At 38.2% G+C, this 144,179-nt stretch overlaps 2 protein-coding genes and 1 long non-coding RNA gene across 5 annotated transcripts; 2 read left to right on the top strand and 1 right to left on the bottom strand.

Moving 5' to 3' along the window:
- Positions 1-18,127: 18,127 nt before the first annotated feature.
- Positions 18,128-31,589, bottom strand: LOC132664251 (uncharacterized). Of its 3 annotated transcripts, none has more exons than XR_009603546.3 (4): positions 30,968-31,589; positions 21,972-22,064; positions 20,944-21,089; positions 18,128-18,657 (listed from the first exon to the last, which is right to left on the bottom strand). It is a non-coding gene; the product is annotated as an uncharacterized LOC132664251 (long non-coding RNA). The 3 variants fall into 3 exon arrangements; XR_009603545.3 differs by lacking the exon at positions 30,968-31,589 and adding an exon at positions 29,819-29,981; XR_013553567.1 differs by lacking the exon at positions 30,968-31,589 and adding an exon at positions 29,819-29,981 and having other exon boundaries at positions 18,129-18,657; positions 20,948-21,089.
- Positions 30,672-41,062, top strand: CA3 (carbonic anhydrase 3). Its single transcript, XM_060610827.3, has 7 exons — positions 30,672-30,803; positions 31,597-31,794; positions 34,186-34,304; positions 36,052-36,144; positions 37,181-37,243; positions 38,549-38,704; positions 40,088-41,062. Exons 1-7 carry the CDS (start codon positions 30,770-30,772, stop codon positions 40,205-40,207), a joined length of 783 nt encoding a protein of 260 aa, XP_060466810.1. The 5' UTR covers positions 30,672-30,769; the 3' UTR covers positions 40,208-41,062.
- A 12,867-nt stretch (positions 41,063-53,929) lies between these two features.
- Positions 53,930-71,638, top strand: CA2 (carbonic anhydrase 2). Its single transcript, XM_060610828.2, has 7 exons — positions 53,930-54,073; positions 55,202-55,399; positions 64,708-64,826; positions 65,390-65,482; positions 66,552-66,614; positions 68,860-69,015; positions 70,833-71,638. Exons 1-7 carry the CDS (start codon positions 54,040-54,042, stop codon positions 70,947-70,949), a joined length of 780 nt encoding a protein of 259 aa, XP_060466811.1. The 5' UTR covers positions 53,930-54,039; the 3' UTR covers positions 70,950-71,638.
- The last annotated feature ends 72,541 nt before the right edge of the window (positions 71,639-144,179 follow it).

Here is a 144,179-nt window from a genome sequence, read left to right on the forward strand (position 1 = left end):
TTTAAAAAGGGGGAAAATAGGATTTCCAAGTGAGAGAAAGTTTCTTTTTCTCACTACTCTGTCCATAGATTTATAATACAATCATTAATACCATCTATAAATTTCTATTTCCCATAACCTTGTTTGATTTTTGTCACTACCTGGAAGACTCGTACTCTTTTTGTCAATTCAAATCCTGTCTCCTAAGTTCTACCTCTATGCTCTGCACCATGAAACCCTGCCCAGGCCAATTTAACCCCTAAATGGTTCTTTTTCTTCTCTGGAATTTTTTTAATCCTCATGGTCAAAACTGACAGAATTCTGTCTTGGCATTAGTATTTACATTAACTCCCCAGTTGTGCAATGTATATGATTCTTCTCCACTCAGACTTGGAGGTAAGAATTCTCCTGTCTATCTTTCTTGTTTCTTCAGAAATTTTTATTTATATTTTTACAAACCATTTATTGAGTGGCTCCTAGAAGTCAGGCAATAAGCTGGGTGCTGAATACACAAAGACAGATCAGGTCCCAAACTGGCCCTCAATGAGGGTGCAGAGAAATGAAAGGGACGAGAATGCAAACAAATTCTTATAATTTAATTATGACATTTTAATTTTATTATGGAGATATATATGGCCCAGATATAGCAAAGAGAACAAATGAGAATCTAGTCAATTCTATTATTTTCTATAACTCTATTGTTCAAGATATGTTGGGTCATAATAAATAAGCTAGATGCAAGTGATTTACATTGTGACTATGAGTATGTGTGGCTCTATATCAACTCAACAAAGTATAGCACTGGAAGAATTTCTTTCTTTCTTTTTTCTTTTTCTTTTTCTTTTCTTTTCTTTTCTTTTCTTTTCTTTTCTTTTCATCTCTTTCTTTCTTTCTTTCTTTCTTTCTTTCTTTCTTTCTTTCGAGAGTGTGTGATTGAGCAGGAGAGGGGTAGAGGGAGAAGGAGAAAGAGAATCTTAAGCAGGCTCTACACTGGGTGTGGATCTTATGACAGTGACCTGAGCCGAAATCAAGAATCAGACACTCGACTTACTGAACCACTCAGGTGCCCCTGAAAGACTATCTGAATAATGCTCATAAAATTATAAAATTTGTCCTGCTGAAACTAATAAATTTTTTTCATTTCTCTAGTTTCAGTCCTCTTGAGTCTCTCTGAAGCTGAAAAGGTCCCAATCAGTCTTTCAAAGGTCCATTAGTTTAAATATAGATTTAAATATATTACTTTAATATTAGTCTAAATATATTAGTCTATATTAGTTTAAATATAGATTTCCATAGTTGGAAAAGGCTGAGAATGAGCCCCAGCTCACTTTTATTCAGATCATATAGATCTATTTACTTTTCCTAAAGAAACCATAAACAAAAGATTTTTTCCCCTCCATTTACACTAGGGTAGTGAGAAGAGAGTGAGGAATCCATTCAGGCACACTTGGGCTCAAACTTGAAAGCAGGGGCAAAGTTCTGGTCACACAGTAAATGTTTAATAAACTTTTGGTCAGTGAATGCTCTTAACGCATGTGCCCCTAAGAACTCCCTCCTAGATTATAATTTTTAAAAAGGCTATCAGTTCTCAACTCTCTGGTTTAGGAGTGTCAATGCTTGCAGGTTTAACCTCTATTCTAAAGTAGCTTGCAGAACATGCTCAAATGTATTGGCACAAGGATCAGCTTTGTATTCTAGGAAGCTGCCTGCACATAGAGGTTGGACAAATCAGATTTGTAAAAGGGAACAGGAAGCTGCCAGCTCTGGAGAGATTTCAGAACCACCCACAGTTGGCTTCCAATGGCTATATAGGGCATTGGAGGGTAAGGAGGGACAGAGAAAGATCATCTAACTACACAAACCGTGTCCATAAATGGCCCATGGAACAGACTCTTTCCTCTACTCTGGGATTATAGAGGCTCATGGAAAAAGAATAATCAGATCCCTCTGTTATTAGTTGCTAAAGGAACCATCAGCATGGGTGTAGTGTATAAATATCATAATTATGGATAGATAATAATGCACAGGACATTGCGAAAGGAAGTCATTTCTGCACTTCCTAAAGTTTTCTGAACTCAATATTTTGATTAATAAACGTAGCCACCATGGAAATATGTGAATATATTAACCTAATACTGGAAGAGGATATAAACAAAATTAAGATCTGAGAGAAACACTTGCAAACTTTCTAAATGTTATATATTGGAATTTTGGGGTAGGGTCTCCAGGGTGGCTCAGTCGTTTGAGCATCCGGCTTCAGATCAGGTCGTGATCTCAGGGTTTGTGAGTTCCAGGCCCATGTCGGGCTCTGTGCTGACAGCTCAGAGCCTGGAGCCTGCTTCTGACTCTGTGTCTCCTCTCTCTCTGCCCCTCCCATGCTCACGCTGTCTCTCTCTCTCTCAAAAATAAATAAACAAGAAGTCTAAAGAACTAAGCTCAGAATGGAGGAAAAACCAAGGGAGACTGGGTGGCTACAGCTGGCACTGGTGGATCCTGGACGTCCCACCAGCAGTCCTGCCACTACTGGGCTTGTCATGGGTCACCATTACTGCTTCCTCTCAGATCACTTACTGCCTCTTGACGCTGGACTCTGCTGCTGCCAGAGCCACAACTGAAATGAATTCTGTACTGTTCCCTCTTCTTTGCCTCTCATTCCAGGGCTAAACTCATAAGGAGCATTCATTTGGATGAGCATAGATGCTATAGTTGCAGGGAGCTCAGAGAGAGATGAGCACTCCTCCCCCTTCATCCTTCAGATAGAGAAGCAGGGCCCCACTGCTCATCAGTCTTGGCATTTCCTGAAATAGGAATGTTGTCTGGATGCTGATTAGTTAGCTATTGTCCTTCCAATCTTTGTTTAGTGGCGCTGGAGCTGGGACTCTGCAAGCCACATTACTCCATGGCCAGCTACTCCTGACAGATTCTGCTTATTAGCGGGGGCCACTCCAGGAGACTAGAAGGCTAAGAGAGGGAGAAAGGGCTGTTCTTTCCTCTTTTGCTCCATACTCCTATCAGGGTCACCCCAGAAATGGTTATTCAACCTGATGGGGACAGTCGATCCCAGTCTTGAGTTTTCTCCTACACTCTAGGAATCAGCCTCCTAACTGCTCGCCTCCTGCCCTAAGATGCCAGCTTCAATCAGCCAGTGTTCCCTCCTTAGTAATCTGGGACTTAGCTTAGTGGGGACCCACTTCTGAGCTACTAAAGCACCAGGAGGGCTACGCCTCCTGCTAAAATATCTGGATTTCAATTCTCAGGACCATTTCACTAATCTTCCAGGTAGCACTAACCCAAACTCTTCTCTTTGTTTCCCTAACTACAGGGCTGGCAGATGCCCCCTGTAGCTACTATGTCTGTGCTGACTCAGTTGTCTCCTTTGCCTTTTCAGTTGTCTGCTACCCATTCATCTGATGCCCCAAATCCTCACATTAAATTCTTTCCATTAACAAAAATACCATAGTTCTTGGCTTTTATTTCCTTGTTGTTTTCAAATTGGTTTTGGGATCCTGAATACTCTAGCATCCAAAATGACTAATGTCCTTTAGAGCCCATATGTATAAGTAATTTGGTATTTCTGGAGCATAAAGGATGAGAGTGAACACAGTGAAGCTGTGTGAAGCACAGTGAAGCTGGAGACTCAGAATGGTCAGGTGATGGAGAACTTGTGCGACCTCTAAGAAGTTTGTCCTTCATTCTATCAGTAGCAGACATTTCCAATAGACAAGTGGCAGTTAGATTTGTTTTTTAGCATAACAACTTGGGTAGTGCATGGTGAAATGCATTGGGGAGGGTTGAGTTTAAAGAGAATAGTATGAGAGTATTGCAGAAGTACTAAAACTATTGAAACAAAAATAAACTGGCTTGAATGACCAGAAATTTATTCATCAAGAAAGGAAATATTGGAGGAGGAACAGACTTGAGGGTTAAAATGGGAGGGGGGTTAAATTGGACATGTCGAGTTTCAGGTGCTTGTGGGAGACCTGGTGGATGCATCTGAGAATTGGAGATATAAATTTGTGGGTGTTTAGCTTATAAGTGGGAGTTGAAGTAATTTAGTGAGATGATAGAGAGTGGAAATACCCTGCTACTCATCAATGGGGCCAAGGTGTGCTAGACTGGAGTGTCTGAAGTGTACTGGAGTACGAAGGTCAATGCTATAGGACGTGAACTATGTCTAAGCAGCCTTCCCAGGGCCTTGAGGAGAAGAAAGAGCAAGAGAAGAGTCTGTAACAAAGACTTTTATGAGCCAGCAGAGCCAAGTCACTGGATAAGAGCAAAGGGTAGGGGTGGGGGATAAAAATTGGGAGAGAAGTCAAAACTGAGCACTAGAAGCAACTGGAATAGAACCAGACCAAGGCTGAAAAGTACTCACTGGATTTTGCAATTAATGGGTAACTGCTGACCTTAGAGAACACAGTTTTGGAGTAGTAATCATGCAAAACTCAGTGGGTAGAAGATAGAATGGTAAGAGAGCAAGTTGGGTTAACGGGGTAGGCCAACTGCTTGTAGGGAGAAACTGTGAGGGCAAGAGAGTTAGAGCAGGGTAATTGGAGGCTTTTAGTTTTGCACGTTGTCAGAGGTGAGTGAATTAAGCTTATTTACCTGCTGACAAAAAATAGGTGAAGAGGAAACTGTTGAAGACATAAAAGGAAAACTGAGAAAAATATGTAGGTGGAATTGAGGTTCAGAGCTCAGATAAATGTATTATGTGTGTGTGTGTGTGTGTGTGTGTGTGTGTGTGTGTGTGCATGTGTGTGACAAGGGAAAGAAGATAAGGATGGAAAAAAGGGCAGGTAATTTTGTAGCTAAGGAGTGGCAAGTAGTTGAAGACACTCAAGCCTGATAGCCTTATCTCTGAAATTGCAATCTTGGATGGAGATTGGTAGTAGGCAAGGTATGGCAATTACAAGATTGTAAAGAGGAAAAGAAAAGCAATAGAAAAGGATTTTTATATAGTGATTAGAGCACAGTTGAGTCATTAAAAAAAAAAAGTCTATCTAGAAAAAAAATGCCAACTGATCAGGATCTTAAAATTTTGTTTTTGTTCTTCTCTTTGAAACAAAGGTTAAGTTAATGAATATTACAGCCCCAGAGGAAATGTAAATTTCATTCTTCAATCTTATGCTGACACAGCATTCCTTTCCAAAAGAGGGAGGTGGCCAATGTGAGGGCTGCCCCATCGTTTGGGAGGAGACCTGCTGTGGAAAACTCTAGATAAATGTGAATTTGAGTTCAGAAAAATGATGCATATCTGTACTCTTGACAGAGGACAACAGAAGTTGACTGGCTACTCTGAGAGAGGCCATGAGGGAGGCAGGTCAGAGTCATGAGAAGTTTAATTTTGATGTAAGCAGAGACCTCAGTGCAGAGAAGAGTAAATAGTAGTAGACAGCACGAGGGTGGGTAGCCTGGGGCTGAGTTAATGGTAGGACACACGGACCCCTCTTGCTGATGGGACAGATCATATGGTTATCACCCTTCCAGTTCCCTTCTCTGTAGCTGTCCTGTGTTCCTGTCCTCAGAGTTTTTCAAATAAGGTTTTACTCTTAGTATCCTTATAATTACCCTCCATCACCTGAGCTATAAGGATGGTCTTTATTGTAAAAGTCCAAAAGAACCTGCTTAACATGGATGTCTTAAAAAAGGGAGAACACATTTTGATATAAAAACAAAAGTAATCTACTGCATAAATTTATCAAGTCCTCTCTCCTAGCCAGAAGATATGTTCTTTGAGCAGGATTATATGTAGTAAATTCATTTGCCAAGACAGAATTGCTACACATAAAAATACTTTTTTGCCTCACATCCTCCTTCTTAAATGCATTTGCTCCAATAAGAATATACCTTCTGGATTTTGAATAAAATAAGAAGTTGATAAATCAGATAATTTGGGGGTTACCTCTCCCACAAATCTTTATGATGACCTTAACCTATCTCTTTTATAAGCTCAGTTATGACCGACTTTTGTCTCCTTAATCCTAGCATAGTGTTAACACATGATTGAAAATTAACTTAAATATTGTTCTCACTTGTATTGTGTAACATTTCCATATCTGTATTTTGATAAGAAACAAATGCTTAGTAGAAAATAAACACAGGCAACTAAAATGTGTGGACCTATCTTAGGCCCTGGCTACTCTAGATTGAATGGCATGCTCTCCCTTCTCAAGGAGCTTACAGTCTAGTGGAGGAAACAAAAATGCAAAATAAATTCAATATAATGTGACAACTGCTAGGATGTAGACTGGTGCAAAGCACTAAGAATCATGGAGGAAAGAGTGACTTTGAGGTAAGAGAGAAAAAGAGAAATAAAGGAGATTTTAATTGACCACACTATTGCTGAGTTTGGCAGGGGTGCTTTGAGTTGCAAGATATTAAAATGTAAGTAGGATTGTCCCTGGCTGACAAAGATGGGGAATGAATGTGGGGGAATATAATGAGTATGGGCTAAATTTAAACTTACTCCAAGCAGAGGGAATAGCATTTTTAAAACAGTGAAAAGGTGAAAAATCATTTGCATTCAGGAACTAGAAGTAGTTTGGTATATGTATCAGTTATCTTTAGTCACAGTAAAGCTGTGTAACAAATCATTCCCAATCCAGTGGCTTAAACAACAACCATTTATTATTTATCATGAATCTAATCCAGTGGCTTAAACAGCAGACATTTATTATTTATCAGGAATCTATGGATAGGCTGGGTGGGTCTGGCTGCATTCTGCTAAACTAATTTTTTTTTAATGTTTATTTTTTGCTTTTGAGAGAGAGAGAGAGAGACAGAGAGAGTGCATGTATGTGAGTGGGGTGGAGCAGAAAGAGAGGGAGACACAGAATCTGAAGCAGGCAGGCTCCAGGCTCTGAGCTGTCGGCACAGAGTCTGACGCGGGGCTCAAACTTCCGAACTGAACCGTGAGCTCATGAGCTGAGCTGAAGTCGGACGCTTAACCGACTGAGCCTCCCAGGCACCTCTGAATTCTGCCCATCTAAGCAGGGCTCACCCTTATATCTGTGATAACTGTCTTGTAGCTAGGAGTTAACTGGTCTAAGATGGCCTCGGCCAGGATGACATATCTGCATTATGTGAAATCTCACCCTCTGCCAGACTGGCCTGGGCTTGTTTTTGTGACAGAGGCAGTATTAGAACAAAAGCCACATAAGGCCCTCTGAGGACTACCCAAGGAACCAGCACATCATCCACGTTCTATAAGGCAATGTATTCACCAGGCCAGTGCAGATTCAAGGAGTGGGAATGTCAGTAGGTGCTACACAGTCACAGAGAAGAGTGTGGAAAGGTAGGAAGCTGGGTCATTTTTGCTATCAATCTATGTCATTGCGTAGGAACGGAAAGGTGGTGGGAGATGAGTCTGGAAAGCTCACATACCCTAGGCTTTGTAAATGGAGATAAGAAATGTGAACGGAGGGTCAAACGAGACTTGGAAAGATTGGAGGGAGAGCAGTAATAGGATACTTTCTCACTTTAGGAAAATAACTCTGGCAACAATAAAGAGGATGGATTGGAGAGATCAGACCTTTTCCTTGTAAACAAATATCTGAGATGGAACTCTGCATAGTTCTCTATTTATTTATATCCCACCTCATTCCAAAAAAGATATGATGCTGCAACCCTTCCATAGTTGCTATCAAAAATATATGTATTTATGCCCTGTCCACTTCTAAAAAGAATTTGAAGCAGCTCTAGTTGAATTCTGCCCAAAGGCCATCTTAGAAGTATGTCGCTGTCTGTATTAACTGAGCTACCAGTAAATGAAGCTCCCAGAGCTTCTAGCCAAAGAATATTCCTGGAGGTGAAATAAACAGAGGTGAATTTGGCTGCTTGAAAACACATGTAAGCTCTTTATTTAGAACTCTGATTCCATGGTGGCTGAAAAGAAAGGTATGGCAGGCAGGGTGAGTTCAAAAAGAATAGTTACCATTCCAGTCATCTTAGGAAACACTGCAGTAACTTCTGGTTAGCAAACACAAAAATAGGATGGTAAAACTGATAGCCTGCTTGTAGAACAAAGCCAAAATAACCGAAAAGACTGCGGAGATTTAACAAGTAACTGACAAAGTTAAAGTTGCTTTTCAGCCTGTCGCTAGCGTTGGAACTTGAAACAGTCTATTTTGCTTTCACCCTTACATTTGCATATGAAAGCAAAATCAAGTAGAAATGAGGGTGAGGGGCATAGGATTTTCATAGGAGTTTATTCCTGAAACTCAATGGGTTTTATTTTTTAATAACCAAGAGGGAAAATTCATTTCTTAGGTTCAGCGTCTGTCAATGTAGTAAGTCCTTTAGTTTCAGGATTAAGAACCTTGATCCTACTGTTTTCATTCACGTTATATACTTTAACTGAAGACATGCCGTGCAGCTGTGTGCTAAATGCTGGGGCTGCAGAGATGAGTTAGATATGATCCTTGTTCTTCAGCTACTCGTGGGTAGACAACACGGGAACAAGATGAAGGGCCACAGATCTTGTAAAGTGCTAGTACCTAAAAATGCTGTGAGGCCATATTAAAGAGGGCCAAAACCCTTGGTTTCTCTGTATTATTGCCCTTTTTCTCATGGTTCATATTTCTGGGACAAGAGACAAAAGAGAACTGTGTTCTTGCTTGCTGTATACTAACCTGTCCCGAGGTTCATTTAATCATGCATGGAGTTCTGTTACCTGGACGATAGGCTTTGCCTCTAGCAGCTACTAACAGGTAGACTTCTTTCATCCAAAATGTTCCCAGAGAGCTTGCAACACTGCATGGTGCAGATATACGATTTAGATGTTTGTCTTCTTATTTACAGAGATGAGGCTAACAGCTACCATACCAGAAGCCCCCCACTGCCTGGTGCAACCCAGTTCACGCCTGCTATCACAGAGGGTTTATAATAACACCTCCCTCAAAAGAGTACTAGTTTGGATGATAAATTATATGGTCACCATATTAATTCTAATGACAGATCCTCAGTTAAACCTGAGTAACCGAGCTGGGTTTTTCCAGCAGTGATTCTTTTTTTGTGGGTTCCAAGTTATCCATACTCTCTTGCACAATGCCTTTTTTTGGTCAGGGGTGTGAACTTTCATGATGTCTGGCCTAGTTTAAGAGTGTCATTTGTGGTTGTGCAACCAGGTTTTTCTCGGGGCAGAGGTGGCTACTCTGCGTGGAGATCATGGTCATGGGGGGACCCATCAGTCCCCTGCAAGAGGAAAGCTGGCTCCAGTAACTGCTTGATAATTGCAACGTTGACAAAGGGGACGAGAGACATTCCCTCAATACACTTTGCACCTGAATGAAAAGTCACACACGGTTCTTAAAATTTCACCACTATGTTATTTTAATACTTGCATATTTGCTAACTACTTGTCATGCATCCCCAAAATGCTGAAAATAAAGGTTTCAAAGAGAATTTTAAAAGGTACTAGCACAAAACCTTTTTTGTTGTGTGTGTGTGTGTGTGTGTGTGTGTGTGTGTGTGTGTTGTGAGGGTGTGTGGGCAGAGATTGTGGCCTCTGTTTTCTTTTTCTGTCACAAATAATGCATCAATTTTTCATGTAAATTAATGGCTCTACAATGAACTATCCTTGGGTACTTTACAAATTGGATGTGGCTCAACCATTTTTTGTTCAGTAAGCGTTTATAGCTTGGATTTCTATGATAATTACAATTTGGTATGGGCCTAGTTTGAGTTCTATTATCACATGAACTACTGGAAAGAAAGACTCTGGCCTTTAGACCAGTTTCAGTCCAAGTTTAGCCAGTCTATAATTGTGTCACCTGGAGTAGGTTGCTTATCTTTTCAGAGCTCGGTTGTATCATTTGTCAAATGGAAATATTAAGGTCTAGCTGCTTTGTTGTTGAGAGGACCGTAATAGGGTTTTATGTCTAGTAGATGCTCGGCGAATGCTAATTTCTTTCTCTTTGCACCCCACAAAAGAAAATATCTCTCCTAACCTTGCACTCTACAATTTTATGGGTTTTATTTTACTCCCATGAAACTACCTATAATAAAAAATTTTTTTGACTATAAATATCCTTAGCTAATATAATTATCCTTGGAGGAATGACACCAATGCTTCTCAGACTTCGGATTTTGGGGGCTCTTTTCTAAAGCAAATGAAGATATCTATCTTAAGGAAATAAAAAACTGGTAGGCTACTTTCTTTTTGTATACATAAACTATATTAAGTTTAACATTTTTTAACTTTTTAAAGAATGTTTGTATTTATTTTTTAAAGAGAGTGAGAGAGAGAGAGAGAGACAGAAGGAAAGAGTGAACTGGGGAGGGGCAGAGAGAGAGGGAGACAGATGAGCTGAAGCAGGCTCTGTACTGACAGCAGAGAGCCTGACATGGGGCTCGAACCCACGAACCATAAGATCATGATCTGAGCTGCAGTTGACAGTTAACTGACTGAGCCACCCAGGTGCCCCTGAATTTAACATTTTGAAATTAACTTAAACATAACTTTCTAAAATTAGCTGAAATTATTTTTTATAAAAATTTCTAAAGCACATAAAAAGGTAAGTTGCTCTAGTAATAAAGGATCGTGGTCCACATTAAAATAATAGTGGGGTGCCTGGGTGGCTCAGTCGGTTAAGCAGCCGACTTCGGCTCAGGTCATGATCTCGCGGTCCCTGGTTTCAAGCCCAGCGTCAGGCTCTGTGCTGACAGCTCAGAGCCTGGAGCCTGTTGCAGATTCTGTGTCTCCCTCTCTCTGACCCTCCCCCGTTCATGCTCTGTCTCTCTCTGTCTCAAAAATAAATAAACGTTAAAAAAAAAAATTAAAAAAAATAATAATAATAGTGGGGCACCTGGGTGGCTCAGTCGGTTAAGCGGCCAACTTCGGCTCAGGTCATGATCTCGTGGTCCGTGAGTTCCAGCCCCGCGTCGGGCTCTGTGCTGACAGCTCAGAGCCTGGAGCCTGTTTCAGATTCTGTGTCTCCCTCTCTCTGACCCTCCCCCGTTCATGCTCTGTCTCTCTCTGTCTCAAAAATAAATAAACGTTAAAAAAAAAAATTTAAAATAATAGAACCTGGCACCCTGTTCTGGAAGAAATACATGGCAGCAAGATTCAGAAGAATGAACTTGGGGAGCATGTCGGAAAGGGGAAATTCTTTAGAGGACATATATCTATTATAAGACGCTTATGATAAAAGTCAAATGCTTTTTTAAAATGCCATTAGAGGAACAAATATGTCCCCTGCTGGGAGGACACACCCTCCATAGTAAGCACATTGGAAAGATATTTGATGACGGCTGGAAAAGGGACAAGTATGCATGGAGGTGTTGGAGGTGGAAAAGCAGCACAGAAAAAAAAAAAACAGTGGCAGTGTTTTACATGGGACAGAAAGGTAGGGCTGCACGTCAAAAGGAGGTTTTGAAGGGGGAAACATGTGATGATACCAATTTGAACAGGGAGACTATATCATGAAAATATCTTCTAGTTGTTTGTGCAAATGTCACCCTTGCAGGGAAGAAAATGAGTATCCATTGTGAAATCATGCTCTAAAACTTCTGTACTGTTGGCCTATCACCTTTTTCTTTTTTCTCCAAAGTACTAATCACTTTTTAAAATGCTATACAATTCAACTAATTTTGTGTATTATCTATCTTCCCTTGCTAAAATGAAGGAGGACAGGTATATCTGTCTGTGTAAAGAATAACATATTAGTTATTATGCCTGACCCATCAAATGCAATTGTAATAAGCCAGTTTATGATTTTTACCTTGCAAAGACTTCAACAATTTTTTAGAGTATGTGCTAAAATTTTAAGGGGATAAAAGGGAAGTGAGCAGCTCCTATTTTTGAGCAAGGGGGTGATCTTCACAATGTAAAGGTTAGAAGAAATAAAAGGATTGTGAAAGAATCCAATGAACAATAGTATGCCAACCAATTAAATAATCTAGATGAAATGGACAAATTCTTAGAAAGATATAAACAACTAAAACTAACTGAAAAGAAAATAGAAAATCTGAATAATAACAAGTGAAGAGAGCACATCAGTAATTGGTAAACTTCCAACATAGAAAAGTTTGGGACCAGTCAGTTTCACTGGTGAATTGTACCATTTGAAGAATAATTAACACTAATCTTTTTCAAAGTTTTCAAAAAGTGAAATCCTTTTCAGACTCTTCCCCAAACTTCCAAACTCATTCTATGAGACTGGTATTACCATGATACCAAAGCCAGAAAAACAGATCACAAGAAAACTTCAGGCCAATATCCCTCATGAATAAAGATGCAAATCAAAACCAAAATGAGATACTGTTTCACACTCACTAGGATGGCTATAATAATTTTAAGAGAGGCAGTGTGGTTGTTCCTCAAAAAGTTAAACAAAGGATTACTATATGACCCAGCAATCCTACTCCTAGTTGTATACCCAAGAGAACTGAAAAGAGACTCAAACAGATAGTTGTATACCACTGTTATTTATTTACTTATTTATTTAAATTTTTATATCAATTTTTTAAAGCATTATTCATAATAGTAAAAAATGGAAACAACCCAAATGTCCACCAATTTATGGACACTAATGACTAAACAAAATGTCATATATTCATACAATGAAATATTCTGTTATAAAAAGGAATGGGATACTGACACATACTACAACATGAGTGAACCTGAAAACATCATGCTAAGTGAAAGAAGTTGGACACAAAAGCCCACATACAATTGTAGAATTGTACAATTCCATTTATATGAAATGTTCAGAATAAGCAAATCCAGAGAAAACAGATTAGTGATAACCAGTGTTGGTAGGGAGTGGGGACAGGAAGTGACTTCTAAATAGGTATGAGGTTTCTTTTTGGGATGATGAGAATGTTCTGGAATGAAATAGCAATGGTTTCACATGTTGTCAGTGTACCAAAAGCCACTAGATTGTACACTTTAAAATGGTTACAATGTTAAATTTTATGTTAAGTGAACTTTACCTCAATAAAAAACCCCACAAGGCTGATAGGGAAATAGAGTTGAGATACAACACTCATAAACTTCTCAGTGACACATAAAAACAGGTAGGAACGTAATTTAAAACACAGACAATAATCTAATAAAATTGGTATCACAGCTTTACACATGTTAAACGATTAAGGAATGAATAAATACTATGGTACACATGGTAATTTACCTTGAAAAATACCTGAGGTTTGCATGTAGGAGTGGGTGCTTACATTCCCACTAGGCTTGCCTGCTTTGGCTCTACACCCACTACCATACATGTGCCAGAGGAAGAAAACAAAAGAATAAGAGACAAGAAAGAAAAAATACAAAACAAGCTGAGAGGAAATGGGAATATTAGAGAGAGTTTAAGGCAGGAGCCATAAGTCCATCAGAAGGCTCAGAGCTGGAGAGTTTTGGGGTAGCGGTGACAGAAGAATCATTTGAAATCAAAAGGAAGCTTTTAACACCAGATGTGGATGGGAGGATGTGGTAGGCCAATATACTTACCATGTGTGCTTGGATGCATTTTATATATTCCTACACAGCTCTATTCATTTGGGTGCAGTTTTCTGCGTTCATCTAATGGTTCCAGTTGGAACAAATTTAGATTTTCAAAACATGCATTAAAGTAGAATTGACTACATTATAACAGCCTTTTCATATAGTTATGAGTTTTTTATATTACCCTAAAACTCAACAAATTCTTAAAGATTAGCTTTGGTGTAGAATCTTAAGCCATATTAATAAGGTTTTCACATTCTGTTACATTAAAATTCATGGCCTATCTTGTACTTTGAATAGATTGTTTACCCATGCATGATATTATAATATCATCTTTTGGCCACTTGGAAAGTATTGGTTCACTGAGTTACTAGCAAAATGAATCCAACTATATTTTTTAAAAAAAGGATTGTATTTCATAAGTAGAATTTTCCTAGGTGGAAGTTTCCTTCAACAAATAAAAATAAATCAACATAATACACCATATTAATAGAATAAAGGACAAAAAATGCACGATCATTTTAGTAGACAAAGAAAAGCATTTGTCAAAATCCAACACCCTCTTATACTAAAATAACATTCAACAAATAAGAAATAGAAAGAAATTTTCCCAACTTGATAGAGGACATCTACAAAAACCCACAGGTAACATTATCCTTAATGGTAAAAACTGAAAACTTCCCCCCCAAATCAGGAACAGAGTAAGTATGTCTCTTTTACCATTTCAGCATTCAACATGCAATTCAACATTGTACTAGAGATTTAGCCATCATAATTAAGTAAGAAAGGGAAATAAAGGGTATCCAAATTGGAAAGAAGAAGTAAAACTATCTGTATTTGTAGAAGACATGATCTTACATATGGAAAATCCTAGGAAAATATGAAAGAAAAAAATTATTAGAGCTAATAAACAAGTTCAACAAGGTTTCAGCATACAATACAATTATGCAATTATGCAATTAGTTATATTTCTATATACTAGCAATAAACAATCTGAAATAAAATTTTTAAAAATTCCATTTAGGATAGCATCAAAAAGAATAAAATTGTTACAAATAAACAAAAAGAGTTCAAGATTAGTACTCTGATAACTACAAAATGTCATTGAAAGAAATTAAAGACTTAATAAATGGAAAGGCATCCTATGTTCAAGGACTGAAAGACTTGATATTGTTAACATGGCAACATTCCCCAAATTTGGGGCAAAACTACATAGTCAATGCAGTTCCAGCTTTCTTTTCTTTTCTTTCTTTCTTTCTTTCCTTCCTTCCAGAAATGGACAAGCTGATCCAAGAATTCAGGGAAAAATGGAAGAGACCCAGATAGCCTAAACAACCTTAAAAAAGAACAAAGACGGACTCATCTTACCAATTTCAAAACTTACTACAAAGCTATAATGTTCAAAACAGTATAGTAGGGCACTAGAAGAGAATTGAAAGTGCAGGAATAAATTTCACATTTATAGTCCATTGATTTTATTTTTTTTAAGTTCATTTATTTATTTTGAGAAAGAGAAAAAGGGCACAAGCAGGGGAGGAGCAGAGAGAGAAGGAGAGAGACATAATCCCAAGCAGGCTCCGCACAGTAAGCGCAGAACCTGATGCAGGGCTTGAACTTAAAAACTGAGAGATCATGACCTGAATTGAAATCAAGAGTCCGACGTTTAACCCCCCTATAATCAACTGATTTTCAACAATTTTCCAAGAATATTCAATGCAGAAAGAATAGCCTTTTTAACAAATGGTGCTGGTACCATTAGCTATCCATGGGCGAAAGAAAAAAGTTGGACCCCTACCTCACACAATACACAAAAATTAACTCCAAATGGATAAAAGATCTAAATTTAAGGGCAAAATATAAAACTCTTAGGAGAAAATATAGACATAAGCCTTTGTAACCTTGTGTTAGGCAATGGTTTCTTACATATGACACACCAAAAGCACAAGAACAACATAAGGAAATAAATAAATAGAAATTCATCAGGTGTAAACATTTTTGTGCTTCAAAAATCTATCATAAAAGTTAAAAGGCAATCCATAGAATGGGAGAAAATATTTGCAAATCATACATGTGATAAAGAACTAGCATCCAGAATATAAAAGACCTCTTGCAACTCAACAATAAAAACGTAAATATTGCAATTGAAAAATGGGCAAATACTTTGAATAGTCATTCTTCAAAGATGGTATACAAATGGTCAAATAAGCACATTAAGAGATGCTCAACAGCAATAGTCATTATGGAAATACAAATCAAAACCACAATGAGATACTACTACGCACCATCACACTATAATAATAAGTGGCTATAATCAAAAAGTTGGAAAATAACAAGTATTGGCTAAAATGCGGAGAAACTGGAGCCTTCTTCCATGCTGGTGAGAATGAAAAATGGTACAACTGCCTTCGAAAACAACTCCTCAAAAGATTAAACAGAGTAACCCTGTGATCGATCAATTCCACTCATATATGTGTACATCCAAGAGAAATAAAAACATATGTCCATACAAAAACTTGTATGCAAATGCTCATAGCAGCATTATTTATAGTAGCCCCAAAGTGGAAACAACTCAAATGTCTGTCAACTGATGAATGGATAATGTATGGTACATCTATATAATATTATTTGGCAGTAAAAACAAATGAAGTAATGATACATGCTACAACCTGGATAAGCATTGAAAAGATTATGCTAAGTAAAAAAATATATTCATAGAAAGCAAATTATTAAGTGAATCTATTTATACAAAGTGCGCATTATAGGCAAATCTGTAGAAATAGAAAATAGATTAATGGTTGTCTAGGGTTGAAGGTTGAAGAGGAAATGGGGAGGGACTGTTAGTGGGTACAGAATTTTTTATCTGGGTGATTAAAATGTTCTGAAATTAGGGGCACCTGGGTGGCTCAGTCGGTTGGGCGTCCGACTTCGGCTCAGGTCATGATCTCACGGTCTGTGAGTTCAAGCCCCGCGTCGGGCTCTGTGCTGACAGCTCAAAACCTGGAGCCCGTTTCGGATTCTGTGTCTCTCTCTCTCTGCCCCTCCCCTGTTCATGCTCTGTCTCTCTCTGTCTCAAAAATAAATAAACGTTAAAAAATAATTTAAAAAGTGTTCTGAAATTAGATTCTGGGGTTTACACAATTCTGTAAATATACTAAAAGCCATTAGATTGCACACTATAAAAGAGTTAATTTTATAATATGTAAATCATATCTCAATAAACAATAAAGACTATAGTGATCTTAGGAGTTAGCAATGGATCATTTATAAATACATAATACTTTACACATCTTATTATCAACTTTTCATAAGTGGACTACACAAAACGATCAGAGAAATAACATAGACATAGACAATGCATCTTGATTTAAATAAGTAATTTGACTTAATCATTGCTCTTTTATTTATTCAGTAATTCATTTTATGCTGCAATTTCCATGTGCCTGAAGTATGTTGGCTTTTTGAGACCCATTGATCAATATGACACAATTCATCATGAACTAGCCTATTAATTAAAAACTATTTTGTAAATTAGGAAAAGGAAGCTCAGAGGGGTTAAATAACTGGCCCAACATCACACAGATAGTAAGTAACAAAGCAAGGATTTGAACTGAGTTATAGTGTTCCATGACATCACACTACTAACAACAGCATGTTTATAGGTAAGAATAGTTAACCCTGTAATTAGGGAGAGTCACAAAGGGTTGGGTAACTGTATGCAAACAATATTAATTCATGGGCTGATTTCAACCTGGGATAATACCCCCAGAGTGGTCAAAGGGTTCTTTCCATGGCAAAATTCTATTTGATAGCCTTATCAACAACATAAATGAAGATACAAAAGGCAAGCTGACCACATTTGCTGTTGACACAAAGCTGGAAGTGATAGTTGATATGCTCAAAGAAAGAATTGGGATTCAAAAAGATTTCATCAGACTGGAACTACAGGCTGATATTAATACGGGATGCAGGGAGAACTGGCTTAACAGAAATTCACATGAAAAAGACTTGGATATTTAATTGAGAGCAAGCTCAATATGATCCAAAGGTGTGAGCCAAAAAAGCTAAGGCATTCTTATCCTGCATTAAAAGAAATGTAGTGTCCAGGAAAAGGAATACAATTGTACTTCTGGTCATTGCTCTTGCCAGACATATTCTGACAAATATACTCACATTTTTTCCAGCTATTATTAAGAAGAGTATTGACAAAGTGGGTTGTGTTCAGAGGAGAGTGAAACTGTGTCACGTGAAGAACTGGAGATGTTCAGCTTAACATGAAGACTTGGACAGTGCAGTGGAGGTGAGAGAAGAAAAGTGAAATAGCTATTTTCAAAGATTTGAAGGTATATCTTAGGGCTGATGGTTAAATCTAATTCTGTTTACTCCAACAGACAGAACTAGGACCAAATGAGACAATAAAATTGCATAAATTATTTGCAAACAATTGAAATTGAGGAACATAGAATAATCTACATTCATTCAAGAAGAGTCTGGATGACCACTCATAAATTGGAGATTGTTGGAACTTCACTGAAGTTTGGACTCAAGAACCTGTAAGATCCATTTGAACTAAAAAAGCCAGTAATAATAATAAGAATAATCATTAATAATAATAATTAATAAAAATAATCATTATTATTATTATTACATCACCTAATATGTATTAAGAAAGCTACTATAGTAAATATTCTATATGCACTATTATATTTAGCCCTAAGAAGATCTTAATGAAATATTTTATTATCCTCATTTTATCACCAAGGAAACTGGGGCCTTAGACAGGCAGAGTAACTTTCCCAAGGATAAACGCCTTGTAAGTGCCAGAGCTTGCATTCAAACTCAGGGTGCAATGATTTCAGAGCCTCACATCTTAAATGCTCTCCTAAAAACATTTAATCTCTATGTTATTTAGCGAGCTATAATTGATTGTGATCGTGAGATAATTTGGTCCAAATTCTATTTGTTCAGAATGAACACATATTGGAGGGTACTGTATTGTTAGACATCTGAATAATTCAAGGTCAACAGGAACTCTTACCTTTGTGGAGAGTAAATGCTTGTCCAGTGGAATTTCAGGATTGACACGCTCAATGTTTAAAAAAGCAAACAGCTTAGCTCATATTTTCATTCTTGGATTATTTTAAATGATGCAGTGCCAGAGTACACAAAAGCAGATAGCTTGGTTTCAGATTTTCATTCCTGAATTGGGATTTCAATATGCATGCCATGCTGGCAGATGCCTATGAAAGAGTGGAAGGAGTAAGGGATGGAAATTACCGTATTTACTCTTGTGTTAGGCAGGTGACTTTCCTGCAACTTGCATGGTGATTTTAATTTCCTATAAATAGTGAAACAGTGACTAAAAGATGCTCTCTAACATGTTGTTTGGAAAAACGTGTGCTTAACTTCAACTTGTAGGTACCATCACAAAGTTTACGTCTTTGAAAGAGAGAAAGGTCAACAGTGTTTGGCTTCAACAAATTATTGTCTAGTTCAGATAAGTGAGGTACGGTTAAATCAGAAATAAATTCATTCATTCATCATTCACTTTAGGAAACAGATAAATGAAATTACTATAGGTTTTGATAAGTAGAAGAAATAATATACACCTGGTACTCTCATAAAAATTAAGAATCTACTTAGATGGGGTGGCCAAGAAAGGTCACTCTGAACGGGTGACTTTTCAGCTGAAGCCTGAATGATGGGAAAAAGCCTGAGGGAAGAGCACTTTAGTTAGAAGACAGAAGCTGAAAGCCTCTGCGGCTAGAAGGAGGTTAGTATATTCTGGGTACACACTGTACATGTGCTGCTGAAGCGAGCACATATTCTGGGAACACACAGGAGAGAGCAATAGTTCAGATGAGAGATGTCTAGGGCTTAGACTGGGATGATAGCAGTGGAAATCGAGACAAGTGAGTAATCTAGAGGCATATTTTGGAAATTGAAATCAAACCCTAGAATGCACTCTATACATAAATGCAATATCTTCAGTGCATCACACACACACACACACACACACACACACACACACACACACACAGAGTTTTAGATTTCCATTTCTAGTTCTGTATAATCTCAAGAAATCTTTAACACGTTTCAGTCTTTTATCAGATATTTTTGACTATAAACAATTTCTTTTGCTTAATGGGAGTGAAAGAAATTCTCCTTCAAACAATTCACTTCCTATTAGTTAGAAATTCCCTCTCTCTCTTTCCTCTCTCCCTTCTACCCTCCCTGAATTCCTTCCTTCTTGCTTGCCTGCCTGCCTTTCTTCAACTGTATTTGTTTTATGGCTACTGAGCTAGGTATTGGGCCTATGGTTATAAGCCCAATATATATGTAAAACAGTCCTGGTTTCTGCCTTCATGAAGTTTCATTTAATTGGGAACTAATTCACTCAGGACAAAATTTTTATCTATTTTACATTTCTATGCTTTTTAAGCTAGTTAGTGAATGCTTATTAATACCAGGTAGTATTCCTAAGTACTCTGCATGTGTAATCTTAATGAATCTATAAGACAAACACATTTCCATTCTCCTAGTTCTACTACCGAGGGAGCCCATGCACTGGGACGTTACTGGCCCCAAGTACGTGGCAGAGCTGGAGGCGGCACCCAGGTCTCTGGAAGTCTGAGTTCCAATTGTTAATTTCAACGCTTTGTGGTCTAATTCTATTTTACAACCAATGTACCAAATACATAAATAAAAGCACATGAGTGAACAAACAAAAACTTGCTCTGGCTTAACTACAGAGACCCCCCTCTTGTTACAGGTATGCTGGCTCCTGGTCTTCCTCTAGTTGGGAGGAGCCTGGAGAAGTTTATAGCTCCCTCTCTCAGGCTCCTCTGGGCTACTCACATTTCAGATATTGTTTTAAGAGAAGTCATAAAATGGAGGTCACGGGGGGTTGGGACAGTAGTCAATACCAATGACCTACTAGGTAACCCAAATCTCTGATAACCACTCCTTATTCCCGAGCATGGAGGAAAATAGTTGCTTTCCTGCATTTTCATTGTCTTAGTTTAATGGTGATCATGTTGAAATGCAGAATTGAGTTTTGTTTCCTGTTTCTTTCTCATGTGCAGCCATGCAAATTTCACTAATGGTATTATGAACTCCATCTGAGATTTGTAGATTCATCTCATGAAGAAAATGTTTTACTAGAATCATAATAATGCAAATTTATATTTCTCCTTGCTTACCACGTCCAGCTCTACTTCACATCATGGTCAGTGATCTGCAAAGGCAAATCAGGTCATATCCCTCATCAGCACGACACTCTCCAATAACTTGCCATTGCACCGACGTCAAAGATCTACTCTTCACTGTGACCTACGTGACCTGGCCTGTACCATCCTTTCTCACTCCACTTTGCAACACCCTCTCCTCAGGTTACTACCCTCCAGCTACAGGGTTCTTGCAGTTTCCTCCACTTGAAGTGCTTTTTCTTGAATTCTTCCAATGGCTTTCCGTGCTTTAGTTCTTTTATTTCCCCTCCTCAGGAAACTCTTCTACAATTATCACACCTACAGAAGATGCCTCTTTTCCAGTCTCTCCAGTGGATCATTCCTGATAAGCCACATGGTTATTGTCTACTTGCTTTTCATCAGTACCACCCACTCAGTGGGAGCAGTCAGTCTCTCTCTCTTCATCCTTAGTATATCTCCAGTGCCTAGAACAGAGCATGACATGTAGAAAGCATTAAAGATCTGTGTTGAACGCATTCTTTAGATATATTTAAAAACCTATTGGATTTTGATAAATATTATTCCATTTGGAATTTATTTGATTTGGTAGGTCAAATATACTAATAAGAACTTCAGAAGTAGTAGTTACTATGATTAGTCACCGATGTCATAGGCTAAAGAACAGTGTTGGACCAGTCACTGAACAAAATAAATACACTTATGCGATGTAATGACTTAAAATTATGGAGTGGAATGTAGTGACTTCAGAAGTTTCTGTCTGGTGGTTGGCATAGAAACCATTTCTGAGAGATAGGATTCATGCCAAGATTTGTGGCATGTCATTTATCTACATGTGTAGTAAAGCCTAAATTAAAGATATATGTTCAAATCAAGGTATATTAAATTTGTGAAATATATTATTATAATTTATATTTTCCACGCACTTCCATATTTATATTTATGCAATTCTTATTACTCTATCCTTGTTAAAAGAATAATAAAATTCTTTACAGGACAAGTAATAATGAACAACTCTTTCTAGGTTACCACTACCAAAGAGAGATCCTTTTTTATTTCACTAAATAATGTACCTTAACAAAATCAGCGTAGATTTTAGTAACACAACAGTTCAACAATGTGAAAGTGTGAAGAAATTGTTGTTCCTGAATCAGAATTGACGAACTCTGTTTTTTTTTAAGTTCACTTTGGAGCTCATGCCATTTTTTAATTATGGCAAGGGGAGAGTTTGTACAATATCAGACATGCTAAGCTGCCATGTGTTTCTCTCATCACCCTGTCCCCGACTAGGCAGTGCTGCTGGTTGCAATCTGAGTACCGAGCCCCAGGCAACAATGCCCATTACTCACCCTCTCAATCAAATATCAATGTGGGAAGTTTGTGACTTAGGCCAAAGATGAAAAAATCTGACCAGCTGTTCCTCTCAGGCTCAGTTCTGATCCCTGTGTGAAAAAAGAATACCTTAGAAAAGTAATTGTGAGTCTGAATACAATGGTTGCCAAACAAAGAATCTAGTTCTGTTTGTTTTGGAAGAGCCATGTGCATCAATCTGGCTGTGAGCAAGGTATTCATATGTGTGCTTCTGTCCAAGAGGGACAGCGAGGTTCATCCATCTCATTTGAATGGAGCTTTCTCGGTGTGAATTATGTGTCTTCTCTACCCCTTCCTTGGTATTTTCTGAAAAGAAGAATGTCTTTATGGTCAATAATAAGTGATTACTAACTGTGAAACTGAAAACCAAAAATCTGGTCAGAATGGCCACCCTTGAGGATTCAAGCTCTGATGGTACAGAGGGATAAACTGTCCTAAGAGTTAATGTCAGTAGAACATCGGAGTTTAATGAGGGATTAACTGCAGAGGTGGCAAGATAGATCTTCTCCAAGCAGGAGCAGGACACTCCTGGTCCCCGGTCATGTTATTCCCCAACCAACCCATTGTTTTCCCACTGGTTTTTGTCTGCACTTATGTATCAAGCCTCGATTGAAACTTTCTTGGCCCTAAGTGTGGATATATGTTCCAATTTTTCCATGTTGTTGGCATTCATAAATATTAACCAGCAATAATTAGCTTCTCTTTTCTAAAGAGTGAGACATGAAAAGCCTTCATTGTCCTGAGAAAGCAGCTTTGGCTCTTCTATACATTGCAATTCATTTTTACATGACATACAAGTACTTTTCATTCAGTTATATTCCATTTTCAATAGGATATTGTGAACAATTAAAATTATAAAAACTAGTTCTGGTTTCTATTAGTAATATTTTGTTTCAAGGTTAAAATATATTGGATCTTACAAGAGAGTTTATTTTAGCGATGTAAATAAAGAATATACATTCCTTAAAGCCTTTTGAATTCACATGATTCTTCTGATGCATGAAGAAAAGTGCATTTTACTACAGCTAATTCTGATAGGAAACTATAATTCCAGAAGCTCAATTCTAGTTACACACTGAATTGGTCTAGAGTAAATAAAAATATTTGTTCTAGCATGGAAAAAACCGCATTTGTTTTAGACATCAATATTTATATGGATCCTTTTCATCACTTTTTGGTTTATAGAATTTCACATGATTAGCTATTCATCTTGCATTCTGGTTTTCAAGGTCACAGAGAGACCACTTGGTGAGATGTTGAGCTAGAATTTCAGAGAGGATATGTTAAAGATTTTGTCATAAACATACCTCTACTAAAACAAGGTAGATAGCTTATGTACCAGAGCACGCAAAAACAATAGCTCAGTGCAGCAGTTTGCTCTCCATTTGGAATTTCCTCCTTCCTAATTTCTGTTTTACACAAATGAGTATGTATTATGATCACCTTGAGGAGTGTGTGGCTGACCATATTATGTTCCACAGGTGTGTTCTTCTCTACAGCAATAATAGTTAACTAAGAATGTTTCTGTTTTGAGAAAATTTATGTCAAAATTTCATACTAGTTTTAAGTTATTTAAATACCAAAGGCCAAACTATATGCAGGGATTTCAGGTGATTGCAATTTATGAAATACATTAATATTATATCATAGTAAACAATCATTTCCCCCCCAAACATCACAAATCAAGGGGATGCATTAGAATGTAAAACAAAGTAAAAAACAACATTATAAAGCTGTATCTAAACAGAAATTACATCTCTTTTACAATGACAAGATAGTCCTTATCATTTAGAGGCAAAATCAGAAGCATCCAAAGAACTTTTTCTAGACAACAGATAATAATTAATCGCATCTTAGTCTTAGGGTATGAGGCATGTTGAAACACTATTGACAGGACTTTTTGAAAAGCTGTGTGTGATGGCTTACTTGACAGCACTTTTTTTCTTAGTGGAACATAAAATAACAGTTCATCCTAGGGTCAATAGTATCTACATTGGAGGAAATGAAGATATTAAGTAGCCCTTTCCTATAGAAGGAAGTTTACTTTTAAAATACAAAAAAATATATATATATATAAGTGGAAATATAGAGAGATCGGTAGAAGGATACAAACTTTAAGCTGTAAGATGACTAAAGTCCGAGGATCTGATGTGTAACATGGTACAACAGGAGATAAAACTATATTGTATAATTGAAATTCGCTAGGAAAGTAGACTTAAATGTTCTCTCACACACACAAAAGATAAATAGGTGAGGTGATAGATGTGTTAATCAACTAGATGGGAGGAATCCTGTGTCACAATGTATATGTACATCAAGTTATTATGATGGACACCTTAAACAGCGTACAATTTTATTTGTCAGTTATCCAGCAATTAGAGCTGAAAAATACTGAAAATTGTGCATTATGTCAACACAAAATATTTTAAGAGTAGGTTATTTAATTTCATTATTTATTTGGAAGAAATATAATAAAATAGCTGTGTGGTATATGCTATTAATGCAAAAATTCCTATTAGTCTTGATTACTTATTTTTGGAAAAATAAATACTTAATGATATTAAATATTCAAACAATTGATGCAGACATTTTTTGGCTCTGTTGCTCAGAAATTTCATGAAAAGCAGTCTCTAATGTCTTTAAGATGCCATGATTTTAGTTTTATCAAGTTTGTGCCTTACATTTTTTAAGATAATACTTTGCATTTCTTCCTGCATGAAAACCCCACAGCTCTTAAGCATTCATTCCATTAAATTTGTAAAGTGAGAATAATGATAAATGCAAAATGTTAGTTTCAAGTGCTTGTATGTCTATTACTTTGTTTGTTGCTAATAACCAAGTAAAGTGTCCAAGGCAGTTATTATTTTGAAAAGTTATCTGACCAGCCTAGGGGAGCAATGCTTTAAAGCCAGAGAAGTGGCTAACTAAACAGTATTAAACAGTACCCCGAAATCCACCCCCCTAAAATAAATAAAAATAATACCAAAAAAATCAATACAAATCTAACAGCAGCGTGGCCTTGAATTGCAGGGTGGATGAATTTGGAAGGAAAGGCTAGGCTAGAGCTAAAAAGTAGAGAGGGTAGACTTTTGAAGTCCCCTGAATATCATTTAAAGGAGTTTGAATTTTATTTTTAAAAACTTGTTTATCAAATAGTATACCAGAGAATTGTTAAGCCTTGTAGGAATTATATTTAGTTCTTATTACAGTATTTAGAATTTCAGTTAAATTTGTTATACTAGATTAATACTTTTTGCAAATAATTGGTCACAGATGGTTAAAAAGGTTTACTTCAACTCCCACCCTGGGAAGGGTGGCCATTAGACTGAGAGGCTCAGAGTAGTTCAAGGAGAAGGTGAATGCTGTGGGTATCAACTTTATCTTCCACCAGTTCATCCTAGTGATGTCTGCGGGTTAGCACCTGTGCTCTGCAATATGCACTGAAAGCACTGTTCATGACCAACAGGGAACAAGGGTTATTTAGAGCAGGTGTCTGCTCAAAGAGAAATTGGATAAAAAGAACAAGGCCAGAGAAGGGTACTAATTTTTCTGAGTCCTAAATACATTGGCCTACACTGTAATAAGTACTTTACTGTATTATCTCATTTAAGCCTCATCAGACTCCTGTAAGGCAGGCATTATTCTCTGTTTCACAGATAAAGTATCTGAGACCAAAAAAGTTTGGGCAAACAGCCACCTAAGTGCTATGAAATGGCAAAGCAAAACACAATTCCACTTAAGTTTGCAAGCAAATGCTAGATTAAGTTATTGGAAACTAAATTTGACCATCTAAACTTGATCCTAAGAAAGATATCATAAAGTGTAATGAATTTTCTTCTATTTAAGGTACTATTACTGCATTTTATTATTTTTTTTTATTTAAAAAATTTTTTTTATTGTTTATTTATTTTTGAGAGACAGAGAGACAGAACATGAGCAGGGCAGAGAGAGACACACACACACAGAATCCGAAGCAGGCTCCAGGTTCTGAACTATCAGCATAGCCCCATGCCGGGCTTGAACTCACTAGCTGCGAGATCATGACCTGAGCCAAAGTCGGATGCTTAACCAACTGAGCCGCCCAGGAGCCCCGCTATTACTGCATTTTAAAAGAAAAAATTGTATTTAAAAGAAAATAAGTTTATAAACCCTGATCAAACCTCATTACATAGGTTTTGGGGGTCCTCACCTTTGGATTCATGCTCCTCCCTTGCAAATAAAGTAACTATCTCAGATAGATACATTGTTAGTAAGGGACATCAGATGCGACAAGGCTTCCTACAAAGTTGCCATTAACAGCAACCAAAATTTAAGATCCAATCCAAGAGAGTTATTACTGGTGACAAACTCAGGAACTAAGTCTATCATGGTCCTATATAATGTGATGAGCCAAGTTTTCCAATTCTGTTTTTGGGGGAAAAAACAAAACAAAAACAAAAACAAAACATTGTCAGGGAGGAAGGTAAAAGTTATGTTATATATGAAAATTAAATACATTAATTTAAAATTTTGATTTTTATTAGTAATTTTGGCTTAGTTGAAACTTCCACAATTCAGACACTCCACCCACCAAAAGCTTTTGTTTACCCAAATGATCTTTCTTGGCGGCTCTATTATCTATCTGCCTGTCACTCTGTTTCTCTTTCACTTTCTGTCTCTGACCTTGCTCTTCCTTTCTTCGTATAAGCACATTTTGTGGGGGGGGGGGGGGGGGGAATCCTACAAGTTGCCCAATACATCGATAATAATGCTGGGAGAAATGCTGTCACTATGCTAGGAAAGAATTTGTAGTTAATCATTGCTGGCTCTTTTTCTGGCATTATTTATCTCTGTGTATTCCTAACAGTTTTCTTTTTAAAGCCATGTCCAGAAATCTCAAAGTCTTTGACACAATTTAAAATGGTTGCACTTGGGGTATCTGGGTGGCTCAGTTGGTTAGGTGTCCAACTTCGGCTCAGGTCATGATCTTGCGGTTGGTGAGTTCGGTTGGTGAGCTTCAGTCCCGTGTCCTGCCTCAGGCTCCGTGCTGACAGCTTGGAGCCTGGAGCCTGCTTGGGATTGTGTCTCCCTCCCTCTCTGCCCTCCCCCCACTTGTGCTTGTCTCTTTTCTCCAAAAAATAAACATTAAAAAAAGTTTTTAATTAACAGAATTTTAAAAAAATTTTTTAACAGAAATTTTGTAATTTTTTTAAAATTTAATTAACAGAAATTTTTAAAAAAATCATCTCTTTGCACTGTTGACAGGGAATTTTGAAATTTACAGGCAAACGTGCTGGAGCAAATCATTTAAGATGAGAATGATTAGTTTGTGGTTTCTGAAAAATACATTATTTTGACATGATTTGATGTTAATTGCTTTAAAATTCCAATTTTTATTAACTTTCTTATAGGAAAATACAATGAAAACACCAACCATCATTTTTTGAGACGATGACACCTAAACTATTAAATACTTCATTTTGCAAATTCTGCCTACTGTTTATTTGAATTTATATGGCATTGTGTACAGTCTTTAATTTGTTATTTATTCATTGTGGAGAGTCTTTTATTTTTTTTGATTAATGACAACCCATTTTTTATTTTTAAAAATCTTAATTTTATTTATTTTTCTTTCTTTTTTTATTTTAATTTTTTAATTTACATCCTAATTAGTTAGCATTAATGCAACAATGATTTCAGGAGTAGATTCCTTAGTGCCCCTTACCCATTTAGCCCATACCCCCTCCCACAACCCCTCCAGTAACCCTTAGTTTGTTCTCCATATTTATGAGTCTCTTCTGTTTTGTCCCCCTCCCTGTTTTTATATTATTTTTGCTTCCCTTCCCTTACGTTCATCTGTTCTGTGTCTTAAAGTCCTCATACGAGTGAAGTCATATGATATTTGATGGACAACCCATTTTTAAAATTCTGTCTATACATAAACAATAACAATATGATGAATTCCTGGATTGTTGGCCTTGCTTGGTATAAAGATTTTATTAAACATTTTATCTGGACCTGAGTAGATATTTATCCAACGAAGATGTTCAAATGGCCAACACATGCATGAAAAGATGCTCAACATCACTACTCCTCAGGGAAATGTAAATCAAAAATAAGCTATTGCTTCACACCAGTCAGAATGGCTAGTATCAAAAAGACAAGAAATAACAAGTGTTGGCAAGGATGTGGAGGAAAGGGAGCTCTTGTGCACTGTTGGTGGAAATGTGAATAGGTGCAGACAATATGGAAAACAGTATGAAGCTTCCTCCAAAAATTTATGATCCAGCAATTCCACTCCTAGGTATTTACCAGAAGAAAACACTAGTTTGAAAAGATATATACCTCTATGTTTACTGAAGCATTATTTACAATAGCCAAGACATGGAAACAATCTAAGAGTCCATTGACAGATGAATGGATAAAGAAAATGTGGGGTATATACACAATGGAATATTACACAGCCATGAAAGAGAATGAAATCTTGCCATTTGTGACAGCATGATAGACCTAGAGGGTATTATACTAAGTGAAATAAGTCAGACAAAGAAAGACAAATACATACGATTTTACTTATGGTGGAATTTAAAAAACAAAACAAATGAACAGACAAAACCAAACAGAAACAGACTCATAAATAGAGAGAACACACCAGTAATTGCTGGTGTGGAGGAAGAGGGGAATGGATGGCTGAAAGAGGCTAAGGGGATTAAGAGGTATGCGCTTCCAGTTATAAAATAAATAAATCACAGAATGTAAAGTATAGCATAGGGAATATAGTCACTAATATTGTAATAACTTTATATGGGGACAGTTGGTAACTAGACTCACCAGGGTGATCATTTCATAGTGTATATAAATATCCAATCACTATGTCGTACACCTGAAACTAATATTATATCGTATGTCAACTATATTTCCATAAAAAAATCCACTTTATCTGTATTACCACTGTATCAAATAACGTGAAATGTAGTTACCAACCTTTAACTACACATACCAGAAAAAGAGAGATTATGATTTAATGAATTGAAGCAAGATCATAGTTTACTGATACAAATAGTTATGTACTCAATAAGAAATATAAAACACCTCCATTAACTACAAACTATAGCACCACACTATCACAGTAAAGCAGAAAGTTGACCCCAGACAACCCAAATCTGCAGGTTTTCTAATCTAACACTGACATATTTGAGTTCAGAGTCTAAGGGCATTTGCTTTGCTGTTCGCTTAGATTTTCCGAACTATCTCAGTTCTTGATTCCACACTGCTATTGTGTGGATCAAATGATCCCTGGTCACAAAAATACGCCGGGGAGTGACTCCCCTGGCGTCCAGGTTATGAGTGTGGTCAGTCATTCCACATGCCTTGGGGATGAGCTATCTTTACCATGATGAGAGATTTCCTTTTCAAGGTTAGTAATCCCCAAATACAAAATGCTAGCATCAATAAAAGTCAAAGCAATTAAGGAAATGTATATTGCAACCTTGTTCAAGATAGCACTGAAATTAGTCTTACATCTCTTTGCTGTCTTTTTTGTAAGTAGTATTATTACTGACCTAGAACAAAGAAGAAATTTGACAATATACTCTCAGACTTACAAATATGTAGTACATTGACTTCTTCAATGTAAACCATAACCAGACATTTAAAAATATATCTCTGTGCACATTGGACCTACCAATTCCATTCTCCTTTCGCATGGGTCATCATATTCTAAAACAACTTGGGAGGGACAGAGAAAAACACAAAGCAATTCTGGAAGCCTCTCCTCTTCCTTTTCTTCTAATCTTTCATTCTTTCTTGGAGAAGGAGGCTCTACATTTTAAACAATATGACTCACTTTATGTTTGTGGCCTTCCAACACTCCAGAATATTCTCGACTTTTCGTGAGCAGAGGTACGGCTCACGGAGTAGGGGTAAATCAGTCCCAGGCTCCTGCTCTGCGTGAACCTAGGATGCAGACCTCTCCCGGATTCCCGGAGCTCTCCGAGATCCAGCCCTCACAGTCCTGCAGATCAAAGGGACTCGCTAGGTTGGGAAATGCTGCCTGGGGCGGTTCCAAAGACAGGGCATTGTAAATATCTTTAAGGGTAGCGGAGTTATAGAACCTTCCCTCCGGCCTCTTTCTTCCCATCCTCTGCTCCTAACATTTTACAAGTTGTCTGCAAGGGAGTCAAACACGGGTCAGGCAAACAAACGTGTTCTTTCCAGCCACCGTAACCGGATCGCTGGAACGAAACAAACTCCCAGAAGCGTCCACAGACCGTAGCCAGACAACCAGCCTGGGCTAAAAGCAACTTCGAAGTGAGGCTGCAAGCGCTGCTGGGGTGCACATTTTATTTGGTGGCTAAGCACAGTTAGGATACCCCACCTCCCGAAACAACAACAACAAAAAGCCTGCAGGAGGGAGGCAGGGAGGAGGAAACAAAAGTTGCCCGCATTTTTGCACCGCGGCAACACTAGTTAGAAAGCCCTGCAGCTTTGGGAGACGGAGGGAGAGTTAGCAGAGCCAGGAGCCGCGGTTTCAGGGAGAGGGTAGGGAGGGGGTGGGGGCCTTCGCCCATCTCCCCTCGGAGCCCAACAGCTGTCTAGCTCTTGGAATTCATTGGCTTCCCCCCACCGCGCCTCCCAAATACCACCCCAATCCAGTTTAGCCCCCCGCCCCACCCTCACTGACCTAATAAGGCCATGCAGTGTGTGGGGGACCTATATAAAAGGCGCGGGCTCGCGGGGACTCTGCACGACGCCGGGGAGAGAAGTCAGCTGCGGTCCAGTGCCCACAACGACGACCATGGCGAAGGAGTGGGGCTACGCCAGCCACAACGGTGAGTCCGAGCAGCCACCCACCCCCTCCCCCCTGTCCCGGGATAGTGCCACAGGAGCCCCTGGCATTGCATAGAAAGGAGCCCCTGGCATTGCAAATCTAGGGAGTGCGTGGGAAACTATGGGAGGAGGGGTTGATGGAAACTAACATTTACTGAGCATTTACCAAGTGCCAAAGGCTGCTGACCCTTTTACCTTTATCTCATTTAGTTCTCCCTGGTATGGAGCCGTTATTACTTCCGTTGGAGGAAACTGAAGTGCAGAGAGAGGCTCCGTAACTTGCTCAAGATCACACTGCCTCTGACTGAGAAGTCAGCCCACGAGAGGTCCAGTTCTGATTGTCCCTTACTCCATGATACTGGGCAAGCACTTTAACCTCTCTTAGCCTGGTGTTGGTTTAAGATCCTTGCTCTGCCTGCTGGCTTCTGCCTAACCCATGGTAAAAGAAATATGGGTGTGCTTTGAAAACCACATGTGGTCAGTGTTATTTTATTCCAGCTACATGATAGAAGATGGCATTGGTAAGACATGTGATGAAGTGCATCTCAAAAATAAGCCTTTGAGGCTGTATTCTTGAGCAAGCAGAGGGACTCCTCTGAGTTAAATAGTTTCTAGGTTCACTATTAACAAAACTATGAAAAGGTCTTAAATGCTAAGCCTTGTCTTGCCCAAACTGAAATCCAAGGCCTTTTCATAATCATTGACTAGTGTCCGTGTATTTTGCTGGTTTAGTCTATTAGAAAGGGCTCAGAATGTGCCACCAAATAAATCCGTGCCCTCAACTTGACTTCCTAGGTCCTGACCACTGGCATGAACTTTATCCAATTGCCAAGGGAGACAACCAGTCGCCCATCGAACTGCATACTAAAGACATCAGGCACGACCCTTCTCTGCTGCCATGGTCAGCATCGTATGATCCTGGCTCTTGCAAGACCATCTTGAACAACGGCAAGACCTGCAGGGTTGTGTTTGATGATACTTACGATAGGTCAAGTAAGTATGGCACTTAGGTAGAGGCACATGGGCATTTTCAATGTCCATATTGGCACAATGAGATTTATGACACAGTAACAGAGTTAGTGGGAAAAGGAGCCACTTCATCTCTGAAAATGGAGATGATACTCTGTTTTTCTCTAGTCATGAAGAATTATATTTATGCATTGACTAGGAATGTCACACTCTCTAACCTTGGTCAACTTTGCTGCTGCAAAATGGCCCTATGCCCAAGCTAAAAGTTGGCAATGCATTCTTGAAATGCAGCTTGATAGGGAGGTGATGGCAATGAGTCCAAATGAGTGTCCTTCAGGCTCTGATGGCCTACACCTAAGGGTTCTTGTGGTTTTTGACCACAGCCTAGAGAGCAAGGCACTCATTCCCAAGTGTGGCCGAGATACCATCCTACAAAGCAAGGAACATAGCACTTTCTTCCTCTGGGGTGTGTGTGTGTAGGGGGGGCAATCCAGGGGAGAGAATAAGGTCATTAGATGAGTCTGGAACATTGCCTTCAATGCTTCAGTGGGGTTCGTATAATTAATCCTTTTGGTGAGTGTTTTTGAAGTATCTGACAATTTCGTGAGTAGTGATTTGTGCTGTGTGAAAATGAAAAATCACATGTTTAAAAAACTCTTTATTTCACTACACTATTAAGCAAGTTGGAGAAATAAAAGAAGGCTAATTAGAAATGCTTTATTTCACTGTAAATGAGGTAAGAAGGAATCTAATATTTTGATGATTGATGCACAAAATACATTTTCCTACAACCACATTTGTAAAAAAAGTTAAAATTATCCTCACTGATTTACATAAATGAGTATTCTCAAAGATGTTATAAAAAGAGCATAGTGTCATAATTCCTACCTACCAGAAGGCTCCAAATAAGAAATATCATGGAAATTTGTATTTTCTTAAACAATAATTTCATGTTGCTGTTATTTCTTTCTCCCTTCTCCATTTAAATCAAGTTCCATTCTGAAGGAGAAACGACAAAATTAAACAGTATCCATTATGTTGAACCACATGAAAATACCGGTTTTGTAAGCAAAAATGGTGAAATACAGTTCCATATGAGTTATCCTAATAATTGGATTCATGTGCCCAAAAAATAACTGTTGTAGTGCTTGGACAGGAAAAATGCTATGAATCAAACCACTTATTTCTACATGACCAAGCTCACACAAGTCTAGCTCTATTGTTTCAGACTTATATTATGTGGCTTTCAGTGTGCCATTTCAGCACCAATAGTTGGTCAATCCTTTCTAGAATAGCTACTCTCTGAATTCTATTTTGACGTAGCTTATGTTGCTAAATATTGATTTTAGGATTTTTGCATAGTTTCCAATGACCTGCAGAAAATATTTGAACCTGTAAATCACCCCCCAGGTGAATGAAGTGAGATCAAAGTTAAGTGAAGGGTTGAGGTATTTGGACAACAAACTCAAAAACTAATGTTACCCAGAACTGTCTAGTTTAGCCGTCCACCATTGACTAATTCCCAAGAAATTTCTGAATTTTCCATTTTACCTCATTTGAGTAGACACAGTGTAAGTATGGATGAAAGCTCTTGCTTGTAGTCTTAAAGAAGAGTGGAGTTGGAGGCAAGACATGGAGAAGGAATTCACATTTGCTCAGTTATTGGTATACTTATGGGCACTGTGATGAGCACTTTAAAGTCCTTAATCTCGTTTAATCCTCACGGCAGCTCTGAAAGGTTGATATTATTATCACCTTCATAGAGATGCGAAAACAGGTTCAGAGAAGTTTAGCCACTTGCCTGACATCACACAATTAGCTAGGATTTGAACCTACATCTGCCCGCCTCTCAACTGTCATGTTCTTCCCACTGCAGTGCAGGACCAACTCATTTGTCGATAGTCTGCATCCTTATCGCCCATTGTTTATTTTAATTTTACTGTCATAAATGTTAAATTGATGTTTTAAACATAATAAAACAAGCAAAAAAAAATAAGACAGAAAAGAGAAATCATTTATTTTGATATATCCCAAGACTTTATTTTGCGAGAACAGACCAGGATGCTTGAGAACAATAGCAGACTGACTTTTGCCCAGCAAACTTTGTCTATAAGAACACTTGTTTAAAGTAAAACTCTGTAGGGGCGCCTGGGTGGCTCAGTCGGTTGGGCGTCTTACTTCGGCTCAGGTCATGATCTCATGGTTTGTGAGTTCAAGCCCCGCGTCAGGATCTGTGCTGACAGCTCAGAGCCTGGAGCCTGTTTCGGATTCTGTCTCCCCCTCTCTGTGCCCCTCCCCTGCTCCTGCTCTGTCTCTGTCTCTCTCAAAAAATAAATAAACATTAAAAAAAATTTAAAGTACAACTCTGTAAAAGAAGCATGAGTTCGCTGTTGACATAGCTTCTCTGAATCACAGTGCTGAGGGGTGGTCCTCTCACTGGACCCTACCGGCTTCGTCAATTTCATCTTCACTGGGGCGCCTCGGATGACCACGGCTCCGAGCACTCTGTGGATGGAGTCAAGTATGCTGCGGAGGTAGGAGGAACTGCTATGGTCCACTCTGGTCACAAAGTGAAACCTGCCAAGTGAAAATTACCAACAAAATAGTATCCGCTACTCTTCCTTCAAGCCCGTAGTTGTGAAAAAGAGCTGTAGTAGTTTTAGCATAAGCTGAAGTTGCTACATATTCTAGGCTAGATGGTTAAGAGAAGATGGGTTATGTCATGCATGAAAATTTTCAAGGTTATATTAAGAAATTGGATACCAGTTTAACAAAAAAAAGCCAAGGTACTGAATGGAACAGAAAAGATAAGGATAGCTAGCATTTATTAAGTGCTTACAAGTATTTACTTATATGATCCCCTCAGCAACTCTATGGGATAGGTTACAGATGAGGAAACTGAGGCACAGAAAAGCTACATAACAAAGTTACATGGCTGGTGAGTGTTAAACCTGGCACTCTACTTTATGTAGATTGGCAACAGAGTTTATCATCTTGTCCAGGGCCCTAAGCTGCCTCTTCTGTAAGAATGTAGTGCTCTAAAAATAGCATTTAGTAATTCTGGCTAATGCTAATGTTCTAGTCTCTTAATGAAGGGTGTGCATATATGTGTGTACATATATATATATATACATATATATGTATATATTTATATGTACACACATAGATGAATAGATACAAACACATACACATACAATTTAATATGAGCAAATACTACCTCTTGGTTAATCCATTAAGGAAAAGCCTGATTTGTAGTTCAGATCAAGGCATCAAATTACAAGGAATAAGACAAACCTCCTGCATTTTGTTTTTATAAAGCTAAGCCTGGAAGGGGTAGTGACACATGCACTGGAGGTGAGGAGCATTCGGTTTTTACTGCCGCACTCTTTTTTAGTGGTAGGTTCTGGTCAACACAGGAGCTGGGGCAGGAACCTTGGAGGCACTTGTGGACACGGTCTTAGGCGGCATCATTAGTGCTTAATTGCTGGCTAAACTAAACTCTAGGAGACCCAAAGTACACTTCACTATGATCGTTACACTGCTCTACAGTCCGTCCAGAAAGCCATGACAAGATAAATAATTAAGGCTGCCTTCTAGACACCTTCCCCCTGAAAATGGGAAAGTTTAGTAAATTTCTTACAACCTTGGGCAAGGCTTGCAGTTTGGCCTTTATACATGGGTTTATCTCAACGCTTTTGATCTTGAATATAGTATCTTTAACTGCTGTGAACTGCTGTATTCTCTTTCCATTCTGTGTAACTCAATATGGGAAATTTGACTAATTTAATTGGTGCCTATGTTCTAAATTAAGATAAGGTTACCACCAGGTTGTTGAGCACTGGATGCTAAAAGGAGGTAGATATAAAAATGCCCAAGAATTTTCCTACTGTTTGTCCCCTGCTACTTCCCTATTAATTCTAACTCTAGAATGTTAGCAGCTTCTTGCTTATAGTTGTACATTTCGCTGTTTCATTTGGTTAGAAAAAGGAGCAATTTAATGTTGTACAAAACTAAAATAAATATTTTGAATTAGTTTAACAAAAGTTCAACTTTCACTGATAGCTTATTACAAAGTTCTCGATCTACTTATAATAATTTTATACAGTTCTTCTTTGAACCATTAAAAATTTCACCAAAATGTTGCATATCAATATTTAGAATTCTATCAACTTCTATAAGAGTGTTCAACAACGTTAGACTACAATTGGGTTTATTGTGAATAATTTTACATATTTCTTTCCTCTAGAAAATTTCCTCCTAACCTATATTGTATCATTGCAGCTTCATTTGGTTCACTGGAATCCAAAGTATAACACTTTTGGAGAAGCTCTCAAGCAGCCTGATGGGATAGCTGTGGTTGGCATTTTTCTGAAGGTAAGGTAAAAATTGGCCACCTTTTTCTTCCAAAATTTAGTTCCTTACCAGTGGTTAAGGTAGCATGAGATCCACCCCTTCCTTTTATTTAGAGAGAGAGGAATGAATGTCATTATTCATTCAACTAATCAAGATATTTTGCTAAGATCAGCTCAAATTATTTAGCTCTCCTTTAAACATGTTTCTTTTGCCATTCTTTAGTAACCCTAACACTTCTAAATTCTTTCAAGAATGAATGTGTGTGTGTGTGTGTGTGTGTGTGTGTGTGTGTGTAAGGGTAATGGAGACAGAGCCTTGGAAGGAGCTTATTATGGTGATGGGGAGAGAAAAACAGTATTGTTCATTATCCTTTCCTGTTACTCTATTTCAATCACACTGGAAACCAGAAAAGCCAATGTTGGGAACCACTGTGATGCCAAGTCCCTGGCTGGACATCCCCTCGGCCTAGGGAAGCCACCACTCACATGATCCCAGGCTAAGATAGCACACGGAATGTGTGTGTTGTTGGGCCAACTTTGGTTTAAAGTGGACTTAGTGTCATTAACACTATGAATTTAGTAGTAACATAATCTAGATTTTAAGCCAGAGGTGAAAATCTAGCTTCTTTCTTTTTGAATGACCTAATTTGTTTTATGTCCTGAACTCATTGGGTCATTTTCAGTGATTGAATGCAACACAACAGGAAGTGGAGTAGGTCTGAATCGAAAGACAATAAGTTTAGTTTTACATAGGTCAAGTCCCTTCCAGCTCTAATTCTATATATAAAAAAAAGAGAAGAATGACTTCAGAGAAGGTCAAGGACATCATATGATTTTGTGGTTTTGTACTTCAGAGGCCTGGTGTCTAAGTTTAGTTCAAAAAATATATACCCTAACATCTTGGGAGAGAAATAAACTTATGTTTTTGCTTAGTACAAGATAATCTGGCAGATTTATAAACACTAGTTGCAGATGGATGGATCACAGTCAGTGTTCAAGACAATCATAGATTATGGAGAAGGGAAAAATATAATTATTGGTTTCCTATTTTCTTACAGATAGGACGTGAGAAAGGCGAATTCCAGCTGTTCCTTGACGCACTGGACAAAGTTAAGACAAAGGTGAAAATAAATCATATTCCCTCCTAGAACATAAAGCAAGGAATGTCAATTTTTATTTTTACATTTTCTTTATTTTTAAAAAAATTAAAAAAAATTTTTTTTAACGTTTATTTATTTTTGAGACAGAGAGAGACAGAGCATGAATGGGAGTGGGTCAGAAAGAGGGAGACACAGAATCTGAAACAGGCTCCAGGCTCTGAGCTGTCAGCACAGACCCCGATGTGGGGCTCGAACTCACGGACCGCGAGATCATGACCTGAGCCGAAGTCGGCCGCTTAACCGACTGAGCCACCCAGGCGCCCCTAAAAAATTTTTTTAATGTTTATTTTTGAGAGAGAGATACACAGAGTGTGAGCAGGGGAGGGTCAGAGAGAGAGGGAGACACAGAATCTAAAGCAGGCTCCAGGCTCTGAGTTGTCAGCACAGAGCCCGATGTAGGGCTCGAACTCACAAACAGTGAGATCAGACCTGAGCTGAAGTCAGACGCTTAACTGCTTAACTGACTGAGCCACCCAGGCGCCCCTATTTTTACATTTTCAAGTGTATTTGTTTCACTTAAAATCTGTTACTAAGTTTGATGAATATGCTAAGTATATGTATACAAACAAATGCTATTGTATTCGTATGGTTTATAATTTTTAGAGCAATTTCACATATATCAGACTAATTTTCATAGTCTATCAGATGACATTTTTTAATGAAGTAAATGTAAGAGAAGTTGAATGGTCAACCCCTGCCCTCAACACACACACACACACACGCATGCATAAATGCACACACTTAGAGAAGTACTAAATATTTGGGTTTTGGTTTTGCCCTTTCTCTCTTGGGCGACACCTATACATTTTAAATCTTAACAGTGGACTCTTCTGATTAACAGATTCATTTTAATTGCCTTTGGAATTGTTCTAATAAGATGCTTTTAAGTTTTATCACCGCAGAAAGTATTCTGAGTATAATATTCAAAGGAGCCTGGTTTTTATTTAGCATTGTGAACCTAAACATTAACTTATATGAAATATTTTTACTGTGGTTACATGTGAGTTTTCTTCCTTTTCTTGAGAAATGATAGAATTATAGTTCTACTGACAGTTAATAGGGAATAAAATGTTACAATGACTATGTCAAAGTCATAACATAAACCAGCTTCCCCCTCTGACCTTTATTTCTAAAAGTCATGAACTTTGCTTAACAGCACCATTTTTCCCATTGCATTTGAAATCCATTCTCACAAAATGGTGAAACCCTTGGGGTGGGCGGTGTGGGTGCACCTGCTCACTGAGCCTGCGCCCTCCTCTCTCCCAGGGCAAGGAGGCTCCCTTCACAAATTTCGACCCGTCCTGCCTGTTCCCTGCCTGCCGGGACTACTGGACCTACCACGGCTCCTTCACCACGCCGCCCTGTGAGGAGTGCATTGTGTGGCTCCTGCTGAAGGAGCCTATGACCGTGAGCTCTGACCAGGTAAGCTGCCGCCACGAGTGGAGTCTTGAGGACACACGGACTTACAGAACCACTTACGTTGGCTGTATAAGATATAGATGCTAAATGGAAAATGTACAGCTGCTAAATGGATGCTTACAAAACAGCTATACGACTAGAGACTTCATAGTTTGCCCTGGTTAATTACAGTCAGCTTCTTCAGCTTTCTAAAACTTGGCTTCCAAAAGTACCAGGATAAATGCCGATGATGTAAAGGTGGCTGTGACAATGAACGATGACTGGATTCATGCTCTAGAAACTCTTTAGGGTTTAGAATATCAATATGAGTTAGCCTTTGTTAATTTGGAGGCCCCTCAAATACTAAGCACTGGTTAGGAGATTGTAAATACAGGCTTGGGGAAAAGGATGCTAATGGAAGGGATTTAACATCCATGTGACGTGTATATGGTTTTTCCAGTTCTACAGACAAGTAAGTTGTGGCTCAGAAAGGTTAAATTGTTAGCCCAGGATCACACAGCCAAGTGCAAGAGCTGAGAGTCAGCTCTGGTCTGTCTGCTTCCAATACCCCTTGACCCCTTTCCACGGCCTTTCTTCTTAGTGTCCATCTAATCAATGTCCTTGCCACATTTATCAGAGAGACTTTCAAGGAAAGATTGTTTAGGGAGAAATATGTAACCAGGGTTATGCAGAACAGATTAAAGCAAATGGGCAACACAGAAACTCACACCCTAGATCATGAATGTCTAATAGTGAAGTATTTACCAGTATGTCTCCCTTACTTAAGACAGTTTTCATAATTCTGCCAGTTACAGACTCAAGTATATATGATAATTTTTTAATGAAAAGATTAGATTTAATGGTCAGGTTCACTCATGTACATATTTTGAAAGAGGAATGCAATTTTCTTAAGGAGAAAGCTAAAAACATTTTTGGGTAGAAATGTAGCATACAGAAGATAATTTCCTAATTTTTTCTTCCTCTTATAAGAAAAAAATTAATTTTAATTATAGTGTGACTAATTTTTTTTCTGTTTTTAAAAAATGTACTCCATAAACTTCTACAATGAAGGCCCATTAACTTCTTATTTGCACTGATATTGTCATCCCCTCCTACATAAAGCATATGCTTCATACTGACCCCTTATATTTAAATAATTGTTTCTGAATTCGAAGGAAAACACTTTGACCAGAGGGCATGGTGATCTATACAAAATGAAGAAAAGTATTATTACAAATAGAGAAAGACCTTATATTACTCGGGAACTGGTAACCAAATAACTCTGGACCAACAGGTTTCGTGGTTTCCTTGTCTTGTTTGAAAAGCCAGACTTTGCCGACTGTCACATGTGGAATGTGTGCACTTGGCCAGAATGTCGTGCTGACAGTCTCCCCTTGCCCCTTGCAGATGGCAAAGCTGAGGAGCCTCTTCTCCAGCGCTGAGAATGAGCCCCCAGTGCCCCTGGTGGGGAATTGGCGCCCTCCACAGCCTATCAAGGGCAGGGTGGTGAGAGCCTCCTTCAAATGAGGCTGCTGGAGCTTGCCCTCTTCAGGAAAGGAAACCTGCCATTGGAGAGCTTGGTTCCTTGTCTCCTTTTGGTGCTCCTTACTCCAAGTATATTTCAGTTTTCCACACTCATAGAGCAATGAATACAAGAGTGTAATACCAAGAAACCAGCTCCTTTGACAAGATGTAACATGAACGCATTTGGCCTTTGTAATAGTCATCTTTCCTATGAAAGTAGCATTTCTAGTAAGGTTTCAAAGAAGAAACAGGTGGAGGAGTAAAGATCTGGAAAAATGGGTATTTGACACTATTTTTCTGTCATCTTAAATTTCACAGAACTTCAGTTTTACTATTGTCATATTGTGAGTTGTCCATCTTAAAGAAGTAAGGAGTAATTCTATATGTAGGAGTAGATGTGTATGAGGATCATATAGCAATAAACATAAGCCAGAAATTAAAACTACTATGGACGCAAACAATTGAAATGATGCCTTTTAAACCTTAAATAAAACCAACAAGAGGTCCATCATTTATTACAGTTTTAGCTGCTGTAAAGATTATCTGGTTTTGAATATCAATGAAAGGAAAACACATTCAACTGGGCGTTTTAAAAAGTTTGATCTAGTATTTGAATTTCTTCTTCACAAAGGTGGCTGACTTTATCCTAATATTTTTCTTTACCTGAAGGAGGGCCATTTATTTTTAATTTTACTACTTTCTCTTTGCATGCTTATTAAAATAAAAATTGCCTCTGGTATCTTTCTAATTTGAGGGTGGAACAAGAATTCCTAGAACACAAAGGAGTGAATGACTGCACTTGAGGTAAAAGCAGTTGTACTGATCATCAAAACTAATAAAGATGTGAATGAAAAAAAATTGTGCTGTGTTTTTTAATGAAGAAAGGGGTCATAAATGACAGACACGGACTAAAACTAAGAATGGCAAACTTTGTAATTCTGTTTTTTATAATGGAAGGGTGATGACAGCAGAGTTAGGTTCTGATTTGAGTTGGATGTTACATCCCTCACAGAGTGGCTAAGAATCAGTGAGGGCCTTTGGAGAAAACTGCAGACCAGAAGAGGAATGTGTGACCATATATTTGAGAATGTGGAATAGTTACCAGAAGCCTCAAAGTTGGTTTAGGATTCTGGGGTCCAGGCCAGTACCATGATTGCTGCTAAGAGGAATGGAATCAAACCAGACAGTAGCTTTTATGTCCTTTTTTTTTTTTTTAATGCTTATTTATTTTTGAGAGAGAGTGAGATAGAGTGCAAGGAGGGGAGGGGTAGAGAGGGAGGAGACACAGAATCTGAAGCAGGCTCCAGGCTCCAAGCTGTCAGCGCAGAGCCCAACGCGGGGCTTGAACCCACGAACTGTGAGATCATGACTTGAGCCAAAGTTGGATGCTTAACCGACTGAGCCACTCAAGTGCCCCTATGTCCTTATTTTTTTTAATGGACACTGGGATGACACTAATCTAATGCTACAAAAGTCCATACATTGAGATCTTCAAAGCATTTAATATATTTAGGCATAAAGTCTAGTCTTGCAGTTAGTGGCTTTGATGTATCTTTCATCACATCACTGGCTAATATGTTGACTTACATTAGAAAATTATAGCAATAATTTAATAACCGTAAGGAATGAAAATAGTATTGGATCAGGAGAGTCCTGTTATGTTGGAAGTCAAAGTCCCAGGAGACTAAAGTTATTTAATAGATTACCACTTGGGTGAAGCAAAACCAGGTTGGTCAGTGCAAACTGGATGTGTTAATTAAATCCCTTGAAATTAGGAGGTGTGGAGTTTTTATCAATTAGTGGTAATATGCAAGCTGATTCTCTCAGGATACTTAGTAATGTTTAAAGCACTGTAAAAATGTACCCAGAATACACTCTATGTAGGGGAGGAATATATAACTTCATACCAGCTACAGGGGTCCTTATTCAAGAACACAGGCTAAATAAGGCTGGAACTGTTCTAAGGGAAATTGTCCAATCAAGAGAGGCTATCTCCCTAGATGGTGAGTTCCATGGGGGTGCAGATGTGAGTCTTACAAACTGATGTCCCCCTTATTGCCTGGCAGTGTGCCTGGCACTTCACAAGCATTCAATAAATATTTGGTGAATAAATGATGTCATGAACCTCGATGACCCCAGGACAAACACTCATCTTCTTGAACAACCCATTACTGTACATGATTAAGACTAATGCAGGCTTTTGCTCATCTTTGTTGAGAGCTCCTTGGAAAATGATCTCTTTAGCTTCAGGTGACAACTTCCCAGTTGGAACATATTCCGCTCCCCTGTCCCCAATCTGAGTCGTTGCCAATGCTCACAATTATCATCCAACTTAAAACTTCAGCTTTCTCTCTGCACTCAAAATGCTAAGTTATTATACATGTTCATTAGAATATTGAAACCACACTTACGTCCTTATACAGCGTATGGATCATTTTCATGGTCACGCATAGGCTTCCAAACAATTGCATTTTAGGCACACACAACCTACAGAGGGGATGTGGTAGGAGCTGTGGTGAATATATTTCAGCATCTGCCAACTTTTATTCTTCAGTGTGTAATCGTAGATATTTTTAAACTTCAACAGAAACTAATTTGAATTAAGTGTGTCATAATATTCAGATAGCTATATCCTTAGAAGTCTGTGAATGGTGCATAATCAACAAGAAGTTAGTAAGTATAGGGACTGTTGAGAGTGAAAATATATTATATAATATATAATATAACATATATTATATAAATTATAATCCTACCCCTTTAATTGGGAGACAATATACTTATGAAGAGGTAAATAACTACTTATGACCATTGATCCAAATGGTCATAGAACATGTAAAACTTCAGGTTTCAGTGTCTAACTATCCTCGTTTATGCAATTAAATAAATATGAGTGAAATTGATCAACTATAAACCGACTTGGTCACATGTGAAAAATTAGTGCCATTCATAAGAATTGGCATAAATAAAATTATTCCTTTAATGTTTACTTATTTATTTTTGAGAGAGAGAAGAGAGGAGACGGTAGAAAGAGAGAGAATACCAACGAGGCACCACACTGTCAGCGCAGAGCCCCATATGGGGCTCAAACCCAGGAACCATGAGATTGTGACCTGAGCTGAAATCAAGAGTCAGACGTTTAACCAACTGAGCTACCCAGGAAGCCCACAAATAAAATTATTCTAGAAGAATACATATAGTCCCAAATCAAATCATAGACAGCACATAAACAAAATTAGATTTTAGTTTCTCTTCTCACTTCCTCTTATTTGATATTAAAGAGGAACCCTGGACATGAGCCAAAATATTATTTCAGTAGAGGAAGAAGAAGTGAGAAGAGGTAAGGAAGAAAATGAAAACTGTAATATTTTTGCCATTTAATATATAATAATTTAATGATTTTTATTTTTTTTTAAGTTTATTTTTGAGAGAGAGAGAGAGAGAGAAGGTGCTGACAGAGAGGGGGAGAGAATCCAAAGCAGGAGGCTTGGTGATGTCAGGGCAGAGATGAACGCGGGGTTCGATTTCACAAACTGTGAGATCATGACCTGAGCCAAAATCAAGAGTCGGAGGCTTAACCAACTGAGCCACCCAGGCGTCCTTGAAAATTTAATGATTTTTAAAAAAACTACCCCTAAGGTAGCACTTACAGATTTAAAATGCAAATGAGAAGGCAAAATCATGTTTGTATTTAATTCTCATTTGGGTCACTAGATGGCAGCAAAACAATGAACAAACACGACTATGAAATGAGAACCCTTGCTGTTGGTTGCCGAGCAATGAGGGGTTTTGTTTGTTTGCTTGTTTTTGCTTTGTTTTGTTTTGTTTTAAATCCTGAACACTCCTTTTCCTTTTCTCAAATGTTTAATATGAACCATTCGTATCTATCTACAAAAGATGGTGAGGGATTCTTATTTTTGAGAATTTTAATAGTCACAAGTGAGGCCTAAGAGATTAAAGGCTGTAGTTGTTGAATCAAAACTTAAACACAAACATTTTACAGCCCTGTTCAGTGTTCTGGAGGCCTCGGTGCATGTCATATAACACTTGCTGGATATGTGTTCTCAGGCAAGTTCATTTCTCTGGCCTCAGTCTCCTCATCTGTGAGTAGGAATGATAATGGTACTTATTCAGAGAGTTTTTTTAAGGAATTAAGTGAGTTAGTAACCTATAACTTGTTAGAATAATAATTGTAGCATGTAATAAAACCCTCAGTAGGGGCTAATTATTCTCTTCTATAAATTAATTTTGCTTCAACCAGGAAAAAGAAATATGGCTTATTCAATACCTAAAATAATGTTTTTCTTTATGTATCTATTAATAACATCATGAATCCACATCTTAATTCAGATAATGCTAAAGGAGTTATTATAAAGGGATCCCCTAATGGATTCCCCTCTGTGCTTGGCATTGACAATGATAATGACTCTTGCACGATACCAAGTAGCAGAAGAACAAGATGTGGCCACGTTAAAAACCAGTACGATGCTATAAGGGGTGATTTGGAGGAGGACCGGAGAATTTTCCCTGAGGAAGGTTCTGTTCCAGAAACTCTGTATCTTACCTGAGGAAGGGTATGATTGGCAAGACATCAGGAAAATAAGCCAAAGAGGAGAGGTGGGAAAACTATAGCATTTGTTTTGTTTTACTGACTTTCAAAAGGATAGAGTCCCTTGGAGTGCTGCATGAAGTGGAAAATCTATCCTAATTACAAATACAGAAAGTCTCCTGCCATGAAATTAATTTGGGTCTTGTTGGGGCATGTCATAAACTCAAAGTCCTGAACAAGATGCATTAAGTCAACCTGGGAGAAGAGTTTATCCATTTGGGGGTGACTCAACTCCAATTACACAAAAGGAAATACAACCGCGTAGGCATAAAATCTAAGATCAAGAGAATGAATGACTAGAGAGCTAATGAACTACTTTAGATTTGAAGGTGTTTAATAGCAGCCACCTGATAACTTGACCAGGTAGATAATATCACAGGTAATCCGCAGGAGTAAGCGCGAGTCTAACTGTACAGTCACAGGGGACCAACTGCACTGCAGAGGCGTAAAACCCAGTGATTTAAAAGCTAATTTTAGCCAGGTGAGAATCAACTCTGTGCAGTAAACAGAAAATCAAATTCTCCCTTGTATTTAAATCTTTTCCAGGTAGAGAAGCCTGGAAACTCAGGGAAAACATTTTGGCCATTAAATGCACATATTCTTTGTTTCAACATGTCCATACATTTCTATCATACTCATTCAACTCATTTGGAATTTGAATGGTTCCAACTACATTTGTTCAAGGCAAGTCATCCCCCAAGGGCACTTGACTCCCATGAAAGTATATTACAAATGGAAGTATTTGAAAATACTATGCAACTTTGGCTTTTAGAATTCACACTTTTGCTCCTGTGTATGATTGGTTTAATGGAGGACCTAAGGCAGTCACTGGAGACCCCAGAGAGGGCCTGGCAAGGGTAGGAAGATTATACAAGCCAAGCAGAGCAGGCGCAAGGCAGGGTACAGTCTTGGGAGGAATTGAGAACTAAGTGGGAAAAGGGGCAGGCAGAAAGTTAGCAATAAGGAAGCTGCTACTCAGTGATGATTTAGGGGTCAGGTTCTTACATCAGGAACCAATCGTAGGAATAACAAGAATACTTTTATATTCTGTTTGTAATGTATGTTGATGTATAGCATCACATGTGCATGTGGGGGATAGGGAGAGATAGAGAGAAAGTAAGAGAGAGAGAGAGAGAGAGATGAACAGAGATAAGCAATTGGGGTAGGGAGATTTTAAGAGGATAAGGACTTTATCTGTCTTGTTATACTACTAAAGCCACAGTATTAACATTGTACCTGGAACCCAGTCAGTACTCAAAAAGTATTTGTGGACGAAGGGAGAAACAGATGGATGGAAAGAAGGATGGAAGGATGGATGGATGGGACAATAAGAATCTTAAAATACTGAATGTCAGTTTAAGACCTTGAGTTGATGGGACCTACATTCTCATCCTGGGAATGTCAGAGACTGGTATCTTAAAGAGTTCTTGGGGGAATGCAGGAGTTTCTTTAGTGTAACCCAGACTTCTCGATAAAGAGAATATTCATGGGAAAGGAGAAGCAGTTGCATATCACATATATTCAAAACTTACCATTTGAAAATTTAAATTTTAAAAATGAGCTTAACTTCTTGTAGAAGAGATGTGTTTTAAGAGATATAAAAGGAGAACCTCCACCCGGATATTTATCTTGTTTAGCACTCGTGCTTCTAATGTGCAAATTGAAGAGTTGAAGGTTGGCAATGAGCCTGTGGCATTGGTCTCTGGTGATACTGATTGGCATGATTCACACTTTTATGAGTTCATGCTTGAACTTTTATGCGTTTGCCTTAATTTTCTCATCAGTGACTTTAGCCTTCCATTTCATTCAGCTTTGTGTGAAGATGCTCATAGTAATGGTACATACATAAAGATAACTCTTCCTAACTCAAATCCTTGTGGCATGGCCAGAGATAAGCAACGTGTGATACTTTTGAAAATTCAATAAACATTTTTAATCAACACATTCTGCCCCACCCCAACCAATAATAGATGGTCAATGCAAGTAAATTTCCTGCCCTATTCAAACAACACAGACATCCACACCACATACGTACTCATGTACTTGTAATTACTTCCTAGAACTTACGTTATAACATAGATGAGAGTTCTTTGAGGAAATCTTTTATGCAGATGGCGAATTTACCAGAAATCAGACTCAGGGTCTATTTTGTTTGTTGTTGGTGGTTGGGGGGGACGGGGAGGGGTACTTTGTGGCTCAATTCATAACTTGATATGTAAATCCCTGAGACTGCCTATTATAATTTTTTTTTATTTAAAGGATTTTTAAAATAATATTTCACCAGAGAAGGTCTCATTTCTTCCTTTTAATTTGGTTTTTCTTCAAAAGGGCCCGTTGTCAAGATTGTGAGGTGTACTAAGCCTCTTGTTCTTAGCAGCTTCATTGGTATGAAAGATTGATTAGGCCCTCAGAGGAGCAGGGAATTTCAGAGGAATTATGAAATTACCACAAGGAGTGAAGAACAAAGTCTGCAACTTGTTAAGAGGATGGTGCTTTTAGCTGGCCAAAAACACTCAGTATCTGATATATAATTTTAAAAGTATATACAAGTGTCTAAAGAAACCCTCCTTTTGAAAGGATTTCATGCTTTTCAAAGTGTGTCCAGTAAGGAAGAAAGAAAAGTAAGTCAAAGAACTACCTAGAAGCATCAAGGAGAAGAAAAAAAATAGAATAGAAAAGGGCAATGTCTAGGAGTGCCTGGGTGGCTCAGTCAGTTAAGCACCAGACTTTAGCTCAGTCACGATCTCACAGTTCATAAGTTCGAGCCCCGCGTCAGGCTCTGTGCTGACAGCTCAGAGCCTGGAGCCTGCTTCAGATTCTGCGACCCTCTCTCTCTGACCCTCCCCAACTCTCTCTCTCTCTCTCTCTCAAAAAAAAAATAAATAAAATAAAATAAAATAAAATAAAATAAAAAAAAACATTAAAAAATTTAAAAAAAAAAGAAAAAAGGCAATGTCTAAACATTATTGAAAATAAATTGTACTAAACACGGCTGTGACCACGGAAGGGAAGGGCTTATCAGGCATGACCACGGTACCCAGTACCCTGGGCACGAAATACATGTTCAATAATGATATCCGTGCCATTCGAAAGAAGGAACAGATAACAGAGCCAAGAGCACAGTCCACCCACAAAACAAGGCTATGGGTCACCTGTGCCTTTAGGCCAACAATGGACTTCACACTCCTTTTGAGTGATTCAGGTCACTAGGGTACACTTTTAGAGCATGAACCACCAACATAGGATTTTTTAAAGTGAATTATATACACATATTGTGCTATTATACATATTACAAAATATAACAAAGTAGACATTTTTAGAAGGTGAAAAAATAACTACAGATATTAGTGCCCACATTGTCTTCCTGCCATGGAGTAGCCTATCATGTGCACCCCAGGGTGTATGCATTGCACTATATAGATAGCTGGTTTGAAACCTTCTGCTAACAAGATCGGGCTATACTGTCTCTGCATAGCTGGTCAACTTTGTTCTGTTCTATGGTTCCACACTGACCTGGGTCCGTGTTTCATCCACTGTTTCACCAAGTGGGGATTAGCTGAGGGTGGAGGTAGGATAATTTGGGGAGGGGAAGTATGCTTTGCCTTCAATTATGACACTGGGGAATCCTGACTCTTGCCCTTGATCAGGAGGAAAAACTTGCTTGTGATGCCTACAATTCCCCTTGCATGGAAAATGTTCAGTTGTTCTTGTTTCTAAAAGGAAGTAAAAATTTCCCCATACAAGATGGTGATTTATAAGCAAAAGAGAAGTTCAACCATGTGACAAAGCTACTATGAACAAAATCAAGCTATCATGATTTTGGTAGGAAAGCCATCATTGGAAATATGCTGAAGCTAAGAGAATAAACAATACCCTTAAGGTGCAATTGTCTAATCAACACAGAATCAGTGAGGGCACATTATGGGCAAAGCACTGCTAGGGCTCACGTGTTGCTAAACACACGTATAACCCTTTTTGAGACCTTCCACAAAAGCATAACCTTATAGATACTCTTAAGGCAGAGTTTCATGATCTTGGTACTATTAACATTTTACATTGAATAATTCTTTGTTATAAGGGGCTGTATTGTGCACTGTGAGATGTTTAGCAGGATTCCTGGATGTCAGGAGCACATACCCCCTTGTTATGACAATCAAATGTTTCCAGACATTGTCCGTATCCTCTGTGGGGCAAAATTGCCCTCAGCTGAGAACTAATGCTTTGCGATGAGATAGACTTTTATTCTTATTAAATTGAATATTTCTTGGTGCTGCATGTGGTAGTGATCACAGAACATAAAATATTTAAAATGTTTAATTTGTGTTTTTTAGTGTAATTGTCCCACTTAATATTTCCCTTCTATTTCTGGTTGAAATGGAAGCTTGGTAGCAATGTTTGAAATCCCCAACTACTCTTAAAAATTTTAATTACTTAGAGAAAAGTTCAAAGGCTACTATTTATCAAAGACACATTAAGGAGCTAACGTTTTAAATCTGAGAAGCAATTTACTTAGGGAAGTGAACGTATCTGTTTATTAGATGTAGAGTTAGTGCCATTTCCTGTGACTTTATTGGTGAGAGGGGGTTTGGTAGAAAACCCTAGAAATGACCAGTATGTTGATGTAACTTTGCTTTACAGAGTAGTATTGCAGACATTATCTTAATGCGTTTTTACTACAACACCTCGAGGAAGGAGCCTTTTATACACTCGGAAAAGGAGCTTAGCAGGTCCTCAGTGAGGCCTCGTAGCAGATGGCTAAGAGCTCAGACTCTACAGTAAGCCTTCTTGGTTTCACACCTGGATCCATCACTTCCTGGTGGATACCTGGGGCAAAATGACTTACATCTATGCCTCAGTGTCCCTTGCTGTAAAGTAGGACTATGTGAGACATTTAGAACCATGCTTGAAGTGTGATCAGTTTTCGGTGTTATTTTTATGAGTAGGGACTCCAAAAATGTTCACTAAATGAATGTGATTTTTTTCTTCATGTAAGCTAGAGAAACAGAAAAGCCAATCTATTACTTTACAAAGGCAAGTACTATCATGATAATTATATTACTTATTCAATTTTTTAAAAGTGCCAGAGCCATAAGTGGTACCTTCCAGACATCAGTTCTCGTCATAAAGCTCCAGAGCTAGGATTCCCCCACAAATTTACAAAAAAGTAAGTGAAACTCAGAGGAATTACTTAGCTTGCTAACAGTGATATAAGAAGTGAGTGTTGCAGCCCGAATCTGAACTCAGGTCTGTCTACTTACAAAGCCGATTCCCATAGCACAATTCTGTCTCTGCTGCAAGAACAAGAATCCTAATGCAGCAGCTAATCGCTAACCAGGCATCATGCTAATTTGCATGACTAATTTGCATGCTAATTTGCATGACTAAATCGCAATGGAGTTAGTCCATTTACCATTTCAACAGCCCAGGGTACTCTTTTTACATTTCAGATGTGGAAACTGAGGCTTGGGGAGGTGACATAAATCATCCAAGATTACGAAGAGGGTAAGTCCTGGAAGCCAAATCCCAACTCACAAAACTGGGCCCCGGGCTACTGTGTGACACTTCCTCCCATCCCACCGCAGAAGAATGTCAAGAAACTCAGAGGCCAAGAGGAAAGCCAGAGCCTGGATTAAAGTGAAGTGGCTTACTTTAGTAAGTGTGGATCTTTTTGTGAAAGGTCATTGTCAGAGGGTCGAAGGCAAGGAAGGTGGGGGGACAGCAAGCAGCATTCTGGGAACTAATGCCGATTTCCTCATCTATAAAGAATTGGACCACATAAGCTCTGAACTCCTTTTCCTTCTGAAATATGATATTGCTGCAGTTTTTTTTTTTTTTTTTTAATTTTTTTAACGTTTATTTATTTTTGAGACAGAGAGAGACAGAGCATGAACAGGGGAGGGACAGAGAGAGAGGGAGACACAGAATCCGAAACAGGCTCCAGGCTCTGAGCTGTCAGCACAGAGCCCGACGCGGGGCCCGAACCCACGCACCGTGAGATCATGACCTGAGCCGAAGTCAGACGCCCAACCGACCGAGCCACCCAGGCGCCCCTATTGCTGCAGTTTTTATCATTCCCTTTCTTACAACTTCCTAGTGACTTCCCCATGCAATGAGTATAAAGTCCTTCCCTGGAACATGGTCTGCAAGGTTTTGCAGGCTGCAGCCCCTGCGAGCCTCTAACTTCACCTACTTGTCTGTTCCTCATTCACAGTGCTCTAAGCACAAGTTTTCTGTTCTAGAAATGTCCTCAGCAGGGTCTTTACACTTACTGTTGGCTCTTCCTGAAATACATTTCCCTAGGTCTTTCCTTAATGGTTCCTGAAATGGCACTTCCTTCAACAGGTTTTCCATGAGCACTGACTGCATCTACAGTAACAACCCTTCCCTTATAATTTTCTACCTCATTCCTGTTTTATTTTCCTCATAGTCATTACCACTGTTGGAAATTCACTTTTTTTAAAATTTGTTTATTGTATACTATCCCTATCCATCCCCATGTAAGCTCCAGGGGGTCAGGGATCCTGTTGATCTGGGGCTGTACCCCTCTACTGATTCTTGGCACATAATAGTACTGGATAGATTTGATGAATGGATGAATGGATAGATGACCAAAGCTTTTACAGCCTAAATAGTACCTAAAAACATTAAGCATGTAATAGGAGCTCAAAAACATGTGATAGTAATAATGATAACTAACATTTATTAAGCTCTAATTTTTGGCGCTATGCTAAATCCTTTATATGAATGATCTCCCCACAACTCTGTGAGGTAGGCATTATTAATATCCTAGCTTTACAGATGAAAAAATGGAACTTTTGCAAGAGGACGCAATTTGTCCAAGGGCAGAGGGCTGGTGAACTAGCCCACACTCAAAAGCAAGTCTAACTTCAGCACAACGTTATGTGTTAGGTGATTGATTTCTGTAAAGAGAAACTGAGGTTACCTCCATTTGAATTAGTGACCACATAATTTCAAAGAGAATTCTTGGGTAGTTGGTAGTGTCCTAGGGCTCAGGTTACAAAAACGTGGTAGCTACGTAGGATACAGAGGTGAATAATGTGATATAGTTCTCAACCTCAGGGGACTCATTCTCTTTTGCCCAAGAATTCTCCGTGACAGCAACCAAAAGACCCCTCCCTCCCCAAAACCAGAGGTACACACTTTTCTAGATTCTTAGGACAAGAACAAATAAACATAAACATGAATCATATTGGTTTGTGTGGAATTAACTGAAATATATAGTAAATAAGACTTTTTAAAAGTTCATTTATTTATCTTGAGAGAAAGAGACTCAGAGAGAGAGGGAGACGGAGAATCCCAAGCAGGCTCCTTGCTATCAGTGCACAGCCCAAGGCAGGGCTCAATCTTAGCAACTGTGAGATCATGACATGAGCTGAAATCAAGATTCTGATGCTTAACGGACTGAGCCACCCAGGCACCCCTATAGTAAACAAAGATTTTGAGATCAACACTACAAAAATTTATACCTATGTTATAATTTATTCCTTTATCTGTAAAAGTAATATGATGCCAGGGCTGATAAAATTGTGTAAAACTCTTCCTGCTTCTTCAGTTTTTAACATTTATTTATTTTTGAGAGACAGAGAGAGACAGAGTATGAGCAGGGTAGGGGCAGAGAGACAGAGGGAGACACAGAATTCGAAGCAGGCTCGGGGCTCCGAGCTGTCAGCACAGAGCCGGACGCGGGGCCCGAACCCACACACTGTGAGATCATGACCTGAGCCGAAGTCGGACACTTAACCGACTGAGCCACCCAGGCGCCCCATCTTCAGTTTTAACTTTAATATGATCTCTCAAAGATCACAGAGACCCACAAGACAGAAAATCCTCCTCCCATCTCTGTGGCCAAGTCTCCTGAAGGAAATTAATTTTGTCCCCGCCTAAAAACAGTTCCTTATCTTTAAGTACAGTAAGGACAAGTGCTTCAAGCGCACAACACTTTTAGATGTCCACAAAAATGTTTTCTTTTCAAGTAGAAGAAATAAAAAGGAACACTTAGGTGGAAGAAAATGTTGAAATACATAATGTTAAGATATTACTCTTCATATCAATACAGCCATAACTATGTATGTGTGTATGTATGTTTATAAAGAAGGGGGCCCACCAAGTCATAATGCTGCCTTGCCTCAAAAAGTCCTCTCAGTTTTTTTTTTTTTTAATTATTTCTTAGGTATCCCAGATGCCAAGTTTCCTTTTTCAACCAAGGAAATTGCCTCTTTGCAAGGAATACTTTGTTTTACCTAATTTCTCTTAGAAAAGTGATTTGTTTTAGAAGTTTTTGGGGAAAATGTTTTAAACTAATGTGTACTCAGCTAGGAAGTCTCTCCTCCAAAGTTAATTTTTTAAAGAGGAGGAGGAAGGTAGGAGATGAGCACTTCATATGATACCCTGACCGGTTGCAAGGAAATGCAATCTCCTGGGCTCTCCTCAGTGTGGACTAAGGGCACAAGAGACTCTCGCTCATCTTTCTTACTTTATTCCACGGTCGTCCAGTAGGGGGCGCGTGGCTCTCAGCACCCGAAGCTGCTGGCTCCCAGCGCCTCAAGGATCGTATCCCTATTTGCCCCAAGGTCATAGCTCCTAACCTGGCCTGCTAGTCTAGAGCCGGGAACACCGGGGAGTAAGCCCTCGGGGCTGAAGTCCCCGGCGCGGGGCAGCAGATGGGGCGGGGCGGGAGAGCTCTGAGGCCAGGGCTACGATCACAATGGGGACTGGGGATGAAAGGCACCAGGGGCCCGCGTCCAGAGCAGTCGGCGGGGTCGCCAGACTTCGCGCCCAGGAGGGGGGTGGGGTGCGCGTAGTCCCACCCGGGAGCCCGGGAGACGCCGCCGCCACGCGCGCGGAGAGCTCGGAGCCTTGTTGCCAGCCCAGGGACCCGGGGCCCGGGCCGCGGGCCGAGGGGAGCCGGGAGGCAAGAAAGGAGGTCCTGAGCCAGCAGAGCCCGCCGAGAGGGCGTTCTCCCCGCCCCTGGTGCCTCGCCCGCCTGGTCCGCCCCGAGCACGGGGAGATCACCTCCACCCGTCACCTCCTCCTCCCCTCGTCCAGGTCCACCCGGGGCTCCCTCCCCCGGGCCGCCCCCGAACACGAAGTTGGCGGGAGCCTATAAAAGCCGGTGACGGCGCGACCCGCGGACACACCGTGCAGGCGCCCGAGCAGCCACTGCTAGACCCGCGCCAACTCCTGCCCTGCCCAGACCAGCGGCGCGACCATGGCCCATCACTGGGGATACGGCAAGCACAACGGTGAGTGCCGGCGGAGGGCGGCGCGGCGGCGGCGCCTGGGGCCCCGATCTTGGCCCGGATCTTGGCCCCGGCCCCGCAGCGCCCGCACCTGCTGTTTACCGCGGCCAGTGGGAACACCCGAGGCACGGTGTGCCCCCAGTGCCCGCCCCGCCCTCTGCTTCCCGGCGCTGGATGCCCGGTTGCCCCAGCCCCGAGGCCACTGTCGAGGAATCCCCGCGTACGGCGGTGGCGCGCAGGGCCCGAGGGAGGGGGAGCACAGCCTCAGCGTCGGGACTCGAGTTCAGTTGCCCCCGGGTCCCGAACCGGAGGCTATCCTAACCGGCCCTAGGAGGTAGCGAGGAAGGTTTTTTAAGGGGGAAGGAAATGTTAATTGTTGATTGCAGAAAAATTAGGGGACCCCCTTCCCTGCACACACTTCACTCTTAGCACCTGTGGCTAAGGCGCTCAACACGAACTGTCCCGGGGCATTTTCGTGGGCTGGTTTGAATCCATTGCGGTGATTTCTGGGTTCTCTCATCATGTCTCCTCTCCTAAGGTTAGAGGGTCACCAGGAACTCGGTTTTATCATGGCCACTGACCTGGGCTCTCCAGAGCCAGCAGATGCAAGAGAAAGATGTGTCTGGCGCACCTTTCGCATCTAGAGGTGGGATAGGACTTCCCAGGTAGGGGGAATCCTGACCATTAAAAGAGAGGTGCCAGGCCTGAGCAATGACCCTGCCTTTACATTCAGTAGGAGGACACTAGGGAGGAATCCCGACCTGCCCGAATGTCTTAAATGAGCTTGAATATCCTAAATGCTAACCACGAGCCCCGATGATAGTGTTTGCCCAATTTCAGTTGCCGAATTCAATAAAATGAGCATAAAAATAGCTAATATTTATATGGCACTCACTCTTTGTTCTATGACCTTTCCATGTATTGATTCCAAATCTCACAAACTCTAGGACGTAGATGTCATTACCCCATAATACAGATGAGGAGACTGAGGCACAAAATAAGTTATTCAGCCGAGTGGTGCCACCAAAATTGGAACGGAGCAGATTGGTTCCAGAATCTTTGCCCTTTTCTAGGGATCTGGTTGTGCCCTTCCCCACACTGGGGGATTCACACATCTCTCCTCAATGCTAGGACCGGAGCACTGGCATAAGGACTTCCCCATTGCCAAAGGAGAGCGCCAGTCCCCTATTGACATCGACACCAAAGCAGCCATTCACGATCCTGGCCTGAAGTCTTTGTTTCCTTCCTACGAGCAAGCGGTTTCTCGGAGGATCATCAACAACGGTCACTCTTTCAACGTGGAATTTGATGACTCCCAGGACAAAGCAGGTCAGTGTTTAAAAAATAACTTGTGTCTCTTACCCAGTAGCTATTTTCCCAGCTTAATGGGAGGAATCAGGAGCAGTGGCTTAATACTCCTGTTTGTCTCCGTACTCTAAGATGCCACTCTGCTAATCTTCATTAGGTCCCAGGCTCTGAGAAGTAGGCTAATTACTTTGAAGTGGCCTGGGGCTGTGGCTCCCCTATAAAATTCCTGGTTTCTATGTAGGGCATTGTATAACTGTAATCTGCTTGTGAAAAGTCACAAAAGGCAAGGTCCCCTGGCAGTAAAGATCAGCAACAATGCGATTTGCAAAGACTGAACTTTGGAGATTTTTTCTAAAATATTTTTTTTCAGAATTGATGCCTATTCAATAAAAAAGTACATCTTAGTGCTGTCTTGAAGGTAGCAGTGAGAAGAGTGGAGAAAGCCTCGCTATTTAAAATACTGAAATGAATAAAAATTTAAAAAAATAAATAAAGTACTGAAATTTGGAAGCATTGTATTTATGAATGCAAATGTGATAAAGGTGGCAGTGTATCTTGGTATCCACCCAGAAATTCATTCCACAAATGAAGAGGTTTTAGACTTGGTGGGCGGACCTGGCCCATTGCTGACAAAACCAATGACCATAATTTATCTGTAGTAGAGCTGTTTACAGGATGCACTTTGAATGCTTCTTTTTTCTTATTTAGAAACAGGAGAACAATCCCATTCAGACATGGTAGCAGCCTTCTTTGCCCATTGGTTGATTTAATTGCCAGTGCCCTATTTTCCTGAGTGCTTTCTTCTGAAGGTCGTTGAATGAATGGTGCTGCAGACACATGATGTGCGATGGTGGTGTGGGAGCAGGGAGAGCGCAGGGGCAAAAAGAGAAAACAGGAAAACCAAGAAGACATCCCGTAACGCTGTCAAATTTTTGGAGTAATGACCGAGAGTACTAATATAGTGTGTGTAATTATAGCCATTATAGTCCAGTTGACCATTTTTTTTCAGTAGCTAGCCAATTATTCAGTCCAGTTTGGAAAAAAAAAATTCGCTCCTACTTTCTTTAAATTATTTTTTGATGCTTGGATTTCTGAAATAGTGACTCTGGAAGACAATTTGATGGAGGATAATGTGGAGATCATCTGAGAAATGTTTTCAACTTACCTGTTCCTTTTGTGCACCTCCCCCCAGTACACACAAACACACACACACACACACACACACACATGCAAACACATATTCTGGCATGATATAATGGCTAATTAGACTTTGATTATTAGATTTAGTAGAGGATGTTCATTGAAGACACTTCAATGATTCTACCTTCCCAAGTAAGCCTTCCACTTCAAAGAAATAATGCTCAAGTGATTAAGCTAAAAATAAGGGAAATTTCTTTCCTTCCTGTAAAGGATACTGCATATTTTGATTACAATATGACTAGGCCATAGTCTTGGTGTTATTGTACATATACAAAGGATGCTACAAAACTCCGTGTTTATTTATTTAAAAAAAAAAACTTGAGCTATTTTAGTTTAAAAAATTTATTTTAATCTTTATTTTTGAGAGAGAGACAGAGTGTGAGCAGGGGAGGGGCAGAGAGAGAGGTTGATGCAGAATCCGAAGCAGGCCCCAGGCTCTGAGCTGTCAGCACAGAGCCCGACGCGGGGCTCAAACTCACGAACTGTGAGGTCATGACCTGAGCTGAGGTCATGACCTGAGCTGAAGTCAGAAGCTCAACCGACAGAGCCACCTACAGGCGCCCCGGAGCTATTTTAGTCTTTAGCTATCAACTGTTAAAAAAAGAGACACAGTGACTGTATGTTTCAATGTTGCCAGTGAAGTCAGTTTTCAGTGACCCTACTGGCCACCAGTCATATACCTCATTGGATGCCACATAGAAATTGGGTGCTTATTTGGAGTGACGGGGAAACAAATGTCTAACAAATAGAACCGGATGAGATAATTCCTTACAAATTTGATCATGAAATAATTATTTCATTAATATATTATTACTGGAAAGTGGATTTCGACATTGAGTCTAGCAACTGTGAACATAGAAAGGGGTCAGGTAGCCGTGGATTCCAGTCCCAGCTCTGCCACTAACTAGCTCGGTGGCCCTGGGAACAATAGCAACTTAACGTCTCTAATTTTTAGTTTTCTTAGCTGCAAAATTGGAGAAGCAGTAGTATCTACCACAAAGGAAAGATTGATGGGACGGTAGATAGAAAGCACCTTAGCCCAGCACTTGGCACGTCACGATTCTCCAAGTGACCATTGCTGTTTTCATGTCGCCACACCGTCCGACTGCTTTTATTAGGCAATTGCTGTAGCGATCACCTGTGGTAAGATTACTGAAGGAAGTTTTTAATGAACTGGAAGATTACCTGCCACCACCTGATGGGATTTAAAATTTTTATTTTTATATTTTCCTCAACGTCCCATTTATCATATTAAAGTATGTACTGATTTTATATGTGATGTTATTATATAGTTACATGTTTTAGCACGAAAATGACAGGTTCTGAGGGATTTCTAAATAAGCAGTAACTGATTAGAGAGCTGTTTAAAACTACTTCTCCTGGTGAGTAACACATATATTATTAAAACCACGTTTAGATTGTGAGAACAGTGGTTTTGATAGGGTCTCAAACCCATGCCTTTAGAGACACATGCATTATTCACTTAGTTCTTATGAAAACAAAACAAAACAAACAAACAAAACAACAAAAACCCATTCCTAACACCAGTTAAATGCATGAAGGCAGGTAGAGGTCTAGTCTCCTTCCTGTATCCCTAGATTTCACGCTGGGAATACCTGAAGTATAAAGGCACAGAAACAGCAGTGACAGCTGACAGCGATTTTGGTCAGTGCAACAAGAACATAGTCCAAGGAACTATGGAAACGTGAAAGAGACTTAGGAGTCGTTCTGTGCAAGTCAGGAAATACTTTCCAGGGTAAATAAAACTTATGCTAAGGCTTGAACTTGGAGGAGACTCCAGGCAAAGAGAAGTAGGAAAGACCAGGGGATTTGAGAGAGAACAGTATGTGCTCTGACGGGCAAGGAGGTGCCATAAAAACAAGGAAGAGTTAATGTTAGAAAGGCTTGCTCTCCTTTATGTATGAATGATCCCTTTGTAACTTTGCCCATACCTCTTCAACACTGTCAGTTGTTTGGGTTAAACCAGGAAGCAATTTTTTTTCCAGGATGTAGAATATATTAAAATGTTGGCATTAAGGAAAAACAGAATAAATCAAACAATCATACCATGCAGAGAAGCACCCTTTAGATTTTTTAAAAAAAGAATCCTAGACTCTCAAGTTAGAACAAATGATGGAGATACTCTAGTCAAATTCACTTAAAATAATTATGAGAAAACAGAATGCTAAGGAGTTTAACTTGCTAGTCCCTTCTAATTTGTTGGGGTGAGACTAAATGACCATCACTTAAAAATAAAAGTTGAATAAGAATCTTTGAATGATAACCACAATTAATATTTAGTGTATATGTACCATGTTTTAAAAAATTGATATGCTTTTCTATACACTGAAGCCTAAAAATAATTTATTCATTTTGGTCACTCAATATTTTATTTTATTTTTTGGTCATTCAATATTTTGAATCAACAACTTAACATCTCTTTTTGTTGAGAGTTATTTTCATGGTATTAACATTTTTAGATATCTTTTACCTCTTGTTTTCTACATCTAAATGCTTCAGTTCCTTTTACTGATTTATTTATTTATTTATTTATTTCTACCTCAGTGAGATTTCAGCCTTCTAGAACTTCCCATAGATTTAAGTTTTCAAATATCCTAAATATTATCTTATCTGATACTAGGGTATCACTAACTGAGCTGGTTGAGTTTATTATGTTTATGTTTATTATGTTTAGTATGTTTAAGCTTGAAAGAATTCTTTTTAATGTTTATTTATTTTTGAGAGAGACAGAGACAGAATGTGAGTGGGTTAAGGGCAGAGAGAGGGAGACACCGAATCCGAAGCAGGCTCTGAGCCGTCAGCACAGAGCCCGACATGGGGCTCGAACTCACGAGCTGTGAGATCATGACCTGAGCCCAAGTCAGTTGGTCAACCGACTGAGCCACCCAGGTGCCCTGAGAGAATTCTTTTTAGGTGTGGAGTTAATAAAATAAAAATATGGAGTTAAAAGCTTTAACTAAAAGTTCTCACCAATCTTCTAAATTCCTTTAAAAATAAACCGCCTTAAATTAATGAAAAATTGCTAATCCTGTTGGTCTTTTAAAAAACTTATTAAAAAATAACTCTCCCTGCTTGCATTCTTTTATTACTAGCTTTATCTGGGAGAAAAGAATACTAGTCAAATTATTAACTTCTGCTAACTCATTAACTTTTATTAATGAGTTTAAAACTCTCCTGCTTTCTTGCAATGTTAGATGCAAATATTGAAAAACCAATGCCTGAAATTATTGAGCCAATCCATATACAACTGTCATATAATTTCTCTTCTTTAGAAATTGATATATTTTTATCTGTCTATATTATTTCAAGAAAAAAGGAAGGAAATGGAAAATTTATCTGTGCTCATTTCAGGCAGACCACTGTCTCTATGACAATAGAACTGCATACATGAGTCTTGCTTGATTTTCAAGGACTTGCTTTTGAAGCTTTAATATTGTCCTTCCGTGAACAATTTTAAATTAAAAGGAATCAGAGCAGTAACAAGTGAAAGGGTTCGTTGTGCATACTGTTAATGGTGTAAGAGAAACCTAAGTATTTATAAAACTGACCAAAGCATTCTAAATACTGTATTTTTTGTAACGTTTATTTATTTTTGAGACAGAGAGTCAGAGCATGAACGGGGGAGGGTCAGAGAGAGAGGGAGACACAGAATCTGAAACAGGCTCCAGGCTCTGAACGGTCAGCACAGAGCCCGACACGGGGCTGGAACTCACGGACCGCGAGATCGTGACCTGAGCTGAAGTCGGACGCTTAACCAACTGAGCCACCCAGGCACCCCTAAATACTGTATTTAATTATATTCATGTCAAAAGAGTTTCCTTTGTTTTTTTTTTACTCTCCTATAATTTCCATATACACAAAACTAAAAAATCCTGTCCTTTTGATTTTTTTTCCAATTGTTTGGTTCATCTTTTTATTGACAATAGGTATTTCTTAGTGGATTATATTTAGTGGGGTCTTCAAAAAGCATTTATTAAATGAACACACACACATACCTAACATCAAATTTTCAAAAAATACCCTATTGCTATATATATATTTTTAAGTTTATTTATTTTGAGAGAGAGAGAGAGAATGAACAGGGGAGGGGCAGAGAGAGAAAGAGAGAGAGAGAAACCGAAGCAGGCTCCACGCTGTCAGTGCAGAGCTCTACTCAGGACTTGAACCTGAGCCGAAATCAAGAGTCAGATGCTCAACTGACTGAGCCACCCAGGTACAACCCCCCCATTGCTGTATTATATGTTCTAATAAAACTTCCATTTTCCATAGTTCATACAGTAGAAGGGAAAACTGAAGTGGTGCTTTACCCTTTTAAAATCCAGAGCCTTTTCCCTGTTGCCTGACAAAAACTGTGGAGCATCTATTCTTAGACTTTGATCTGTACCAGAATCATCTCACTGTTCCCTCTGAAAATATCGGTCATTAGAGTCAGCATCTGCCTTGGGCATCTGCATTTTAACAGACGATCCTGATCCTGATTCACATAGAAATCTGAGGACCAGAGATATGGAAGGTGCCTTGAATATTTTCTATTTGTTTGACAGCATTTAAGAGGTCTTAAAGAGAAATAAAATGCTGTTCCGTGTTTACTGGCTCATGTTTTCTATTCTTTGGGGCTATCATCTTGTCTACTTTCTTTGTCTTTGAAATCAATACATTCTTATCTTGATGCTCCTAAAAATCCACCCCCCCCACCCTTAATACCTCCCTCCATCCATTTTAGTTAAACCACAGATCCTAGGTCTTGTTTTTACTCTCATATAATTTCCATGTACCGGAAACTAAAAACTTCTGTTCCCTTGATTTTTAGTTGTTGTTTACTTTAGTGTAAGTGACAGCTAAACATCTCACTATTTTAAAAGAAATAAAGTGTGGGGACTTTTTCTTCATTCATTTTCTTGATTTTAGTTGTAAACTCCAGGATTATTGACTACTGCTCCAAAAGCAAAATACATAATTTAATGAAGATTGTTTATCTCCTGGAAATGCTGCATTTTTAGTAGACTTAGTCATGTACTTCATTAATAAGAGATCCCTTAAATTTGCATTTTAAACTAAAGATTATTAGAAATGGTTTATTTGTATTTTGGATTTAAGAGAGATTATTGATATTCGTTAAAGTGTTTAGTTTGTTGTTTGGATACATTTTATGTTAAGTAATAATAAAGGGAGTAGGAAGAAAAAAATTAAAAATGTTAAATTTTCAGTTTTTGATTTGTATAGTCTTGTATATTATTGGACTGGATGTCTTAATTTTCACAAATAACATAGTTTACATAATTTCTCTAAGTAATATGTATAGGAAGACAGATTAGAATGTATTTAGTATTTATTTTGTGTTTTATATATGTAGTATGTATAACTGATGGCTGATCATGAAAATTAAAATTGGCTAGAGCCCTTGGTGTTGAGATTTGGATTTAAATTAAGTTTTGGGAATTTTGAAAAGATATTGTGGTAGAAAATTTATGTCTCTCTGTCCCTTGTGGAATACATTTCTGTGGTACAATAAATCATGGACTCTTCAGAGCCCTCACTAACATGGATGGATTTTAAAGAGGAAAAATATACGCAGTCAGCAGTTTCTGCTACTTTTAAAAATTATTTTTGCATCAGACAGACAGACTTCGTTTTAAACTTGGATAGTTCAGAAAATGGTATGTAGCAATCAAAATAAGTAAATAAATAAGTAGATCTGGAAAAAGTGCAAGCTCCCTATTTTTCAACCAAATGTCTTTTTTATGTTGCACATAAGATGTATGCTACCTTTATTAGCGTTTGCTGTAACGATGTTTTGGGGACGACTTCATTAACTAAATTCCGCGCTAAGGATTTGTTGAAATAACTAACTCCCGAAGTAGACCAGAAATGTTTCTTTTTGTAGCAACTAAATTTTAAGAATTTAATAACCTCTCCTAGGTAAAAGGGCTTCTAATCTACATGGCAACATAGTTTTATTTTAACAGGAGCTAAAACAGGTGTCTGGTAATAATAGATTAGCACTGAGTATGTTTAATCATTGAACCAAGAATCTTTTTCTTTCTTTCTCTTTCTTTCTTTCTTTCTTTCTTTCTTTCTTTCTTTCTTTCTGTAGTATTAGCAAAGCTTGTTTAATAAAAGCTCATATACATTCTTGACTAATTCTAAATCTTCTCTGAAATAAGTAAATTAAGATGGAATGTTAAGATCTGCAAGGGAGTGAATAGGAATATGAAACAGCAATAAGTTTTATTATTTTTAAAATTGAAGATTCTGATATTGTCCACAAGGGAAAAGAGGTACATTTAGAAAGATAAGTTATCTTGATGCTTAATATGGTTTTATTTAATTTATTTTGCTACTTGGTAGAACTAGTGATGTTACAGAGGGCATTTGCTTTTTATGATCAGCCAGTTGGTAGCTTTAAAAAGTTATTATAAAGGAATTATTTCAGCACCAGTTTATTTCATGAACAAATATTTTGTTTTAAGAATATATTATTATGAAAAATGGGAATTTTTTCATTTTGAAAAAGCCTTGTGGGGGGGTGCGGATAAGGCTAATTATTTCCTTACAGAATTATCAGATAAAAAAAACTTTAACAATAATTCATTAAATTTCAAGAGATGTGATTTTATCAGACTGTACCCAAATTGATGTTTCTTAGCAGGTCTGTGATGTAACATCGCTTACATAATTGGTTCTTCCCCCTCCCCCGCCCCTTGGCCTATTGTAAGGCAGTGCTGGGGACCAGAGGTTGTATCAGGAGCTAAGAAGGGCCTAAATATCTTCCAGCCAGCTCTGTTTTTTACTTTGGATAGATGGATGGCTGTTGCTACCATCTATGCATAGTTAGGTGAAATTAAACAAACTTGACTCTACAAACTTTGTTGCTTTGTTTTGCAAAGCCAGAGTAAGTTTGGGCTCATTATTGTATAGAATTATAATCCAAAGCTAATAAAATGCACTTATAGCAACAGATGTTTTAATCCTAGTTCTAGAGAAATAAAATTTGAAGTTGGAGAACTAATCTAATTTTAAAAGCTTTTAAATATATTGGTAAGTTTCATGAATATATACAAGTTAACAAGGTTTTATGGAGAGGCTGGGGGAAACTGATTTCCTACTATTTTAATTCTCTCTAATACACAACTCTGTATCTACAGATAGACTGTACTGGAGATGACCTCCAGTCATATTCTTCTGTCTCGTGCTTTACTCTAACAAAGTTATATTAATACCAGAATAATAGAATCATAAGACAGTTATTAAAGTTAGAATTTTAAGTTTTTGGAGGCAACAGAGTACTATGTGCTCTGTTAGGTGATCAATAAATTGTTAGTGAAGTGATAAACAATTGAATGGATCCACTTTACAGATGAGGAAATTAAGATCAGAAAGGTTCGATGAAACATTTTAATGGAATAAAGCTAGTTAGTAGCAGTGAAAATCCAAATTCTAAAGAATTTGGGAAGCCAGGGTAAGGAAAATTGGGTTTTATACTAAGATCAATGGAATGCTTATTGTTTCACAAATTCTGGCATCTGGGGTTAGCAAAGCAGATGGTAGGGCAGTCATGGGGCTGTAGAGAAGAGAGCTTCCCATGTTTTCTGGAGTGTGCCACAGACCTGCATCGACAAGCAGATACAAGGGCACCTCCCCAGTCATTCACAGAGGACTTAATAATTCCACTTAAAACTTCCTCTCTCTGAACCAGAACCTGTGAGTCCAAACAAACCCAGAAGAGAAGTTATCACTGTGCTCAGAAAACAGATGGGAAAAGTACCGATCCTTCAAGCCAACACAAGTGAGGAGAAAAGCCAGTTGAAATGATTTTCTTCAGACTAAGATTTTGTTAGACTGTAGACTAAACTTGAGTCTGGATTTAATTTTCACAAAGTGAAAATGTTGCTACAGGCATAAATTTAGAATTATGCAACAGGATTGAATTACATTATAATATTTAGTAGTGTGTGTTTCATGTGCATATGTACATATAGGTGTGTATATACATGTGATTTTGTGTATCTTGTGTGTATGTATATACATTCATACACTCATACTCATATACACATAGGCACATGTATAATATACATATATCATATATATACATATTTTTTACATTTTAGTGCTGAAAGGAGGACCCCTCACTGGCACATACAGATTGATTCAGTTTCACTTTCACTGGGGTTCGTCTGATGGTCAAGGATCTGAGCATACCGTGGATAAAAAGAAATATGCTGCAGAGGTAAGATATGCTTTTTTGCCTTCCAGGGAAAAATGTAAATTGATTTTCAGCATTAATTTCAAAAACATAGTTTTGTAAATTCGACTCAAACTAAACGAACCACTTTTTTTTTCTTTTTACAAAGGACCTTCACATCTGCTTCTTATAACTTTTATTTGTGATATTACAATTAATGCTGCAAAACATTCTCTGCTACACTCAAGGACATCATTTGCAAAAACTTAAATGAATTCAAATTGGAGGATCCTGTTTTAACATAAATCTAAAAATAGTATTTGTGTCTTTCCTCAAAAATATGTAACTCTTTGTCTGAGAGTTGATGAAGTCACTTGCTGTTACGTCAAATAGTGGATAATTAGGATGAAAATGAAAGAAAAGCTTATATTTTAAATTACCCACATTTTCCCTTTCTTTAGTAACCTTTTAGTTGTAAAGAAAAGATCACTGGGTACAATCGGCAGGTTTTATGATGTATATCATTTATTGTGGTTTTGTCTCTGGATAAAATTTGGAGGATTAATGATGTATATCATTCATTATGGTTTTGTCTCCGACTGCTTTAGCTTCACTTGGTTCATTGGAACACCAAATATGGGGATTTTGGAAAAGCTGTGCAGCAACCTGATGGACTGGCTGTTTTGGGTATTTTTTTAAAGGTTAGTTGATGACCCAATTCTTTTTTTCCCTGTTTTTGAGAAAGGTTAACCAGACAGAACATTCATAATAAACAGGACATTCTACAAAGAGCCTAAGGAATGCCTTTGGCTCCAAAATATTTTCAGGCTTTTGTCCCCCTTCATATCTGCTAGTGGCTCTAGAGATGGAGGGCAAAAATCAAAACAAAACAAAACAAACAATCCAAGAGGTATTAATTAGGTGCTATTTAGATGTAAATGTGAAGGATGTATACATGAGAAATGTAAAATGAGAAAGAGGTATACTTCAGATGACTACTGGTTTTTATTTTAAAATTCACCCTTAACTAGATAGTAGTGTTTCATGACAGGTAAAGCTAAATTTAGATCAAGTTTTGGAGGGCTCAAGGGCAGTGACTCAATATTGGAGAATTTCAGGCAACAGTGGGGCATACAGTTTGAGCTGCCCTCTAGACAGCTGTAAAGCAAGTTGAGAAAAGTCTGGGCTGGAGATTCATGGGGCCTGACATCATATGTCAAGGTAGAAGCTACAAGTGAATATGAAATCATCCAAGGAAAGCACCAAGAGGGAGATGATAAAGCTGCTAATCACGCAGTCCTGAGAAACTGCAGAATGTAAGACGTTTAAGGCAGTGGGAAAGATGGTATTAAATGACTAAAAAGGAATACAGAAGTCAAGGGAGATTGCTGAGGCTGGAGGGCAGAGGGAAAGCCAAAGGAGGAGAGAATTTCAAACAGGAGAGAAGTCAATAGTATAAAATCCTGCAAGATTAAGGTTGAACAGCGTTCCTTGCTTTGGCAGTTAGAGGTCAGTTGGAGGTCACTAGTGACATTTGAGAGAGTACATTCAGGGGACTGGGCGGTGGGGGTGGGGAAGCAGAAAGAAGTTGTCAGTGACAGTAGGGAAGTTCATGGTGCCAATGTGATCAAAGTAAGATGGATGGGTGGCATGTACCAGTGGTAGACTTTGGTTCATCGTTTGGAAACCTTTTATGGTAGAGCTGCCCAAATCAAAACTGATATAGTATCAACCAGATTACGGTGCCTTGTACATTATGTTTTCCTATAGATTGGTGATGCCAAGCCGGGCCTACAAAAAGTCCTTGATGCACTGGATTCCATTAAAACAAAGGTACAGTTGCATTTTCTGCCACCTCGATAGAGTACCTATGTTTTATATCCCACTGCTTTTAGGAAATTCTTTTGATCAAATTGAATAGTCTCAGTTTGACATGTGGTGTTTGGATGAACGGTTAATGAAGGTAAAATGTTGCTTATATATTCATGTAACTTTTCTTTATCCAAAAGTTGATCCTAATTCTGGTATAATTTTAATCTTGCCTTTATTTAGTCTTGTTTCCCCATCATTTGAACATTCATATATAAGAGTCAGAGAATCTCATGACTGAAAAGAAACTGAAAGATCATCTGGTCAAATTATTGACTCATTCACACAGCAGGTATTTGTTAAGTGCTTGCTCCATTTCAGTCACTTGGTTGACATAGGAGATACAATGCTGAGCATGAAGACTAATCCATCCCAAGTTTAAATTCTACAGTATAGCCATGTTTAGGTCATTGAACATCTGCTAAATACAATCCCCAGTGGCAGGCCTGGCTTCAGAAAGCTCATCCTCACTGAAGTCATGTTTATCTTCTGAAATGCTCACTTGTTACTCCTATCTGACCCCTTTGAATGATGGAGAATAAACCTGATTCAAAAACACTAATTGGAAAAGATATGTACCTTCACATTAACTACAGCATTATTTATAATAGCCAAGATACAGAAATAGCCCAGTGTCCAACAATGGATGAATGGATAAAGAAGTGTAAATTATATGTACACAGTGGAATATTTCCAGTCATAAAAAAGAAGGAAATCTTGCTATTTACGACAGTATGGATGGACCTTGAGGGCATTAAGTTAAGTGAAATGAGTCAGATAGTGAAAGACAAATATCATATGATCTCACTTATATGCGGAATCTGAAAAATAAACAAATAAACAAACTAAAAACCAATGGGTGCATAGACACAAAACAGATTGGGGGTTGTCAGAGGTTGGGGGAAGTGGTTGAAGGGGGTCAAAAGGTACAAACTTCCAGTTATAAAATAAATAAGTTTTGGGGATAAAATGTACAGCATAGCAACTATTGTTACTACTACTGCATTGCATATTTGAAAGTTGCTAAGAGAGTAGATCTTCAAAGTTCTCATCATAAGAGAAAAAAATTAGTAACCAGGCATAGTAATGGATGTTAACTAGACTTATTGTGTTGATCATTTTGCAATATATGCAAATATCAAATCATTATGTTGTGCACCTGAAGCTAATATAATATTATGTATTAATTATACCTCACAAAATGAAAAACCTGATCCTCTTTTTTTTTTTTTTTTTTTTTTTTTTTTGAGAGAGAATCTTAAGCAGGCTCCACACTCAGCTCAGAGCCCAACACTGAGCTCCATCCCACAATCCTGGGATCATGACCTGAGCTGAAATCAAGAGCTGGTTGCTCAACTCAGCTGCCCAGGAGCCCCGATCTTTCTTTCTTTTGAACCTATTTTCTCTAATAGGGTTTTGCCTACCCCGAGGCTAGTTATCTTTTGTTTGCTTTATTCTCTTAGGACAGTTTTCTCTCTTTATAACAACTTTGTCGCTCTGTTTGTAACTCATTGGTGTTTGCATCTGTTGCTTTAAAAGTGCAGTGTCCAGAAAAGAAAGCAGTTATTCAGTTCTGATCCAGCCATCAGGTATGATAGCAAGGCAATTACCTCCTCGTTAAGGATACTCTATTTTGGTGACTGCAGCCTCAAATTTGCATTATTTTAGTGGCAGCAATTTCACTTTAAATACTGGATGTGATCAGTTAATAACTTGAAGGAAATTATAAGGGATAATTATGGAGGACAAGATGAGAAAGGACATGTGAAAATAGTATCGTCAGGTTCCCTTGCTCATATCTGCTCGTCTGTATTTCCAAGTCAAATGTCATCTGTTAATTTCTTTTTATTTTGTTTTCTGGTGAATATGGGACCTCTCTTAAAAGGGGGGGGGAGGGGCGCCTGGGTGGCTCAGCTGGTTAAGCGTCCAACTTGAACTCAGGTCTTGATCTCATGGTTTATGAGTTTGAGCCCCACATCAGGCTGTGTGCTGACAGCTCAGAGCCTGGAGCCTGCTTCAGATTCTGTGTCTCCCTCTCTGCCCCTCCCTTACTCATTCTCTCTCTCTCTATGTCTCTCTCTGTCTCTGTCTCTCTCTCTCAAAAATCACATTAAAAAAAAGTTTTCTGGCAACCAGGAGGGAGTATTTGTTTCCTGCTTTCCTCCCACTCTGATCACGACACATAACCTGTGTGTTTGCCTGATTCCAGGGTAAGAGTGCTGACTTCGCTAACTTTGACCCTCGTGTCCTCCTTCCGGAAAGCTTGGACTACTGGACCTACCCAGGCTCCTTGACCACTCCTCCTCTTCTGGAATGTGTGACCTGGATCCTGCTCAAGGAGCCCATCAGCGTTAGCAGTGAGCAGGTCGGTTTCCTAAAGTGAGGGAGAGCATTTCATCCAGACAGAGGAGCTTGGCTTTTGGATTTGGACAGACCCAGGGTTTATGGGCTTAATCCTGCTCTTGATGCTTCTAGCTGTGGAACTAGTGTCTATAGCAGTGTGTAGCTGATAAACAGCTTTTGAGAAATATTTGCTGTTATTAGCCATAACTTTAGGCAGTGTTTACTCTGTGAAGTTGGATAATCCTGGGGATTAAATGAGAAGGGTATCTGTCACTTAAATGCTTTTATGGAAACTGTGAGGAAACTGAGGCCCAGGACAATGAGATTTCATGCTCCAGGTTACACAGATATCAGTGGTAACTCCCCGCCGACTGCTCACTCACATAAGAGCTTGCTGCAGTTTTATTTGTATCTGAATACCTTTCTGAAATCTGACAAAAGTAAAAGCCATGCTTTGCAGAAAAAAGTATCAAAAACTCACTCCAGGTTGCTTTAACAACCTTTAACACAGACTCTTACTTCTCCCATACAATATAGTTTATGCAATTCAAGTTATTAGTGCAGCTTCTAAGTCGCCAATAGTACCCACTGTCTGTCTGTCTCTATTCCCACACAGCTGAAATGTAGAAAATGGACATTCCTCAGTAGGATCACAAGGACTTGGATCCTGGGTAATTTAACTGATGTTACAGTAGCTGAGGGATAATTACTGGACCAAAGAGATCAGGTTAAAGGTTGTTGATTTGTGGGCTGTTTTATTACTGCCCAAACAATCCTTCTTCATTTAGATCAAGACTTGCTTAAGGAAAGGGAAGTACCCCTTTGCACAAATAGCCTCAAAGAAGTAGGAGGCTGGTTGAGGGCTGCCTGTTTCACACCGTTGGGCCAGGGAGCTAAAACAAGGTTAAAAGGGAATAAAGATCAGTCAATGTCAAGGATTTCCCAGATTGGGAAAATTCATTTATGTGTTTCTATACATTTAAGCAGAGATACAAGCCCTCACTTATCCCCTGGGGTTTGCAGATCCTGGATCACTTTAGGTCACCTTCCCTGGAGCAGAAAACAGAACTCTAATTGGCATCTAAAATTTCTGTTAGTATTTTACATCTCAGAAGTGTTTTATAGGCTTTTGATATTTGATTTTTTTTTAAATTTTTTTTAACGTTTATTTATTTTTGAGACAGAGAGAGACAGAGCATGAGCAGGGGAGGGTCAGAGAGAGGGGGAGACACAGAATCTGAAACGGGCTCCAGGCTCTGAGCTGTCAGCACAGAGCCCGACGCGGGGCTCGAACTCACGGACCGTGAGATCATGACCTGAGCTGAAGTCGGCCGCTTAACCGACTGAGCCACCCAGGCGCCCCTGATATTTGATTTTAAAATAAAAAGAGGGAAAAACAAGCTCACTGAAAATTTCCTTACAAATGACACCAACAATCTTTTGCATTTTCTAGAAATTGATTTGTTATCTATAAGCATACACATATAGGGGCACCTGAGTGGGTCAGTCACTTGAGCATCCAGCTTGGGCTCAGGTGGTGATCTCATGGTTCGTGAGTTCAAGCCCACATCAGGCTCGCTGCTCTCTGCACAGAGCCCACTTCAGATCCTCTGTCCCCTTTTCTGTGCCCCTCCCCCACTTGCACTCTCTCAAAAATAAATAAAACATTTAAAGTAAAATAAAAGTATACACATATGTTTATGTGATTATACATTTATTGAGAATCAAAGTGAAGTTTAATATTGGAAAATGCATTTCAGGGTGTAACACAAGCACATAAATGAATACTATTGTGAAACTTGGACTTTTAGTTTTTTAATATTTTATTTTGCCTTTTAGATGCTGAAATTCCGTAAGCTTAATTTCAATAAGGAGGGCGAACCAGAAGAACTGATGGTTGACAACTGGCGCCCAGCTCAGCCGCTGAACAACAGAAAAATTGCTTCCTTCAAATAAGATGATCCCGGAGCCCAGGACCAAAGAACGGACCTCTGGGTTTCCCTTTAGCTAAGCACAAATCTACCTTGTTGAATTGGACCTTGGCTGCTTTGCATCTGGTTTTCTAGACCTTTCATTTCTCACCTTATGTGCTTATTAGTAAAATGTGAAGAACCTGACCAGGTGTCATCCTTGACAGAATTGCTGTGACAGGTGCTTTGCTTATGGTAGTAGCCTTTCTGTACTGGAGAATATAGTTCAAGGAATAGGGGAAAAAATACATTGACTTTGTTCATAGAACAGAGGGTGATGAGCATTGACAATTGTTCATAAAAATGCTAGTTTTAAAGCATAGGAAAATAGAATGAGTGCAAATCCCTATCATGAGATAAATTGAGCTATGTAATGTAAATCAGGTAAAATAGTCATGATTCTGTATAATGTGAATCAGGTAAAATAAATGTTCATGATTCCAAGATGTTATATTAAAGAGAAAATTTTAAATTCTTATATATTTGTAGCGATGTTAAATATGAATTATGTTGTAATTTAGTGACTTTTGAATTACAGAGATATAAATGAAGTATTGTCTGTAAAATTGGTATAATTATAGTTGTGATACAGAGTATATTTCCATTCAAATAATATATCATAACTTAATAAATATTGTATTTTAGATATATTCTCTAATAAAATTTGGACTTTAATTTGGGGCTATTTTATTTCCTACTGGGCAATATGTAATAATGGAAAAGCAAATGTGTACTTTTTTAAAGGTTTATTTATTTGTTTTGAGAGAGAGAGAGAGAGCGCATGAGCAAGGGGAGGGGCGAAAGAATCTGTGCTGTCAACCCAGAGCCCAATGTAGGGCTCAAACCCACAGACCGTGAGATCATGACCTAAGCCAAAACCAAGAGCTGGACACTTAACTGAGCCACCCAGGTGTGCAGAGCAAATGTATACTTTTATAACATATTAATTCATCAATAATAAGCTATCATAATTGGCTACTCATAACTGTAGGAGTTTTCATAAAAGGAAAAACCTGGAAGGTCTTTTACTATTTGCCAAGTGCTGTTTTAAGTGCTTTCTGAACACTCATGTAATCTTCATGAGTGATGAAGAATGAATGAATCTCATTCTCATATGAGAATGAATCCTGCAAGGGAAAGAACTGTTTACACTAAAAGCAGCAAGGCGGAGAAAGGTGTACATGCTGAATCAATATATACTCCTTGGGAATAAAACAAAAGTCCATTTTATCTTTTAAAAAATGGAATTCAAGTGGTACCCACAAGTAAAAGACTAATTTCAATCTTAGAAAGGTAAATTATACCCTTACAGATAAGAAGAAAAGTAAATATATGAAATCAAAATCTTCTACTCCTATGGCAGTTCTGGATTTAGCTTGTGTGCCTGGACTATGCAATGGATTTTTGGCTGATGAGTTATTCTGGAAAGCCAAATTTAACATGAACCTCAAGTTCTACACTGCATGGAATAAAACTCCTATGTTACTTGAGTTAGAAAAGTCTCTAAACTCATTTACACCCCTCACCTGCTTTACTAAAGAAACACGCTGAGTTTTATGTAGCAGAAAGATCACAAGCTTTGGAGTCTGATTTATTTCAAGGCCCTGCACTTCTCATCTCTCTGATCCTGGCTATCAAAAGAGGATAATACTCAGGATTGTGATTATTATATGAGGTAATGTCTGGTGTATAGGAGGTGCTCAAAAATACTTTTTAAATTTTGTGTGTGTTACTCTGTTAACTGTGGCATCAATTTTTCTTAGTTTTCTGAAATGAAGCTTCTCCTCTAACTCACTGTTTATTGATTTGGGTATAGAACCCCTAGAGCCAATCTTAACGAGACTTGTGTTTGTAAATTAAAAGTAAACCTACCCCAGGTCAATTGCTGAGTGGACCTCTTCTACATATAAAATGAAGAGTTTAATTTGTGCATATTTTTACATATTGGTTTTCAGTTATATACTGAATCAGAAACTTATCAACAACTGAATTCTATATATAGGTGAATTATTATGTGCTTGGTACATAACAGATGATCTCTCCAAATACTGCAATGAAAACATTTATTTCACTCTTGGCTAAAATTAAATTTAACCAGGAGATACTGTTCTCTCGATTTTTTTGAGAAAGTTTTTGTCATATTTGTAATGTGCCACAAGTTATCCTAATTTATACAAATGCTTTTCAAATGTTCCATCAAAATAGTCCTTAAAGCAGAGAAGTATATCTGCAGTACTCAGGCACACTTTGAAACATGCTATTGCTTCTTTAAAGTCTCATTTGTTATTAAATGTTTTCAAATTCTACATTCTCCTCTGTATTATACCCACATTTCGTCTTTAATTATAAAATATTTTAACTGGCTTATAATTAGTAAATCAGCACTCTCGGAATGTTTATTTTGCAACTTATCACCTCTGGTCATCAGGTGTACCTCCTGGGATCCTGGTAGCCCCAGTTTGAGAAGTATAATTTCATATCAAATATTGAGAATTCTGATTATATTTATTCTTTGAGGACGATCATTAGTTTTAAATAAAGTCTGTATCACCTTAATGGATATCTAACTGGTATTAGCATGTTTACATTTTAAAAAATATATTCAAATTCCTTTTTTGCATTTTACTAAAAAAGTCCTATGTCAGTTATCATACTCCATTAGAAGAAGGGAGGAAACATACATGATATTATAGCAGGCAGAATGATGGCCTTCCAAAGATGCCTGCCTCCTTGTCCCCAGAACTTGTGAATACATTACCTTACATGGTAAAATAAACGTTACATATGTGATCGTATTAAAGATCTTGAGGTGAAGAGATTATCCTGTGGGTCCAATGTAATTACAAGGGTTCTTATAAGAGGGAGGCATGAAGGTCAAAAGCAGAAGGAGATGGGACCACAGAAGCAGAGTTTAGAGTACTGTGGAGGGATGCTGACAGCTTCTAGAAGCTGGAAAAGACAAAAATCAGAATCTCCCCTTGAGCATCTAGATAGAACCAGCCCCACTGACACCTTAATTTTAGTCTCGTAAGACTCATTTTGGACTTCTGACCTCTGGAAAGTTAAAACAACAAACCTGTGTTATTTGAAGCCCCTTAATTTGTGGCAATTTGTTACAGTAGCAATGGGAAAATAATACAGATACTGTACTTAACATGGGAAACCCAGATGAGAATAAACTGTGGACAGCCAAAAGTTTACTGGCCCAGCCTCTGGGCCCTGGTGATTATTCCCCTTGCCCAGAATGTCCTTTCTTTCCATCCCTAATTGTGAAATCTGAACCGTTCTTGGATGCCGGGCTCTAACATCAGCTCTTATCACTGACTCCATCTCATCCAGGAGAGTTTGTGCTTTTGTGGTTTCTGACATCAATGACCTCCTTCACTTGGTGCCATAACTGTGATGGTGTCTGTTTCCTTAACAGTATTACAAGCTTCTGGAGGGCAGCCTGTGTTTGACCACAGGGCACTGTGTATGTAGCCAGTGTTTGGTACAAGTGTGTTGGGTGGAATTAGGAAAAGCCTTCTGAGGTGAGTAAACTTTGTCTTAGATCTGAAATAAGTGGAGTGGGTGGAGGGTGAGAAGAAGCCTTGTTCCCTACATGCCTCCATACCTGGTGGGCAAAGACAACATAGTTCTATTTGCTATGGCCCATCCCATCTTCCTTAGGACCATGCTCATGGTGGCAGGGTGGTTGAAAACTCAAACCTGTCACTAAATGGCATTGCAATATACTCTGGTTTAAGCAGGTTTTTAATATTTCTTATCTCTTCCTCCACATCAGCCCACACAGATAGTGCCCAGGTACGGGGAAGTAGGCCAGGATGGGTAAGATGTCCCCTAGATTACCTTGTTGGTCTCTGCTGTGGAGTGGCTGGCCCTGCACCAATCTGTGTCTGCTGACATGTTTCACCTGATTTTTGGAGATGCCTATAGCTGAACTGCTCCCACCATTGCCTCTGGTTGCAAAGTCTTATACTCTCCTATTACACTGGAGGAATCACCCAGGGGCAGCCTACCTCCTCTGATCCTAGGTCCCAGAGTCCTTGCTTTCCCTCATCACCCAGATTTCCCCCTGAAAGACTGTGTGTGTGTGGAGAGGGCAGGAAACGGGGACATCGGTACCTGCAACTTTGCTCCCTTTTCCCTCACCACTTTATGTTGGTCAGAAACGAGCTTCCCTATACTGTGTTTCCTTCTGGAAGCAACATTCATCTGGACCCTTTGCCAGGGTCACAATAGCAGACAAAATGCACAGAAAGAATATTGGTTTCACAATTGGGGAAGGTCCGTCGGAAAATATTTTAAAATTTCTGTATACTTTACACCTAACAATATGCTGCCTTTGAAGGCTTCAGGAGGTTTCTTTAGCTCACTTGGTAAAATCTAATATAAAAGAAGTATTTTATGTATTTATTTATTTAAACTTTATTTATTTATTTTGAGGGACCCAGAGGGAGAGAGAGTGGGAGAGAAAGAATCCCAAGCAGGCTCCACACTGACAGCGCAGAGCCCAACATGGGGCTTGATCATGACCTAAAAAGAAATCAAGAATCCAACGCTCAATAGACTGAACCACCCAGGTTCCCCAAAAGAGGAAATTTAATTTGTGTTTCTTCCCTTTTCTCTTTTTCCTCTCTCTGTCCCTGATCCTTACCTTTATTACAAGGGAATATAAAGCTTAAATATGTTAATAAAGGTAGTATCATTACCTCTCATGTAGTATTTTTAACTATTGGTTTGGTGGAATGAAACAAAAGAGAACCCTGAAAACTCTGATGCTGAAAGCTTCATGGTCCTCCAATAATCATTCAATTTCCTTTATGTGTGTGCAACTCTAGGGTCAGGATGGTCCTTCTATGGGATTTGGGGAGAGGACCACACCATATTGGCTTGAAGTCACATCCAGCCTATCTGATGGAATTTTCTATTCTGCAGATCAGCCTGATGGCCCCACTATCAAGGACTTGTTTTGTAAATAGAGATGCCTGGAAAGGGTTTGGGAACAAACTTTCAGCTCTCAGCTGACAGGAGTCTATGGTTACCTGTGGAGAGAGTGGGTCCAGTGTACCATTCACCTCCTGCATACTCACCTTTATGGTGGCCGGAACCTCTAGCCTCTGGTGTCCGAACTGGTGGCCCCAGGTGTCTGAAGATTTTCTCCACACGCCTTTGTCTTTGGGAGCAGAAATGTCCCCAGTGTTTTTAGAGAAGGTGTAGTTCTTGGTCCTCCTCTTAGAAGGATGATTCTGGCTTATTTGGCAGAGGTCAACATGCCCACCCAGGACAGGTCTCTCCAACGCTCAGTCACCAGTCCTTTCTATCCCTCCCTTCACTGCACCTGGGTTTCTACATTCTAAAAGGTTTCAAGTCTGCATGCTTTGTCTGGGGTCTATTCTCAGAAAGTTCTGGCAGGAAGAATGATGCCTTTCAACACTGAGATCTGTACATGGAACACATATATGTAGAGCTCCAAAACAATTTTTTGTTTTACACACACACACACACACACACACACACACATGCATGCACACTAGCTGGCAATACGTGTGTTTATGATGTATAAGATTATTTACAGCCGTTTTGGTGAGCTACCTGGTTCTTTCAGGAGCCAATAATGAAGTAGAATTTAGTGCTACATCTTTTCAACGTCACTCCCCTTGCATATAATCTCAAAAATAAAGAGAAAATACAAGTATTTAAAGCTATCAAAGAGAGAACAGAAGTGAAATTTTTTTATCCTATAGTGCATAGCAAGAAAAAAGGGACTCACCAACTCTATCCTTTTTCTCCTCAAGGGCTCTGAATCTCCCTGGACTGCGGTCCCCTATCCCTGAAGCCTCCCTGGGGCCTCATTTTCTCCTCTCTTTCTAACCAGTAATTTAGTTCTATCTTCCCCTCCTCCTCCCTCCTAATTCACACATGTACACACTCGTATGTGTATGCATGCACGCATACACATGTGAACACGAACACACACTTGCACACAAGTGCACACAAAACCATCTCTTGATAGTATACTACACTTAAGCATGCAAAAAGCCAGCAAAGGAAAGTGCCTCCAGTTTCAAGATCTCCTTTTTCATAAAGGTGGCGGGAGAATTATAAATGTTTATTTTCCTTGTCACACTAGTTATTTTTAAAGCTTCTCCCATACATGTGTTATCTCTCTTGTTCTCAATGCAATAAAGTAAAAATTATTTCCATGTTACAAATGAAGACTTGGGGACTCAGAGGGACTAGGGAGCATATCTAAGTGCCCACAAATGTGGCAAAAAGAGGATGCAAATACAAGTTTTGTGTTCATGCTTTCCACTCTATAATGTGAAGAGTGATACTTGATGGTGCATGGCCATCTCTGACTGTATCAACTCCCTATCCCCAGCTCTGTTCTTTCTCTAAACTGCTGGGTTTGGGGTCCAAGCAGCAAGGAAAAGGACTCACCAGGCTTGGCTGGCCAGCCTTGTGGGAGAATGTGAGAATATGAAGTGGGCCGGGCTTTGTCTAATACAGTGTCTGGCTCAGAGCAGAGGTTCAGCTAGACTTTGAATAGCTATTACTGAATGAATGAATGAATGAATGTATTTTAAAGTCATACGTAATGAAGAGTTCTAGAGATGGATGCTGATGACAGTCACGACAATGTGAATGTCTGAACTGTAAATTTGAAAGTGATTAAAATGGTAAATTTTATCACATTAAACAAATTCAAATGTAAATTATTTTTACATTCTCTACTATTTTATTATTCGTTTCTTCCCTGTCAGTTGAATAGAGGCATATTTTGCACAAATAAATATTTGCAAATCTCACTTAAAAGTTGGATAGGGCCTTAAACAAGATTTTGGCACCAGCAGGAGCCAGAAAGAAGTGTGGCAAATGTGGTTGATCGTAACAGGGTGTGGAGTTAGATTGTCTACATCCATTGCCTGGCTTTTTGTCTCTTAGCTGCATGAATTGGGGCAAGTTATTTAATCTCTTTAAATCTCTATTTCCTCATCTATAAAATGAGGATTATAATGCTAGCCTTCACATAAGATTCTTGTGAGCTAATCTATGTAAGATAAATACTACCATGCTTAGTAAGCACTCAAAAAATATCAGCTACGATTAGAAGAACTATGGACCCCAAAAGAGACCAAAAATGAAGTCTTTAGTATGAGTCGAAATCAGATCAGGCTACTGTTCTCAAACAGCTATGACTGACTTCATCTGTCGCCTTTCCTCTCTTTCTGATCCCCGATGCCAAGGATACCATCTATATCGCATTCTTGGATAATGCCCCCAAGAATTTATGCTGTGATCATTCTGTGAAGTCATTTTTAAGTACAGAAACCAATAAAGACTAGATGGATGAAGAGCAAGCCTTTGCCCCATTTGCTTCAAAGTCTAGAAAAACCCTTATGTAACCATAAAATAAAATCCAATTGCTTCCTTACTGCATTACCTTCTGCAAAATGCACTGAAAGGTATATTTTAAAAGTGATTATTGGTCAAATAAGTCACACTCATGGTCTTCCCATTGGAACCAGCAGAATGATTCCACAGCTCCTAGGCAAGGTGATATTGGAGACAAGCTCCAAACACTCAGGATTTCTTCCCCTTTTCTCTCATTTTTCCCTTCATTTTTTTTTTTTTAAAGGGGAGATGATATATCTGTTTCAGAATGACAGTTTTTACTTGTTTTACTTATTGACCATTCTGTGGGAAATTACTACTGAGCACACTTTCTTAGCTTATCTTAGTCTTGATATGACATGAAAACATAAATATCAGCTTTGAGGAAAAAGGTATTTCATAGGCATCATTATTACCAGCAGGGATTAATAGAAAAAGTACCAAACAAATAAAAATAAAATTATTTGAATAAAAGAAGAAAGTTTAGAGCAGGTAGTATATAGCCTTTAGAGTTGGGCTGAGAGACTTCTATTCCAACTGTGTGACTTTGAAAAAAGTGCTTAGTGATTCAGTCCCGTTCCTTGGTGTATAAAATGTGTAATACTACATGGTAGAGGGTTGAGGTCAGAAGTAAACGGGATATGTACAAAGAGCATTCGTGTAGTCTGGCTCATAGTAAGCAATCAATAGATGGTTGCTCTTATAAAAATACTCAAAATAAGATCTATTTTCCCATCAAACAAAACTGAAGCCGCGACCTCACTTGAGGATCAGCTTCCATCTGGCTGACTCAGATAGCGTAAGATGGAGCTAAGAGTGTAAGGTTGGCCCGGTTGCCAAAGTGTGACCACCAGCTCTGCTATCGCTCCCTGTGAGATGATAGTTAAGATACTTGGCTGCCATGGGCTTTAGTTTCCTCATGCATTTGATGGAGATAACAAGGGTACCTATTTGTTAAAGTTATTTTTAGGATTGAAACAAATAATCTAGGAGACACCTGGGTGGCTCAGTTGGTTAAGCATCCGACTTCTGTTCAGGTCATGATCATGGTTCGTGAGTTAAAGCACCACATCAGGCTCTGCACCGATAGTGCGGAGCCTGCCTGGGATTGTCTCTCTCTCTCCCTCTCTCTCTGCCTCTCCCCCATTCACACTCTTTCTGTCTCTGTCTCTCTTTCAAAATAAATTTTAAAAATCTAAAAAAAAAAAGATAATCTAGATAAAATTCTTAACACTATTCCTTGCTCACGGCAAGTGCTCAATAAATGTTACTTAAGGCTATTAAAAATTCAGTGATTGAACCATGCAGCAATCCATTTCATGATGTAACAATTGGATTTTTTCCAGGCTTATGGAAATGTGGAACCACATAGGTAAATATATGGCTACTTCCAACAACCACGTTGAGGCTTTTCACTTCAGAACAAACATTGGTCATGCTGCAAGCCCAGTGGAATATCTGATTCTTCCAGGTATAGCTCAAGGAACACCCACAGTGACATCTCCAAGATGGACACTATCCAGCAGATAAATGGTCCTTTAACTGTGGAATGACAGTCCTGGAATGAGTTTGTGAAGACACGAGTCTCTGACGCTTCCTTCTAATAGAGAAAGCTGTCAGAGCTTGGCAGACTCCACCATTTTTTTTTTCTAGCTGATCTAATAGAGCTCAAGCAACACTTTGTGGGGAGCATTCTCAAGCGTTTCCATAGCCTTTTCCATTATGCCAGTGAGGAAGCCTTTAGTGTATTTGCTTCGTTTCATTTTCATTTGCCTGCCTTTCGGCCTAATCTACTGAGTAAATAAAATAGTTGCTATAGCCATTAGGTTGTAACATGTTTTTTTTTAATGTTACTTTCCTTCAAATAATTAATATTATATCTGTATAAAAGATAATAAATTGACTTTAAACATATAGTACTAAGATTGCTATATCCAAATTCGTATATAAATCAGGAAACATATACATTAAAGTTTAAATTTTTTGATGCTCCAATCTTAACTGACAGACATGCAGAAAGTTTGGTCTGAGATAGATTCTTTCTCTCCAAGTATTTCTGCAGATCTGAGGAGTACCTAAATTTATTTGAAAAAAAAATTTCCTTAGGCATAATTTACTATTATTGTTTGTCAGTGGAACCGGAAACCAGAAATCCCTTCTGGGAAACCTCCATAGGTTATGAATGGAGCCCTGGGGTCTCTGACTCTGTGTCCTTCTATCACCCTGCTACCAGTGAGGAAATGGGACAGCTGCCACTGCACCTGGGGCTGGGAACCACTCACATAACTGGAGAATTGTCAACCTTGCCGGGACTTTCAGTTTAAGCTCTGATAGTTGCATGGCCTTAATGTGGGCCTCCTTCAACCCATACAGGTTGTGATGCTGTCAGGAAAAAAGGTGCTCACTTTCTCTTACACACTATTGCAATGTCCCACCCACTAAAGAGCTGTCTGTGCTCCAAAACGATGAGAGGCACAGGTTTTCACCACACACACACACACACACACACACACACACACACACGTTTCTAGAATGCTTCCACAGCACCGGGGCCATTTGGCCTTCAAGCAATGGGCAGCTCAGGATCCAGACTCTGTTTTACCTTGTGGTGCCTTCCCTTTCATGATTCAGTCTGTTTTTAGTCATGTGCCACTCAGTTTACATGTTTTTATAGACTTGAATCCCAGTGAAGTCAGTGTTCCTGTGTCTTTTTCAACAGCAGATTTTCAGCTTTTATATAAATGAGTTCATTCTAACAGACGTGTTGGGTATTGTCCAACTCTGCTCCTTCACAGCATGCAAGCTTAACATTCTTGTGGATTCTTTGAATGTAATGCAGTACCACAAACTGAAGGGCTTAAACAACACTTCATTGCCTCACAGCCCCAGAGCCTGGAAGTCTAAGGTCAAGGTGTTGTCTGGGTCTCTGAAGGAGCTAATGAAGAATCTGTTCTAGGCCCCTCTCCTAGCTTCTGGTAGTTCCTTGACTTGAGGTGGTATAACTCCAATCTCCATGGGGGTTCGCCCTGTGTGTCTGTGTCCAAATTTCTCCCTTTTATAAGGACATCAGTCATATTGGATTAGGGGCCCACACTACTCCAGTATGACTTCATCCTAACTAATTATATCTGCACCTACCTTATTTTCCAATAAGATCACATTCTGAGTAATGGAGGTTTAAGACTCCAACATATCTTTTGTTGAGGGGGAGGAGACACAATTTAATCCATAACACCATTCCAATATCCTTTTACATAAGATGTGTGTTATATGGGAAAGTGAAATTATATTCTTCAGGATTTCCTGAATATTTCCTATTTATGGGCCTATACTTTATTTATTATTACTTCCTGCTAAAGGATTTTATGGAATATATATAGCAAGTTTTCATCACTTTAAAAGAAGGGAGAGGAGTGTCTGAGTGGCTCAGTCATTTAAGTGTCTGACTTTCGATTTTGGCTCAGGTCATGATCTCACAGTTTGTGAGATTGAGCCTCAGTGATGACAGCATGGAGCCTGCTTGGGATTCTCTCTCTCCCTTTCTCTGCCACTTCCCTGCTCACATGCACACACGTGCTCACTCTCTCTCTCTCAAAATAAATAAACATTTTAAAGTGGGGGGAATGTGCAATCTAGATTCTCTATGTGCTTAGATTGTATGTAAATTTGCCTTTGACAAGAAGTCAAAATTTTTACAGCATATATGTAGGTGCCAAACTGAAAAACCAATATAAACACTTATCAAGCTATACTCATATCCCTGATGTCTTAAAATGTATCTTATTAACAGCTTCATTTTTGGGGGGAAACAATGAATTTCTTTCCCATATTCTGTCTTTCACTGGCATGTTTGTTATTCTGGAGCCTAATTACAAGGCACATTCTTTTACCATGAGGGCAAAGCTATTTCTATATGTCTCAGAATGTAACCTACTACTACCAGTGTATCAAATTTCTATAATCTTTAAAGTTTATAAGTCCTAACTTATAAAATAACTAACTTTAAAAATAAAGTCCTAACCACTTAGTTAGCTGTCAAAAATATTTTTCATACAAAGTAAGTGGTGCATGAATTTGGTTTGTGTCAACTCTAATCTTTGAGGAGAAACAACTCACTTTCAAACTACTTTCTTTTTTTTTAAATTTCAGTATAGTTGACATACAACATTATATTAACTTCAGGTGTACCACATAGTGATTCAACAATTCTATATATTATGAAATGCTCACCACAGTAAGTGTAGTTACCATCTACCATTGTGCAAAGTTATTATAATATTATTGACTATATTCCCTGTGCTATACTTTTCATCCCTGTGATTGACTTATTTTATGACTAGAAGTTTGTACAAAATTCCCTTCACCGATTTCATCCATCCCCTCGCTGCTACCTCACCACTCTGGCAACCACCAGTAGGTTCTCTGTATTCATGAGTGTATTTCCATTCTCTTTGTTTTGTTATTTATTTATTTATTTATTTATTTATATTTTCAAATTTTTATTTAAATTCTAGTTAGTTAAGGGGTGCCCAGTTTGTTGAGCATCCAACTCTTGGTTTTGGCTCAGGTCATGATCTCACAGTTCATGGGTTTGAGCCCCATGTTGGGCTCTGCGCTGACAGTGCAGAGCCTGCTTGGAATTCTGTCTTCCTCTCTCTCCCTCTCTCTCTGCTCCTCCTCCACTCATGCTCTCAATCTCTGTCTCTCACTCTCTCAAAAATAAAGAAATAAACATTTAAATAAACATTGCCTCATAAATAAATAAACATTTAAAAGAATTTTAGTTAGTTAACATACAATGCAATATTAGTTTCAGGAGTAGAATTCAGTGATTCATCACTTTCATACAATACTCAGTGCTCATCACACGTTGTTTTGTTTTTTAGATTCCACATATAAGTGAAATCATATGGTAATTGTCTTTTCTGTTTGATTTATTTCACTTAACATTATGCTCTCTGGGTCCATACATGTTGCAAGTGGCAAGATTTCATTCTTTTTTATGGCTGAGTAATATTGCATTGTATATATATGCTGCATCTTCTTTGTCCATTCATTTATCAGTGGACACTTAGGTTGCTTCCATTATCTTCGCGATTGTAAATAACACTGCACTAAACATAGTAGTGTATATATCTTTTTGAATTAGTGTTTTTGTTTTCTTTGTTACATACCCATAAGTAGAATTACTGTGTTGTATGATATTCCCATCTTTAACTTCTTGAATAACCGACTTCTACCCTGTTTTCTAAGTGACTGCACCAATTCACATTGCTTCCAATAGTGCACCAGGATTCCCTTTTCATCATTGCCAACACTTGTTATTTCTTGACTTTTTGATACAAACCATGCTGACTGGCATAAGGTGAGATCTTATTACGGGTTTGACTTGTATTTCTCTAATGATTAGTGATGTTGAACATTTTTTTATGTGTCTATTGGCCATCTATATGTCTTTTTTTGAAAAATGTCTATTCAGGTCCTCTGCCCATTTTTAATTGGATTATTTCTTTTTTTTTTTTGGTATTGATCAAACTTCTTTCTTCAGTGTTTGATATTCTGGCACATCTGGATTTCTGTTATATTTCTTTTAAAAAGAATTCTCAATGAAAGGTCCTGACTGGCTCAGTCATTAGAGCATGTGACTCTTATTCTTGGGGTTGTAAGTTCGAGCCCCACATTGGGTATAGAGATTACTCAAAAATAAAATCTTAAAAAAATTCTGTCAATATTTCATATAATTTTTCTTTGCTCTTCAAGGACAGGAAGCAAAGTGTTAGACTTGTTCTGAAATGACCTGGGCAGAGATATAGCCAAAGTCTATGCTGTTGATACAAGTCAAATTAGATCCTTAAGTAAAAGATCATAGGAACTAATGCATTGGTCAAAAAAGCAGCACTTCATTGTATTTTGAGTTATCAATGAGCACTTATTGGATGGATCAGGGAACACACTCAAATTTGGAGCAAGAAATGGCCTAGAATATAAATTTCTGCCCAAAAGAGATAATAATGAGTAGGTGAGTCTATCAGGCAGACTTCCTTACAAACTAAACTAAAGAACTACAAAGAGGATTGTCTAATAGTCAGAGAAAAAGGAAGAAAACAGCACATGGGATCTATGAGACAAAGACCTTGAAGGCCAGAAGAAAGGAGGGAGAAGTTGGTCCCCAGAGCTGTTTGCATCTCTGGGTCTCCGTCTCTGTCCCTTTGTGTGAATTCTTACCTTCCCTTTGCTTCAGGAAGCCTAAGTTTTTACTTTCCTTCTTATAATCCAAAGTGCCTGACATACACAGAGGTCGATTTATCTGTGAATATTTATTGAGCCCCTCCTATTAGGTGCTGGACTCTCAGTTAAAGGCTTCCAGTCTTCCAGGAGTGCACAGGAGAAATCTTTTATGGTTTTAAAAATCTAAACAAGAGACCACTTATATGTGTCTCTTCCACTAATATAGCAGCAAAACTATGTAGTTTTTATTTCTGTATTCCTGAAAGACTTTGTAAATGGATCACAAATGCATTTTGAACCAGAGGTGCAGGGATTTCTTCCCCCATGTGTCAAGCTCATATGAATGACATGTGACATACAGTCATAGCTAAGATGGAATGGAATGGTATTTAGCAGAATTCTAAGAATTCCTACATAATTCCATTACTTCTCTTCTTCAAAATAAACCTAAGTAAGAAATAAAGTGATATGTTATAGTTATGTGATGACGTTTTTGCTAGCACAGATGATGGTATTATATTTAATGGCTGGAGCTGGAATTTAGTTAGAGCATGCATCGTTTCCCTGATATGTTATATTAGGGAACTAGCTTTCCTGAGCCTCAATTTTTGCCATCCAGATAATAACCATAAAAGACCTTTTGTTAAAACTAAAAAATGCAAAATGAATGCATTTTAAAGTACTTAGCATAGTGCTAAGCACATGACTGATCAATAATTGTTCATTTCTTTGGTTTCCTTCCTCCCTTCCCTTCTTCCCTTCCAACTTTTATTATCTATAAGATCACATGCAGTCTTAAAAAGCCTACTTTCAAATTTTGCCTCAGGAACCACATCCCCACACTTAAATGGCAATGGATTTAATTATGCTGAGTCGGTCCTACTTCATGTGACATTCATTTCCTGTATTATACATACTGGCTGACTTAAATACCAACCAAAGTGAAATCATTTTCTTGATGTGTCATAGATAAGCTTTCAGATGAAGCATGATGAAATCACATTTGGCTCTACTCTTTCTATACAGTAATGCAGTTGGAAAATAGGAACTATTTCTCTTCTGAAATGGGACCCGAACAGTATACAATGTACAGTTACTTCTTGTTTGTGACAGATGTGGATCTCTTCAGTGACAAAATCTGCGCCATACTTCAGTATTCGTTGGGCCCCTGACAGCTATCTAGTATTCTCAGACCTCTTATTTAAGAATCAGCTCTCACAGCATCTCAGTATTAGGCAGCTGCCTAATTGACTATAGCAATATTTAGTTAAAGATGAAAATTAAAGAAAAAATATTAAGAAAATACTTTTAAAATGGTCTTTTGGTACTAATTAAGACATGCTATATTTGCTTCAGAGTCAGAACATCTGAGGTCCAAAGCAAGGATGTGCTTGCTTACTATCTGTTCACACGTGGCAAGTTATGTCAACCAGTTCAGCTACAGGTCTGTGTCTTCGTTCACAACAAATCTCCTCAAAGGGCTCTCTACTTGCTATCTCCACTTCTTCATTCCCTTCGCTCCTTTGCTGTCTCCAATCAGCTTTTTGTCTCCATTGAAATGATACTATTTAAGACTACAAAGCACCTGATATAACCAAAGCAAACTCTCTCTTCTTTGTTCTCATCTTACTTGGCAGTTTGATACATTTTATGCAATGGATCGCTCCTTCTTTTTGCCATTTTTTGTTTTGTTTGATTCAATGCTTACTTCAGTTGGCTTCAATGATACAAGACTGCGCTTTCCTCCCAGTTCACTGCCTATCCCATATTTGCCTCATCTGCTGGCTATTTTTTCTCTACCAGACCTCCTACTGGGTTCCCCACAGACTTAATTATTGTCCATTTCTCCTCTAGCTACACTTTCTACCTAAGTGATCTCATTTAGGCAGCTGTAAAGGCTACCCACATGATGAACACTCCAAATTTTTTATCCCTACTCCAGACATCTACCCTGAAGCACAGCCTCTACTGTCTATTCAATTTTGCCAGTTGGATGTCCAAGCGGTACCTTAAACTTTAATATGATCAGCAAGACCAATTAAGCTTATCTCTTCAATCTTCTCTTTGCTCAGCTTTCTCAAGAACAGCAAATGGCATCACCTCCCATCCAGTTACTCGCTCAAATCAAACACTTACAAATCTCATCAGATTCTTCTATCTCCAATACTTTCAATGCAACCCTTGTCCAAGTCATTATTCTATCTTTCCTGAACTACTGTAATAACATCTCAACTTGTCTTCCTGCCTCTGTTCTGGCTACTTTATTGCTTGTTGTTCACACAGACACCAGAGTTTTCAACCTAAAGCATAAATCAGACCCTGTTACTCCCTTCCCTGAAACTCTCAGATGACGTCCCATGGAATTGCCAAGGAAATCCAAAGTCTTTACCCTCTTCTTAAGGCCCTTTGTAGTCTGGTTTTGGCCTGCCCTTTTGAACTCATTGCCCTTTTCCTACTTTACTTCATTCTAGTATGCTCCCTTTTTTGTGCTTCAAGGACTTTATACTTGCCATTCCATCTCTTTGGGATGCTTTTCCCTGAGATTTTCAAATGGCTTTTCCCTCTCATTTGAAGTCTCAGCTGAAAAGATGCCATTTTATAAAGACCTAACCTTACTATCCTAGTTAAACTAGCCCCTCCAATACCTTGTGATGACTCACCCTTCATTTCTTCTATCGGTTTTGTGATCAATGGAAAAAAAAAACTCCAGATGATCTAATTGATTTTTTTAAAGATTTATTTATTCATCTTGAGAGAGAAAGAGTGCGTGCATGCACCCGAGCAATGGAGGTACAGAGACAAAGAGAGAGATTCTCAGACAGGCTCTGCACTGTCAGCACAGAGTCTGACCTGAGGCCTGAACCACCAGATCATGAGCTGAGCTGAAATCAGGAGTCAGTTGCTTAACTGACTGAGCCACCCAGGTGCCCTGATAATAGATTTCTAAGGTACAATGCATCCTAAACATTCTGCAAATCTATAACTTTATGAGTAGATGGATTAAGAGCATATAACATCTAGAGGTGCCTGGGTGGCTCAGTCGGTTAAGAGTCCAACTCTTGATCTTGGCTCAGGTCAGGATCTTGCAGTTTGTGAGATGGAGCCCCTGATCAGCCTCTGTGCTGACAGTGTGGAGCCTACTTGGGATTGTCTATCTCTCTCTTTCTCTCTCTGCCCCTTCCCTGCTCATGCTCTCTCTCTCTCTCTCTTTCAAAATAAATAAATGAACTTAAAAAAGAAAAAAAAAGTCAGTTATTGGTACTTGAGGTTGTGCCAGAGATGGAATATTAAAAAAAAAAAAGAGCATATAACATCTAATTCAATACAAATTTATCTAGGACAAATCTAGAAGGATAAGAATTCTAAATATCCATTCTGAAACAGTAGCCTGACATAAGAATACTGAGTAGTTACTACATAGTTATCATCCAACCTCCAGAAAATATAGTTTTATATTAAAAAGTAAAATTAAAGATATTCTTTAATTAAGGGCATTCTGGTTGTAATGGAGCACCTTTTTATTTTTTACCCATACACTCCAGTATCACACTTATTTATATTCCAACAGTTTTTGATTGATGCAAGTTGGTAACCTCAGAAAGAGCTGATTTATATTTGTGCAGGATTCAGCAAAGTTCTTTTCCAGTGGTACTTAAATGTCCTCATCCCAGAGGGAAATAAAATGATAGACCAGTATGGAAGCATTTTCAGCTGCAGAATTTAGAAATGTGTCCTCCAAATCATTAGGTCAGTAAGGTGTTCATTGAAAACCACAAAAGGACTCCAATATCAAAATGTGAACAAGTCTTCATTGTTTTTGCCTGAATATATTTAGCACACAATTTTCTGGGAAGGTAGCCAGGGTGGAGTTGCCATAACTAACAACACATTTCCTTTAAATGTAAAAGTGGAAGTGATTACAACAACTATTTGTGAGGCTCCAAAGACATATTGGATATTGCTGCATAATGCATTTGTCCCATGGAACTTGAAATGCTTTCTACCATGCTCTCATTAAGCCCCAGTTGATTATTTTGTTCATCAATTAGATAAAGTTTTAGGACTATATTCAACTTCAGAATGTGCTTTCTTGATACTAATTATCCCATTCGCTCATGGTAAATGGAAGAATAATGTCTATTTAACATGTTAATCATGTATTGTTTCTTATATGATTTTTCTCATCAGGTTAATGGCTTGAAGTCATCAGGGACAGGATTTGTCTCAAAGAAAAAGCCTTAGCAGTCTGTGGAGATGTGAGGAAGAACTACGGACATCTACAGAACTGCAAGTGGAGGTTGGGTTAGTGGCTTCAAGAACTGCTGTACTTTCTACTACGTAGAGCTTCCTGGAGAAACTGTGAGGGTAGATGAAGAAACTGCAAAGATGTTTCTCTTGTATTAAAACAATAGAAAATATAAAATGCTATACTATGAATTAGATTTTAAATTTTCATTAGCCAAACTAACTAGCCATATTGAATCAATCCACAGAAACATTTCAGAGAATAATAACTGGTTTTATATGTGTGTGGCATTCAATACAAAAATTATTCATCCATTATTCCATCCATCTGGTATTTACTGAGTATCTGTGATGTACAAGGCACTATGTGAGGTGCTGGAGGAAATGATCAAGAAAGCATAAAGCTTGACTTTAAAGCAATTTGTCATTTGCAAAGCCCAAACTTCAATGTCAATGAGCATCGACTAAACATAGAAGATGGTTTTCTAGATTGACTAAAAGAATCTCAAACTGCTTCCGCTGAAAAAAAATTTCTCTTAGATACCTCAGTAAAATAATAAGGGAGAGAAATGTGTTGAGCTAATAATACAATAGGATTTGAGAAGCTTGGCCTCAATCATGCTTGAAAAGTTTTAAAAACCGGCAGACAGTTCAATATCTGTTCAGATAAAATAACAGATTACTTACAAAAAATAAAGACATAAATAAGCCAGACTACTTGCCAAGCCTCATGTTTACTCATTTTGTATAGTTTAAGATCTAAGAATGCTGAAAAGAAACAGTATTTGTCTTAAGAGGCAGTGCTGTTTCAGGTTCAGCAAGCATTTACTGAATGCCTACCATGTGTCGCACTGTTTCCAAGACATTTTCCATTCTATTTGTGTAATGTAAGTAATTTACTCAATTTCCATGAGTCTCAGTTACCATCTGTAAAATAGAGATACTAATAATACCTTCCTCATCAAATTGTTATAGAGATCAAACGAGATATCATGATAAAACACTTGGCAGAATGGTTGGCATATAGGAGCTTTTCAGTAAATGTTTGTGGAATCTGAATCTGAATCACATAATTTCCCACATTATTCTTAATAAGACTGGAGGACCTTTACAAAATCTTACGTGTTTTAAAGCTGAAAATTCTTCTATAGCTTTATTTTTATATTTTTTAAATTTTTAAAAAATATTTATTCATTTTTGAGAGAGAGAAAGAGTGCGAGCAGAGAAGAAGCAGAGAGAGAGGGAGACACAGGATCCAAAATAGGCTGCAGGCCCTGAGCTGTCAGCACAGAGCCTGATGCAAGGCTCAACCCACAAACTGCGAGATCATGACCTGAGCAGAAGTTGGACACTCAACCCACTGAGCCACTCAGGTGCCCTTCCATAGCCTTATTAAAAATACATATTGTTAGAGATGCAATTTTTTTTTGGCAGAAGAACCAATATAAAGAAAATGATAGCAAAAATCTGGAAGTAAAAATAAATTAAAGCTTGAATTACAACCTTTTAGACAAATTATTCTTAACTGTACTTGGAAGGATTGTATATTCCCCCAGGCACTTAAAAGGGGCATAATTTTTCATATCTTTTCTCTAATATGCACTGCATTAAGCTCAGAGCTATTTAAATGGAGCATTCAGGCACATTCTCCATTTAGTTAATAAGGTTTAAGTCTCTTATAAATAAATCTCTTATAAATATATTTATCCTGTAGGTGACAAAATCGATCAATTTCATTTCATAAACATGAAACAAATATACCAACATATTATGTGGCATAAGTGTTGACAATTCTGTGGCTATATACAGATCAAATTGCACTTTTATTTATTTTAAATTTATGTTCCATCTGTTTCTGAAAGGCTTGAGTGTATGGAACACAAATAGCTTAAAATTGCATAAGACATTGAAACATAACACAAATAAATCAATAAATCCCATCAAAAACCTAAGTAACCTGTGTTTATCAGGTTTTGGGGGAATGTCTGCTTGTTTTCTTGAGGGGAAGAATAGACTCAACTTTCTCTCATCCATTCTCATTTTCTTGGAGTCTCTTAGGGAACATAGAGCTATTCAGGCTGCTGCTAACAAAGTACAGTAATCCATTTGGGGAGGGAAGGTGGAGGACCCACATTTGGCTCACAGCAAAGATGTGCCATTGAAGCCCCACTGAGGTGTATTGTTAGTGTGGATTTGATAACAATGAATAATAATATTTTAAAATTATAGATCTAGGGGCACCGGGGTGGCTCAGTCAGTTAAGCATCCAACTTCGGCTCAGGTCATGACCTCGCAGTTCAAGAGTTCAAGCCCCGCATTAGGCTCTGTGCTGACAGCTCAGAGCCTGGAGCCTGCTTCGGATTCTGCGTCTCCCTCTCCCTCTGCCCCTCCCCCACTCACGTTCTGTCTCTCTCCCTCTCTCTCAAAAATAAAAATAAACATAAAAAAAATCAAATTACATATCTAGAATTATAAATATATTTAAGAAAATAGGTAAAAATATTAAGAATATAGTAATAATATTAATATATTTGTGAAAATAGCTCTAGAATTTTATATTTGACTAGACGAAATTTTCTACCATGGTTTATTATATAGCAAACTACACTCCAAATGATGATTCTTTCCTTTTCTTTCTGGCAGAATTATTTTACTAAAAAAAGCAGAATTGCGTATTTTTCATTCATTCAGTCAGCCATTTCTAAAACCAATATTTAGGTTTTTTTTTCTTTTTAAGTGTTTATTCATTTTTGAGAGAGAGAGAGAGAGCCCCAGGGGAGGGGCAGAGAGAGAGGGGACAGAGAGAAGGTCTGAAGCAGGCTCTGTGCTGAGAGCAGACAGTCTCATGTGGAGCTCAAACTGACAAACCACAAGACCATGACCTAAGCCATGACCAAAGACGCTTAACTGACTGAGCTACCAGGCACCCTTACAGCCAACATTTATTGAACACATATACTGAGCAGTAGCAAACATACTGAGGATGTAACGAGGAGCAAAACATGGTAGGTGGCCTCAGGGAGTTTTTGTCTAGTTGGGAAATGAAGATGTCAACAGACTTTACAACACAACCTGGTTGGTGCTATGGGAGGAGGGGAGGAGCACTTCATACAGATGAAGTTCAGGACTCTAAATGAGAGGATACTTTGAGGAATAGATGGCGTGAAGTTAGTTTTCACCAGGAAGGGATACCTATAGCAGTCATCTTAGTTCATGCAACAAGTTCAAAATACTATGGTGGCAAAGAGGTAAGCTGGAGTTGGGTTTAAAATGTTCACCTAGTTCATACTAAAGAATCAGCCTAATCCTGAAGTCAGTGAAGAACCACTGGAGAATTCCGACATGTTCATACCTGAGTTTTAGAAATATTTCTTTGACTGCAGGTAGATAAAATGGAAAATGTAATGGAGTTAGGAAAAGAAGAGGCAGTCACAGAAGTGCATGGGGGAAATAAAAACCTTAAATAAAAGAATGGTTGTAGAAATGGAGATGTATAAGACTGGATTCTACAGTAGGGGAAACAAGTCTAAGATTCATTAGGCACAAGCCCAGGAAGAAATTTATTCTTTTACAGTGATTCCCAGATCCTGATTCCTCTCCTATCATTAACATTCAGTCTAAACTCATCAAGTATCATCAAGCAAAAAAACAGTTCCTGTTTTGTCCTTATCAGCTATTATCTCACTCCTTTGCTCATTTGCCAGCCCCTCTCCATTACCACTATGGTTCTGAAACAGAAAATCTGGAAACATCTAAACAACTAGTACTTATCTCTTATTGAATTCCCACAGGCACTCAGAGATGTGATGCTGTGAAAAAAAATATGATAGATTTTTACTTAAATTTACCTAAATTTTTACTAAAGAAAACTAGATCTAATACTCGTGATAAAAATAAGAAAATATAAAAAGGTGCATAGTGTTAGAAACAAGAATGCTCTTGCAGTTAACATCAGAATAACTACCAGTTTATGCATATAATTTTTTTCAGCTCTTAAAAATGTCAGAAGTAGGGCTAAATAATAAAGCAGAATGGACAAAATGTTGATAATTAGTGAAGCTGAGTGGTTGACTATCTTATTTTCTCTTTTGGGTATGTTTGAAATTTCCATAATATAACATTTTTTGAAAACATTATGGCAGTTTTATGTGTGATGAGTATTCATAACTGGAAAATCATATTTTAATTTCATCATATTACTTGATCAATTTGGGTTTGTGGGTCTGTGGTATTCCCCTGGTAAGCCATTTTACATTTATATATTTATCTAAGTCCTAAATTTGTTTCAAATTATTGATGAAGCCCATGACATATACTAAAGTGATCTCTTCATCCTAAAAAACAAGATATGTTTCCCCAAATAAAATAACTGGTTATTTTCACAAATTACTAAATATATAATTGCTTTTCACATTTTGCTTCCTAATGAAATTTTCAAAGTGGTGATGATTTATTATTATTGCTTTGTAAGTCAAAAGGGTTTATGAAAAAATTCAAGGCAAAAGTCATCTAATTAAAACTAAAGAGAAGATGGTATGAAATATTTTTTTTTCTTTTTGTCAGAAAACATTTTAAAACAAATTAAAGAAGACTTAATGTAAATGACTACTCTCAAATGTATTCTGCCAGTAGCCAGATTCTATGCACGTTGGAAAAGAGAGAAATGATAAACTAGATTCTTCTTGAGGCCTAGGAGATTCAAATAGTCTATAGTTGTTCCCTTTCCCAATTTTTAATCAAGAATACAAGTAAACAGTGATGCAATATTGGGACAATGCCCAAGCCAAGGGAAGATTCCCACCCAGGTTACAAATGAATCAGATCTGAAGAGATTGTGCTGGAATTCAGAAAGCATTTTCTCATGGACATAATCTTTCTCACGATGGTTTGGATCCCAGAAAAGTTCACAAATTTATTTAGCATGTAATAGATTTGCAATGTGTTCTGATGATGCTAGCAGCATATAATGTCGGTGTATTGCAATATTCTGACTCAAAAATAACTTCCTCTTACCCCAGGAGTAAAACTCAAACCCAAAATTACTCTCCCACAATGCCTTTTGTGCTGTGCCCTCAGCTTTCTATCACCCCTTTCCCCTCAGCCTCTGTGCTCCAGTCACACTGGTTTTACTTGAGATCCTTGAATAAGTCAGATATGTTTCCACCTTAGGGCATTGACACTCATTTCCTCACTTAGATGCTATTCTTTCTGATTTTAGCAAGACCGTTCCTTCTTGTTCTTTGGACACTCAAAAACAAATGTCACTGGTTATCCCTGCCTAGTAGACTCACCTTAACTATTAGATCTTTCCTGACACCCAATGCAAATTAGCCACCTAGTCGTTCTATTCTGTTTTCCTGTTTTAATTCCTTGTATAGCTCAAAAAATTTACTATTTGATACTTTCTTGTTAATTTCCTTGTATATTATATATGTCCCCCTGCTAGTATGTAATCATTGCTTCCCACAGCCTAGAATAATGACTAATCCTAGTAGGTCATCAATGCATGAGTCAGTGAATTAAAAAACTAATCCTACGGAACTACTGTAGGTGGTAATAGAGGCTCTGTTACCAGAATATTCATTCAGAGTTACATCGTAGGGAGCCAAGACCACATCTTCTGTTTCATCCTTGGTGGTTTCAAGGCATTAGAGTTGTCTCCAACATTCTGATATAAGGGAAGCAGTGCTAGAGTCCTGCCACTGAGTATAGGGTTGGTGGTGGGATGGTGTGATAATTAAGAACAGCACTGAGGCTGATCAAGTGAAGATGCTAGAGAGCCCTTGGGAGTTTTCTCTCCTCATTTGCCTCTCCCTTTTTCTCCCCTTCATTCTCACTAAATAAGAGCGTGGCCAAGACAGAAGCCAGCTACCAACATTAACTGGCCAGCAATGGATAAATCTCCCCTTTGTCCTTATCTCCTGCTCTTCTTCTTTTTCTCTCTTCCTTCTCTCCACGTGCCTCTCCTATTTTCTTCTATTCCTCAATCCTTTTTCTTGCAACCTTCAGTTGGTGCTGCTGGTGGTAAAGTTGGAAGCTCAGAATGTGCCAAGCACCATGTCTGGCATGCAGTAAGTACACAAAGAATGCTTGTTGACTGACTAAATTAATGAATTGACAGATTCCATTCTCCAGCCAGTGGAACTTTAGAAGCGGATTATTACAGTATATGCCAAGTAGGACAGAGTCTGAAACTTCACTTAAATCAAAACGGATTACTTCTCTGACTTTCTCTAAGCAATAACAGATTTGTCACTTGGCTACTGAAAGGACTTTGATTAGTTGGATATGATGATTTTTGTGTGTGTGTGAAGCTGGCAGCCTTTATTAGAGATTCAATTTTAAGAGATTTAAAATGAAAAGTTTCAAGTAGAAAACACTATGAATTCTATCGTTTTAAAAGAATAACTTCTCACACTAAATAAAACTATTTCTAAATTCCTAAATTGACTATTTTGGTTACTTTAAGACATCTCTTTTTCCTTTCAGGAGAATTCCTTCACTAGATGCTTAGTGTTACAGTCTTTTCTGACGATCATTAAAAGAAGGAAAATTCAATGATAGAGTTTAGTGGTACAGTTGACTCTGTTTCTGTATCAGAAATAATTTGCCCGTATGAACTCATGACGCCAGTCTTATTCATTTGCTCAGATGCATTCTTCAACATATCTACCTTTATTTTCTAGCACCACGTGAGACAAGGAGTTGCTAGTTTAGCAGGTCTCTTTGTCTCCATGCTTGTGACAAGGATGAATTACCTGACTCTGTGCCAGGGAGAAGACTCCAGCTCACTTAGCAGCCTCTTTGCCCTTGGATTCTCACATAGTGACATCACTGAGAAGCAGCTGCCTCAAGGAGGGCGTGAAGGAGGTAGGAATCATCAGGCCTGCTGAGTTTTCTGGAATAACGGGCAGACTGAGGGCCAGTCTGCAGCAAAGTCTTGTATGCAAAATTTCTCTTAAAAATAGTGAGAAAATACTATGAACAGCCACATTTACTCTCATCTAGAATTCAAGCAAATTTCAGTGTTTGAGACTTGGATAAAGTCTCAGAAATCGGAAAATGGGACTCACCATAATCTTTAGGCTTCTATCCACAACAATTTTTAAAAACTGCTTTTGTGCATTCTTGGGTTTCACATTATGCTCCCACACTTACCCTGTGAATAAAAGAGAACTCTGAAAGACGTTTAGGAATTGACGTGGTCACCTGGTTGTTACCCTGGCATCCATTCTTCCTCTCCTGTTCAGCATAGTAGCCTGTGCTCAGGGTGGGGTTTACCTTTCTACCAGGTCCAGTGGGGAGCTGTGATTGGTCCAAACCCAGGTCAGTCCCACCCCTCTGGCCACAATGATTGGCTAAGGAACCCAGGTGTAGGCCAATCAGAATACGACATTTCTCTGTGCCCCCGGATTGATTCCCAAAGGGCAAGGGGCCCAATTAAAATTTTCATTAAGAAGAGATTTGCTTGGTGGCGCCTGGGTGGCTCAGTCTTTTAAGCTTCCAATGGCTCAGGTATGTTCTAGCCCCGCATTGGTCTCTGTGCTAATTTAGAGCCTGGAGCCTGCTTCAGATTCTGTCTCCTTCTCTTTCTTCCCCTCCCCTGCTTGTGCTCTGTCTCTCTCTCTCAAAAATAAATAAACATTTTTTTAAAAAAGTTGTTTTTTTTGTTTTTGAAGAAGAGGTTTGCTTGCTTTTCAGAGAGTAACTCAAAGAAATTATCTCTTCCTGAATATTGTGATATATTGCCAATGTGACATCTGGAATGCATGAACCATTTGCGTCTTTGAAGGGAGTCATCTGAAGATAAAGCTAAAATATAGAGGAAGACACAGATGAAGGAGAACAGGAAATGGAATAGAAACACTGAAGGCACCAGTACCTGGTGACTGATTCAACTTGCTGTTACTGTTTAAGCCACTTTGGGAAGGGTTGTCTGTGACTCACAAGAAAACACTCTAGATGGCATATACATTAACTGTGATACTTCTCTTAATTTTCGTTTATTGTTAACATGGATCAGAGTTGCACAAATGATTCATGCAAAGAAATTCTTTGGTTTGAAAGGTCAAATCTACCTTGAATAGAACCTAAGCAGGGCCATAATTTAATATTCAACGACTTTGACACAGGATTCTGCACATCAGTAAAAAAAGATTTTTAATTGAGTTTCTCTTATAAGTGTATCTCAGGTTTCTTCTTAATATAAATATATAGTTCATCCAATTTTAAAATAATTATACCAGGCAACCAGAACACTTAAAAATGATTGAATATATGTTCAGAGAGCAACAATTCCAGATCTTTTAGGAACTTTGTTTTGCCTTGACAGAATTAAGTATCAATCTTCTCTGGAAGTAACTATGAAAGATCAATAAGCACATTAATTAGAAGGGTCTCTATTAAGAGAAAAACATTGGATAATAGTTGCTGTGGTGTAAAAACATTAGAATGTATGTTTTACAAGTAAATAGTCAAGTTTAAAATATCTATGTCTCCTTTGTGTAGAAAATTAAAGTTAAACGGGAAAATGAATCCTAAACTGCTAATTTAGCTGAAATATAGCAAATAATTGAAATCAATTGAAGCTTCAATTGCATCCTACTCTGTGAATGCATTTGCTTGCATCATTACTCTTGGGGTGGAAAGAAAAAGCTGACTTAAGTAGCTTTACAGAAATTGCTTAATAATTAATTCACCTTTTCAAAAGTGGCCAGAGCACTCAACGAGTGAGATAAACTCGAAGGATAACAAAATTGAATCAGACATGTGTGTTATGGGTAATCCTGACTGATCTTAGTTTGTTTCTTCTTTTCTCTGTAGAATTGGATTCGTAGTCATAACAGGCAACTCTGGCTTTCATTTGTGTGTTGTTATTGCATTTCATTTTTGTCTAATGAAAAGTGTTCTATAAAGTATAACTCATCCCCCCTCTCAGGCCTAAGGGTGCTGGCATAAAAATTAGTTTTGAGGATTAATTAATATCTGTAATGATGCTGAAGAAACTGTTGGTGGTTTGCACTACTATTGCTGTGGTTATGAATATGTTTTGCTTGTAACTGGTCTCCACGTCTCATGCATGAAACTACTCAAACTGACAATATTCTACAGTTAAGAGATAGACTAAAAGGCCATTGAGTATTGTAGTACAAGAAAGCAGAATACCAGAGTCACTATGTTCCTGCGAGTCTTAGTTTTATATTTTGGGCTAGACACTGCCTGGCTAGCTGAATAAGAAATAGAATAGCAGAATAAGAAGTTATATTTCAAACACTGGGATAATGTTAATGTTTTTATTTTGGAGGTCTCAGTAAATATGCAGTACCTACAATAGTTCTGGTAATATAACATGCACTTAATGAATTCTTGCCAAATAAATTAATTAGAATCACAATGAATGTATTGCACTTACTTACTTAACATACTCTGTCTATTTTCACCAAGGATTTGAGCAGGTTTAAAAAATACACCCAATAGAAAGTAGCTAAAATAAATGAATGAGAGAATGAGGGCAAGGGAAATGCAGGCAGGAAAAAAATAAATATGTGGTAAGATCGGTGTATGAAAATGCATATGTATAGTTGCTAAAGGTTGTCTCTGTGCTTCCTAGTGGCCAAAGCAAACAAGGAAACAGAACCAATTACGTAGAATTCGGTGTTCTTGAGATAAAACAAAAAGAATTAGTCTAAGGAATCTCAGTCTTTTCTGAACAAAAGAACTGGGAATAATTTCTGATGGGTCTTCATTTATATAACAACCATCATCAACATTGCCAGTTTTACAGTGAAGCAAAATAATTCATAAAGGTCCAAAGCACACAATTTAAGCATATAGTTCTTTGGTAAGGAACACTTAACTGTGATTACAAAGGGAACTCAGTTTGGGGTCAGATACATTGATATGAATCCTAGTTCATGTACTAGATATGCCACTGCTGTAAAATGACAATAATCAATAGCAAGATATGACACTGCTATAAACACACAATTAGGTAAATGCCTGAGTGCTCAAGGATTGGTTGTTTTTATTTACATTGTCTGTTTTAGTCCAGAGAAAACAGAATAACTAGAGAATCGAATATATGTCTGTCAGGTATTTCTTTCTAAGTACTAGCTTTCAGGCCTTTCTTTATAAGTACTAACTTTCATAATGAGGCTCTTATTGAGGAATTGTGCAAGTGAAGGTTGAAGTTGTCATCTCTGCCAAGATCCTGAAGAGCAGATAGGTAATTGATTATTGATCAAGAGGCAGATGGTAGGGGTAAAGTTTTCTCACTACTAGAAATACCTGACATGAATGGCTACCACCCCACAGAATTGTAGCAGAAAGGTGGGCAACAGAAGTACCCACCAACCAGAGGTGGTGTCAAATCTTCCTCAGAAAACAGCTCTCCCTCTGTTCCAATGTGTGGGTCAGTAGTGACTAAGTCTCCAAAGTTCTGGGCCATACATTATGACTGCTAACAATTTGCCCTGGGCATGTTTCAAAGCAAAAGTTATACCGTTGTTCATGTGGTCGCAGAAATACTTCACGGGTAGGCAGCCACAGAACATCCGATTTTAAACAATATAGCTAAATAGTAAAACCTCTCAGAGAAGAGATGGGTTGGATAAAAATCAGTATTCATTTGTTTGATAATTTTTGCCATTATGGTCAGTCTATAAATAGGGCTTAAATGTAGAGGCACTCATAAAGGAAGGGCGAGTGGCAAACAAAAATTTTGTTTTGTTCCGATTTGCAGTTAACTTTACCCACCTGTCCAGGATAGAGTTTGGCTGTTGTTGGAATAAAACTCGAGACTTCTGGAGAAGGAGCCCTAGTCCTCTGCCTCCCTTGTGTCCATCTCTCTGAGACCATGACTCTTCACTCTTCTGGGGAAAACTGACATTTTGAACTGTGATATGAGTTTCAGATCTCAGCTTTAATCCTGACTTGGACAGATGCACGTAAGCAATGTGTCACACACAGTCTTGTGGAATCGGAACGCTGGGCACAGAGCAGGCAACTGTTTCCTCACAAAGTTCTTGAAGACAAGGTGAAAGAAAACTCGCTGAGTCCAAAATGTTGGTTTCAGTAGGAACAAAGCAAGTACTAATCTGACTCAGAGGGAGAATCAATTTTAATGAATGTGGAAACAGTCTCAAAACGGAACACATCTGAATTACTTACAACCCATTGACTTTAAAAATCATGAAGATTAAAACCCATCCAATGACCTTTAAAAATTGAGTCAGCAACTTAGAAAATACTATCTCTATGTTTATGTTGTACAGGTAACCTGGCTTTCCAAATGGAGGGGTCTTTCAGGGAGGCTTATTATCTTTTGAGAAACAAGTGAAATTTCACACGAGATGCAAACCTGTGCACAGATCTTGCAGTATTTGCTGAAAGGTACTTAGCATAGAAGGAGGACCTACAAATTAGCTCATAAGAAGAAAGCAAAGTGATTACACCCCATTCCTCTGCATCACTGAAATATTTATTAGAGCTGTAAGAGGACACAGGGCCAAGTAGCAACACATTGCCTCTGTTACTTTACAAGAACTTCTAAACAGAGCTGTTGGGAGTAAAAGGGCAATTTTGGATAAAGAAGACTTTCTTACTATCTGTTACATTACAGATTATTTTGTTCCCTTCTAACCGTGTCTACAGGCTCCTAGGTGACTTCCATATCACAAGGGGTTTTTGGAACAAAGGCAAATATGTTGAATGGAGAAAGGATGTGGGCTCAAAGGTAATAGTAATCTAGAAATTTCAGGAGATTTTTTTAGGTGAGAACAGAACAGAAAATGAAAGCTCTAATTTCCTGAATAGTGACAAATTTGAGAGGAACCAAAAGGGGCCCTGGATTGAGACTATTAGAGACAGACTGCCACTTTGTTTTTAATCAGGATTAAAACACAAGCTAAATTTTGTTTAGCATTCTGTTAAACCTCATAGAGAAGTAGCTCCGGTTGTTTTAGATCACTCAAAAAATCAAATAGGAGAATTTAAAAATAAAGACTCTATTCCAAGTAATTCTGTAACACTAAAATACATTTCTACTTTGAAATGTCAGCTAACAAATAATGTCAGCTCACTTTGGAATACTTTTCAGGAAGTCTGATTAAAATGTCATCTTAACAAATATTTGAATGATAATATTTCCTTTTTAAAAAGAAACTGGTGCTCAGTTAATTAGTTAATTATGGAGATGAGTGTATGAATCAATAGATCTTGAAACCATCATTGGAAAAATTGGTTATCTGTAGATTAAAATGAAACTTTACATTTGAATGTGTTTTAAGCATAGTGATTTCTGTGATTTGCAAACTATATGATTCAGATGTTGTATTTCTTTGGAGGATAGAAATGTTTAATGAGTTTTGGATTGATTTCAGAAACTTTAGAAGTATTTGAGTATAATAATAAGAGTGTACAGATACCTTAAGAAGAAAACCAGTAGCTTTAGAGGTTGGATGTTTGGTTTCAGACACAAGCTTTTCAATTAAAATAAAAGAAAATTATTTCCAGAGGGCCAACAGGTGGCCATATCCAGGATTCCCAAACACAGAATTCTTGCTACATGATTCTGATCTTTGTACATTAGCAATTATAGACGTTTGAAAGAGCCCCTTAACCACTGAAAGACAAATCAACTTTCTCCCTTGGAAAAGCTGGAGCAACACTTGAGATACTTTGTGTGATCTAGCATTGTTTTTGTTTTGATCGCATTCCAATGGGAAACAGTCAGTTAGCCAAATTTACATCAACACTTCCTATGGTAGCTATTGGAAACTAAGCACAGGCAAAAATGTTGGTATCTACTGCAGTGCTTGTTGCCTATAAAAAAGAAATAGATGTATTTTGACTCTTCCTTTCCACACTTTTCCCCTATGTTTAAAAATATTTTGAGGAAATGATGAAGTGTTGGCATTTGCTCATTCTTAAGAACCCACTGAGTAAAAGACATCATATTGAGCTCTTTCTTAGGGCTGTACTACAAACTGGGTGGCTTAAAACAACAGAAAAGTATTGTCTTACAGTTTTGGATGTTTGTCTGAATGCAAGACATCAATAGGGCCATGTCCCCTCTGACAATGTAGGGGAAAATCCTTCCTTGTCCTTCTTTGCTTTGGGGGTCTGCCAGCAATCCTTGACACTCCTCAGGAGGTAAGTACATCCATCACTCTAACCTCTGTTTTCACATGGCACCCCCAGTGTGTCTTTATGTAATCTCTCCAAGGTGTGTCCATTTCTGTGTCCAAATTCCCTGTTTTATAATGACACCAGTCATATTTGATTAGGGCTTACCCTAATGACCTCATATAAACATGGTTACCTGTGTAAAGATCGTATTTCCAAGTAAGGCTATAAAGTGAGGTTAGGACTTCAACATATTGTTTGGAGAAACACAATACAACCCATAACACGTGCCATCTATATACATCTTTCTGAATAATTGTGACCCACAAGATACTATGCTCAGATTTAAGGAATATGTATAACCTTTGGTTTACATCTTCAAAACGTTCGCTACTTATGGAAACAGTTTGTAGGACTTGAATAGGAAGAGGAAGGATAGTTGCAGAGCTCCCCCCCGTAATATCAAATGTCCTCTGGTTGATAACATCAGTAATGGTCCATCAGTCAGTTCTCCATCCCTCGAAACCCGTTCTCTTCCAGTGCTTCTGACTGTCCCCCTGTCAGCCAATAATCCTCAAACCTCATTATTCCTATCAAGAATTTGAGCTGAGCCTTTAAAATACTGGTGGCTTGAGGCTTGGCGAAATTATTTGAGGTAGGGATAATGGTTTGAGCATAAATATGTGCAGATCCACATGTATGCCAAGCATAAGGGAGATAGTACCAGGGCCAGTGTGGCTGAGGTCTATGCGAAGACAGGCCGGGATGTCCACTCCCCATTCTTCTTGATTTGCTGCTTTAATGCTTGTACGGTCAATGTGTGCTGTCCTTTTAACTGTGCTATAACTCTCCATGCCTTTTGGAATGCCTGTGAATTAAGGCGGAGGACTCAGATTTCCTTGTATAAATCATTACTATACAATATTTTAGCATGTGGGGATAAAACCGCAAGGTTTGATATCAAGGAGAATTGGGTCTTCATCTTTCCTTTTGAAAGGAAACTGAAATGACACTAAGTATTATCTTTCTGCCTTGAAGACCTAGAGTATTTATTGTCTGTGACGGTCCTTTGACAGTTATATGAGTCATATACTTGTGGTTATCTTACTATATTTCTATGTCTTATCTCCAAATTACGATATGCAAACATTTGGAAGACAGGGATGAAGGCTTATTATTGCATTTCATCTATTCTAAGGTGGAACTTTTGCCCCTATATTTTAACATCATTGAAAGCTGGATGTGTCTTGCCATCAACCATCACTGGTGTGGCAGAGTTGTCATTGGTGAACTTGGGCTCACATGGATGAACTTGGTTGTAGCTTCTGATGGTATTATCACATTAACTGAGATTGTTAATGGTTATTAATGCACATAGTTATAGCACGGTTAATAATACAGATGTTCCATTTAATTGTCACTTAAAATGTTTATAGAAAGATGACATTATAATTCAGCAATGAACCAAAAATTATGTCTATGTAGAAATGCACAGAAATAGAGAGGTAGGACATAAATTTAATGGCAGTGAAATAGATATTAGTGATTGGAGTGATGACTACAATTTCATATTTTCTTACAAAGCAACAGTGAAGCATTTTAAATGATCTAAGGAAAAAAAGATGGTGACAAGTGGTTGAAGTTTTGTTATATTTTGTACTAAATTGTGGGCCAAAGAACCTTTTATCATATGCCAAGCAAGGCGATCAAAGAAAGGAGACATTGCCAATTCCCTCCCAGAAGATGAAAGAAACTTCAATGCAATGAGAATTGGTATGGCCAGCTCATTCATTCATGTAATCAGTATGGCATTGTTTCATTGGTTAGTTGCAAGTGTTTCTCCTTTCTCAGTTGACATAAAATTATGATGTTCTTTATAAGTGAGAGCATCATGAAGTCAAGAAAATGTCATATTTCTTTGCTGTCACCATGAGTCCCAGCCCTTAAACTTCTTGGAAAGACAGAAAATATTTATTAATTTATTCCCTAGATTTTTATCGATTAAACATAAAAGTCACCCCATTGTTGTGGCTGGGCAGGTTGGAGGCTACCTCCATGTATGTGTAAGAGAACAGGATAGTATTTCCTAGTCTGCTTGGTTGTATGCCTCTTGAAAGAAAAGGTAAGCAAGGAAATGGAACGGAAGGAGTGCCTAGGGTAAAGAGAGGACTGAGGCATGGAAATGGAACAGATTGGCAATTAATGCTGTCAGTCATCATCCTTCCAGCATGTTGTCACCCACACACACTCAGTGACAGCACAGGGAAAGCCTTGTCATGATTATTTTTCTTTCTATTCAGACCCAGCTTAAAAGACTCTGTTTTTAGCTTAATCATGTACATAAGTACATGCATTGGTTCAGTTCAATAGATAATTCTATCCTATTTACAAAATGACTTTTTCTTAATATGTTTATTGGATCATGGTTAGTATTGTATTTCTTTAAAAATTTTTTTAAAATGTTTATTTATTTTTGAGAGAGACAGAGACACAGAGAGTGAGTAGGAGAGGGGCAGAGAGAGAGAGAGAGAGAGAGGGAGGGAGGGAGACACAGAATCTGAAGCAGGCTCCAGGCTCTGAGCTGTCAGCACAGAGCCCAACGCAGGGCTTGAACCCAAAAATCCTGAGATCATGACCAGAGCTGAAGTCAGATGCTTAACCAACTGAGCCACCCAGACGTCCCTATATTTCTAAGAGTATCTCTTTGGCCAACCCTCTTTTTAGTTTACTGTGCACCTTTTCATACTCTTGCATTGTACTGGAAGAGGATGTCTTCTCCACCCCGAGATGTACATCCTGAGGCATCACGTCTGATAGTCTTGATATCGTTATTCCTGCATTCTGTATGCATAATTTTGATGTCACTAATATCCATAAAACCCTCAGTCTTAAGTCTGTTATTAAATATCTAGATAACAATCTCAAATTTCACAAGAGGTTGTAAAAGTGCTTTCACTTTGCTTGCTTTAAAAAAAATGCTTATTAACTTCTTGTCCCCCCATCATCAAAAAGTCCCACATGCTCTATCTTTGTATTTCCTCTCCTCTGAAGTAAATACTAAGCATTTACATTTGCACAAAAGGGCAGTGTAATTAATTTTTTTTTCAATATTCATATCAGATACCTGTACCATATGTTCCAGGGCCATTTAAGTACTTCTTTTTATTTAACCCTGAGAATAACTGAATGGATTACATATGGGCATTATGAATTATGGAATTATGAATTACATTTAAAATTTTAAATACAAGAAAACAGACACAAAATGCTTACATAGCTATACTTGGTAGATGTAGGATACCCTAACCCTAAAAGTCTGTTTCGTTGTCTAAACCTGTGTTAAACCTCATTACAGTGTGAATCAAGCAGTAAATATCCTAGAGCACTAGAGAGTTCTAGGTTATTGTTCTTTATGACAATAGTAACTATAGTGATAAGATTCACTGAATGCTTCTTTCCTGCAAGGTAAGGTTTTAGGTTCTTTATGTGTATTTAATGAATACAACAGCTTTGAGATATAACTCATTGTCTTCTTCATGTTACAAAGAAACGGAGGCACAGGGAGTGAAGTAACTGGCCTCAGTTTACAGAACTCGCCAAAGGTCAGGATCCAGACTAAGGCAGTTGATCTCAAGAGCCTTTATGCTCCACTACTCTTAAGCCCTACCTTTTTGATTTCACAACTAAATAAACAAAAGCCCAAAGGAAAGGCCTTTGGTTAAGAGTGGCCAAGGATTTGGGTAGTGTTGTTCTTTATTTTCAGCCTTTAGAAAGTGGGCACATCTTTGTACACCTCAGGATTTTCGATCAGTAAATAGAAGGAAATGGCAGCTGTGAATGTGTTTCCCTATTCTAGATTTTTATGTTCTGCCCCCTGATGACACACTGGGTCAACTTCAGTGCCTATCTCATGCACACATCCCCACACACTCACATGCACACACGCAGACACACTCACATGTACTGACACATGCATACGCACATGTGCGCAGTTTTCTTCTTCAAAGTCTTTGCTCATGATGTCCTCACTGTGGAGAATACCTCTCAGCAAGTCTTGTTCTGCTACTCTCTCTCACCTCATTCTGATTCCTCCACGCATCTTACCAGAATCAATTAAGAAGTAACCTCCCCAGGAAGCTTTTCTCTGTCTAGCAACGGTCCCCAACCGTCGCTGGGGTAGAGGAACCTCCACTGTGCCTCCCCGGTACCCTGCACAGGCAGAATTACTGGATTGATCAGGCTGCTTTTACAAATCGTCTCTCGGGCAGCTTCTTGAGGGCAGACAGTAAATAGTTAATCCTCCTAATGTTTGTGCTTGGCACACAGCTGCCTCTTAAAAAACATGTGTTTGAGAGGATGGGTAAAATAGGTGATGGGGATTGAGGAGTGCGCTGGTTGTGATGAGCACGATGAGCGGTGATGTCTGGAAGTATTGAGTCACTATATTACACGCCTGAAACGAACACTTTATGTTAACTGTACTGGAATTTAAAATTTGAAAAAGCATGTGTTGAATAAATGAATGAGTACATAAATGAGTGAATGCAAATGGAAAATGGGGTGAAGCTGGAAAAGGACTCTGTCACTAAGCCACCTCATACCATTTAGATTTTATAACATTGGTCAGAAGTGCTTAGTCAAATATTTTGAGAGCATTTTTTCAAGTCTGCTCAGCCAAGAGTATTCTTAAATGAGGATTGGTAGAGGGGCTGAAGCAGGTGTGGAGGGGCCATAGCTGTCATGAGAGAGAAGCTGCCTGGTCAGAGACTAGAAATGTCCCCCTTTCTGGTGGCAGCATCCTGAGTCAGGTGAGAAGGATGCTTAACCCAAGATGACAGGACTCATGCAACTGAGGGCTACCTGGAGAGCTACTCAGCACTTTAACGTGTCTTATGGGGGAAAATTCATCTCCCTGTGTATTAAAAGTGATCAAACGAGAGGAAAAAAAATGAGTAATGATGTTTGAAGCTGTGAAGTAGAATGTTCTGAACTATGGGAAGAAAGCTCATATAACCTTTAAGCCAGTCTCCTCTCTACTGCTTGGCAAAGTGTTAAAGACATTTTTTTTTTTTTTTTTCTTTTCCAAGGACTTTTACAAGTGGATTGATGTTTGACTAAATCAGACTCTGGACTGTGCTGCCAATTTTCACTGCCTACTCAGTGTGGGGGCTGTGGAGTAATTCTAACAAAAAAGACTGTCTACTAAAAAAATAAGGTTACTGAAAATGTTATGAAAAATTGGTAATACATTAGAAAAAACCCTGAGTGTAATGCATTTTTTACTGAAGAAGAGAGAAATGTCTCCGTTAGTCTGGTAAAGGAAAATAGCTCTGGAATCAGAAATCTGGACCCACACCTAAGCTGTGCCTTCCCCTGGCCAGAATCTTAAGTTATTCAGCTGCCTTGAAAGTTGGTTTTCTAATCAACAAAATGTCATAATAATGCCTAGTTCACAGGATTATGATGAGCAAATGTGTGTGAAAAAAAATAAGCTGGTGTCTGAGACCAACTCGATAATGTTAGTATCTTTGTTATTTAGTGGAAATTAATTACTTAACTTGTTTTAATTGCTTAAAAAGCTACAGTGTTAATTAATTTAATTGCTTGAAAAGCAATTGTTAAATTGTTAATTTAATTGCTTAAAAAGCTACCAAAACATGTCTTTTGATTTGAGTCAATAATCTCAACCATAATTTTAATCAATTACAAAATTATATATTAGGTTCCTAATACATTTCAATATAGTATTTAAAATTTTTTCAGTATTTACTAATCCTCAGCACAAGGGGCTAAGTGTGGTTGTTTGGGAATCCTTGCACAGGGAAAGAGCAACATTACAAATATAAGCCAGGACAGGGTCAGTAGCCAGATGATCTTTCAGCTTGGCCTGATTTTCCTCAGCATTCCTTAAAAACTAGGGGAGGGAAAGGAGCACAATGTAACTGAGTGGGGTAGAACTCTCTTAAATCAGCCAACACAACTAATCCCCAAATGCAAACTCCTTGCTTCCACTTCACTTCTAAAGAATCAGAATCTCTGAAGGTAAGGCCAGGATATATGTATTTTTATTTTTTAAATCTCTATTATTAAAAAATTAATTAATTTTATTTAAATACAAGTTAGTTAACATATAATGTAATTATGATTTCAGGAGCAGAATTTTGTGATTCATCACTTACATATAACACCCAGCGCTCATCCCAACAAGCACCCTCCTTAATGTCCATCACCCATTTAGGCCATCTTCCAATTAACCCCCCCCCCCCCCATACCTTTCCAGCAATCCTCAGTTTGTTTTTCTGTATTTAAGAGTCTCTTATAGTTTGCCTCTTTCTCTCTCTTTATCTTATTTTTCCTTCCCTTTCCCCTATGTTCGTCTGTTTTGTTTCTTAAATTCCACATATGAGTGAAATCATATGGTATTTATCTTTCTCTGACTGACTTGTTTCACTTAGCATAATACCCTGTAGCTCCAACCATGTTGTTGCAAAAGGCAAGATTTCATTCTTTTTGATCACCAAGTAATATTCCATTGTATATATATACCACACTTCTTTATCCATTTGTCAGTCAGTGGACATTTGGGCTCTTTTCATAATTTGGTTATTGTTGATAGTGCTGCTATAAACATTGGGGTGCATATGCCCCTTCAAATCAGCATTTTTGTATCCTTTGGATAAATACCTACTCATGCAATTGCTGGGTTGTAGAGTAGTTCTATTTTTAATTTCTTGAGGAGCCTCCATACTGTTTTCCAGAGCGGCTGCACCAGTTTGCATTCCCACCAACAGTGTGAAAAGCTTCCCCTTTCTCTGCATTCTCACCAACATCCATGGTTTCCGGAGTTGTTAATGTTAGCCATTCTGACATGTGTGAGGTAGTATCTCATAGTGGTTTTGATTTGTATTTCCCTGATGATGAGTCATGTTGAGCATCTTTCCATGTGTCTGTTAGCCATCTGGATGTCTTCTTTGGAAAAGTGTCTGTAGGATACACGTATTTTTAAAATATTTATGTTTTTATTTTATTTTTGAGAGAGAGAGAGAGACAGAGCGTGAGTGGGGGGAGGGGCAGAGAGAGAGGGAGACACAGACTCTGAAGCAGACTCTAAGTTCTGAGCTGTCAGGACAGAGCCTGACGTAGGGCTCAAACTCATGGATGTGAGATCATGACCTGAGTTGAAATCAGACGCCCAACCGACTGAACCACCCAAGTGCCCCAATATATGTATTTTTAAAAGGCTCCCAGGTGATTCTTATGATCCCTTTGAGGAGGCATTGTCAGAAGTAGTACTCTGAGGAGGCATTGTCACAGGTAATGCTTTGAGATTTATAGGTAGTTTTTTCTGACGTCAATAATCACGATTCTAAAGCCCAAGTTATAGCAAAAGATATTTGTCAAGTATGTAAAATTCTGCTAGAGCTAAACTGCGAAGAATATTCATATGTTATGTAAGATGTCATTCTTTTCTTTCATTTATTAACATATGGTCTTCTTTTGAATCTTAATGGACTCTTAGCAATAGAATTTTAATATTTCTTTTATGTTGGTGTACTGCCTTCTTCATTCAGGAAACATCTGTGAGTTAGGTTTGCTCATTAAAATAAAAATCAAAATAAAAAAATTTTAAAAATTATGCCTTCAAGGTGCTTGCAATCTAGCGTGAGAGACGGGCAATGGAACAGGCAGCCATGGTGCAGTATTGAAAGTGCAAGGATGAGGGAAGCCCTAGGATTCATATGGGCATGCAGGAAGGCCATAACCTGGACTAGGATTAATCACACCCTGGGTCAGCATTGGCCTTGGAACCAGGCTACCTGTATTTTAATTCCATACATACAGTGTAACAGATTAGGACATGTGACTTTAGCAAATCATGCCTCTATACTCTATACTCTATACTCTAAACTCTTTACTCTTTACTATACTCTAAAATGGGGTTAATATTGGTGCCCAAGTCATAAAATTGTCATGAGAATTAAATACGATGGCACATGTAAATTACGAACCCAGTAGTGAGTGCTCAGTACACATTGACATACGATAGCTACTGAACATATCTCAACTGAGAGCTGAAGAGTGTCTAAGAATGAGCCCTGAGAACAGAAGGGATCATCTAGGTCTATTCAATCTGATAAGGTCTTGCATTGTTAATACCCTTTTGCAATGCTAAGAGCCCCCCTCACTAGAAACACACACATAATACAAAGTCAGAAAAAAGTTAAATTACTAGTCTGGCAGGAAACTATAATATGCTCATCCTCTTTGATTAGTCAATTGCCAATGTGAAATAAATAAGAATGAAAAACAATTTAAGTTTTCATATGGATTTCCCTTTCATTTATTTCACTAGTCTTGCATTTTTTCCCCTGTGAGACTATGTGTATGAAAATTTTACTATGCTTAATGATTTAGCGAAACAACACATTTTGTAATCACAACAGTCTCAAACAGCCTTGAGGATACTTTTATGATCTATTTTTTCCTCCCATCTCTTTTTCTTCCAAGGTGTATCTATTCCTTAATTTTATTCAGTTCTAAGTTTAAATCTCAGATTCAATGAAAAAATTATCTAGATTTTTAGTACTCCTTAGAGAAAAATGCTGGTATGCATTTTCCCTTTTTGTTACCATCATTTGTTCAAGATTTTTAAAACTCAATGTCTACTGTGGTGCTATTTCATGTCTGAGAGAGTAATACTGCTCCATTCCCCAGGACTGGTCTGAGTCAAAAAAGAAGTGAAATCTGAACATTTCAATGACAATATCATGGTATTATTTAAACCTTACTGACATCTAATAATGAAATAGGCTTTATACATCAAGTAGAATTAGGTATAACACTTATTAGGTGAATTCATTTTACTTGGACTGACAGATGTGTAAACTCACACTTGAGAAGTAGAGGATAAATGATACTGGCAGATGAAATCTGTCAAGTAACTGAAATTCTGTAAGGATGAACTGTGTTACCTCTAATCACAATTGGAGGTGATGAGATCCTTGGTGTTGCTTCTTCTCTCCTGGCCTCCTTATTTCTCTAACTCTTGATTAAAATGGATCATATTTGTTCCTGCCAGTCCCTGTTTAAATTATCAGTGATAACCATAGCCAAAATTTTTGATGGTGATGAGTGGGGGAGACTTACCCACTGAGAGCATTTAGTAGAAAGCCAAACCTACAGCAATCTGCTGTAAAAAAAAATTGCTGCTTTATTGGTGATGGAACTGATATCCTTTTTTTAAAACTTCTTTTAATATTTATTCATTTTTGAGAGAGAGAGAGAGACAGAGAGAGACAGAGAGAGTCAGAGAGGGGCAGAGAGGGAGGGACACACAGAATCCAAAGCAGGCTCCAGGCTCTGAGCTGTCAGCACAGAGCCCGACACAGGGCTTGAACTCTCAAGTGGTAAGATCATGACCTGAGCAGAAGTCGAACACTTAACTGACTGAGCCACCCAGGTGCCCCTGGAATATTTCTATAATGGATATGATTTTTGTGAACGAGGAGTGCAGATATGAAAACAAAATTGGTAGCATTCTTTATTTTTCTATAACTCAAAATAAATATTATACATTGAACTCCCATTTAGTCCGATGGCAGAAAACTTAATCTGGCCATTTTCACACAAACTTGGTCAACTCAGGACTTTTTTCTTTTCACTGGAATGTTGTGTAAATTCCCAGGCTACTAAGAGAGCTTCCCAATGGGGGTGGGGTTGCCATTGCTTGGTGTCTGATACACTGGCATCTGCCGAAGGGTGTGACACCATCCTCAAGGCATGCAAATCTGATATACCTGCTTCTCAAACTTCACCTTTTTCCCACACCCTCCCCCGCCCCCAGCACACTAACCTTCCCAAAGATGGTTGTGACTGGATCTGCTTCTAGTTTAAAGGTGGAACTGCCTTCTGTGGAGAATGCCACTCCTTCTTCACAACCAAGATGCCCCTTTATTATTATTATTTAAAAAAATTTTTTTTAATGTTTATTTATTAATGAGAGACAGAGACAGAGCACGAGCAGGGAGGGTGGAGGAGGGGGAGACACAGAATCCAAAGCAGGCTCCAGGCTCTGAGCTGTCTGAACAGAGCCTGATGCGGGGCTCAAACTCACAAACCAGAGATCATGACCTGAGCCGAAGTCAGACGCTTAACCGACTGAGCCACCCAGGCACTCCAAGATGCCCCTTTACAATGTGAATTCTTTCTTGTGCTCATGCTCTCTCTCTCTCCCTCCGTCTTAGCATATTTTCCTGTCTTTTGAGGAACGTGAAAATTCAGCTCTTTCACCTCCCCACTACAGGCAGCAGGAGGTCTGACGGGGGCTACCTCAGGCCCCCTCTCTTCCTGGAACTACACTTATCATTTTTACCCAACTGCTATTGCATTTGCTGTGATAGGGAAGAGAGCTGAGAGGGGCTTACTGCCTCTCAGGTCCCAGATGGGAAGTGGGGAGCAAGTTCTCTCCACTTTCAGATGCCACAAAATTTATCGGAGTGCCTGCAGCTGTATTGTTCTCCCCTGTGGCAGGTTGCATTTTCAAAAGATAACCACAGGCTGGGCCATATCTCCCAACTCACATGCCCTACTTACAATGGGACTTTGACATTCCTCTCACTAAGTGGTCAGGTGGGTCTCTGTCCTTTCCCTTTAAGCCCGGGCAGGACTTTGTAACCACCTCAACCAGGAGAGTGTGGTAAGAATGATACCATGTGCGACTTCCGAGCCAAGTTATAAAAATGTCATGCATTTCTGCCTCATTCTCTCTGGACGTTTACTTGCCTTTGGAGTTCTGAGCTGCCATGTAAGGTGTCTGGCTGACCTGAGGCCACTGTGCTTCAAGGAAGCCCAAACTAGCACATATGTAGCAGAGACCATAAAGGGAGGCCTTGAGACTGCATAAGAGAGACCAGGTACCTGGCCAGCCCCAGCTGATACACCCGACCATTACACTCAAGCCACTGTCTGATTGCAGCTAAATAGGAGGTTCCTGAGGCAGAAGCATCCACCCAAAACCTTCTTGAATTCTTGATCTGCAGAAACTGTGAGAGATAACAGAGATTGGTTTTAAGCCATTGAAGTTTCATAGTAATTTGTTATGAGGTAATGGACCATTGGAACTTTCTTCCCTCCATCAATTTAATAGTGCTTGGTCGAAATGCTCTATTCTCAAAGACCTACATGGACACCTGACCTTCAAACCCCTTCCATTCCCAGTGCTAGCCACATAATCTGTACTGCTGGGAGTGGGGATAGAGGCGGAATGGACATTCTGACTCTTCAGTTCTTCTCTCTCCAGGCTATCACTTATGGCTTTTTCTTCTTTTCCTCAGCTCTGCTCCAATTTTACCTTTGGGTATCAAAACTAAACACAAAAGTAAAAACGAAACACCCTTTCTTTTGCCAAAAGAAAAAAAATGACCTCTAAAACGATTTTTTTGGGCCATGATTTTCCAAGGCTTACTTAGAAACTTAAAATTCAAGAAATGGATTGTTTGGTTCATTTAGATGTATTAGCACTCCTCCAAGGCATTGGATGTTGCTAATTAAATGGAAAGAAGGGTCAGGAAATTTGTGTGTAAGGGGAAGAAACTTTGATAATATCTGAATGCTTGATCTTATCACTGTGACAAAAAAACAAGAACAACGAAAAACTACAGGGAGTCCATACCACAAACTAGTATGCATCAGGTTAAAAGAATCAGGTAAGTCTATGTGGATCCTGGAAATATTGTTAGGTGAAGGAAGCAAATTGCAGAAAAATAATAAGTATGGTTTCATACCATTTAAGCAAAAACATTTCCTTTTTTTAAATTAGTTTTGAGAGAGAGAGTGAGCGTGTACAAGAGTGGGAGGGACAGAGAGAGAGTGGGGCAGAGGGTCCAAAGGGGGCTCCGCACTGACAGCAGAGAGCCTGATGCAGGGCTTGAACTCACGAACCTCAAGATCATGACCTGAGCTGAAGTCAGACGCTTTAACCAACTGAGCCACCCAGGCGCCCCTAAGCAAAAACATTCCTTAAACACAATAACAAAACAAATGTATATACATATTTGTGTGTGTGTGTCCATGAATGAATATATAATCTTTAAGCAATCACTTTTAACTATGGTGAGAGCACTGACTTATAGAAAAGGAGCTTTCCTTTGTATGGTTTGAACTTTTATTTTTTTAAAGTATTAATTTTGCAATTTAAATTTTTAAAAATTGTATTAAATTTAACAATAAAATGTGCTAAGAAAACTGAACCATCTATCTGACACCAGCATTAATAAACAAACATTAACAGCCACAAATATTTAGATATACTTTATGGAGAAATATAACATAGATTAAAGTTCAAATCAAGTTTTGAAATAATATAAAAATCTTACGTATGTAAGTTTTCAAGTCATAATATAAGAAAAAAGTTATGGCATGTCTCCCAAAATGTCATGTTTTAAGATGCTGTTAGAATTTGTAAATACCATTTTTGTTGTGTAGCCAGAATAATCATTTTTCTCATGAAATGTGACATAGACATTAATTAATCCTGGGTCTCTTAGAATTATTGCAACAACTCAAAACTAGCCACATCATTATATATTAATTAAATCAATGTATATTTAAAGAGTGGCTACTATGTGTCTGGAACAGAAATTGGTCATATTTTAGAAAAGTGTTGGTCCCTACCCCTGTGGAATTTCTAACCAAGTGGATGAGGCAATAATTATTTATAATCACACAAATAAACATATAATTACAAATGTATTAGGTTTTCCGAATCAGTGATTTATGATCTCAATCAGGGGTGATTGAGAAGACATTGGAAATGTTCAAGAAGACTTGGAAATATCTGGAGACATTTTTGGTGTCACAAATGATTGGGATTGGAGATGGGTGGTGCTATCTACAGGGTAGAGGCCAGAGATTCTGCTCAGATCCTTCAACCCATAGGACAGCCCTGTCTCCCACAATAAAGAATCATCCAGCCCAAAATGTCAATAATGCCAAGGTTGAGAAACCCTACTATAAAGGAAAAATGTAGTGTATTTAGGAGCATATAATGGTGGTAATTGGTGATTTAGGTATGGCCTCTCTGTTATTCAGTACAGAAGCTCACAGAAAGGTAAATTATCCACCAAAGACAAAGGGCGTACATGTTTTGCCTTGATTTCTTTGCTTGCCAACGTACACAGGAATAAAACTTCAAATAGGAAAGACCGCATCCCCTTTTCTAATGAGGAAGTCAGAAAATAAGACGAGATTTGGCAAGCCCCAACTTGAGAAATGGAAGCAAAGGATGTAACTAGAAACCATCTCAGAAATCTAATCAGCCTCACAGGGTAAGAACCATGATTATCAGAAACTCGACTTTCTCTTATTTGTTATTTCAGTTGCCCCCAATTTATTCGAGATTAAAAGCAAAAACAAACGAATAAACAAAAACAAAACCCAAACCCAGACCAACTAAAAGAGCCTATGTGGCTGACGTCGAATGCAGCATGGCAAAGGGGAACCGGGCAGACGGAGCCCCATTCTGCAGCTCGTCCTATAGAAGAGCACAACAGCCAGAGAGCTATTCTGTAAGTGCAATGCCAGCTGACCAAAGCCAGGAGGTTCTGGAAAAGGAGAAAAACATGAGAATAACCCAGGGTTAACAACATAAAGATCCACCTAGAATTTACCCGTGGTAAATTCCTAATGGAATTATCAGCTTTGTCTATCAGGCTCATCTCTTGCTAGTTGGTTGGTGAGATGATAGTAGTTAATGTTTGAGTTCACCAACTCTCTCTTTTTTTTAATTTATTTTTTAATGTTTATTTTATTTTTGACAGAGGCAGAGACAGAATGCGAGAGGGTTAGGGGCAGAGAGAGAGGGAGACGCAAATCCGAAGCAGGCTCCAGGCTCTGAGCTGTCAGCACAGCTAGAACTGTGCTCGAACTCACAAACCATGAGATCATGAGCTGAGCTGAAGTTGGACTCAACCGACTGAGCCACCCAGGCACCCCTGAGTTCGCCAACTCTCTTATGTAAGATGTTTCTGGTGCCTTTCTGGAATTTTCCACCTGTATAGGAGAAATGTGGAAGAATAGAGCCAGAAGAACATTCCTAACAGGAGAATATAATGTAAATCTATCCAGACACTAGAAGGTCATCACCAATCCAGACATGAAATGACAAGTAGTCTTTTTGTCCCTATACAGTCAAAATTAAGGCCAGTGAGGTTTTGTAACTCTTGCCACATTCCTGCCTGGAGAGGTCTGCTCCAAGTTCTCTCAGAGAAAGGAAAATGTAGCCTTTCTCCCCTTTCTTCATACATGTTGTTCAACATCTCTTAGACTTTCCATGCAAGGCCTATAAGCCAAAGGTATTAACATCCCTGGCAAATGGGAAAGAAGCTAACTAGCATAAAATCAAATGGTTGATTCTTTGTCATCATGATGAAAAATTTTCTACACACCTGTGCTACATGGTGGCAGTTTTTCATGAAAATCATCTTGGGTCACATTTGAGTTAAAAATGATTACCACAGTATTTTCTTTTTAATTTGACTTTTTACAAAATGATGTATAGTGTAGGCTTATTTTTTTTTTTCAAAAAAACAGGTAAATACTATAAGAATTTGAAAAATTCCAATTAACACAAAGGGGAAAATAAAAACTTCTTTAATTTCATTCCAAGGCAATAAACATTATTAATATTTTAATTTGTTCTTATCTCTATCTTTAGCCTATGGATATGTTACTAATACATTTTAAAATGAGGTGAAATGGATATAAAGAATTCATGTTCCAAAATATATGAAGAACTTCATTTTTGAAAGTTATAGGTTACCCTGACATATTTCTTCTTCCCTAATACATAAATAAGCAAAGAAGCTTGAGAACTGACATGGAACAAAGAGAGGTAAAAATATATCTGTCATATGATTTCCAAGGTGCTAAAATTTGGTCAAAATCATTTCTTCTGTGATTAATTTTGGGCCCAGAGTTTTTAATATTTGACATTTCTATAAAGGGACTATTGTAGAAATAGAAAATTCTGTCTCTTTTCCCAAGAGAATTATTTATTGATTAGCTCCAGCTTTGCAACCTAAGCACTTGGTACTTATTTGCAAATGAGTCACTTAATAGGACCACCTACATGTAACTCAATTATCTTTGTTTTCTGCAGAGAAAAATCAGTGAAAATTGTATTTGTGCTAATCTGTAACCTATTACTTGAAATTTATCGTGAGTCTAAAAATATTAGTGAATAGAATAGCATCCCATTTCTTAATTATTTCATTTCCTGGCAATAGGTGACTTAGACTTTGGTGCCCAGGTTCATCCTGGCTAACCCCATCTCTTATTTTAGCCGTGGCTGTTGTAGATGGGTCTATGGAAGCTTCAACTCACAGAGGGAGGGAGAAACCCCTGACCCAGGGGCTTTATACGTGTGCTCCCTGTGTGCCTCACAGACCCCAAGTACTGGCAGGATGTTCCTTCGTTAGTACATATATACAACTCAAAACCTTGGAGCAGTTAGTATCCCTGAAGGCAACTGTCAACCAATGGGGCCAGAAGTTGATGGAAAATTCCCTCTGTCTTCCATGGTCACAATTCTAGGAGCTATCCAGTATACTTTTCCTTGGGAAAACTGAACCCTGTTGTCATAGCACTGATGTCATTAACACATAGTTTTATTGGCTTGTCCTCCTTCTGTGCCTCATGCTCCTCCCCACTCCTGCTCCCTGGGCTCACCTCCCAAATAATTGCTTACTCACAAACCCTTCATCAAACTCTGTTTTCAGGAGAATCCAATGAAGATAACAGGTAAGGGTGGTCTAATAATTTATATACAAATAACCTTCTAATGAAATTGAACCATCTTGTTCTGTATATGAGATCAGAAGTATGTTAAGTGGAACTTTAGAATACATGCCCTTCTGGGGGTGCCTGGGTGGCTCAAGCATTTAAGTGTCTGAGTCTTGATTTCAGCTCAGGTCATGATATCACAGTTCGTGGGATCGAGCCCCATGTCAGGCTCTGCACTGGCAACACAGAGCCTGCTTGGAATTCTCTCTCTCTGCCCTTCTCTGGCTTACATGCATGCTCTCCCTCTCATTCTCTCTCAAAATAAATAAACTTAAAAAAAAGAGAAGGATGCATGCCTTTTTGAGGAAGAATAAATTCAACCACTAAATCTTAATTAAATTTCTGGATACTTTATTCAAACTTCTAATGTGAGTTCATATCTAACACTACCAATTACTGGCATAGTCAGTAATTTCCAACATCAGAGTTTCTAACATCACAGAGACTTAATTTAATCATCTCTATATTAAAAGTAATGATATCTACCTCAGTAGATAATATCTAATTCAGAATGGAATTGAAAGTGATAAGCTGTAAAAGGTAAGAGATCATGAAGCACCTTGCAACTCATGATAAGAAGCCTGGATAATATTTTGAAGCAATGGAGACTTGTGAAGTGTTTAAAGAATAGCTGATTAGGGGCGCCTGGATGGCTCAGTTGGTTAAGCATCTAATTCTTGATTTTGGCTCAGATCACGATCTCACCAGTTCATGGGTTAGAGTCCTGCATTGGGCACCGTGTTGACAGTGCAGAGCCTGTTTGGAATCCTCTGTCTCCCTCTCTCTCTGCCCCTTCCCACCTCATGCTGTCTCTGTCTCCCTCAAAATAAATAAATAAACTTAAAAAAAAAAGAAAAACTGATTAGATTCACACGTTAGAAAGAATGACTGGTGGTAGAATAGTGGATGGAAATGAGGGCATGAAGAAAGGGCAACCTGATAGGAGAGTGTCATCAAGCAAGTGAGAAATGATGGTAACACAGTCACCTGAATCAGAAGTGCTGGAGTAGGGATGGTGAGAAGTGGGCACCATCTTTGACCGAGAAACTTGGTGACCAAACTGGTGTTAGGGAAAGAACAGTAGAACAAAAGGTGGCACCTGTGTTTCTGTCTTGGGTCACTGCCTGGATGGGGAGCCCTTTGCTGAGCTGGGACCACAGGAGGACATTGAGCAGGTTTGGTGGACTGTGGTGGGCCTGGATCTGTGCATGTTGAGTTTGATCTACCTATGACACTTCGTAGCAGAGCACAGTTGAAAGAGGATGGAACCAGAAGGATTTCCTATAGGAAGTGACAGCTAAGGTGAGACCTGAGAGAGTAGAGGTTATGGAGATGAACATGGGAGCAGATGTGGACATTAAAAAAGACAGCTCTGGTAATGACAATGGGAGTGCATATACAACGAATAAGGAAGTGGCTTACTACAATGCAGAAGAACCAAAGGCTGGCTGACATCCAGAACTGCTAAGAGATAGCTTTTGTTTTTACCACTGAAGCAGAAGATCGACCTTTGTAATGTTATCTGTATTTTTTTCAAATGGTTATAAACAAACTATTTCTCCTTAGATCCAGCCATTCCCCCCCACCCCCCACAGCTTCTTTAAAAAAATATCCTTTGCTCCCTAAATGCTGGCATTATAATCCTCTTTAGTGTCTTTACTTCATAGCAGGGAGTTACTGAGCTGTCACATAGAGGCTGCCAAGGCCGAAATGGTATTCAGAGCGTTTTCCAGAGGCAAAGATAGGGCTGTCCTTCACTTAGAAATTTCATTAGGAATTATACACCAACAGGAGTATGGGTGTGGAACATTGAGTGGCACAATCTGAATTAAAATTGGTTTGGTTGTGAAATGGCTCTCTTGTTTAAAAACCACATCCTTTCAGAAGAACTCAGAGAAAACCAAAAGCTTCTACCATATTCTTCACAAATTTAAATATTTATAGCACGTTCGTTTACTTGGATCTCTTTTATTATGCCGCCTACAGACTTGAAAACTACTGTAGATTTGAAAACATGTTTGACCCTTGGTTACATGATGAATCATGTAATAATGACACCGCAGTTAAGTTACCAGAATAAATGCAATCAGATACTTGGGAGAGAGGGAAAAAGAAAATTCTTAGGTGGCAAATCTAAATAATGAGCTAAGGGATAGTTGCATGAAAAAGACTTGCTAAGGAAAGGCATCCAACACATCCATCAGTAATAGAATTCTTATTTCCTTTTGCCTTAATTCTGCTACAAGTACTGTGGACGCTTAATTATTTTGACATGTGATCTTTCTAGCTAGAGGAGTTAATATGCTAAGGCTTGGGAGTCTGGATTTAATTTTGCCCTAAATGAGCATGGATTTAACATTTTTTGTTTTTGTAGCTAAAGATATTTTAAACGTTATACATATGTGTAACACACATAAATATACACATACATAAGCACACATATATACCTATATGCATACATACATAAGTATGTATACATACATACACAGATATGTAAATATACATATATATAATTTCATGGCTTCCAGGAATATACTTTTAAATAGCTTTAATGTATGTTTGTGAAAGAGCTGAGCTAATTACTGCTCTGTGGTGATTTCTTAAGAATGTCATAAAACAGTTTTAGAAGATCAAAGGAAAAATGGACTCTCCAGGACATGTTTAAAAAGGTATTGTCATTTCTGTTTGATAGGGATTAAATCAAGACATAAACAAACTTGGTTTGGTTGACTTAAATATGTCGTATGCTTTCTTAGAGTTTCTTATTTGCTTGTCCTTTCTGGATTTTAAGAGTTCTTTGATTTTGTCAACATTGGCGCACTCTGAAAGGTCATCCTGATACGCTATGGGTTTCATTAGTGCTTCAGCTTGCTATTATGAAAACATTCCCGCTCAGTAAAGAGTTTGAGATGGACACATTTTCTATACTTTTGTGATATTTCAACATATTATGAAATAATAAAGAATTACGTGGTTGTCTTAGGGTTTTATTAGACTTCACAGGATTATTGATTTTTGTTGTTGTTTTTGTTTTGGTGATCACAAACTTTATTAGTTAAATAAAGCACGTTCAACAAATATGTTTGTGTTTTTACTCAACCCTTGCTCCTTGCTATCTTTCAGAGTAACAAATGATCCTGAAGAGTGAATGTCTAATTTTTGTGGATATATTTTTATCTATGGTTTTCATTTCTGAAGAGTGAGATCTGATCCTCCAAGATGCCAAAGTCTCTCCAACCCATCCCCCTCTTTAGGAAATTACTCTGTGATGCGTTTTTAGCAAATCAGGCAGAACTGAAGGAAGGGGGAAAATCATCTGCCATTGTTGGTGTGTGTCTTGCATGACAAATATGTTGTCAAAGAAATACTGAAGGAATACCAAGAAGAAGAGACATGATATAAAATAAGTCAGAAAATGAGATGTAGAGTTTATATTTTTACATGAAAAAATAATTTTGAAAATTAGAATCCATTAATGCAAAAAGTATATATTAATATCTCTAGATATAAGTCCCTGCCCTTTCAGTACTGTTAGGTTATCTTAGTGATTTGGTTCAGGCAGGACTATGCCTTTCTTTTCTTGAACTGGGTGCAGAGCTATATCATTATATTTTTTTATGCTTTTCACCTGCTGTAGCCTACATAAATCAGTAAAAGGAAATTTGGCCTGGCAGAAGAGACAGATCACAGATCACAGATGCAGAATCTAAAATTCCTGATCAAACTGATCAACAATGTAAAGAAGCACATACATTTGTCAAAGGTTCAGTGGCTTTATCTTGGGATCTTTCTAAATAAAGAATCCCTCTACCAGATCCAGAATTTGTAATTTATTATTAATAAGAATAAATATTTCAGTGTCTGTGCATGTTCATTTGTGTATCTGAAGAGGTTAGTGATGAACACTTAAAGCTAGCGTTTTGGTTTGCTTGTTGATTGCATAGTGTACATGTGCATGAGTGACTACATGTCTATTAGTCTCTAAAAAAGCCTGGCCCTCAGGCAAGACTGGATGTCCATGATTCTAGGATAACATTCAGCTATCAGTATCCCATTAATAAATGATATTATTTGCACACTTTGAGCCTTCTCCCATACCACCAGACCTGTCTACCTAGCAAATTCCAGACTCAGCTGATACCAAATATGTTACTTTTAGATAAGATCTGTTCCAGAATCTGGACTATTTGATTTCTAATCCCAGGAGCTGGGTCTTTCTTCCTTAAGGGCAGGCCATCCTGTCAGTCTATCTGGATCTTCTCTACTCCCATTCTGCATCATGAAGTCTAATATCCTATATTTCATCCTCTTTGACTTCGGGTGTCAAATGACTCTGCCAATGGCTGGGATTTTAGCTACAAACCTGGAAATTACAAGGCAAATCTTATCTTTATAAATACAAGACATCAAGGGTGGATAAAATTTAGTATAATTTACCAGGAGTTCTAAGTTCCAAATTTTAAAGTCTCGATTGCATTACTATTCCATTACTTAGTTTATATACATACAACACTCTCATTCACATTATACCTGTTCTGTGTAGTTTTCAAGGGTGGTAAGGTAAGCAATATCCATTTGAGTTGAAAGGTTAATATAGTATGCCTAGAGCTTTATTTTCTTGAGTTCAGAAGGGATTACCCCAATCTTTGTGTCAATCAAGACTTCACCGGAATTATTCAGTGTCTTCTTTCAAATAGTCTATTTTCTTTTCTGGATCTCACTTGTGGTGACGCTGGTTTCTTATCAGTTGTGCTATAGTGTTCCTTAGTTTTGTCATTTCATACCAGATTTATACCTGGCTGTTTATAAACCAGGTGGAGCCTGGCATAGACCATACATGTGGGCAATCTGATTAGACTCTCTGCCCTTCAGTTTTTCTTGAACCAAGTTTAATTTTGTAGCTTCTTGGCTTTTGATAGGAACTGAGGTTGATCAGGAGGAAAGGAGGACAAAGAAACAAAAAGTGTAACATAGAAAGTGAAGCAAGAAAGGGGCACCTGGGTGGCTTGGTTAAGTGACTCTTGGTTTCTGCTCAGGTCATGATCTCACGGTCTGTGAGTTTGAGCCTCGCACCGGGTTCCTTGCTGACAGCACAGAGCCTGTTTGGGGACCTCTCCCTGTCCCTCCCCCTGCTTGCTTAGAATGAGAAATAAATAAACAAATAAACAAATAATAAAATATGTAAGAAAGTGAAGTAAATGTTCTCAGAGGTAGAGGCTATGGATAGGCAAGTCCATTCAATATAGGTTTAACAAGAAGACTGGGTTTTAGTGAGTCTTTTTGTGTTTTGGGCGTTTATTAAGAAACACTAAGGCTAGGAGTTTGCTACTCCTGATGTAGGGTGTAGGTGTTTGCACATAAGATATTAACACTTTACACTGACAAGCTCTTGCTGAAGCACAGCCCCACTGTTTTTCCTCTAAACCAAAGCTTATTACTGGGGGCCACCATGCTCAGCTTTTATCACTCAGACACATCCACCTTTTCTTTCTCTACATTACTTTTTTGCATGTCTTATATCTCCACAATTCTTGGTTATGATTTTTAAAAATTCTTCATTTTTCTCATGTCACACTCACGTGTAGAGTTGATCATGGTCTCAATTTATGACATCCCACCATTCTGATGCAATCAAGACCTTTCTCTTATTCCCTTTTCTATATCCCCCTTTTTCTTGACTCCCAAGCATATTCTCTTCTCTAATAAATGTCTACTTTTTGGATATGCATGTACCCTTCTAAAATATAATATTTGTAAGAGTTTTAAATGTGCATATGTGGCATTTTGTTGTAGACACTCAAATTGCCTCAAATTTCCAGGAAACACAAATAATGCTGCAACAAATATCCTTGCAAATGTCACATAATGGATTTTGAGAACATTTCTCTGAGATTTATAGCCAAGAGTGGGATTGCTGGGTATATAAGCTTTCTGCATGATGAGTTTCACTAAGTACTGTCAGATTGTTTTTCAGAGTGACTCAAACCTTTCTCTCTCATCAATAATATGTGGGGCTTTGAGCTCACTCACATTCTCATCAGTATTGGGTCGTATCCAAATTTTTAAAATTTTCTAATTTGATAGATTTAAAGTGATATCTCATTGTTTGTTTAATCTGTGTTACTTTAGTTACTGATGAGTCTGAGGATTTCTTATCCATTCAGTTTTCCTTTTTTGTGTGTGTGATTCTTATTCTAGTACTTGTCTATTTCCTTTTTCTTTTGATTTGCAAGAGTTTCCTATTTTTAAGTTATCCTTTGGCAGTTTTAGATATTATTGGTATCTTCTACCATTCTGTCATCTGTTACGTTTGCCCATACTATTTTTGTAAAAGAAAGATCCCTAATTTTGATATAGTTAAATTTGTCAATTTGATGAACATATCTTGTATCCCTTAAGTACACATTTTTTTCTGCCACAAGGTCACAAAGATCTCTCCTTGGCATTTGCTATACTGACTTCATAATTTTACATTTAAATCTTTAATTTAGTGTTCATCTTTATGTATTATACAAAGATCCAGCTTATTTTTCTGGAGATACTGAGACTTCCCCAACATAATCTACTAAACAATGAATTGTTCCCCATTGGATTTGATGTTCCTTTTATCATACATTAGGTTTATATATATATATATAGGATCATATGTATATATAATATATAATATATAATATATAATATATAATATATAATATATGTAATACAAATATGTGCATATTAGCTCTCTTTAAAGTTTCATTGGTTTATTTATTCTCCACCAATATCATTTGGTTTTTACTAAGGTTTGTAGCTTTATTATCTAGTAGAAAAAGCATCTCTCTTCACTCTTCTTTTTGCCTTACTGGGCTATTCATGGATTTTGTATTTCATATAAATTCTAGAATAAGTGTTTTTATATTTTTAAAAATGTTGCTAAATTTTCTATTTGGATTATAATGAATTCAGACATGAATCTGGGGAATATTGACATCTATACAATGAAAGTTACCTGTTTGTCAACATGGAATATTTCTCCAGTTATTCAGATCTTTTTAAATATTTAATTTTAAAAATTTTAATTTTATTATTATTATTTTTTTACATTTATTTATTTTTGAGAGATAGAGAGAGAGACAGAGTGTGAGTGAGGGAGGGGCAAAGAGAGAGGGAGATACAGAATCCGAAGCAGGCTCCAGGCTCTGAGCTCTCAGCACAGAGCTCAACAGGAGACTTGAACCCAGGAACCGTGAGATCGTGAGACCTAAGCTGAAGTCTGACGCTTAACCAATTGAGCCATCCATGCGCCCCTGAAGTTGACTACATTCTTAATTATAACTAAATCTAGAAGTTTGGCTTCCACGTGAATCTAAGTTTTCAGATTTGCAATAGTATATTCCTATTATTTTTCTTATTTTTCAGAATATTATTTGAGATTCTAGATTTATAAATTTTAGAACAATTTCAGAATCATTTTTTTTGGATTTCATGTCCCTTTTTTTTTGTCCACATTAGATTTTGACTTGGATCGTGTTAACTCTACACTATCCAGTATGGTAGTCATTAGGTGCATGGGGCTATTGAGGACTTGAAAAGTGGTAGTACAAATTGAGATAGGCCATAAATGTAAAATACAAACCTACTAGCAAACCCCAGTACAAAAATAAATAAAATATGTCATTAATAGTTTTTATAATGTTGTATGTCAAAATGATAGTAGTTCAGGTGTATTGGTTAAATAAAATATATTATTAAATATAATTTCACCTGTCTCTTTGCTCTTTTTCTGTTTTTTTTCCCACTTAATCACTTTTATTGTCATATAAATATGTATTCCCAGGCAAAGTGATTCTACTTTTTCTTAAGTGTCTAGTAGAATGTTTAAAATTATACATGGGTCACATATTATGTATATTAGACTTTGCTAAATTAAATATTTAAATGATTTAGGAGGAAATTTTCTCTTGAAAGCAAAAAATACAAGTATGGACTTAAATTTAAGCCTTCTTGCGTACAAGCAAGTAAAGATTCAGCACATTTACCTTTACTATCCTCACACACACACACACACACACACACACACATGCACACGTATACAAACACTGTCAGGATTCTGGCTTTGAGCATGTAAGTAGAGGGCATGCTATTTCAGTCCAGTAGGGAATATGGAAGACTTGGAGGAGAAAAAGATGGGCTGGGTTTGGGACACGTGGAGTATGAAGGGTATGTATGGTTGACATCTAGGAGGAAACACTTCCTTTCGCATATGGTTGTACATGTAGGTCTGAAGCTCAGGAGGGAAGCGTGAGCTGACAATAGTGAAGTCAGAGTCATTAGCCCATTATTTGGCATTAAGCATCAATAGGGCCTTGTCTCGACTGTTTACTGATTAAGATGTTTCCTATTCATTAGGAATGAATAGGATGTTTCCTATTCATTAAGATGTTTCATATTTTTCAGGAGTATTTATGTTTTAATGAAATACTTTGAAGAATACTTTAAATATCAAAAATACCTTAAAGACCTAGAAGAAAATCTATTTAGGAAAAAAGATGGGCAATGGAGTGATAATTATTTTAAGACTAACCTGCTCCTAAGAGGGGTATGTCTGTAAAAAAAAAGTGCTCTGGAAATCTCTTTACCTAATTGAGTCAACTCAGGGAGGAATTCAAGGGTAACCACACAGTCTAAACAAGAGGAGGAGAATTCATCCAAAGACAACCAGGCATTCTACTAAAATATTTTTATTTATTGATGGAAACACATTCAAGGTGAGGTGGAGTGGGTGGGAGGGTCAAGATGGAGCCAGGACATAAGCCAAGGAATGAAGCTTATGACAGGATAAAAATAGGAGAGACGTTTCAGAATAGTAAGCAGATTGCAAAGTGGACTATTACTAAATAAAGAACAAACAGGTGCCCACAGCTCTTTGGCTGGCTGGAGCGAGCGACCTTGCTGCAAAGGTGAGACTCCCTTCTAGTGCCTCAGAGGGTGATCTCACTCTGCCACCACCACAACAGAAAAAGGCTTACTCTAAAAGCCATGGCAGGCTGGGCAATTCTGACCTGTCTTTTGGGGCTTTTTTCCCCTGAAGTCCCCATCTCATTTGTAAGACCTGCTGACTAGTGTCTGACATCACAGACCCAATTCTGTCACATGTGGGTGCATTCTAAGTCTATGCTTTGGCCTTCTTGCTGGACTCCTTAACTGATGGAGGTTAACTGGCATCTCAGTCAGTCTCAAGTCAACAGTGATCAATTTTCTCAGAGATCCTCAGACAATTACCTAGGGACTTGAAAGAGTGTTCAAACTCATCCTTTCTAACTGAGACTGTCCACATCCTCTCTAGGAATTTCTGGCTGGATTTGATTGCTCTCTGGATGATTTCACATTACACAGATGATTCCCATATTATATATGGGAACTGACAATGTTAAAGGACTAAGAAGACTCTGATAGAATATTTAGGGTAAATGTTTTCAAAAAAAATTTTTTCCCCATTTCTGATTAAAGACCGTGTTATCCTTAGTTCCTTCACCCCTTGGCTCTATATGTCATGAAGGTGAGAGACAGTGAGTCACTTGTCAGAAAGTGGTATAATAAGGAGCTCTGGTTTTCACACTGTCTAATTTTAATTGTGGATAGTTTTTTTAAAGTTTATTTATTTTGAGAGAGACAGAGACAGTGTGAATAGGGCAGGGTCAGAGAGAGAGGGAAAGAGAGAGAGAGAATCCCAAGCAGCCTCCACATTGCCAGCACAGAGCCCATTGTGGGGCTCAGACTCACGAAACCATGAGATCATGACCTGAGCCAAAACTGAATCAGATGCTTAACTGACTGAGCGACTCAGGCGCCCCTGTGGACAGTTTTTCTTACTTGGAACATCCATATGGGAAAGTTTAGTAAACACAAATTATTGTATGGAAACCTCTTGTTAGAATGTATAGACAGATATATAAACAGATAAATAGATGAATGGATAGATGGTAAAATAAAAAGAGAAACAGAGAGAGTGTGACTAGAACTAGTATGTACTTCTTTCCAGTCGTAGGAGTGACTTTTTTGTTAGGAAGTATTAACTCATCCAGGAGATTTTGTAGGGGAATCACATTTTGAAATCTGAAGTTCCAGTTCTTTCTGTTGGTTACCAGCAGCTTGCAGGCTAGAATCCTTCCTCGTGCACATTCTTCAGTAAACCTAACAGGAAACAATCGTGGTTCAAATAAGATTGGCCCACTTTAAGACCAGTTCCAGTTTGGTATGACATGAAGAAGAAGAAAGGAGGAGGAGGAGGAAGGAGGAGGACGAGGAAGAGAAAGAGAAGGAGGAGGAAAAAGGAGAAGAAGGACAGGAAAAGGGAAAGAAACACAACTACAGTTCTAAAAACCATTCAAAAGTGGGGTGTCTGGGTGGCTCAGTTGGTTAAGCTCCCAACTCTTCATTTTGGCTCAGGTCATGATCTCATGGTTCATGAGTTTGAGCCTCACCTCAGGCTCCATGCTGATAGCACAGAGCCTGATTGGGACTCATCCTTCCCCCGCTTATGCGGGTGCACACACATGCATGCACACACACACTCTCTCTCTCTCAAAATAAATAAACTTTAAAGAAACAAAAATAAATTATTGAAAAGTAATGTAGGCCTCTGCTGAAAAACCCTTAAAGACATCCAAATGGAAATTATACAGTGGGGTTTACATAGTAAATTATAAATTAAACTTCCTAAAATCCTTTATTAGACATGCCTTCCCCTCTCTCAAATTCTCTGTAGTTACACAGATCTCTGCATATCCCTTTATGAGTCTGTCTTTTTAGATGACCTTTCTTTGCGTAGAGCAACCTATTCGTTACCTAAAAGGTATAATAGCACGTGTGTAGGTGGAGCGGGTTAGAGGATTATAATTACTCATTATTGCTTTTGTCATACAGAGATGGAACTTTTCGTTCTCATTAGGAGCAAAAGTTAAAGCTGTATGGAAATATAAAATTGTCTTTGTGGTATTAAAAATTCCTTTCAAAAGTTATAAAAATATGCCTAACCAGCTGACCTCCCTTTAGTCCTGAGAACAGGCATCTCCTTGGCAAGAAGAGATGAAGAAAGAAGAGGAAGTTAGGAATTGTCCTGGGTTGTAGAGAAAGGGCATGCCTTCACCTCATAGAGAGAGAAACCTCACAGGATGGAGTCTGAGGACTTGGCTTTGGGCTCTGATAGGCTACTTCCTGCTAAGAGGGTCTTGGGCAGGCCACTTAATCACATGGTGCCTCTCTCCCCATCAGCAAATGTGGAGTAATGGCATATTTATCCTCATCAAACCTTGGCTGTTGCCCTATACAAGTGAATCAAAAGGTCTTGGTGCTGATACTTAGTCTGTCACTGAGCAAGGCAAGCATTTGTTCTCTCAGCCTTGATCTCTCCATCCATTAAATAAGGCTGTTGAGAGGTACACAGGAGATAATAAATATGAAGCTGCTTTGAAAATTATAAACACAGGGGCACCTGGGTGGCTCAGTCAGGAAAGTGTCCGACTCTTGATCTCAGCTCAGGTCATGATCTCAGGGTTCATGAGATTGAGCCCTGTGTCGGAGGCTGCTTGGGATTCTATCTCTTTCTCTCTCTCTCTCTGCCTCTCCTTGCCTATCTCTCTCAAAATAAATAAATAAACTTAAAAAAAAAGAAAAATATAAACACAATCAAAATATAGGAGACTTTATAGATCCAAGAGAAAGAATACGATTCTCTCTCTTTTGAACTTTTTGGGAAGGTTTTTTTGGTTTAAGGGGACGGTATTAATTTGCTATGGCTGTTACATAGACTGAGTGACTTAAACAACAGAAATTTATTTCTTCATATTTTGGAGGCTTAGAAATCCAAAATCAAGTTGTCAGCAGGGTTGTTTTCATTTCAAGATCTCTCTCATTGGCTTATAGATGACTGTCTACTCCCTTTGTTTTCACATGGTCTTCCCTTTGTTTGTGTCTGTGCCCTAATCTCCTTTTATAAAGATATTAGCCATATTGAATTTGAGCCTACCCCATGATTTCATTTGCCTTAAATTACCCCTTGAAACGCTCTATCCCCAAATACAGTCGTATTCTGAAATATGGATGTTAGGATTTAACATACGCACTTTGGAGAGGACATCATTTAGCCCATAAATGTCACCTTTTTTCTTTTGAATTGTTAATTTTTCTTTCAAGAGTCTGTTATATTACTACGTTAAGTTGTTTTGTGAACAGTCAGACTAATGTCCTGATTTCTTCTGCATTTATTCACTCACAATTTGAAGAAACACTGAAATTCTGAATTCTATATTTTCAGGTTTCGAGTTCTTTAAGAATTCAGGAAGGAGCAGTAATGTCTTTGAGACCTTATTCATCAATCTCCTTTGAGATTTGTTTATGGTTTTCCTGCCAATTTACAAAAGCAAACATTACTAGTGATTCATCTTAGTTGATAAACAGTTTCCAAAAAGGAAAGGACATTTCCATTAAATAAGATCTGCTTTAAAGTAGTCATTCATTGTTAATTGTAATTCCCCAAACCATCTTCTGGTGACCAACTAAACCTAGTACTTTTCTGTACTTTTGTAGATCAAAGATAAAGAAGTGGAATCTATAATTTCCATTAGCTCAGCAAAAGTTATATAAAGTAATGAAATCCACAGGATAATCTCTTAGGAAATGTTTACCTTCTATATTTGTTAGGGTGGCAAATGCAGAATATATTTAATATATATTTGTAACATATATATTTGTCTTGATTTATGTATACAAATAATTTTTCCAGTTCTTACTGCCTAGAGTGCAAATGGAGTACTTTAACAAAACCAATTCAAATTCCACTGTCCTTAAAGTTTGCCAGTGATCAAGAAGTTCAGCTTCCTCAGTAGGTATTTAGGGAGAACTGAGCCCAGTTAGGTGTTGAGCTTGAAAAATATGTCATCCTTTTAAACTAAAACTCACCCCTTCTTTCTGAAGGCTAAAGCTTCCTTACTGAGTCGAGGGCCTTGTGTCTGAATACTCCACTTAACATGGAGTCTCTCTTGGAAGGTTCTTCAGCTGTCTTGCAAATAGATTTAGGTGGGCTACATGGCAAGTCAGATACATTCATGTACCCCTGAGTTCTGGCAACAAGTCAAGCGGGGACTCCTGCCACATATAAAATATATTGAGAATGTTTTAAAAAGTGCTTCTTTTTACATTATCTTTTTCAAGTCTCAAAGTAGAGATGTTGGCTGAGTACAGTCATTCTAATTTTGGAGATGAGAAAATGAACTGTTACAAGGTCAGATAATTTGCCAAGGTTACAACTAGTAAGTGGTGGTCCTAAGATTAAAACCCAGACATTTCAGAATCAAGTCCAGAGAACTGAGAGTCCCTACATATATTAGGATGAGGGATTAGGAGATAGCCACTTCTCTCTGTTACCTAATTGCATTGGCTGACTTTACAATGGCTGAAGGAATTGTGAGGAGAACTAGAACCTTGTCTACAATTGGGATCCAATACGTATTTGAGTCTGATTAACTAGGAGAGGGAGAAATGACAAAAGACAAATCATGAGAAGGAACTGTAGGCCCCCCCAGAAAGAACTGATCTGAAGTGAGAAGAATAAGAGATGAGTAGGCAACCTGGATTCAGTGTGCACTGTCACTGGAAGCTACTCTCACACCAATATGGAAGTCTCCTCATTCTATGGAGAGGAAGGGTTGTATTTAAACTTAGTGAGCTCTGCTAGTGTGGGTTATGCACAACTCTGCTGACTGACTATGCTGAGAGAGCTGATCCATAGGAAGAAGAGGCTGCCTCCTCATTTTCCAAAGAAGGTTTTAAAACAGGTTGTCAAGTGATGGTTTGTGGTGAGTAGAAACATGCAAAAAAGCACTGGTCCTAAAGACATTGCAAGGTTGCAACCGGCATCTGCCTAAGTAGAACATCATGAGCCCTGGTCTGGGGTACACCGTGGAGGTGATGGGTCCAGACTGATCCATGAACATGCAGGCATAACTCGTGGACACTCTCACAGGTGAGGGAGAGGGAGAGGGACCCTCAGAATTTGGCTGAATGGTATCACTGAGCTAAAAAGATGAGTGTAAATAGCACAATGACTTTATTTGAATCTACAGGCTAATGAGAACAGGAGACAGATATAATATTTCTGGTTTTAAGAATAACAGCTTACTCTTGAGGCACCTGAGTGAGTGGCTCAGTCAGTTAAGCATCTGACTCTTGATTTTGGCTCAGGTCATGATCTCATGGTTCATGGGATCGAGGCTTGCATCAGGCTCTGTGCTGACAGTGCAGAGCCCGCTGGGAATTATCTCTCTCCCTCTCTCTCTGCCCCTCCCCCACTCATGCTCTCTGTCTCAAAATAAATAAATAAACTTTAAAACAACAAAAAAGATGACAGTTTACTCTTTGTGGTTAACTCTGGTTAATGAGTCCAAGGATGAGTTTAAATTATAACTGATTTTCTAAATATGAATTTTGTTTAAGTCTTAACATGCCTGACAAACTCTACAACCACATGCACAAATTCTCTCTTGATTTAATTTTTCCCATGGCCTAGGCTGGTCTGGAGGCCTGGTCTAATGGTAAAATAATGTTTGTTTCCTTCAGATAGTGCTGTAAGTTTAGAATACATATTAGTGCATTTTTATTTCAGAAAGAGTATTCCTGTGAATCCAAAATGTCCACTGGTAAGGGTTACATTTCATTGGAGATGTGTCATTTGAGATGTGTCAACATCTGCCTACTAAAGAACGGTTTGGTGACTGAGAGCTTTAAGACTTTTCTTCCCCTTATTACTCAATATTGACTGAGACCCAAAGAAGCCTTCTTCCCAGAGCTTCTGAACTGACATTTTGTGAAGCAGTGGCCTTCCTGGCTTCTGGCTCCACTGGAGAGATTTTCTAAGTGTGACTTTGAGCTCTGGGCCCAGAGAGTCTCTGAGCAAATCCATTTCTTTGAAGGGAAAAATAAAAGAACCTCTTTTTCTTGTTGTCTGCCATGACAGATACCCAACAATGACAGCAGTTGGTTTCCAAGAGACATTTTCTCCATTGAAGTTGATACATGAAATGTTTTTGTTTTCTTTCCTTATTATTTAAAAAAGAAATAAAAATTAGACTCCAAGTATCATCTATTCTGTAGCTCTTCCTCCCACTGCAAAACCTAATTGTTGCGCCTCAGTTTAACCTATTCCCCCTTCAGGAAAGGGAAAATTCAAGTTCAAATTAAATCTCCTCTCAGGGTGCGTGGGTGGCTCAGTAGGTTAAGCATCTGTGGGCTCAGGTCATGATCTCATGGTTTGTGAGTTCCAGCCCCACATCGGGCTCTGTGCTGACAGCTTGGAGCCTGGAGCCTGCTTCGGATTCTATTTCTCCCTCTCTCTTCCCCTGCTTGCGCTCTGTCTCTCTCTCTCTCTGAATAGTAAATAATAAACATTAAATTTTTTTTTAAATAAAACAAATAAATAAATAAATAAATAAACCTCCTTTCTGCTCTGTTCAATTACGGGATTGGAGAATGAATAACCTGAAAAAAACAAAACAAAAACAAAACAAAAAACCTACGTATGTATAAAGGTTTCTTTGCATTCAGAAAAAGTTTTTGTTAAATTTTCAATGCTTTAAATTAAGAAATTCCTATATGAAAAAATTATTATTTGCTTCTGTGGCTAAAGTCGTGGGAAGGAAAAAAATATCACAGACTTTAATTTTAAAAGTCAAAAATTTGCCATTTCTGAGAACAGTATTTCAGGAAGAAAGGAGATGAGTACTTCCCAGTAGGAGGGGAGGGATCACTCCACCCTGCTCCTGATATTTGAGAATTACAGTATTCATAGGTCCAACCCCCTCCCTCTATAATCAACACACGTAGTTTATTACAGTCGCTTTGTAAGAATTGCTTCATGATCTCAAGGAGAGGGCGGGCCTTGTGCTCACGAGCAAATAAATTTTAAAGTGAAAACTTGTAACATACACTTGAAAATATAGTAAGTCCCAGTGTTTGTTTAAAAGAACGAAGAGAAGTATGACGGTGAAGTTCTGTAATGAGCTCCCGATGGTTTTTCAAGGAAGTCAAACATACAGGATATTATCTGGAGATTGTCAGACATGCAACAGGAAGTTCTGCTGGCTGTGAAGAGACAATGCCAATTCACCAACCATAACCTGCGTCTTTGCTCTATGTCAGACACACAGGACAGCTATGGACTCATCTAATGCCCTCTAGGACCCAACGATGCAGCACTATTATCGCCCTGTTTAAAAAATGAGGAAATTGGGGCACCCGGGTAGCTCAGTCCACTGAGCCACCGACTCTCCATTTCCGCTCAGGTCATGATCTCAGGGTTGTGGGATTGAGCCCCACATTGGGCTCCTCGGGGAGTATGGAGCCCACTTAAGATTCTTTCTCTCAGGGCACCTGGGTGGCTCAGACGATTAAGCATCGGACCCTTGATATCCGCTTAGGTGGTGATCTCATGGTTGATGAGATCCAGTCCCCTGTTGGGTTCCGTGCTGAGGATGGAGCCTGCTTGGGATTCTTTCTCTCTCTCTCTCTCTCTCTCTCTCTCTCTCTCTCTCTCTCTCTCAAATAAAATAAAATAAAATAAATAAATGTAAAAATGAGGAAATTGTATTACAGAGAAATTGAGCCATGTATTTAAGGTCTCACAGCTTGTAAAACAGGAGAAGAGATTTAGACATGACTTCAAAACTGCTACAGTCCACCACTTAGAGACAACTATAACATACATTTGGAAAAAGGTCCTGTCTTATAATATGATTAAAACTCATGCACACTTTCAATAGCAAATGGATGGAAGTTCCACCTTTCAGTAGTAGAACTGTCTCAAAACTTGTCAAATTTAAGAAATTATGCAGTACGGTATATTTGATGAAGATAATGTATTGTAACTATTTAGGTAACTTCATGAAAATTCATAATTTTATGAAGCATATACTGTTTTACTTTTATATAAAAAATCCAGTATTAATTTCTTCCAAGCATTTAAAATTTATTTTCATTATATATATATATAAGTACATATATAATTTATAATTATATAATTCAAAATTTCAATTAAAAATTATGGATTAGATTTTAAGGGTTTAAAGGCTAATGAATGCTAAACACGTATGAAAAAAATTCAACCTGTTGTTGAGTACTCAACAATGTTCAGTACCTGCTTATGAAATGAGAACAATACCAATGGGTATTTGGAATTCACTAGGCTGAGAAGCCAATATTTTTGTGGTTGACATAAATGATTTTGTGAGAACAAGTAGCCCATGATTCATTATTTGTTTTTCTTATATTTTTATGCTCCATTTGCCTAGGTAAACTTAAGAATTTGTGTCTCCTTGTTTTCTTTCTAAAATAAATTTAGCTTTTAAAATGGAAACACAAATGGTTTCAGAATTAGAATGATACTAACTTGGGGGTGCCTGGGTGGCTCAGTTGGTTAAGCGTCCAACTTCAGCTCAGGTCATGATCTCAGGTTCGAGAGTTCAAGCCCCACATCAGGCTCTGTGCTGACAGCTCAGAGCCTGGAGCCTGCTTCGGATTCTGTGTCTCCCTCTCTCTGTCCTTCCTCCACTCATACTCTGTCTCTCTGTCCTTCTCTTAAAAAAAATTTTTTTTTAAATTAAAAAAATAAAAAGGATGATACTAACTTGATCAATAGAGGGATTTTTAGAAGTAAAGAAACCAGTGAGCTTAATGAGTCAGATACGAGTCAAAGAAAACTACAAGTTGTTCACATTACCTTATAAAGAGAGATTCCAAGGAGCTACTATTCCAAAACATGTTCATTCTTGTAAAGACAGAGGGCATAAAACACAGCTCCATGAATCAGGAAATTAATGGTTATACTTTTAGTATGTCAGATCTTTGGAGAAAAGCAGGATTTGCTTTTGTAGAAAAACAGTTAAAAATAATGACTAATTGATTCACCAAAGACTAATTTTGGGAAGGAGAAAAGATAGTATAGAAAAGAGGTAGAAAAAAAATCACATGGTGATTACCGGTAAATATTCCTAGTTAAATTAATAGAAAATATTAGAAAAGGAGAAATATTTGAATGAAAGTGATTAGTCCAAGAACCAGGGAGTTGGTGTTGCAGAAAACAGGACTAACAAAATAATCAGAATATTCTGCTTATCATGGGAGGAAGACATGAGATTAAAGCCTTAAAAACTGCAAAAATAAATTTCTTATGGTTTTACAAGTATCCTTTTAAAAATTATGTAAGTAAAAGGATTTAGTTCTTTTTCCTAACATAAGAAGCTAAAATAAATCACCAGGTTTTGTAAAGAACTCAAATTCCTAGAACAAATCTATTCATTTAAAACTATAAAAGGAAATATTTTAATTTAGAATTGTAATAATTGATACACCCAGGGAGAGTGTGGATCCAGTGACTTGAATTTAGTTGGGAGACTCAAATTAGCTCTCCTAACTAACCCTGAGAACACTACAGCTTGGACACGACACAATTTCAGCTTTATTACCTAGCTGTCAATTAGTCAATAAATTTTTAAGTCCTCCTATGTGCCTAGCACTAAGTAGACATGGAAATATGAAAGAAGTAAGTAAAATATATACTCTGTCTCAAGGAACTTGCAAATATGGCCTAATTTTCTATGGATAATTACTTATATCTTATTTCCTTTAATGGGGCTTTGAAAAAGAAAGGAAAACATTCAGGCATTATGAATGACAAAAGGAAACAATTGGAAATAGTTTCAATAAAGTCTTGTGGCTTATAATTTTGAGTAGATAATATCTACTATTAAGTCTTTATTTCACCACTAATATACATATTATATTTACTCAGTTTTGGTATACTATGATCTAGCACCCAAAGATAGTTTTCCACAGAATTTAGGGAGACTGCATTGTTGGTGGGGGTGGGAGGCGGGGTGGGGGGGACTCTCCGAATATCACTAAGCTATGGTTTGGATCACTCACAAGTTATCACATGGTATTTTGTGTGAGTTGAGCCCAGGCTACTAAACAGTCTTGCTTTGGGCAGCTGACCTATTCACTGACTTAGAATCATCCTGGCTTGTGTCATGGTCTTGATGAGGTGTTGGCCCCCAATCTACTTTCCTGGGATCTACCTGCCTTATTTTCTTTCCTGGTTTCCTTTGTTGTTGTTGTTGTTGTTGTTGTTGTTGTTGTTGTTGTTGCTGTTGTTGTTGCTTGGTTTTTTTTTTTGTCTGTTTTTTTTTTTTTTTTCCATTTTTCCTTCAGCTTCTTCCCTACTTTGGTCCTCTATTCTTAAATTTTTAGTCTCAACATACTCTAGCACTCACACTTTAATTTCTCCTGAATCTAAAGCAGAATTCCAACTATGTTCACCCCTGAAGATAGCATATTTCCTTGCAATATTCCTTTATTTAAGAATATAAAAATTACATACTTAAGATCTTACAATTCCCACTGATCTCAATAGCTCTGCTTTCCTCTTTGTTCCTCTACCCTCACATTGATACAGAGTTTATTTCCGGAACTCTGTAATCACCCTATTGTGAAAGAAGGGGCATTTTTCTCATAGCACATGACATTACATAGTCTGTGTGGGCAATGCTTAAGTAAAGCACAGCCTCCTATAATTATCTAAATGCACAGTCTATCGAAATAATTCCACCCCAAATCTTTCATTTCCTGAATTAACAGGTTCCCTATATTGGCTTCAATGCCTACCCATTAAAAGTGAAGAAACCAAATGCTAGGAAAGAGAATTCCAAGGTCCAGGCTCCTATCTTTTGTTTTTCCCAGAGATAGTGGCACAGGTTCTTAGTAGATAAGATAAATGAAATGCCTCTAAATGTAAAACTAATCCCTGTTATGAGAAAATGCAGTCTATGAGTATGAAAAGGGAAGATCCTTATTCCAGTCTTTCATTTTCTGTTCTTCTAAGGACAAATTCCCCACCCGAAAAACAAATAATCTAGTAAAGAAATGGGCAGAAAACATGAATAGACACTTCTCTAAAGAAGACATCCGGATGGCCTACAGGCACATGAAAAGATGCTCAACGTTGCTCCTCATCAGGGAAATACAAATCAAAACCACACTCAGATATCACCTCACGCCAGTCAGAGTGGCCAAAATGAACAAATCAGGAGACTATAGATGCTGGAGAGGATGTGGAGAAACGGGAAGCCTCTTGCACTGTTGGTGGGAATGTAAACTGGTGCAGCCACTCTGGAAAACAGTGCGGAGGTTCCTCAGAAAATTAAAAATAGACCTACCCTATGACCCAGCAATAGCACTGCTAGGAATTTACCCAAGGGATACAGGAGTGCTGATGCATAGGGGCACTTGTACCCCAATGTTTATAGCAGCACTCTCAACAATAGCCAAATTATGGAAAGAACCTAAATGTCCATCAACTGATGAATGGATAAAGAAACTGTGGTTTATATAGACAATAGAATACTACGTGGCAATGAGAAAGAATGAAATATGGTGTTTTGTAGCAACGTGGATGGAACTGGAGAGTTATGCTAAGTGAAATAAGCCATACAGAGAAAGACAGATACGATATGTTTTCACTCTTATGTGGATCCTGAGAAACTTAACAGAAACCCATGGGGGAGGGGAAGGAAAGAAAACAAAGAGGTTAGAGTGGGAGAGAGCCAACGCATAAGAGACTCTTAGAAACTGAGAACAAACTGAGGGTTGATGGGGGTGGGAGGGAGGGGAGGGTGGGTGATGGGTATTGAAGAGGGCAACTTTTGGGATGAGCACTGGGTGTTGTATTGAAACCAATTTGACAATAAATTTCATAAAAACAAAACAAAACAAAACAAAACTTCTTCTGTTCCAAAAAAAAAAAAAAAAGGACAAATTCCCAACTCTATACCATTTACCTCTCCTAAGTAGAGGCCAACCAGCCCTCGTCTGTTGGATTAATGCTCTTCTATCTATTGAGATCAGTTACTCTTCTCAGTTACAGACCTTGAGTCATCAAGTCAAATCTGATCTTAAGTACAGTTACTAGGAAATTGGCTCTTGCAATGCTACGTTTCATGACCAAATTCCTAACTGCCTTATTCCATCAGGCCTGGGGTACTGGGTGGATTACTGAGACACAAATTAATTTTTCCTGTGACTAATGATTCTTCTTGCTATACAGTTTAAAATTGGAAACAACCTTCCCAGGGACAATCATCCCTGTGCTTGAATGCTAAAATCTGAACTTGTTCCTGTGCTCTGCCCATCACAGCAATGAATTCTGGAATACCCATCTTCATTGGGACTTCTGATGCTACACACCCCATATCAAATCCTCATTCCTTCTGTCAGACAGCACCAAACACTGCCTATTCAGACTTTTCTCCTGGACTTCACAAAGCTCTGTTCTGACTCCACTTGCTCTGTCCATTTTTGGCCGATTAAGGCCTGGTTCAAGCAGCATATCATTGCACCTATCACACTCCTGCTGAATATTTGGAAACCAGAACTAATATAAATCAATGAAAATAAAGTCACAAATTGTACAGGAAGCTAAAAACCATAATGCATTTTGAATGAAGCAATGTTTCTTTCTACACTCAGAGGAGTTGATTCTTATTTTCAATTGAATGTTTTTAATGTGTTTAGAACTCATTTGAATGTTTTGTTTCATTTTCCTGGTTTAATGAAAGTAAGATTGATTTCTTTCTTTCTTTCTTTTTTTTCCCCCCCAATGAGCCCTTATCTAAACTAAGTCAGAATGTTCAAAAAAGGCATTGTACCAGCTAATTGGATTTCATGGTGAAATGAGGGCTCAACAAAACTCCCTGTTAGTTGTCCCCTTGTAGAAACATTTCTAAGATGTAATAGATTTTTTGCCTTAGTAAACAAAATATAATAAATGGATTGGCTCTTGTTTGGGGGATTTTGGTTCTTGCCATGCTTTAAGGTACTGGATCATGAGGGTCAAATTTATTCATTCTTTGAATGTTTACTATGTACTAGGCTCTAACTGATGTATACGCTATGTCTTAAGAAACCTCAAAGTTTAACAGGGGAATATAATATATAGAGTAATGCTTATGTGGAGCAGAATGCAATTAATATCCTAGTAGAGAAACTGATGATCTTTCTAAGTTCAGGAATTACAGCCACTATAGGATATTAGGGAAACTAATGGAGCATGACTACCTCTTCATTCTGAAATAACTGAACATTTACTACAAGCCAGGACTTTCTAGGCCCTGAAATAAAGCAGTGAAAACAAAACAAAACAAAACAAAGCAAAACAAAACAGCATTTCTGCTTTCATGGGGTCCACTTTCTTGAGAGGTGGGGGATAGACAATTAACCAATACCTCTCAACGCACAGTGTGTTAAATGGTGATACAAACTACGTGGAAAAGTAGAAATGACAAGGAGGACTGGGGACTGTGGGGTGAGGGTGGACCAGCTGTTTGACACTAGATGTTCAGGGGAGACCTCAGGGATGGTGTCATTTGAGCAGTGACGTGAAGTGAGAAGGAGGGAGCATAAAAATACGAGATGCAAATTCCTCAGAGCGCCTAGAACTTCTTGATGGTGTTTGAAGAAGAGCAAGAAGGCCAGTGGGGTAGCAGGGCAAGCCTGGAGAGGAGCAATAAGGGAGCTCAAAAGCCTGATGCAGATTCAGCAGGGCCTTGAAGGCTGTGTACTATGCATGTCTCCCCCTCCCTGTCATCCATCCTCACACCTTCAACCATCTCATTCTGTTTTCTTGTTAGTTGCCATTCTCTTATAAGTGGAAACTAGAAAAGAAAAAAAGTTAATTAGGGGTTCTGGTGAGCTGGATTCCATTTACTTGAGGTAGAACTGTAATATATTCCTCTGTATTTAATTCTTAAGCCATATCCCATGGGAATTTTTCTCTCCCAAATTAGATAATACATGATCAAAATCATAGACAGTCTTCTATTTTTTTTTTCCTATTCCCCTAGAGCTCCTAGATCCTAGAGGAGCTTGTAGTCTACTGTTAAAAGAATGTCAACTTTTAATACTGTGTTTTATCATAGACAATGGCTAGTAAAAGGTCATTCTTCCGCACCGCCTCTGGATCTTATCTCTCTTTCACCAAGGATAGATTTTTCATGCCATTGTAAACTGGCCTGGGATTGTAGTGAGGCAACAGTCATGTCTAGTCTAAGAGAGAGAGAGAGATCTGGAGATATGGAAAAAAATAGGCATTAACATTTTTTTCTCTCAAGAGTAGTCTTTCATATTTACTTTTGTTTATTAGTATATCTGAAGGTTCATGTAGTTATTTGGTAGAGTATTCTGTCTATGTCAAATAGTACACAAGGGAATGAGTTACCTAAAGTTTACAAAGGTCTTGCTTTAAATCGGGCTTGGCCTATTTGCCATAAATAAGCAAAGCAGGATTTTCCCCACAAGGGAAACAACCAGCTTTTTAAAGTCCTCTGAATTGACTAAACCCGGGGTAAGGAATAACGCTCCCTTATTTTTTTAAGTTTGAAATAATTTTAGACTTACACAAAAGTTCCAAAAATAGTACAGAGAGTTCTTGTATACCCTTCACCCAGTTTCATCAAATACACATGGCCACAGCACAATTACTGAAACCAGGAAGCTGATACTATTAACTTAATACAACACTATTAACTAATCTACAAACCTTATTAAAAGCTCTCCAGTTTCACACTAATGTTCTATTTCTGTCACAGAATCCAGTCCAAGATGTACATATTACATTTATTATCAGTGCCTCTGGTTTTCTTTCTTTTTTCTTTTCTTTCTCTTTTTTTTTCTTTCACGACTGACATTTTTAAAAATTCCAGTATAGTTAACACACAGTGTTTTATTGGTTTCAAGATATATAATATGGTGATTCAACAGTTCTATACATTACTCAGTGCTCATCACCGTAACCCCCATTACTATTTCATCCAGCCCCCACCCCCACCCCCACCTCTCCTCTGGTAACCATCTGTTTGTTCTCTATATGTAAAAGTCTGGTTTTTGGTTTGTTTCTTCTTTTCTTTGTTTTGTTTCTTAACTTCCATATGTAAGTGAAATCATACATTATTTGTCTTTCTCTGACTGACATATCTCACTTAGCATTATACCCTCTACCTCTATCCATGTTGTGGCAAATGGGAAGATTCTTTCTTTTCTATAGCTGAGTAATATTCTATTGTATATATATACCACATCTTCTTTCTCCATTCTCTATTGATGGAGTTTGGGCTGCTTCCATAATTCGGCTATTGCAAATAATATTGCAATAAACATAGAGGTGCATGTATCTTTTCAAAGTAGTGTTTTCATATTCTTTGGGAAAATGTGCAGTAGTGGAATTAGTGGATCATATGGTAACTTTATTTTTAATTTTTTGAGGAGCTTCCATACTGTTTTCCACAGTGACTGCACCAGTTTATATTCCCATGACTGACATTTTTTTAAAAAAATACAGATTATTTCACAAAATGACCTTTGATTTGGATTTATCTGATACTTTTCTTGATTAGAAAAATTGCCATTCCTTTTTGGCAATATTATCACAGAAGTGATGCTATGTGCTTCTGGGTGCATCACATCAGGAGGAAAATAATATCCACAGGTCTTAGTGGTGCTGTTAATTCTAATCTTTGGTTATGGCAGTGTGTGCCAGGCTTCTCCAATGTAAAGTTACTATATTTTCCTTTGTAATTACTAAGTGTCTTGTTGAGACATACTGAAGGAGACACACTTAAAGACTATGCAAATATCCTGCTTCTCCTTATTTCTTCACTTACTTCACGATACATTTTTTTTAAATATTTAATGTTTATTTATTTTTGAGAGAGAGAGAACAGGGAGGGGCAGAGAGAGAGGGGGAGAGAGGATCTGAAGACAGCTCTGTGCTGACAGCAGAGAGCCTGACTGGGGGTTCGAACTCACGAACCATGCGATCATGACCTGAGCCAAAGTCGGCGGCTTAGAGCCACCCAGGTGCCCCTAATATACATCTTTTTATGCTTTTTGTCTGTAACATTTACTACTGTGGAGTTTGCCTAATGGAAATGTTCTAGTTCCATTATTGTTTCTACATTTATTAACTGGAATACTGTACAACTGTGAGAAAATACCATCCCTTATCCATTTAGTCAATTATTTATTTCTAGATCAATTAGTCAAGATTTATAGATGTTTATTTTATTCGATAGGTTATAATTCATTATTATTATTATTCATTTTGCTACTCAAACAAGTGAGATTTCATTGTGAGCAGACTGTAAGCCAAAGAGATCAAATGCACCATACAATAAACACCAAAACAGGCATGTAAGTTCCTTTTTCTTATTTGACTGGAGATATTCTCTTCATTACAAGTGCTGTGCTTTAATCTCTTTTATCTCCTAGCACTGGCAAGTGTGCAATAAATATTAACTGAAAAAACATAAATGAATTAGTAAAAGACTAATGTGATAAAATTAGATTTCATAAAGGACTAATTAAATGATTCCTCTAAATTTTTTCTTTTTTTTAAGTAGGCTCTATGCCCAACATGGGGCTTAAACTCATGACCCTGAGATCAGGAGTCACATGCCCTACTGAGTCACAGCCAGCCAGGTGCCCCTTAAATTTTCTATTTTAATTTGGTCAAGAATTTACCACCAAAGTCCGACAAAATTAAATATGAGTCTCTGTGTATATATCACTTTCTTGAAAAGGTGACTAGGGTTTAAGCAATTCTGATATTGGGTTGGCTTTGCTGTGGTATTGATTGTGTTTGTTGCTATGACGTTGTTTAGAGTGATATATCCTATTATATGTATATCTTATTATATAAATCCTATTGTATATATATAATATATAATAGGATATATATATATATATATAATAGGATATGCATGAAAATGGTAAAAACTAAGGATTAAACTATATAGTGGAAAGCAAACCACTGTTATCCATGTCTGTGTATCATGCTGGATAGTCTATGTATATACGAGTGTGTGTGTGCACGCGCGTGTGTGTGTGTGTGAATAGAAAATGAAATATCTTTCATGCTTTTTATTACTTTTTAAACACAAATGAAAGCATGCTATACATCCTATTCTGTACCTTAATTTTTAAAGAGTTAATAATAAATCAATGAGAGCATTCTTTATTTATTTACTGAGATTTATCTTCTTTTTAGTGGCCAAGTAATATTGCATTGTAGTAATACACTGTAATTTTTTTCATGAGTCTTACTGATTTAAGAGTTTACTTAAGTACAAGTGATGGGGATTAAAGAGTGCATTTATGATAAGCACTAGGTGATGTATGGAACTGTTGAATCACTATATTGCACGTCTTAAACTAATATAACACTGTATGTTAACTAACTGGCACTAAAATAAAAACTTTTAAAACAGAGCTTATTTCAATCTATTTTTGATATTTTGTTGTA

This window comes from Panthera onca, chromosome F2 (genome assembly GCF_046562875.1).
Source record: "Panthera onca isolate mPanOnc1 chromosome F2, mPanOnc1 haplotype 2, whole genome shotgun sequence".
NCBI lineage: Eukaryota > Metazoa > Chordata > Mammalia > Carnivora > Felidae > Panthera > Panthera onca.

Bases quoted from the DNA above. Each gene is read 5' to 3' on its own strand.
- CA3 (XM_060610827.3), top strand. From the start codon at position 30,770: ATGGCGAAGGAGTGGGGCTACGCCAGCCACAACG. The intron at 31,795-34,185 runs GTAAGTATGGCA...TCTGAATCACAG, and splicing joins TGATACTTACGATAGGTCAA to TGCTGAGGGGTGGTCCTCTC. The intron at 34,305-36,051 runs GTAGGAGGAACT...GTATCATTGCAG, and splicing joins GAGTCAAGTATGCTGCGGAG to CTTCATTTGGTTCACTGGAA.
- CA2 (XM_060610828.2), top strand. From the start codon at position 54,040: ATGGCCCATCACTGGGGATACGGCAAGCACAACG. The intron at 54,074-55,201 runs GTGAGTGCCGGC...CCTCAATGCTAG, and splicing joins GGGATACGGCAAGCACAACG to GACCGGAGCACTGGCATAAG. The intron at 65,483-66,551 runs GTTAGTTGATGA...GTTTTCCTATAG, and splicing joins TTTTGGGTATTTTTTTAAAG to ATTGGTGATGCCAAGCCGGG.